At 46.1% G+C, this 118,354-nt stretch overlaps 1 protein-coding gene across 1 annotated transcript; it reads right to left on the bottom strand.

Annotated features, from left to right (window-relative positions):
• Positions 1-284: 284 nt before the first annotated feature.
• Positions 285-94,065, bottom strand: NECTIN4 (nectin cell adhesion molecule 4). The gene is made up of 8 exons (XM_088448859.1): positions 93,610-94,065; positions 76,164-76,454; positions 71,903-72,014; positions 57,532-57,683; positions 47,137-47,284; positions 40,027-40,108; positions 39,864-39,938; positions 285-1,809 (listed from the first exon to the last, which is right to left on the bottom strand). The coding sequence occupies exons 1-8, from the start codon at positions 94,010-94,012 to the stop codon at positions 1,510-1,512; spliced, it is 1,563 nt and encodes a 520-aa protein (XP_088304985.1). The 5' UTR covers positions 94,013-94,065; the 3' UTR covers positions 285-1,509.
• Positions 94,066-118,354: the final 24,289 nt, after the last annotated feature.

Here is a 118,354-nt window from a genome sequence, read left to right as displayed (position 1 = left end):
ATGGAAGATGCTATGTACACGTGTAATATCCGCCTGTGTCTGTGTAACTGATATAATAATGTACACGTGTAATATTGCCTTTGTCTGTGTCACTGACGTGTCCCTCTCTTCCCAGCCAGATGAGATATAATAATGTACACGTGTAATATCCGCCTGTGTCTGAGTCACTGATATAATAATGTACACCCCGTTCTGCTGGTGTTATACAGGTCAGTCACATGCTCCGGTCATCACAGAGGGGACGGCTGTCTTTTCCCCACCTCATGTGGCCCCATGTGCATGTAGAGACACTTGTGTGCCCCACAGCAAAGCTATATATATATACACACACACACACACACACACACACACACACACACACACACACACACACACACACACACATATACATACATACACACAAATGGGGCTGATCCCTGTGACTCCCAGCCTGATCCCTATTGTTAGTGTATAACACGTGTTTATCACAATCCATTTCTAGGTTGCGTTATGGACAGACATCAGACAGAGCTCAGAGCAGAGGCCTGTGGTCCCCCACTTCCATCTTCCATCTCTTACACTAGACATCGCCGTCACTTCTTCCGTGTTATCGCCAACAAACCACTTATTTACAGCGTGTTTTAAAAATGATCAATAAATATATAAAAGCCAGTAAGAGGCACCATAAAATGTTTGTGGGGTCTGATGTTCCTAGGACCCCTGATATTCATACCCGGACACTTACAATATGTCACATTGGAGGACAGTGGGGGTCAGAAGAGAGCACTTTGCATATATTTACCCTGATATTATATATAAAACATAGTTTATCCATTAATAAGGTAAAGTGGGTGTTCTGCTATTTATACATTGCACATAGAGAAGACCCCGAAACCCACCGGCCCCTGTAGTCTCTTCACCTGACAATACATTACAAAAGATTTATTAAGTCATACAGCACAAGCCTTATTCATTCCAGTAATAAAGAAGACTTCAGAGCTAAAGGAAGGTACATTCATGTACAATGGTCCTCTGTCCTGGGGCCCACAATTCTTCGTGCATGAGAACGTCACCCCATGTATACAGCAGTGCAATGTTCTTAGTATCCACAGGGCTTAGGAGACTGCAGGATCTCAGGTCAGTCAGACAACACTTGGGCCACCAGTATAACTATCTGAGGACTGTCCTATAGAGATCCAAACTGCCGCCATGAAGAGTCTCCAGCTGCCAAACCCCCCCAATGCTTATTTGTGAGATGTGTCCAGCCCTGACCAGTCTCCTAATACTGAATGCAATGCTGGTCTTTGTTGTACACACTGCAGAGCGACACAGAGGCTATACAACCAGTCCCCTGGGATGGAAGAAACTCCGTGTTCAGTTCAATTAATGGGGGAATAATGACCTTATGTGCGGATATCGCCTCCTATGGTTTAGGTAGAAGGAGGCCATGGATTGGGGACAATCTCAGCTGTATATACAGTGTCCCATACAGTCTATTATCAATCTTGGAGACAGTTTATTCAGTCCTAGTTATACGAGGTGTCCCCTGCCATTAATATAGATCCCGTTAGTGCTTGGCTTGGCTCTAAGTGTCCCATTCTCCTGGTAGAAGTGGCTCATTGCCTGCTTGATGAAGGGCTGGTTCTCCAGTACTCCGGTACTCCCTCGCTCACTCAGTTCCAGCCCTTTGTCATCTATTTCTCCCTCCTGGTCCTCCTCACTCTCTTCCTTCACCTCTTCATCCGGGACGGTGGACAGGAGCTCAGTCTGCGTCTCTGTTTCCCGTACAGTTGTCAGCGTAGAATAACTGCGTCTGTCGGCTTCTTCTCCCTGACAGGTAACCGAAATCTCAGTGAGCACAAATTGCACAAAAATTCATTCCAAAAACATCCTTCTAGGCTAATTGGCTGCTGAGAAGAATGTACCCGTTACCCTCATGGGAGCACCTCCAGTGTTTGATTTGTTTTACCCAGTATTGGGCTTTATTACCCTAACACTCTGGATAAGACCTACACTCTCTGACTGACACACGCACGCTAGCAAGAAGATACTCCTAGACTGATCACTTGGTGATAGCCCGCAGTGTTTATTACATCAACATTTCTCAACATTTCTCCTCAGGACAACCCCCAAAACATTGATGTAATAAACTCTGCGGGCTATCACCAAGTGATCAGTCTTTCAGTGCCGCATTCTATCTTCCTGATACTATATTGGGGTAAGCTCTACCCCTAGGAAGGCACCCAAGCCAGCTATTCTGAGGGGCTCAAGACAGAGGAGTGCCGGACCGTGAGGAGTGGAGGTACTGGTTGCACTCATCACAGGAGTTTAAATAACTTGTGCTGACTTGAAATCCCCCTATTGTACCCAGGTTAGGTGGGAAGAGTCACATATATTGGTGCAGCACCGAAGGTGTCATGGTTAGTACTAATGAGGTCATGGGTTTGATTCTCGCTACGGCCCTAACTGTTTGTAGTTTGCATGTTCTCCCTGTGCTTGCATGGGTTTCCTCCTGGGTGCTCTAGTTTCCCCCCCACAATCCAAAAATACACTGGTAAGTTATCGGGGCCCCAAAAAAATGAACCCTAGTGTGTATGTGTGTGAGAATAGTGAATATAGATTGTAAGCTGAGGCAGGGAGTGATGTGACCCCTAGTGTGTATGTGTGTGAGAATAGTGACTATAGAGTGTAAGCTGAGGCAGGGAGTGATGTGATCCCTAGTGTGTATGTGTGTGAGAATAGTGACTATAGAGTGTAAGCACTGGGGCAGGGAGTGATGTGACCCCTAGTGTGTATGTGTGTGAGAATAGTGACTATAGAGTGTAATCTGAGGCAGGGAGTGATGTGAGCCCTAGTGTGTATGTGTGTGAGAATAGTGAATATAGAGTGTAAGCTGAGGCAGGGAGTGATGTGACCCCTAGTGTGTATGTGTGTGAGAATAGTGACTATAGAGTGTAAGCACTGGGGCAGGGAGTGATGTGACCCCTAGTGTGTATGTGTGTGAGAATAGTGACTATAGAGTGTAAGCTGAGGCAGGGAGTGATGTGATCCCTAGTGTGTATGTGTGTGAGAATAGTGAATATAGAGTGTAAGCTGAGGCAGGGAGTGATGTGACCCCTAGTGTGTATGTGTGTGAGAATAGTGACTATAGAGTGTAAGCTGAGGCAGGGAGTGATGTGATCCCTAGTGTGTATGTGTGTGAGAATAGTGAATATAGAGTGTAAGCTGAGGCAGGGAGTGATGTGACCCCTAGTGTGTATGTGTGTGAGAATAGTGACTATAGAGTGTAAGCTGAGGCAGGGAGTGATGTGACCCCTAGTGTGTATGTGTGTGAGAATAGTGACTATAGAGTGTAAGCACTGGGGCAGTGAGTGATGTGACCCCTAGTGTGTATGTGTGTGAGAATAGTGACTATAGAGTGTAATCTGAGGCAGGGAGTGATGTGATCCCTAGTGTGTATGTGTGTGAGAATAGTGACTATAGAGTGTAAGCTGAGGCAGGGAGTGATGTGACCCCTAGTGTGTATGTGTGTGAGAAAAGTGACTATAGAGTGTAAGCTGGGGCAGGGAGTGATGTGACCCCTAGTGTGTATGTGTGTGAGAATAGTGACTATAGAGTGTAAGCTGAGGCAGGGAGTGATGTGATCCCTAGTGTGTATGTGTGTGAGAATAGTGAATATAGAGTGTAATCTGAGGCAGGGAGTGATGTGAACCCTAGTGTGTATGTGTGTGAGAATAGTGAATATAGAGTGTAATCTGAGGCAGGGAGTGATGTGATCCCTAGTGTGTATGTGTGTGAGAATAGTGACTATAGAGTGTAAGCTGAGGCAGGGAGTGATGTGACCCCTAGTGTGTATGTGTGTGAGAATTGTGACTATAGAGTGTAATCTGAGGCAGGGAGTGATGTGAGCCCCAGTGTGTATGTGTGTGAGAATAGTGACTATAGAGTGTAATCTGAGGCAGGGAGTGATGTGATCCCTAGTGTGTATGTGTGTGAGAATAGTGAATATAGAGTGTAAGCTGAGGCAGGGAGTGATGTGATCCCTAGTGTGTATGTGTGTGAGAATAGTGAATATAGAGTGTAAGCTGAGGCAGGGAGTGATGTGATCCCTAGTGTGTATGTGTGTGAGAATAGTGACTATAGAGTGTAATCTGAGGCAGGGAGTGATGTGACCCCTAGTGTGTATGTGTGTGAGAATAGTGACTATAGAGTGTAAGCTGAGGCAGGGAGTGATGTGAGCCCTAGTGTGTATGTGTGTGAGAATAGTGACTATAGAGTGTAATCTGAGGCAGGGAGTGATGTGACCCCTAGTGTGTATGTGTGTGAGAATAGTGACTATAGAGTGTAAGCTGAGGCAGGGAGTGATGTGATCCCTAGTGTGTATGTGTGTGAGAATAGTGAATATAGAGTGTAAGCACTGAGGCAGGGAGTGATGTGACCCCTAGTGTGTATGTGTGTGAGAATAGTGACTATAGAGTGTAAGCTGAGGCAGGGAGTGATGTGACCCCTAGTGTGTATGTGTGTGAGAATAGTGACTATAGAGTGTAAGCACTGTGGCAGGGAGTGATGTGACCCCTAGTGTGTATGTGTGTGACCATGTGATGGGGAATATAGAGTGTAAGCTGAGGCAGGGAGTGATGTGATCCCTAGTGTGTATGTGTGTGAGAATAGTGACTATAGAGTGTAAGCACTGGGGCAGGGAGTGATGTGACCCCTAGTGTGTATGTGTGTGACCATGTGATGGGGAATATAGAGTGTAAGCTGAGGCAGGGAGTGATGTGATCCCTAGTGTGTATGTGTGTGAGAATAGTGACTATAGAGTGTAAGCACTGGGGCAGTGAGTGATGTGACCCCTAGTGTGTATGTGTGTGAGAATAGTGACTATAGAGTGTAAGCTGAGGCAGGGAGTGATGTGAGCCCTAGTGTGTATGTGTGTGAGAATAGTGACTATAGAGTGTAAGCACTGGGGCAGTGAGTGATGTGACCCCTAGTGTGTATGTGTGTGAGAATAGTGACTATAGAGTGTAAGCACTGGGGCAGGGAGTGATGTGACCCCTAGTGTGTATGTGTGTGAGAATAGTGACTATAGAGTGTAAGCTGAGGCAGGGAGTGCTGTGACCCCTAGTGTGTATGTGTGTGAGAATAGTGACTATAGAGTGTAAGCTGAGGCAGGGAGTGATGTGACCCCTAGTGTGTATGTGTGTGAGAATAGTGACTATAGAGTGTAAGCACTGAGGCAGGGAGTGATGTGAGCCCTAGTGTGTATGTGTGTGAGAATAGTGACTATAGAGTGTAAGCTGAGGCAGGGAGTGATGTGACCCCTAGTGTGTATGTGTGTGAGCATGTGATGGGGAATATAGAGTGTAAGCACTGGGGCAGGGAGTGATGTGAACCCTAGTGTGTATGTGTGTGACCATGTGATGGGGAATATAGAGAGTAAGCACTGGGGCAGGGAGTGATGTGACCCCTAGTGTGTATGTGTGTGAGAATAGTGACTATAGAGTGTAAGCTGAGGCAGGGAGTGATGTGACCCCTAGTGTGTATGTGTGTGAGAATAGTGACTATAGAGTGTAAGCTGAGGCAGGGAGTGATGTGATCCCTAGTGTGTATGTGTGTGAGAATAGTGACTATAGAGTGTAAGCTGAGGCAGGGAGTGATGTGACCCCTAGTGTGTATGTGTGTGAGAATAGTGACTATAGAGTGTAAGCACTGGGGCAGGGAGTGATGTGATCCCTAGTGTGTATGTGTGTGAGAATAGTGACTATAGAGTGTAAGCTGAGGTAGGGAGTGATGTGACCCCTAGTGTGTATGTGTGTGAGAATAGTGACTATAGAGTGTAAGCTGAGGTAGGGAGTGATGTGACCCCTAGTGTGTATGTGTGTGAGAATAGTGACTATAGAGTGTAAGCTGAGGCAGGGAGTGATGTGACCCCTAGTGTGTATGTGTGTGAGAATAGTGACTATAGAGTGTAAGCACTGGGGCAGGGAGTGATGTGACCCCTAGTGTGTATGTGTGTGACCATGTGATGGGGAATATAGAGTGTAAGCTGAGGCAGGGAGTGATGTGACCCCTAGTGTGTATGTGTGTGAGAATAGTGACTATAGAGTGTAAGCTGAGGCAGGGAGTGATGTGACCCCTAGTGTGTATGTGTGTGAGAATAGTGACTATAGAGTGTAAGCTGAGGCAGGGAGTGATGTGAGCCCTAGTGTGTATGTGTGTGAGAATAGTGACTATAGAGTGTAAGCTGAGGCAGGGAGTGATGTGATCCCTAGTGTGTATGTGTGTGAGAATAGTGACTATAGAGTGTAAGCTGAGGCAGGGAGTGATGTGACCCCTAGTGTGTATGTGTGTGAGAATAGTGAATATAGAGTGTAAGCTGAGGCAGGGAGTGATGTGAGCCCTAGTGTGTATGTGTGTGAGAATAGTGACTATAGAGTGTAATCTGAGGCAGGGAGTGATGTGATCCCTAGTGTGTATGTGTGTGAGAATAGTGAATATAGAGTGTAAGCTGAGGCAGGGAGTGATGTGACCCCTAGTGTGTATGTGTGTGAGAATAGTGACTATAGAGTGTAAGCTGAGGCAGGGAGTGATGTGACCCCTAGTGTGTATGTGTGTGAGAATAGTGAATATAGAGTGTAAGCTGAGGCAGGGAGTGATGTGACCCCTAGTGTGTATGTGTGTGAGAATAGTGACTATAGAGTGTAAGCTGAGGCAGGGAGTGATGTGAGCCCTAGTGTGTATGTGTGTGAGAATAGTGACTATAGAGTGTAATCTGAGGCAGGGAGTGATGTGACCCCTAGTGTGTATGTGTGTGAGAATAGTGACTATAGAGTGTAAGCTGAGGCAGGGAGTGATGTGACCCCTAGTGTGTATGTGTGTGAGAATAGTGACTATAGAGTGTAAGCTGAGGCAGGGAGTGATGTGAGCCCTAGTGTGTATGTGTGTGAGAATAGTGACTATAGAGTGTAAGCACTGGGGCAGTGAGTGATGTGACCCCTAGTGTGTATGTGTGTGAGAATAGTGACTATAGAGTGTAAGCACTGGGGCAGGGAGTGATGTGACCCCTAGTGTGTATGTGTGTGAGAATAGTGACTATAGAGTGTAAGCTGAGGCAGGGAGTGATGTGACCCCTAGTGTGTATGTGTGTGAGAATAGTGACTATAGAGTGTAAGCTGAGGCAGGGAGTGATGTGACCCCTAGTGTGTATGTGTGTGTGAGAATAGTGACTATAGAGTGTAAGCACTGAGGCAGGGAGTGATGTGAGCCCTAGTGTGTATGTGTGTGAGAATAGTGACTATAGAGTGTAAGCTGAGGCAGGGAGTGATGTGACCCCTAGTGTGTATGTGTGTGAGCATGTGATGGGGAATATAGAGTGTAAGCACTGGGGCAGGGAGTGATGTGAACCCTAGTGTGTATGTGTGTGACCATGTGATGGGGAATATAGAGAGTAAGCACTGGGGCAGGGAGTGATGTGACCCCTAGTGTGTATGTGTGTGAGAATAGTGACTATAGAGTGTAAGCTGAGGCAGGGAGTGATGTGACCCCTAGTGTGTATGTGTGTGAGAATAGTGACTATAGAGTGTAAGCTGAGGCAGGGAGTGATGTGATCCCTAGTGTGTATGTGTGTGAGAATAGTGACTATAGAGTGTAAGCTGAGGCAGGGAGTGATGTGACCCCTAGTGTGTATGTGTGTGAGAATAGTGACTATAGAGTGTAAGCACTGGGGCAGGGAGTGATGTGATCCCTAGTGTGTATGTGTGTGAGCATGTGATGGGGAATATAGAGTGTAAGCACTGGGGCAGGGAGTGATGTGACCCCTAGTGTGTATGTGTGTGAGAATAGTGACTATAGAGTGTAAGCTGAGGTAGGGAGTGATGTGACCCCTAGTGTGTATGTGTGTGAGAATAGTGACTATAGAGTGTAAGCTGAGGCAGGGAGTGATGTGACCCCTAGTGTGTATGTGTGTGAGAATAGTGACTATAGAGTGTAAGCACTGGGGCAGGGAGTGATGTGATCCCTAGTGTGTATGTGTGTGAGAATAGTGAATATAGAGTGTAAGCTGAGGTAGGGAGTGATGTGACCCCTAGTGTGTATGTGTGTGAGAATAGTGACTATAGAGTGTAAGCTGAGGCAGGGAGTGATGTGACCCCTAGTGTGTATGTGTGTGAGCATGTGATGGGGAATATAGAGTGTAAGCACTGGGGCAGGGAGTGATGTGACCCCTAGTGTGTATGTGTGTGAGAATAGTGAATATAGAGTGTAAGCTGAGGCAGGGAGTGATGTGACCCCTAGTGTGTATGTGTGTGAGAATAGTGACTATAGAGTGTAAGCACTGAGGCAGGGAGTGATGTGACCCCTAGTGTGTATGTGTGTGAGAATAGTGACTATAGAGTGTAATCTGAGGCAGGGAGTGATGTGAGCCCTAGTGTGTATGTGTGTGAGAATAGTGACTATAGAGTGTAAGCACTGGGGCAGTGAGTGATGTGACCCCTAGTGTGTATGTGTGTGAGAATAGTGACTATAGAGTGTAAGCTGAGGCAGGGAGTGATGTGAGCCCTAGTGTGTATGTGTGTGAGAATAGTGACTATAGAGTGTAATCTGAGGCAGGGAGTGATGTGACCCCTAGTGTGTATGTGTGTGAGAATAGTGACTATAGAGTGTAAGCTGAGGCAGGGAGTGATGTGACCCCTAGTGTGTATGTGTGTGAGAATAGTGACTATAGAGTGTAAGCACTGAGGCAGGGAGTGATGTGACCCCTAGTGTGTATGTGTGTGAGAATAGTGACTATAGAGTGTAAGCACTGGGGCAGGGAGTGATGTGATCCCTAGTGTGTATGTGTGTGAGAATAGTGACTATAGAGTGTAAGCTGAGGCAGGGAGTGATGTGACCTCTAGTGTGTATGTGTGTGAGAATAGTGACTATAGAGTGTAAGCTGAGGCAGGGAGTGATGTGACCCCTAGTGTGTATCTGTGTGAGAATAGTGACTATAGAGTGTAAGCACTGGGGCAGGGAGTGAAGTGAGCCCTAGTGTGTATGTGTGTGAGAATAGTGACTATAGAGTGTAATCTGAGGCAGGGAGTGATGTGACCCCTAGTGTGTATGTGTGTGAGAATAGTGAATATAGAGTGTAAGCTGAGGCAGGGAGTGATGTGACCCCTAGTGTGTATTTGTGTGAGAATAGTGACTATAGAGTGTAAGCTGAGGCAGGGAGTGATGTGACCCTAGTGTGTATGTGTGTGAGAATAGTGACTATAGAGTGTAAGCTGAGGCAGGGAGTGATGTGAGCCCTAGTGTGTATGTGTGTGAGAATAGTGACTATAGAGTGTAAGCACTGGGGCAGGGAGTGATGTGACCCCTAGTGTGTATGTGTGTGAGAATAGTGACTATAGAGTGTAATCTGAGGCAGGGAGTGATGTGACCCCTAGTGTGTATGTGTGTGAGAATAGTGACTATAGAGTGTAAGCTGAGGCAGGGAGTGATGTGACCCCTAGTGTGTATGTGTGTGAGAATAGTGAATATAGAGTGTAATCTGAGGCAGGGAGTGATGTGTCCCCTAGTGTGTATGTGTGTGAGAATAGTGAATATAGAGTGTAAGCTGAGGCAGGGAGTGATGTGACCCCTAGTGTGTATGTGTGTGAGAATAGTGAATATAGAGTGTAATCTGAGGCAGGGAGTGATGTGTCCCCTAGTGTGTATGTGTGTGAGAATAGTGAATATAGAGTGTAAGCTGAGGCAGGGAGTGATGTGACCCCTAGTGTGTATGTGTGTGAGAATAGTGAATATAGAGTGTAAGCTGAGGCAGGGAGTGATGTGACCCCTAGTGTGTATGTCTGTGAGAATAGTGACTATAGAGTGTAAGCACTGAGGCAGGGAGTGATGTGACCCCTAGTGTGTATGTGTGTGAGAATAGTGACTATAGAGTGTAAGCTGAGGCAGGGAATGATGTGAACCCTAGTGTGTATGTGTGTGAGAATTGTGAATATAGAGTGTAAGCTGAGGCAGGGAGTGATGTGATCCCTAGTGTGTATGTGTGTGAGAATAGTGAATATAGAGTGTAAGCTGAGGCAGGGAGTGATGTGACCCCTAGTGTGTATGTGTGTGAGAATAGTGAATATAGAGTGTAATCTGAGGCAGGGAGTGATGTGACCCCTAGTGTGTATGTGTGTGAGAATAGTGACTATAGAGTGTAAGCTGAGGCAGGGAGTGATGTGACCCCTAGTGTGTATGTGTGTGAGAATAGTGAATATAGAGTGTAAGCACTGGGGCAGGGAGTGATGTGAGCCCTAGTGTGTATGTGTGTGAGAATAGTGACTATAGATTGTAAGCTGAGGCAGGGAGTGATGTGACCCCTAGTGTGTATGTGTGTGAGAATAGTGAATATAGAGTGTAAGCTGAGGCAGGGAGTGATGTGACCCCTAGTGTGTATGTGTGTCAGAATAGTGACTATAGATTGTAAGCTGAGGCAGGGAGTGATGTGACCCCTAGTGTGTATGTGTGTGAGAATAGTGACTATAGAGTGTAAGCTGAGGCAGGGAGTGATGTGACCCCTAGTGTGTATGTGTGTGAGAATAGTGAATATAGAGTGTAAGCTGAGGCAGGGAGTGATGTGATCCCTAGTGTGTATGTGTGTGAGAATAGTGACTATAGAGTGTAAGCTAAGGCAGGGAGTGATGTGACCCCTAGTGTGTATGTGTGTGAGAATAGTGACTATAGAGTGTAAGCACTGAGGCAGGGAGTGATGTGATCCCTAGTGTGTATGTGGGTGAGAATAGTGAATATAGAGTGTAAGCACTGAGGCAGGGAGTGATGTGATCCCTAGTGTGTATGTGGGTGAGAATAGTGAATATAGAGTGTAAGCACTGAGGCAGGGAGTGATGTGACCCCTAGTGTGTATGTGTGTGAGAATAGTGACTATAGAGTGTAAGCTGAGGCAGGGAGTGATGTGAACCCTAGTGTGTATGTGTGTGAGAATAGTGAATATAGAGTGTAAGCTGAGGCAGGGAGTGATGTGACCCCTAGTGTGTATGTGTGTGAGAATAGTGAATATAGGGCCTGATTCAGAGCCGTTCGCTATTTGCGGTCGTTCGTTCAAAAACAAGGGGTGTCTATTCAAATGATCAGTTCGCAAATTGCAGTCTGTTCACACCTCTAAGTCTGAATGAGCGAGCAAAACATACGCTCGTTTATTTGTTAAAAACGCCCCCTGGCCGCACGCACCATACGTCATGTCCGCTATTTATTAGATTAATCGAGTACATCGACCAGCGTATGAACTGCTCGCTATTCTTGTGGTTGGTTTTTGCTACCACAATCTTGCGAGCAGTTCTGGCTATAAAATAACCCAGTGACGTGGTCAATGACGCTGCTGTATTAATTATGCACACCCATAAAACGCCCGTTTTGACCTTTAAGCACGCCTGCGTTCGGATCTCCACTCCCCATTTTCAAGCACCTTCCCCTGTTACCACCCACATACGCCTCATTCTGTCACTCAAAATAGCAGGCATTCGCTATATTGCGAGCACATGAATTTCGGCAGCACTGACTGGTTCGCGCATGCGTATAACGATCCGTACACATGCGCAGATGTGCGAACATTGCTCGGAACGAGCGTACTGCCGCTAGCGAGTGGCTCTGAATGAGGGCCATAGAGTGTAAGCTGAGGCAGGGAGTGATGTGACCCCTAGTGTGTATGTGTGTGAGAATAGTGACTATAGAGTGTAAGCTGAGGCAGGGAGTGATGTGACCCCTAGTGTGTATGTGTGTGAGAATAGTGACTATAGAGTGTAAGCTGAGGCAGGGAGTGATGTGACCCCTAGTGTGTATGTGTGTGAGAATAGTGAATATAGAGTGTAAGCTGAGGCAGGGAGTGATGTGAGCCCTAGTGTGTATGTGTGTGAGAATAGTGAATATAGAGTGTAAGCTGAGGCAGGGAGTGATGTGAGCCCTAGTGTGTATGTGTGTGAGAATAGTGACTATAGAGTGTAAGCTGAGGCAGGGAGTGATGTGACCCCTAGTGTGTATGTGTGTGAGAATAGTGACTATTGAGTGTAAGCTGTGGCAGGGAGTAATGTGAGCCCTAGTGTGTATGTGTGTGAGAATAGTGACTATAGAGTGTAAGCTGGGGCAGGGAGTGATGTGATCCCTAGTGTGTATGTGGATGAGAATAGTGACTATAGAGTGTAAGCTGAGGCAGGGAGTGATGTGACCCTAGTGTGTATGTGTGTGAGAATAGTGACTATAGAGTGTAAGCACTGAGGCAGGGAGTGATGTGACCCCTAGTGTGTATGTGTGTGAGAATAGTGACTATAGAGTGTAAGCACTGGGGCAGGGAGTGATGTGACCCCTAGTGTGTATGTGTGTGAGAATAGTGACTATAGAGTGTAAGCTGAGGCAGGGAGTGATGTGACCCCTAGTGTGTATGTGTGTGAGAATAGTGACTATAGAGTGTAAGCTGGGGCAGGGAGTGATGTGATCCCTAGTGTGTATGTGTGTGAGAATAGTGAATATAGAGTGTATGCTGAGGCAGGGAGTGATGTGACCCCTAGTGTGTATGTGTGTGAGAATAGTGACTATAGAGTGTAAGCACTGGGGCAGGGAGTGATGTGACCCCTAGTGTGTATGTGTGTGAGAATAGTGAATATAGAGTGTAAGCTGAGGCAGGGAGTGATGTGACCCCTAGTGTGTATGTGTGTGAGAATAGTGACTATAGAGTGTAAGCACTGGGGCAGGGAGTGATGTGACCCCTAGTGTGTATGTGTGTGAGAATAGTGAATATAGAGTGTAATCTGAGGCAGGGAGTGATGTGACCCCTAGTGTGTATGTGTGTGAGAATAGTGAATATAGAGTGTAATCTGAGGCAGGGAGTGATGTGACCCCTAGTGTGTATGTGTGTGAGAATAGTGACTATAGAGTGCAAGGACTGGGGCAGGGAGTGATGTGACTCCTAGTGTGTATGTGTGTGAGAATAGTGACTATAGAGTGTAAGCACTGGGGCAGGGAGTGATGTGACCCCTAGTGTGTATGTGTGTGAGAATAGTGACTATAGAGTGTAAGCTGAGGCAGGGAGTGATGTGACCCCTAGTGTGTATGTGTGTGAGAATAGTGACTATAGAGTGTAAGCTGAGGCAGGGAGTGATGTGACCCCTAGTGTGTATGTGTGTTAGAATAGTGAATATAGAGTGTAAGCTGAGGCAGTGAGTGATGTGACCCCTAGTGTGTATGTGTGTGAGAATAGTGACTATAGAGTGTAAGCACTGGGGCAGGGAGTGATGTGACCCCTAGTGTGTATGTGTGTGAGAATAGTGAATATAGAGTGTAATCTGAGGCAGGGAGTGATGTGATCCCTAGTGTGTATGTGGGTGAGAATAGTGACTATAGAGTGTAAGCTGAGGCAGGGAGTGATGTGACCCCTAGTGTGTATGTGTGTGAGAATAGTGACTATAGAGTGTAAGCACTGGGGCAGGGAGTGATGTGACCCCTAGTGTGTATGTGTGTGAGAATAGTGACTATAGAGAGTAAGCTGAGGCAGGGAGTGATGTGATCCCTAGTGTGTATGTGTGTGAGAATAGTGACTATAGAGTGTAAGCTGTGGCAGGGAGTGATGTGACCCCTAGTGTGTATGTGTGTGAGAATAGTGAATATAGAGTGTAAGCTGAGGCAGGGAGTGATGTGTCCCCTAGTGTGTATGTGTGTGAGAATAGTGAATATAGAGTGTAAGCTGAGGCAGGGAGTGATGTGATCCCTAGTGTGTATGTGTGTGAGAATAGTGACTATAGAGTGTAAGCTGAGGCAGGGAGTGATGTGAGCCCTAGTGTGTATGTGGGTGAGAATAGTGACTATAGAGTGTAAGCTGAGGCAGGGAGTGATGTGACCCCTAGTGTGTATGTGTGTGAGAATAGTGACTATAGAGTGTAAGCTGAGGCAGGGAGTGATGTGAGCCCTAGTGTGTATGTGTGTGAGAATAGTGACTATAGAGTGTAATCTGAGGCAGGGAGTGATGTGTCCCCTAGTGTGTATGTGTGTGAGAATAGTGACTATAGAGTGTAATCTGAGGCAGGGAGTGATGTGACCCCTAGTGTGTATGTGTGTGAGAATAGTGACTATAGAGTGTAAGCTGAGGCAGGGAGTGATGTGACCCCTAGTGTGTATGTGTGTGAGCATGTGATGGGGAATATAGAGTGTAAGCACTGAGGCAGGGAGTGATGTGATCCCTAGTGTGTATGTGTGTGAGAATAGTGACTATAGAGTGTAATCTGAGGCAGGGAGTGATGTGACCCCTAGTGTGTATGTGTGTGAGAATAGTGACTATAGAGTGTAAGCTGAGGCAGGGAGTGATGTGACCCCTAGTGTGTATGTGTGTGAGAATAGTGACTATAGAGTGTAAGCTGAGGCAGGGAGTGATGTGACCCCTAGTGTGTATGTGTGTGAGAATAGTGACTATAGAGTGTAAGCTGAGGCAGGGAGTGATGTGACCCCTAGTGTGTATGTGTGTGAGAATAGTGACTATAGAGTGTAATCTGAGGCAGGGAATGATGTGACCCCTAGTGTGTATGTGTGTGAGAATAGTGACTATAGAGTGTAATCTGAGGCAGGGAATGATGTGACCCCTAGTGTGTATGTGTGTGAGAATAGTGACTATAGAGTGTAAGCTGAGGTAGGGAGTGATGTGACCCCTAGTGTGTATGTGTGTGAGAATAGTGACTATAGAGTGTAAGCTGAGGCAGGGAGTGATGTGACCCCTAGTGTGTATGTGTGTAAGAATAGTGACTATAGAGTGTAAGCTGAGGCAGGGAGTGATGTGACCCCTAGTGAGTATGTGTGTGAGAATAGTGACTATAGAGTGTAAGCACTGGGGCAGGGAGTGATGTGACCCCTAGTGTGTATGTGTGTGAGAATAGTGACTATAGAGTGTAAGCTGAGGCAGGGAGTGATGTGACCCCTAGTGTGTATGTGTGTGAGAATAGTGACTATAGAGTGTAAGCTGAGGCAGGGAGTGATGTGATCCCTAGTGTGTATGTGTGTGAGCATGTGATGGGGAATATAGAGTGTAAGCACTGGGGCAGGGAGTGATGTGACCCCTAGTGTGTATGTGTGTGAGAATAGTGACTATAGAGTGTAAGCACTGGGGCAGGGAGTGATGTGACCCCTAGTGTGTATGTGTGTGAGAATAGTGACTATAGAGTGTAAGCACTGGGGCAGGGAGTGATGTGACCCCTAGTGTGTATGTGTGTGAGAATAATGAATATAGAGTGTAAGCTGAGGCAGGGAGTGATGTGACCCCTAGTGTGTATGTGTGTGAGAATAGTGACTATAGAGTGTAAGCTGAGGCAGGGAGTGATGTGACCCCTAGTGTGTATGTGTGTGAGAATAGTGAATATAGAGTGTAAGCACTGGGGCAGGGAGTGATGTGAGCCCTAGTGTGTATGTGTGTGAGAATAGTGACTATAGATTGTAAGCTGAGGCAGGGAGTGATGTGACCCCTAGTGTGTATGTGTGTGAGAATAGTGACTATAGATTGTAAGCTGAGGCAGGGAGTGATGTGACCCCTAGTGTGTATGTGTGTGAGAATAGTGACTATAGAGTGTAAGCTAAGGCAGGGAGTGATGTGATTCCTAGTGTGTATGTGTGTGAGAATAGTGAATATAGAGTGTAAGCACTGAGGCAGGGAGTGATGTGACCCCTAGTGTGTATGTGTGTGAGAATAGTGACTATAGAGTGTAAGCTGAGGCAGGGAGTGATGTGACCCCTAGTGTGTATGTGTGTGAGAATAGTGAATATAGAGTGTAAGCACTGAGGCAGGGAGTGATGTGACCCCTAGTGTGTATGTGTGTGAGAATAGTGAATATAGAGTGTAAGCTGAGGCAGGGAGTGATGTGAACCCTAGTGTGTATGTGTGTGAGAATAGTGAATATAGAGTGTAAGCACTGAGGCAGGGAGTGATGTGACCCCTAGTGTGTATGTGTGTGAGAATAGTGAATATAGAGTGTAAGCTGAGGCAGGGAGTGATGTGAACCCTAGTGTGTATGTGTGTGAGAATAGTGAATATAGAGTGTAAGCTGAGGCAGGGAGTGATGTGACCCCTAGTGTGTATGTGGGTGAGAATAGTGAATATAGAGTGTAAGCACTGAGGCAGGGAGTGATGTGACCCCTAGTGTGTATGTGTGTGAGAATAGTGAATATAGAGTGTAAGCTGAGGCAGGGAGTGATGTGAACCCTAGTGTGTATGTGTGTGAGAATAGTGAATATAGAGTGTAAGCTGAGGCAGGGAGTGATGTGACGCCTAGTGTGTATGTGTGTGAGAATAGTGACTATAGAGTGTAAGCTGAGGCAGGGAGTGATGTGACCCCTAGTGTGTATGTGTGTGAGAATAGTGACTATAGAGTGTAAGCTGGGGCAGGGAGTGATGTGACCCCTAGTGTGTATGTGGGTGAGAATAGTGAATATAGAGTGTAAGCACTGAGGCAGGGAGTGATGTGACCCCTAGTGTGTATGTGTGTGAGAATAGTGAATATAGAGTGTAAGCTGAGGCAGGGAGTGATGTGAACCCTAGTGTGTATGTGTGTGAGAATAGTGAATATAGAGTGTAAGCTGAGGCAGGGAGTGATGTGACGCCTAGTGTGTATGTGTGTGAGAATAGTGAATATAGGGCCTGATTCAGAGCCGTTCGCTATTTGCGGTCGTTCGTTCAAAAACAAGGGGTGTCTATTCAAATGATCAGTTCGCAAATTGCAGTCTGTTCACACCTCTAAGTCTGAATGAGCGAGCAAAACATACGCTCGTTTATTTGTTAAAAACGCCCCCTGGCCGCACGCACCATACGTCATGTCCGCTATTTATTAGATTAATCGAGTACATCGACCAGCGTATGAACTGCTCGCTATTCTTGTGGTTGGTTTTTGCTACCACAATCTTGCGAGCAGTTCTGGCTATAAAATAACCCAGTGACGTGGTCAATGACGCTGCTGTATTAATTATGCACACCCATAAAACGCCCGTTTTGACCTTTAAGCACGCCTGCGTTCGGATCTCCACTCCCCATTTTTTCAAGCACCTTCCCCTGTTACCACCCACATACGCCTCATTCTGTCACTCAAAATAGCAGGCATTCGCTATATTGCGAGCACATGAATTTCGGCAGCACTGACTGGTTCGCGCATGCGTATAACGATCCGTACGCATGCGCAGATGTGCGAACATTGCTCGGAACGAGCGTACTGCCGCTAGCGAGTGGCTCTGAATGAGGGCCATAGAGTGTAAGCTGAGGCAGGGAGTGATGTGACCCCTAGTGTGTATGTGTGTGAGAATAGTGACTATAGAGTGTAAGCTGAGGCAGGGAGTGATGTGACCCCTAGTGTGTATGTGTGTGAGAATAGTGAATATAGAGTGTAAGCTGAGGCAGGGAGTGATGTGAGCCCTAGTGTGTATGTGTGTGAGAATAGTGACTATAGAGTGTAAGCACTGAGGCAGGGAGTGATGTGAGCCCTAGTGTGTATGTGTGTGAGAATAGTGACTATAGAGTGTAAGCTGAGGCAGGGAGTGATGTGACCCCTAGTGTGTATGTGTGTGAGAATAGTGAATATAGAGTGTAAGCACTGGGGCAGGGAGTGATGTGAGCCCTAGTGTGTATGTGTGTGAGAATAGTGACTATAGATTGTAAGCTGAGGCAGGGAGTGATGTGACCCCTAGTGTGTATGTGTGTGAGAATAGTGACTATAGAGTGTAATCTGAGGCAGGGAGTGATGTGACCCCTAGTGTGTATGTGTGTGAGAATAGTGACTATAGAGTGTAAGCTGGGGCAGGGAGTGATGTGACCCCTAGTGTGTATGTGTGTGAGAATAGTGACTATAGAGTGTAAGCACTGAGGCAGGGAGTGATGTGACCCCTAGTGTGTATGTGTGTGAGAATAGTGACTATAGAGTGTAAGCACTGGGGCAGGGAGTGATGTGACCCCTAGTGTGTATGTGTGTGAGAATAGTGACTATAGAGTGTAAGCTGAGGCAGGGAGTGATGTGACCCCTAGTGTGTATGTGTGTGAGAATAGTGACTATAGAGTGTAAGCTGGGGCAGGGAGTGATGTGATCCCTAGTGTGTATGTGTGTGAGAATAGTGAATATAGAGTGTATGCTGAGGCAGGGAGTGATGTGACCTCTAGTGTGTATGTGTGTGAGAATAGTGACTATAGAGTGTAAGCACTGGGGCAGGGAGTGATGTGACCCCTAGTGTGTATGTGTGTGAGAATAGTGAATATAGAGTGTAAGCTGAGGCAGGGAGTGATGTGACCCCTAGTGTGTATGTGTGTGAGAATAGTGAATATAGAGTGTAATCTGAGGCAGGGAGTGATGTGACCCCTAGTGTGTATGTGTGTGAGAATAGTGACTATAGAGTGTAAGCACTGGGGCAGGGAGTGATGTGACCCCTAGTGTGTATGTGTGTGAGAATAGTGACTATAGAGTGTAAGCTGAGGCAGGGAGTGATGTGACCCCTAGTGTGTATGTGTGTGAGAATAGTGACTATAGAGTGTAAGCTGAGGCAGGGAGTGATGTGACCCCTAGTGTGTATGTGTGTGAGAATAGTGACTATAGAGTGTAAGCACTGGGGCAGGGAGTGATGTGACCCCTAGTGTGTATGTGTGTGAGAATAGTGAATATAGAGTGTAATCTGAGGCAGGGAGTGATGTGATCCCTAGTGTGTATGTGTGTGAGAATAGTGACTATAGAGTGTAAGCTGAGGCAGGGAGTGATGTGACCCCTAGTGTGTATGTGTGTGAGAATAGTGACTATAGAGTGTAAGCACTGGGGCAGGGAGTGATGTGACCCCTAGTGTGTATGTGTGTGAGAATAGTGACTATAGAGTGTAAGCTGAGGCAGGGAGTGATGTGACCCCTAGTGTGTATGTGTGTGAGAATAGTGACTATAGAGAGTAAGCACTGGGGCAGGGAGTGATGTGACCCCTAGTGTGTATGTGTGTGAGAATAGTGAATATAGAGTGTAAGCTGAGGCAGGGAGTGATGTGATCCCTAGTGTGTATGTGTGTGAGAATAGTGACTATTGAGTGTAAGCTGAGGCAGGGAGTGATGTGACCCCTAGTGTGTATGTGTGTGAGAATAGTGAATATAGAGTGTAAGCTGAGGCAGGGAGTGATGTGAGCCCTAGTGTGTATGTGTGTGAGAATAGTGAATATAGAGTGTAAGCTGAGGCAGGGAGTGATGTGTCCCCTAGTGTGTATGTGTGTGAGAATAGTGAATATAGAGTGTAAGCTGAGGCAGGGAGTGATGTGACCCCTAGTGTGTATGTGTGTGAGAATAGTGACTATAGAGTGTAAGCTGAGGCAGGGAGTGATGTGACCCCTAGTGTGTATGTGTGTGAGCATGTGATGGGGAATATAGAGTGTAAGCACTGAGGCAGGGAGTGATGTGATCCCTAGTGTGTATGTGTGTGAGAATAGTGACTATAGAGTGTAAGCACTGGGGCAGGGAGTGATGTGACCCCTAGTGTGTATGTGTGTGAGAATAGTGACTATAGAGTGTAATCTGAGGCAGGGAGTGATGTGACCCCTAGTGTGTATGTGTGTGAGAATAGTGACTATAGAGTGTAAGCTGAGGCAGGGAGTGATGTGATCCCTAGTGTGTATGTGTGTGAGAATAGTGACTATAGATTGTAAGCTGAGGCAGGGAGTGATGTGACCCCTAGTGTGTATGTGTGTGAGAATAGTGACTATAGAGTGTAAGCTGAGGCAGGGAGTGATGTGACCCCTAGTGTGTATGTGTGTGAGAATAGTGACTATAGAGTGTAAGCTGAGGCAGGGAGTGATGTGACCCCTAGTGTGTATGTGTGTGAGAATAGTGACTATAGAGTGTAATCTGAGGCAGGGAGTGATGTGACCCCTAGTGTGTATGTGTGTGAGAATAGTGACTATAGAGTGTAAGCACTGGGGCAGGGAGTGATGTGACCCCTAGTGTGTATGTGTGTGAGAATAGTGAATATAGAGTGTAAGCTGAGGCAGGGAGTGATGTGACCCCTAGTGTGTATGTGTGTGAGAATAGTGACTATAGAGTGTAAGCACTGGGGCAGGGAGTGATGTGACCCCTAGTGTGTATGTGTGTGAGAATAGTGACTATAGATTGTAAGCTGAGGCAGGGAGTGATGTGACCCCTAGTGTGTATGTGTGTGAGAATAGTGACTATAGAGTGTAAGCTGAGGCAGGGAGTGATGTGACCCCTAGTGTGTATGTGTGTGAGAATAGTGACTATAGATTGTAAGCTGAGGCAGGGAGTGATGTGACCCCTAGTGTGTATGTGTGTGAGAATAGTGACTATAGAGTGTAAGCTGAGGCAGGGAGTGATGTGACCCCTAGTGTGTATGTGTGTGAGAATAGTGACTATAGAGTGTAATCTGAGGCAGGGAGTGATGTGACCCCTAGTGTGTATGTGTGTGAGAATAGTGACTATAGAGTGTAAGCACTGGGGCAGGGAGTGATGTGACCCCTAGTGTGTATGTGTGTGAGAATAGTGACTATAGAGTGTAAGCTGAGGCAGGGAGTGATGTGACCCCTAGTGTGTATGTGTGTAAGAATAGTGACTATAGAGTGTAAGCTGAGGCAGGGAGTGATGTGACCCCTAGTGTGTATGTGTGTGAGAATAGTGACTATAGAGTGTAAGCTGAGGCAGGGAGTGATGTGACCCCTAGTGTGTATGTGTGTGAGAATAGTGAATATAGAGTGTAAGCTGAGGCAGGGAGTGATGTGATCTCCTAGTGTGTATGTGTGTGAGAATAGTGACTATAGAGTGTAAGCACTGGGGCAGGGAGTGATGTGACCCCTAGTGTGTATGTGTGTGAGAATAGTGACTATAGAGTGTAAGCTGAGGCAGGGAGTGATGTGACCCCTAGTGTGTATGTGTGTGAGAATAGTGACTATAGAGTGTAAGCTGAGGCAGGGAGTGATGTGATCCCTAGTGTGTATGTGTGTGAGCATGTGATGGGGAATATAGAGTGTAAGCACTGGGGCAGGGAGTGATGTGACCCCTAGTGTGTATGTGTGTGAGCATGTGATGGGGAATATAGAGTGTAAGCACTGGGGCAGGGAGTGATGTGACCCCTAGTGTGTATGTGTGTGACCATGTGATGGGGAATATAGAGTGTAAGCACTGGGGCAGGGAGTGATGTGACCCCTAGTGTGTATGTGTGTGAGAATAGTGACTATAGAGTGTAAGCTGAGGCAGGGAGTGATGTGATCCCTAGTGTGTATGTGTGTGAGAATAGTGACTATAGAGTGTAAGCACTGGGGCAGGGAGTGATGTGACCCCTAGTGTGTATGTGTGTGAGAATAGTGAATATAGAGTGTAAGCTGAGGCAGGGAGTGATGTGACCCCTAGTGTGTATGTGTGTGAGAATAGTGACTATAGAGTGTAAGCACTGGGGCAGGGAGTGATGTGACCTCTAGTGTGTATGTGTGTGAGAATAGTGAATATAGAGTGTAAGCTGAGGCAGGGAGTGATGTGACCCCTAGTGTGTATGTGTGTGAGAATAGTGACTATAGAGTGTAAGCACTGGGGCAGGGAGTGATGTGACCCCTAGTGTGTATGTGTGTGAGAATAGTGACTATAGAGTGTAATCTGAGGCAGGGAGTGATGTGATCCCTAGTGTGTATGTGTGTGAGAATAGTGAATATAGAGTGTAAGCTGAGGCAGGGAGTGATGTGAGCCCTAGTGTGTATGTGTGTGAGAATAGTGACTATAGAGTGTAAGCACTGGGGCAGGGAGTGATGTGATCCCTAGTGTGTATGTGTGTGAGAATAGTGAATATAGAGTGTAAGCACTGGGGCAGGGAGTGATGTGATCCCTAGTGTGTATGTGTGTGAGAATAGTGAATATAGAGTGTAAGCTGAGGCAGGGAGTGATGTGACCCCTAGTGTGTATGTGTGTGAGAATAGTGACTATAGAGTGTAAGCTGAGGCAGGGAGTGATGTGAGCCCTAGTGTGTATGTGTGTGAGAATAGTGACTATAGAGTGTAAGCTGGGGCAGGGAGTGATGTGACCCCTAGTGTGCATGTGTGTGAGAATAGTGACTATAGAGTGTAAGCTGAGGCAGGGAGTGATGTGATCCCTAGTGTGTATGTGTGTGAGAATAGTGAATATAGAGTGTAAGCACTGGGGCAGGGAGTGATGTGACCCCTAGTGTGTATGTGTGTGAGAATAGTGACTATAGAGTGTAAGCTGAGGCAGGGAGTGATGTGAGCCCTAGTGTGTATGTGGTTGAGAATAGTGAATATAGAGTGTAAGCTGGGGCAGGGAGTGATGTGACCCCTAGTGTGTATGTGTGTGAGAATAGTGACTATAGAGTGTAATCTGAGGCAGGGAGTGATGTGATCCCTAGTGTGTATGTGTGTGAGAATAGTGACTATAGAGTGTAAGCTGAGGCAGGGAGTGATGTGACCCCTAGTGTGTATGTGTGTGAGAATAGTGAATATAGAGTGTAAGCACTGGGGCAGGGAGTGATGTGATCCCTAGTGTGTATGTGTGTGAGAATAGTGACTATAGAGTGTAAGCTGAGGCAGGGAGTGATGTGACCCCTAGTGTGTATGTGTGTGAGAATAGTGACTATAGAGTGTAAGCTGAGGCAGGGAGTGATGTGACCCCTAGTGTGTATGTATGTGAGAATAGTGACTATAGAGTGTAATCTGAGGCAGGGAGTGATGTGACCCCTAGTGTGTATGTGTGTGAGAATAGTGACTATAGAGTGTAAGCTGAGGCAGGGAGTGATGTGACCCCTAGTGTGTATGTATGTGAGAATAGTGACTATAGAGTGTAATCTGAGGCAGGGAGTGATGTGACCCCTAGTGTGTATGTGTGTGAGAATAGTGACTATAGAGTGTAAGCTGAGGCAGGGAGTGATGTGATCCCTAGTGTGTATGTGTGTGAGAATAGTGAATATAGAGTGTAAGCTGAGGCAGGGAGTGATGTGATCCCTAGTGTGTATGTGTGTGAGAATAGTGACTATAGAGTGTAAGCTGAGGCAGGGAGTGATGTGACCCCTAGTGTGTATGTGTGTGAGAATAGTGACTATAGAGTGTAAGCTGAGGCAGGGAGTGATGTGACCCCTAGTGTGTATGTGTGTGAGAATAGTGACTATAGAGTGTAAGCTGAGGCAGGGAGTGATGTGACCCCTAGTGTGTATGTGTGTGAGAATAGTGACTATAGAGTGTAAGCTGAGGCAGGGAGTGATGTGACCCCTAGTGTGTATGTGTGTGAGAATAGTGACTATAGAGTGTAAGCTGAGGCAGGGAGTGATGTGACCCCTAGTGTGTATGTGTGTGAGAATAGTGACTATAGAGTGTAAGCTGAGGCAGGGAGTGATGTGACCCCTAGTGTGTATGTGTGTGAGAATAGTGACTATAGAGTGTAAGCTGAGGCAGGGAGTGATGTGACCCCTAGTGTGTATGTGTGTGAGAATAGTGACTATAGAGTGTAAGCTGAGGCAGGGAGTGATGTGACCCCTAGTGTGTATGTGTGTGAGAATAGTGACTATAGAGTGTAATCTGAGGCAGGGAGTGATGTGACCCCTAGTGTGTATGTGTGTGAGAATAGTGACTATAGAGTGTAAGCTGAGGCAGGGAGTGATGTGACCCCTAGTGTGTATGTGTGTGAGAATAGTGACTATAGAGTGTAAGCTGAGGCAGGGAGTGATGTGACCCCTAGTGTGTATGTGTGTGAGAATAGTGACTATAGAGTGTAAGCTGAGGCAGGGAGTGATGTGACCCCTAGTGTGTATGTGTGTGAGAATAGTGACTATAGAGTGTAATCTGAGGCAGGGAGTGATGTGACCCCTAGTGTGTATGTGTGTGAGAATAGTGACTATAGAGTGTAAGCCGAGGCAGGGAGTGATGTGATCCCTAGTGTGTATGTGTGTGAGAATAGTGACTATAGAGTGTAAGCACTGAGGCAGGGAGTGATGTGATCCCTAGTGTGTATGTGTGTGAGAATAGTGACTATAGAGTGTAAGCACTGAGGCAGGGAGTGATGTGATCCCTAGTGTGTATGTGTGTGAGAATAGTGACTATAGAGTGTAAGCACTGAGGCAGGGAGTGATGTGATCCCTAGTGTGTATGTGTGTGAGAATAGTGACTATAGAGTGTAAGCTGAGGCAGGGAGTGATGTGATCCCTAGTGTGTATGTGTGTGAGAATAGTGACTATAGAGTGTAAGCTGAGGCAGGGAGTGATGTGACCCCTAGTGTGTATGTGTGTGAGAATAGTGACTATAGAGTGTAATCTGAGGCAGGGAATGATGTGACCCCTAGTGTGTATGTGTGTGAGAATAGTGACTATAGAGTGTAAGCCGAGGCAGGGAGTGATGTGATCCCTAGTGTGTATGTGTGTGAGAATAGTGACTATAGAGTGTAAGCACTGAGGCAGGGAGTGATGTGATCCCTAGTGTGTATGTGTGTGAGAATAGTGACTATAGAGTGTAAGCACTGAGGCAGGGAGTGATGTGATCCCTAGTGTGTATGTGTGTGAGAATAGTGAATATAGAGTGTAAGCACTGAGGCAGGGAGTGATGTGATCCCTAGTGTGTATGTGTGTGAGAATAGTGACTATAGAGTGTAAGCTGAGGCAGGGAGTGATGTGACCCCTAGTGTGTATGTGTGTGAGAATAGTGACTATAGAGTGTAAGCTGAGGCAGGGAGTGATGTGACCCCTAGTGTGTATGTGTGTGAGAATAGTGACTATAGAGTGTAATCTGAGGCAGGGAGTGATGTGACCCCTAGTGTGTATGTGTGTGAGAATAGTGACTATAGAGTGTAAGCTGAGGCAGGGAGTGATGTGATCCCTAGTGTGTATGTGTGTGAGAATAGTGACTATAGAGTGTAAGCTGAGGCAGGGAGTGATGTGACCCCTAGTGTGTATGTGTGTGAGAATAGTGACTATAGAGTGTAAGCTGGGGCAGGGAGTGATGTGACCCCTAGTGTGTATGTGTGTGAGAATAGTGACTATAGAGTGTAAGCTGAGGCAGGGAGTGATGTGACCCCTAGTGTGTATGTGTGTGAGAATAGTGACTATAGAGTGTAAGCACTGGGGCAGGGAGTGATGTGACCCCTAGTGTGTATGTGTGTGAGAATAGTGACTATAGAGTGTAAGCTGAGGCAGGGAGTGATGTGACCCCTAGTGTGTATGTGTGTGAGAATAGTGACTATAGAGTGTAAGCTGAGGCAGGGAGTGATGTGACCCCTAGTGTGTATGTGTGTGAGAATAGTGACTATAGAGTGTAAGCACTGGGGCAGGGAGTGATGTGACCCCTAGTGTGTATGTGTGTGAGAATAGTGAATATAGAGTGTAATCTGAGGCAGGGAGTGATGTGATCCCTAGTGTGTATGTGTGTGAGAATAGTGACTATAGAGTGTAAGCTGAGGCAGGGAGTGATGTGACCCCTAGTGTGTATGTGTGTGAGAATAGTGACTATAGAGTGTAAGCACTGGGGCAGGGAGTGATGTGACCCCTAGTGTGTATGTGTGTGAGAATAGTGACTATAGAGTGTAAGCTGAGGCAGGGAGTGATGTGACCCCTAGTGTGTATGTGTGTGAGAATAGTGACTATAGAGAGTAAGCACTGGGGCAGGGAGTGATGTGACCCCTAGTGTGTATGTGTGTGAGAATAGTGAATATAGAGTGTAAGCTGAGGCAGGGAGTGATGTGATCCCTAGTGTGTATGTGTGTGAGAATAGTGACTATAGAGAGTAAGCACTGGGGCAGGGAGTGATGTGACCCCTAGTGTGCATGTGTGTGAGAATAGTGACTATAGAGTGTAAGCTGAGGCAAGGAGTGATGTGACCCCTAGTGTGTATGTGTGTGAGAATAGTGACTATAGAGTGTAAGCTGAGGCAGGGAGTGATGTGACCCCTAGTGTGTATGTGTGTGAGAATAGTGAATATAGAGTGTAAGCTGAGGCAGGGAGTGATGTGACCCCTAGTGTGTATGTGTGTGAGAATAGTGAATATAGAGTGTAAGCACTGGGGCAGGGAGTGATGTGACCCCTAGTGTGTATGTGTGTGAGAATAGTGACTATTGAGTGTAAGCTGAGGCAGGGAGTGATGTGACCCCTAGTGTGTATGTGTGTGAGAATAGTGAATATAGAGTGTAAGCTGAGGCAGGGAGTGATGTGAGCCCTAGTGTGTATGTGTGTGAGAATAGTGAATATAGAGTGTAAGCTGAGGCAGGGAGTGATGTGTCCCCTAGTGTGTATGTGTGTGAGAATAGTGAATATAGAGTGTAAGCTGAGGCAGGGAGTGATGTGACCCCTAGTGTGTATGTGTGTGAGAATAGTGACTATAGAGTGTAAGCTGAGGCAGGGAGTGATGTGACCCCTAGTGTGTATGTGTGTGAGCATGTGATGGGGAATATAGAGTGTAAGCACTGAGGCAGGGAGTGATGTGATCCCTAGTGTGTATGTGTGTGAGAATAGTGACTATAGAGTGTAAGCACTGGGGCAGGGAGTGATGTGACCCCTAGTGTGTATGTGTGTGAGAATAGTGACTATAGAGTGTAATCTGAGGCAGGGAGTGATGTGACCCCTAGTGTGTATGTGTGTGAGAATAGTGACTATAGAGTGTAAGCTGAGGCAGGGAGTGATGTGATCCCTAGTGTGTATGTGTGTGAGAATAGTGACTATAGATTGTAAGCTGAGGCAGGGAGTGATGTGACCCCTAGTGTGTATGTGTGTGAGAATAGTGACTATAGAGTGTAAGCTGAGGCAGGGAGTGATGTGACCCCTAGTGTGTATGTGTGTGAGAATAGTGACTATAGAGTGTAAGCTGAGGCAGGGAGTGATGTGACCCCTAGTGTGTATGTTTGTGAGAATAGTGACTATAGAGTGTAATCTGAGGCAGGGAGTGATGTGACCCCTAGTGTGTATGTGTGTGAGAATAGTGACTATAGAGTGTAAGCACTGGGGCAGGGAGTGATGTGACCCCTAGTGTGTATGTGTGTGAGAATAGTGAATATAGAGTGTAAGCTGAGGCAGGGAGTGATGTGACCCCTAGTGTGTATGTGTGTGAGAATAGTGACTATAGAGTGTAAGCACTGGGGCAGGGAGTGATGTGACCCCTAGTGTGTATGTGTGTGAGAATAGTGACTATAGATTGTAAGCTGAGGCAGGGAGTGATGTGACCCCTAGTGTGTATGTGTGTGAGAATAGTGACTATAGAGTGTAAGCTGAGGCAGGGAGTGATGTGACCCCTAGTGTGTATGTGTGTGAGAATAGTGACTATAGATTGTAAGCTGAGGCAGGGAGTGATGTGACCCCTAGTGTGTATGTGTGTGAGAATAGTGACTATAGAGTGTAAGCTGAGGCAGGGAGTGATGTGACCCCTAGTGTGTATGTGTGTGAGAATAGTGACTATAGAGTGTAATCTGAGGCAGGGAGTGATGTGACCCCTAGTGTGTATGTGTGTGAGAATAGTGACTATAGAGTGTAAGCACTGAGGCAGGGAGTGATGTGATCCCTAGTGTGTATGTGTGTGAGAATAGTGACTATAGAGTGTAAGCACTGGGGCAGGGAGTGATGTGACCCCTAGTGTGTATGTGTGTGAGAATAGTGACTATAGAGTGTAAGCTGAGGCAGGGAGTGATGTGACCCCTAGTGTGTATGTGTGTAAGAATAGTGACTATAGAGTGTAAGCTGAGGCAGGGAGTGATGTGACCCCTAGTGTGTATGTGTGTGAGAATAGTGACTATAGAGTGTAAGCTGAGGCAGGGAGTGATGTGACCCCTAGTGTGTATGTGTGTGAGAATAGTGAATATAGAGTGTAAGCTGAGGCAGGGAGTGATGTGATCTCCTAGTGTGTATGTGTGTGAGAATAGTGACTATAGAGTGTAAGCTGAGGCAGGGAGTGATGTGACCCCTAGTGTGTATGTGTGTGAGAATAGTGACTATAGAGTGTAAGCTGAGGCAGGGAGTGATGTGACCCCTAGTGTGTATGTGTGTGAGAATAGTGACTATAGAGTGTAAGCTGAGGCAGGGAGTGATGTGACCCCTAGTGTGTATGTGTGTGAGAATAGTGACTATAGAGTGTAAGCTGAGGCAGGGAGTGATGTGATCCCTAGTGTGTATGTGTGTGAGCATGTGATGGGGAATATAGAGTGTAAGCACTGGGGCAGGGAGTGATGTGACCCCTAGTGTGTATGTGTGTGAGCATGTGATGGGGAATATAGAGTGTAAGCACTGGGGCAGGGAGTGATGTGACCCCTAGTGTGTATGTGTGTGACCATGTGATGGGGAATATAGAGTGTAAGCACTGGGGCAGGGAGTGATGTGACCCCTAGTGTGTATGTGTGTGAGAATAGTGACTATAGAGTGTAAGCACTGGGGCAGGGAGTGATGTGACCCCTAGTGTGTATGTGTGTGAGAATAGTGACTATAGAGTGTAAGCTGAGGCAGGGAGTGATGTGATCCCTAGTGTGTATGTGTGTGAGAATAGTGACTATAGAGTGTAAGCTGAGGCAGGGAGTGATGTGACCCCTAGTGTGTATGTGTGTGAGAATAGTGACTATAGAGTGTAATCTGAGGCAGGGAATGATGTGACCCCTAGTGTGTATGTGTGTGAGAATAGTGACTATAGAGTGTAAGCCGAGGCAGGGAGTGATGTGATCCCTAGTGTGTATGTGTGTGAGAATAGTGACTATAGAGTGTAAGCACTGAGGCAGGGAGTGATGTGATCCCTAGTGTGTATGTGTGTGAGAATAGTGACTATAGAGTGTAAGCACTGAGGCAGGGAGTGATGTGATCCCTAGTGTGTATGTGTGTGAGAATAGTGAATATAGAGTGTAAGCACTGAGGCAGGGAGTGATGTGATCCCTAGTGTGTATGTGTGTGAGAATAGTGACTATAGAGTGTAAGCTGAGGCAGGGAGTGATGTGACCCCTAGTGTGTATGTGTGTGAGAATAGTGACTATAGAGTGTAAGCTGAGGCAGGGAGTGATGTGACCCCTAGTGTGTATGTGTGTGAGAATAGTGACTATAGAGTGTAATCTGAGGCAGGGAGTGATGTGACCCCTAGTGTGTATGTGTGTGAGAATAGTGACTATAGAGTGTAAGCTGAGGCAGGGAGTGATGTGATCCCTAGTGTGTATGTGTGTGAGAATAGTGACTATAGAGTGTAAGCTGAGGCAGGGAGTGATGTGACCCCTAGTGTGTATGTGTGTGAGAATAGTGACTATAGAGTGTAAGCTGGGGCAGGGAGTGATGTGACCCCTAGTGTGTATGTGTGTGAGAATAGTGACTATAGAGTGTAAGCTGAGGCAGGGAGTGATGTGACCCCTAGTGTGTATGTGTGTGAGAATAGTGACTATAGAGTGTAAGCACTGGGGCAGGGAGTGATGTGACCCCTAGTGTGTATGTGTGTGAGAATAGTGACTATAGAGTGTAAGCTGAGGCAGGGAGTGATGTGACCCCTAGTGTGTATGTGTGTGAGAATAGTGACTATAGAGTGTAAGCTGAGGCAGGGAGTGATGTGACCCCTAGTGTGTATGTGTGTGAGAATAGTGACTATAGAGTGTAAGCACTGGGGCAGGGAGTGATGTGACCCCTAGTGTGTATGTGTGTGAGAATAGTGAATATAGAGTGTAATCTGAGGCAGGGAGTGATGTGATCCCTAGTGTGTATGTGTGTGAGAATAGTGACTATAGAGTGTAAGCTGAGGCAGGGAGTGATGTGACCCCTAGTGTGTATGTGTGTGAGAATAGTGACTATAGAGTGTAAGCACTGGGGCAGGGAGTGATGTGACCCCTAGTGTGTATGTGTGTGAGAATAGTGACTATAGAGTGTAAGCTGAGGCAGGGAGTGATGTGACCCCTAGTGTGTATGTGTGTGAGAATAGTGACTATAGAGAGTAAGCACTGGGGCAGGGAGTGATGTGACCCCTAGTGTGTATGTGTGTGAGAATAGTGAATATAGAGTGTAAGCTGAGGCAGGGAGTGATGTGATCCCTAGTGTGTATGTGTGTGAGAATAGTGACTATAGAGAGTAAGCACTGGGGCAGGGAGTGATGTGACCCCTAGTGTGCATGTGTGTGAGAATAGTGACTATAGAGTGTAAGCTGAGGCAAGGAGTGATGTGATCCCTAGTGTGTATGTGTGTGAGAATAGTGACTATAGAGTGTAAGCTGAGGCAGGGAGTGATGTGACCCCTAGTGTGTATGTGTGTGAGAATAGTGACTATAGAGTGTAAGCTGAGGCAGGGAGTGATGTGACCCCTAGTGTGTATGTGTGTGAGAATAGTGAATATAGAGTGTAAGCTGAGGCAGGGAGTGATGTGACCCCTAGTGTGTATGTGTGTGAGAATAGTGAATATAGAGTGTAAGCACTGGGGCAGGGAGTGATGTGACCCCTAGTGTGTATGTGTGTGAGAATAGTGACTATTGAGTGTAAGCTGAGGCAGGGAGTGATGTGACCCCTAGTGTGTATGTGTGTGAGAATAGTGAATATAGAGTGTAAGCTGAGGCAGGGAGTGATGTGAGCCCTAGTGTGTATGTGTGTGAGAATAGTGAATATAGAGTGTAAGCTGAGGCAGGGAGTGATGTGACCCCTAGTGTGTATGTGTGTGAGAATAGTGACTATAGAGTGTAAGCTGAGGCAGGGAGTGATGTGACCCCTAGTGTGTATGTGTGTGAGCATGTGATGGGGAATATAGAGTGTAAGCACTGAGGCAGGGAGTGATGTGATCCCTAGTGTGTATGTGTGTGAGAATAGTGACTATAGAGTGTAAGCACTGGGGCAGGGAGTGATGTGACCCCTAGTGTGTATGTGTGTGAGAATAGTGACTATAGAGTGTAATCTGAGGCAGGGAGTGATGTGACCCCTAGTGTGTATGTGTGTGAGAATAGTGACTATAGAGTGTAAGCTGAGGCAGGGAGTGATGTGATCCCTAGTGTGTATGTGTGTGAGAATAGTGACTATAGATTGTAAGCTGAGGCAGGGAGTGATGTGACCCCTAGTGTGTATGTGTGTGAGAATAGTGACTATAGAGTGTAAGCTGAGGCAGGGAGTGATGTGACCCCTAGTGTGTATGTGTGTGAGAATAGTGACTATAGAGTGTAAGCTGAGGCAGGGAGTGATGTGACCCCTAGTGTGTATGTTTGTGAGAATAGTGACTATAGAGTGTAATCTGAGGCAGGGAGTGATGTGACCCCTAGTGTGTATGTGTGTGAGAATAGTGACTATAGAGTGTAAGCACTGGGGCAGGGAGTGATGTGACCCCTAGTGTGTATGTGTGTGAGAATAGTGAATATAGAGTGTAAGCTGAGGCAGGGAGTGATGTGACCCCTAGTGTGTATGTGTGTGAGAATAGTGACTATAGAGTGTAAGCACTGGGGCAGGGAGTGATGTGACCCCTAGTGTGTATGTGTGTGAGAATAGTGACTATAGATTGTAAGCTGAGGCAGGGAGTGATGTGACCCCTAGTGTGTATGTGTGTGAGAATAGTGACTATAGAGTGTAAGCTGAGGCAGGGAGTGATGTGACCCCTAGTGTGTATGTGTGTGAGAATAGTGACTATAGATTGTAAGCTGAGGCAGGGAGTGATGTGACCCCTAGTGTGTATGTGTGTGAGAATAGTGACTATAGAGTGTAAGCTGAGGCAGGGAGTGATGTGACCCCTAGTGTGTATGTGTGTGAGAATAGTGACTATAGAGTGTAATCTGAGGCAGGGAGTGATGTGACCCCTAGTGTGTATGTGTGTGAGAATAGTGACTATAGAGTGTAAGCACTGAGGCAGGGAGTGATGTGATCCCTAGTGTGTATGTGTGTGAGAATAGTGACTATAGAGTGTAAGCACTGGGGCAGGGAGTGATGTGACCCCTAGTGTGTATGTGTGTGAGAATAGTGACTATAGAGTGTAAGCTGAGGCAGGGAGTGATGTGACCCCTAGTGTGTATGTGTGTAAGAATAGTGACTATAGAGTGTAAGCTGAGGCAGGGAGTGATGTGACCCCTAGTGTGTATGTGTGTGAGAATAGTGACTATAGAGTGTAAGCTGAGGCAGGGAGTGATGTGACCCCTAGTGTGTATGTGTGTGAGAATAGTGAATATAGAGTGTAAGCTGAGGCAGGGAGTGATGTGATCTCCTAGTGTGTATGTGTGTGAGAATAGTGACTATAGAGTGTAAGCTGAGGCAGGGAGTGATGTGACCCCTAGTGTGTATGTGTGTGAGAATAGTGACTATAGAGTGTAAGCTGAGGCAGGGAGTGATGTGACCCCTAGTGTGTATGTGTGTGAGAATAGTGACTATAGAGTGTAAGCTGAGGCAGGGAGTGATGTGACCCCTAGTGTGTATGTGTGTGAGAATAGTGACTATAGAGTGTAAGCTGAGGCAGGGAGTGATGTGATCCCTAGTGTGTATGTGTGTGAGCATGTGATGGGGAATATAGAGTGTAAGCACTGGGGCAGGGAGTGATGTGACCCCTAGTGTGTATGTGTGTGAGCATGTGATGGGGAATATAGAGTGTAAGCACTGGGGCAGGGAGTGATGTGACCCCTAGTGTGTATGTGTGTGACCATGTGATGGGGAATATAGAGTGTAAGCACTGGGGCAGGGAGTGATGTGACCCCTAGTGTGTATGTGTGTGAGAATAGTGACTATAGAGTGTAAGCACTGGGGCAGGGAGTGATGTGACCCCTAGTGTGTATGTGTGTGAGAATAGTGAATATAGAGTGTAAGCTGAGGCAGGGAGTGATGTGACCCCTAGTGTGTATGTGTGTGAGAATAGTGACTATAGAGTGTAAGCACTGGGGCAGGGAGTGATGTGACCTCTAGTGTGTATGTGTGTGAGAATAGTGAATATAGAGTGTAAGCTGAGGCAGGGAGTGATGTGACCCCTAGTGTGTATGTGTGTGAGAATAGTGACTATAGAGTGTAAGCACTGGGGCAGGGAGTGATGTGACCCCTAGTGTGTATGTGTGTGAGAATAGTGACTATAGAGTGTAATCTGAGGCAGGGAGTGATGTGATCCCTAGTGTGTATGTGTGTGAGAATAGTGAATATAGAGTGTAAGCTGAGGCAGGGAGTGATGTGAGCCCTAGTGTGCATGTGTGTGAGAATAGTGACTATAGAGTGTAAGCACTGGGGCAGGGAGTGATGTGATCCCTAGTGTGTATGTGTGTGAGAATAGTGAATATAGAGTGTAAGCACTGGGGCAGGGAGTGATGTGATCCCTAGTGTGTATGTGTGTGAGAATAGTGAATATAGAGTGTAAGCTGAGGCAGGGAGTGATGTGAGCCCTAGTGTGTATGTGTGTGAGAATAGTGACTATAGAGTGTAAGCTGGGGCAGGGAGTGATGTGACCCCTAGTGTGCATGTGTGTGAGAATAGTGACTATAGAGTGTAAGCTGAGGCAGGGAGTGATGTGATCCCTAGTGTGTATGTGTGTGAGAATAGTGAATATAGAGTGTAAGCACTGGGGCAGGGAGTGATGTGACCCCTAGTGTGTATGTGTGTGAGAATAGTGACTATAGAGTGTAAGCTGAGGCAGGGAGTGATGTGAGCCCTAGTGTGTATGTGGTTGAGAATAGTGAATATAGAGTGTAAGCTGGGGCAGGGAGTGATGTGACCCCTAGTGTGTATGTGTGTGAGAATAGTGACTATAGAGTGTAAGCTGAGGCAGGGAGTGATGTGACCCCTAGTGTGTATGTATGTGAGAATAGTGACTATAGAGTGTAATCTGAGGCAGGGAGTGATGTGACCCCTAGTGTGTATGTGTGTGAGAATAGTGACTATAGAGTGTAAGCTGAGGCAGGGAGTGATGTGACCCCTAGTGTGTATGTATGTGAGAATAGTGACTATAGAGTGTAATCTGAGGCAGGGAGTGATGTGACCCCTAGTGTGTATGTGTGTGAGAATAGTGACTATAGAGTGTAAGCTGAGGCAGGGAGTGATGTGATCCCTAGTGTGTATGTGTGTGAGAATAGTGAATATAGAGTGTAAGCTGAGGCAGGGAGTGATGTGATCCCTAGTGTGTATGTGTGTGAGAATAGTGACTATAGAGTGTAAGCTGAGGCAGGGAGTGATGTGACCCCTAGTGTGTATGTGTGTGAGAATAGTGACTATAGAGTGTAAGCTGAGGCAGGGAGTGATGTGACCCCTAGTGTGTATGTGTGTGAGAATAGTGACTATAGAGTGTAAGCTGAGGCAGGGAGTGATGTGACCCCTAGTGTGTATGTGTGTGAGAATAGTGACTATAGAGTGTAAGCTGAGGCAGGGAGTGATGTGACCCCTAGTGTGTATGTGTGTGAGAATAGTGACTATAGAGTGTAAGCTGAGGTAGGGAGTGATGTGACCCCTAGTGTGTATGTGTGTGAGAATAGTGACTATAGAGTGTAAGCTGAGGCAGGGAGTGATGTGACCCCTAGTGTGTATGTGTGTGAGAATAGTGACTATAGAGTGTAAGCACTGGGGCAGGGAGTGATGTGACCCCTAGTGTGTATGTGTGTGAGAATAGTGACTATAGAGTGTAAGCTGAGGCAGGGAGTGATGTGACCCCTAGTGTGTATGTGTGTGAGAATAGTGACTATAGAGTGTAAGCTGAGGCAGGGAGTGATGTGACCCCTAGTGTGTATGTGTGTGAGAATAGTGACTATAGAGTGTAAGCTGAGGCAGGGAGTGATGTGACCCCTAGTGTGTATGTGTGTGAGAATAGTGACTATAGAGTGTAAGCTGAGGCAGGGAGTGATGTGACCCCTAGTGTGTATGTGTGTGAGAATAGTGACTATAGAGTGTAAGCTGAGGCAGGGAGTGATGTGACCCCTAGTGTGTATGTGTGTGAGAATAGTGACTATAGAGTGTAATCTGAGGCAGGGAGTGATGTGACCCCTAGTGTGTATGTGTGTGAGAATAGTGACTATAGAGTGTAATCTGAGGCAGGGAGTGATGTGACCCCTAGTGTGTATGTGTGTGAGAATAGTGACTATAGAGTGTAAGCTGAGGCAGGGAGTGATGTGATCCCTAGTGTGTATGTGTGTGAGAATAGTGACTATAGAGTGTAAGCTGAGGCAGGGAGTGATGTGACCCCTAGTGTGTATGTGGGTGACCATGTGATGGGTTATATAGAGTGTAAGCACTGGGGCAGGGAGTGATGTGACCCCTAGTGTGTATGTGTGTGACCATGTGAGGGGGAACATAGAGTGTAAGCTGAGGCAGGGAGTGATGTGATCCCTAGTGTGTATGTGTGTGAGAATAGTGAATATAGGCCCTCATTCAGAGCCGTACGCTCTGAGCAGAGCGCACGCTCTGAATGAGGGCCGGGCTCCATTTTCATGGAGCGTCCTCCTGGACGCTCGTATAGCTGTGGGTCACCACCCACAGGCTATACGAGCGTGGATTTTGATGCCCGCGATGGTCGTGACCATCGCGACCATCGAAATTGCGAGCCGGAGCCTGCGGTTGAGGTTTTCAACCGCAAGCTCCGGAGTGATTTTGGCTCTATCAGAGCCAAAATCACTCCCACTGACATCACTAGTGATGTCAGTGGGCCGGCTTCTGACGGGAGGCGTTCCCGTGGGAACGCCCCCGTCAGGGAGGCAAGCCCCCGGCATGCCCACCAAAGGGGGCGTGCTGTCAATCAACATTGACAGCACGCCCCCTTTGATCGGACACAACGAGCGAAGGAAAGTCCTTCGCTCGTCGTGTCTGGCGCATGCGCACGACGGAGCTCCCTCCGTCGTGCGCATGCTCAGTGCAGACCATCGACCCACTTGCGAGCGGACAGCCGCTCGCGAGTGGGTCTGAATCAGGCCCATAGAGTGTAAGCTGAGGCAGGGAGTGATGTGACCCCTAGTGTGTATGTGTGTGAGAATAGTGAATATAGAGTGTAAGCACTGGGGCAGGGAGTGATGTGATCCCTAGTGTGTATGTGTGTGAGAATAGTGACTATAGAGTGTAAGCTGAGGCAGGGAGTGATGTGACCCCTAGTGTGTATGTGTGTGAGAATAGTGACTATAGAGTGTAAGCTGAGGCAGGGAGTGATGTGACCCCTAGTGTGTATGTGTGTGAGAATAGTGACTATAGAGTGTAATCTGAGGCAGGGAGTGATGTGACCCCTAGTGTGTATGTGTGTGAGAATAGTGACTATAGAGTGTAAGCCGAGGCAGGGAGTGATGTGATCCCTAGTGTGTATGTGTGTGAGAATAGTGACTATAGAGTGTAAGCACTGAGGCAGGGAGTGATGTGATCCCTAGTGTGTATGTGTGTGAGAATAGTGACTATAGAGTGTAAGCACTGAGGCAGGGAGTGATGTGATCCCTAGTGTGTATGTGTGTGAGAATAGTGACTATAGAGTGTAAGCACTGAGGCAGGGAGTGATGTGATCCCTAGTGTGTATGTGTGTGAGAATAGTGACTATAGAGTGTAAGCTGAGGCAGGGAGTGATGTGATCCCTAGTGTGTATGTGTGTGAGAATAGTGACTATAGAGTGTAAGCTGATGCAGGGAGTGATGTGACCCCTAGTGTGTATGTGTGTGAGAATAGTGACTATAGAGTGTAATCTGAGGCAGGGAGTGATGTGACCCCTAGTGTGTATGTGTGTGAGAATAGTGACTATAGAGTGTAAGCACTGAGGCAGGGAGTGATGTGATCCCTAGTGTGTATGTGTGTGAGAATAGTGACTATAGAGTGTAATCTGAGGCAGGGAGTGATGTGACCCCTAGTGTGTATGTGTGTGAGAATAGTGACTATAGAGTGTAAGCTGAGGCAGGGAGTGATGTGATCCCTAGTGTGTATGTGTGTGAGAATAGTGACTATAGAGTGTAAGCTGAGGCAGGGAGTGATGTGACCCCTAGTGTGTATGTGTGTGAGAATAGTGACTATAGAGTGTAAGCCGAGGCAGGGAGTGATGTGACAGACCCGACATTCTCTGTAAAGTGCTGCGGATATGTGTGTGATAAATACGTACGGATAAGGCGCACATCAGATATTAATGGACGACTGAACTATTGTCATCACTCGTGGTTTTTAGATTGGTTTGGACTGCGCTTCCTCTGCAGCAGCTCTAATATTATAGTAGATAGTATATATGGCTTTATAGAGCACTTCTGAAGTAACTTGCATATGTATTTGTTTTGGATGAAAATAATAAAATAAAAATTATATTATAAAATAAAAATAAATTGACAAAGTGCCCAAGTGCATGAAACACGTTGGATAGATGTGACATACGCACAAGCCGAACTGGAAGTATCGCTCCGCAAACATCTGGTACAGCGGTAAACAAGCCGGGACAAGATCATGCTGGGAGAAGCCTGACCAGATCCCAGGAGACTCCGTTCGCCAGGATACAAGGTAGGAATAGGGACAATTAGCCAAAGCAGCTGTATCCTTACCTAAAGCATCGGACTCCACACGCTAAAGACTCACCCAGTAACCCGCACTACAAGCGCCTCCAACCACTCGCTCACTGAAGAGCTATAAACATATCAGTGTTACAGCAACTTACCCCGTTACCCTTCCACCCACCCTGCCTTATCTTTCCCATACCATTTACAACTTTTTCATTATTTTTATTTACCTATTTTTAATTTATTGTTTAATTTATTTATTTTTATTTTATAATATAATTTTTATTTTAGTATTTTCATCCAAAACAAATACATATGCAAGTTACTTCAGAAGCGCTCTATAAAACCACATACTCTATTGTTATCATTCAGTCTTCCATTAATCGTGCACAATAATGTGGAAACAACCATCGAAGCGCGCTCACGCTGGTCATTTCCAACATCAATCATCGGTTGAACATGCCGGTCAATCTGATAACGAGAGATTGATCATGTTCGGGGATGATGGAGGGAGCCTGCACTGACCGACTGACCATTCAGTGTAGGCACTGCAGGGGATGTTTGTAGTGTTGAATTATTTTTGAGAATTGAGCTATTTATTGACGGGATTGCACCTTATATGATATCAGTACAGGATTATTATAGTCCTATCAAAAGAGATTTTTTTTTTTTTTTTTTTAAGTATTTGTCTTTTTTATTGCAATAAATATATTGTTATACTATACTTGTATTTAGTGTATCTCTTGGGTCTGGGATATGCTATTGGCACTATCATTTATCTATTTGTCTTTTGGTATGTCTCCCCCTAGTGTGTACACTTCGCAGGACGTCTTTCCCTTTGTTATGTCTCCCCCTAGTGTGTACACTTCGCAGGACGTCTTTCCTTTTGGTATGTCTCCCCCTAGTGTGTACACTTCTCAGGACGTCTTTCCCTTTGGTATGTATCCCCCTAGTGTGTACACTTCGCAGGACGTCTTTCCCTTTGGTATGTCTCCCCCTAGTGTGTACACTTCTCAGGAAGTCTTTCCCTTTGGTATGTCTCCCCCTAGTGTGTACACTTCGCAGGACGTCTTTCCTTTTGGTATGTCTCCCCCTAGTGTGTACACTTCTCAGGATGTCTTTCCCTTTGGTATGTCTCCCCCTAGTGTGTACACTTCACAGGACGTCTTTCCCTTTGGTATGTCTCCCCCTAGTGTGTACACTTCTCAGGAAGTCTTTCCTTTTGGTATGTCTCCCCCTAGTGTGTACACTTCTCAGGATGTCTTTCCCTTTGGTATGTCTCCCCCTAGTGTGTACACGTCGCAGGACGTCTTTCCCTTTGGTATGTCTCCCCCTAGTGTGTACACTTCTCAGGAAGTCTTTCCCTTTGGTATGTCTCCCCCTAGTGTGTACACTTCTCAGGATGTCTTTCCCTTTGGTATGTCTCCCCCTAGTGTGTACACTTCACAGGATGTCTTTCCCTTTGGTATGTCTCCCCCTAGTGTGTACACTTCTCAGGGCGTCTTTCCTTTTGGTATGTCTCCCCCTAGTGTGTACACTTCGCAGGATGTCTTTCCCTTTGGTATGTCTCCCCCTAGTGTGTACACTTCTCAGGACGTCTTTCCTTTTGGTATGTCTCCCCCTAGTGTGTACACTTCTCAGGACGTCTTTCCTTTTGGTATGTCTCCCCCTAGTGTGTACACTTCTCAGGACGTCTTTCCTTTTGGTATGTCTCCCCCTAGTGTGTACACTTCTCAGGACGTCTTTCCTTTTGGTATGTCTCCCCCTAGTGTGTACACTTCTCAGGACGTCTTTCCTTTTGGTATGTCTCCCCCTAGTGTGTACACTTCTCAGGACGTCTTTCCTTTTGGTATGTCTCTCCCTAGTGTACACTATCAAATAGTTTTGTTAACACTTATTTGCATTAGGAATAGGCACTCATCAGAACCCACTTTAAGGGGAGGCAGAATTTTTGGGTAAAGGCAGAACTTGTAGCACCTCTTCAATAACATTTGCTTGAGCCTAAACTAAAATAATATTCCTGTTGAAAGGTCATTTTTGTTTTTATTTTTTTATTGCATATTCAACTTTTAAAGCAAAACTTTTTGTAAATGAAATATTAGTATTGTATCAGTGTTAGCAAGCAACAAATAATGCAGAAAATAGCCCAAATGTACAGTAGCTTGTGTGAGTAGCATTCTGTTATCTGTGGTGCCATGTACTGTACATAAACTATGATGCTGATATTACAGAGGGACAATGAGGATATAGGGTAATGGCGATAATACGGGGAAAACAGGGATCTCCCCGTCACATATGTATAGTGTAAGCTAGGGGTAGTTACCTGGGTAGTACAGGAAACCCCCTATAGTTGGGACCATTCCTTATAGCTCATGAGAAGATCTTTATCCCACAATCATTTAGCATTTGGGCAGAATTCGTTACAGCCTGCAGGAGCGCAAACTAGCACCGCGGCCGCCATTAGCCATATGTGACCATAGCGCTTAGATTGCCAATGAGCGCAGGGAAATAAAGACCTGACGTCATGAAGAGCAGACATGTAGAGTGTAGAGGACATGTGGTTGGGGGCTTCTTACCATCATTGAGCTGATGCTGGGGTCCCTTAGACTGTCAGGGTGATGTCCGCCTCTGAGATGAATGCTTTCCTCTAACTGATTACATGACATGGACGAGATGATAGCAGTTAGTATAAGTATAAGGGAGGGCAGATCATTATCACAGTGACATGTATGTGGTTACCTGCATCCGGGTATCTGTGCTGGCCGTGGTGGAGTTTAGTCTCCGCCGGGAATTCTGTCTAGATAAGGTGGAGAGCTCCTCGCTGAAATATACAATATTGGTTAGGTGTAATAAGATGCTTCCCAATACACAGCTATGTAATATAAGGAACTCTCCAGCAAGGCTCAGGCTAGGACACGTGTGTGTGTATATGGGGTATGATTGTGTCTATGGTAAGGTATAATAAACAGATATGTAATATAAGGGACTCTCCAGCAAGGCTCAGGCTAGGACACGTGTGTATATGGGGTATGATTGTGTCTATGGTAAGGTATAATACACAGCTATGTAATATAAGGGACTCTCCAGCAAGGCTCAGGCTAGGACACGTGTGTGTATATGGGGTATGATTGTGTCTATGGTAAGGTATAATACACAGCTATGTAATATAAGGGACTCTCCAGCAAGGCTCAGGCTAGGACACGTGTGTGTATATGGGGTATGATTGTGTCTATGGTAAGGTATAATAAACAGATATGTAATATAAGGGACTCTCCAGCAAGGCTCAGGCTAGGACACGTGTGTATATGGGGTATGATTGTGTCTATGGTAAGGTATAATACACAGCTATGTAATATAAGGGACTCTCCAGCAAGGCTCAGGCTAGGACACGTGTGTGTATATGGGGTATGATTGTGTCTATGGTAAGGTATAATACACAGCTATGTAATATAAGGGACTCTCTAGCAAGGCTCAGGCTAGGACACGTGTGTATATGGGGTATGATTGTGTCTATGGTAAGGTATAATACACAGCTATGTAATATAAGGGACTCTCCAGCAAGGCTCAGGCTAGGACACGTGTGTGTATATGGGGTATGATTGTGTCTATGGTAAGGTATAATACACAGCTATGTAATATAAGGGACTCTCCAGCAAGGCTCAGGCTAGGACACGTGTGTGTATATGGGGTATGATTGTGTCTATGGTAAGGTATAATACACAGCTATGTAATATAAGGGACTCTCCAGCAAGGCTCAGGCTAGGACACGTGTGTGTGTATATGGGGTATGATTGTGTCTATGGTAAGGTATAATAAACAGCTATGTAATATAAGGGACTCTCCAGCAAGGCTCAGGCTAGGACACGTGTGTATATGGGGTATGATTGTGTCTATGGTAAGGTATAATACACAGCTATGTAATATAAGGGACTCTCCAGCAAGGCTCAGGCTAGGACACGTGTGTGTATATGGGGTATGATTGTGTCTATGGTAAGGTATAATACACAGCTATGTAATATAAGGGACTCTCCAGCAAGGCTCAGGCTAGGACACGTGTGTGTATATGGAGTATGATTGTGTCTATGGTAAGGTATAAATACACAGCTATGTAATATAAGGGACTCTCCAGCAAGGCTCAGGCTAGGACACGTGTGTGTATATGGGGTATGATTGTGTCTATGGTAAGGTATAATACACAGCTATGTAATATAAGGGACTCTCTAGCAAGGCTCAGGCTAGGACACGTGTGTGTGTATATGGGGTATGATTGTGTCTATGGTAAGGTATAATACACAGCTATGTAATATAAGGGACTCTCCAGCAAGGCTCAGGCTAGGACACGTGTGTGTATATGGAGTATGATTGTGTCTATGGTAAGGTATAATACACAGCTATGTAATATAAGGGACTCTCCAGCAAGGCTCAGGCTAGGACACGTGTGTGTATATGGGGTATGATTGTGTCTATGGTAAGGTATAATACACAGCTATGTAATATAAGGGACTCTCCAGCAAGGCTCAGGCTAGGACACGTGTGTGTATATGGGGTATGATTGTGTCTATGGTAAGGTATAATACACAGCTATGTAATATAAGGGACTCTCCAGCAAGTCTCAGGCTAGGACACGTGTGTGTATATGGGGTATGATTGTGTCTATGGTAAGGTATAATACACAGCTATGTAATATAAGGGACTCTCCAGCAAGGCTCAGGCTAGGACACGTGTGTATATGGGGTATGATTGTGTCTATGGTAAGGTATAATACACAGCTATGTAATATAAGGGACTCTCCAGCAAGGCTCAGGCTAGGACACGTGTGTATATGGGGTATGATTGTGTCTATGGTAAGGTATAATACACAGCTATGTAATATAAGGGACTCTCCAGCAAGGCTCAGGCTAGGATACGTGTGTGTATATGGGGTATGATTGTGTCTATGGTAAGGTATAATACACAGCTATGTAATATAAGGGACTCTCCAGCAAGGCTCAGGCTAGGACACGTGTGTGTGTATATGGGGTATGATTGTGTCTATGGTAAGGTATAATACACAGCTATGTAATATAAGGGACTCTCCAGCAAGGCTCAGGCTAGGACACGTGTGTGTATATGGGGTATGATTGTGTCTATGGTAAGGTATAATACACAGCTATGTAATATAAGGGACTCTCCAGCAAGGCTCAGGCTAGGACACGTGTGTATATGGGGTATGATTGTGTCTATGGTAAGGTATAATACACAGCTATGTAATATAAGGGACTCTCCAGCAAGGCTCAGGCTAGGACACGTGTGTGTATATGGGGTATGATTGTGTCTATGGTAAGGTATAATACACAGCTATGTAATATAAGGGACTCTCCAGCAAGGCTCAGGCTAGGACACGTGTGTGTATATGGAGTATGATTGTGTCTGTGGTAAGGTATAATACACAGCTATGTAATATAAGGGACTCTCCAGCAAGGCTCAGGCTAGGACACGTGTGTGTGTATATGGGGTATGATTGTGTCTATGGTAAGGTATAATACACAGCTATGTAATATAAGGGACTCTCCAGCAAGGCTCAGGCTAGGACACGTGTGTGTATATGGGGTATGATTGTGTCTATGGTAAGGTATAATACACAGCTATGTAATATAAGGGACTCTCCAGCAAGGCTCAGGCTAGGACACGTGTGTGTATATGGGGTATGATTGTGTCTATGGTAAGGTATAATACACAGCTATGTAATATAAGGGACTCTCTAGCAAGGCTCAGGCTAGGACACGTGTGTGTGTATATGGGGTATGATTGTGTCTATGGTAAGGTATAATACACAGCTATGTAATATAAGGGACTCTCCAGCAAGGCTCAGGCTAGGACACGTGTGTGTATATGGAGTATGATTGTGTCTATGGTAAGGTATAATACACAGCTATGTAATATAAGGGACTCTCCAGCAAGGCTCAGGCTAGGACACGTGTGTGTATATGGGGTATGATTGTGTCTATGGTAAGGTATAATACACAGCTATGTAATATAAGGGACTCTCCAGCAAGGCTCAGGCTAGGACACGTGTGTGTGTATATGGGGTATGATTGTGTCTATGGTAAGGTATAATACACAGCTATGTAATATAAGGGACTCTCCAGCAAGGCTCAGGCTAGGACACGTGTGTGTGTATATGGGGTATGATTGTGTCTATGGTAAGGTATAATACACAGCTATGTAATATAAGGGACTCTCCAGCAAGTCTCAGGCTAGGACACGTGTGTGTATATGGGGTATGATTGTGTCTATGGTAAGGTATAATACACAGCTATGTAATATAAGGGACTCTCCAGCAAGGCTCAGGCTAGGACACGTGTGTATATGGGGTATGATTGTGTCTATGGTAAGGTATAATACACAGCTATGTAATATAAGGGACTCTCCAGCAAGGCTCAGGCTAGGACACGTGTGTATATGGGGTATGATTGTGTCTATGGTAAGGTATAATACACAGCTATGTAATATAAGGGACTCTCCAGCAAGGCTCAGGCTAGGACACGTGTGTGTATATGGGGTATGATTGTGTCTATGGTAAGGTATAATACACAGCTATGTAATATAAGGGACTCTCCAGCAAGGCTCAGGCTAGGATACGTGTGTGTGTATATGGGGTATGATTGTGTCTATGGTAAGGTATAATACACAGCTATGTAATATAAGGGACTCTCCAGCAAGTCTCAGGCTAGGACACGTGTGTGTATATGGGGTATGATTGTGTCTATGGTAAGGTATAATACACAGCTATGTAATATAAGGGACTCTCTAGCAAGGCTCAGGCTAGGACACGTGTGTATATGGGGTATGATTGTGTCTATGGTAAGGTATAATACACAGCTATGTAATATAAGGGACTCTCCAGCAAGGCTCAGGCTAGGACACGTGTGTATATGGGGTATGATTGTGTCTATGGTAAGGTATAATACACAGCTATGTAATATAAGGGACTCTCCAGCAAGTCTCAGGCTAGGACACGTGTGTGTATTTGGGGTATGATTGTGTCTATGGTAAGGTATAATACACAGCTATGTAATATAAGGGACTCTCCAGCAAGGCTCAGGCTAGGACACGTGTGTATATGGGGTATGATTGTGTCTATGGTAAGGTATAATACACAGCTATGTAATATAAGGGACTCTCCAGCAAAGCTCAGGCTAGGACACGTGTGTGTGTGTGTGTGTATATGGGGTATGATTGTGTCTATGGTAAGGTATAATACACAGCTATGTAATATAAGGGACTCTCCAGCAAGTCTCAGGCTAGGACACGTGTGTGTATATGGGGTATGATTGTGTCTATGGTAAGGTATAATACACAGCTATGTAATATAAGGGACTCTCCAGCAAGTCTTAGGCTAGGACACGTGTGTGTATATGGGGTATGATTGTGTCTATGGTAAGGTATAATTCACAGCTATGTAATATAAATGACTCTAACCCTCCAACCCAGTGCTTAACCTCCCTCTCCCTGCACACTAAACCTAACCCCTCTGTACCCATCCCCCCCATAGGTACCCCTGGCTGTGTTCTATATATTCTGTAACCCTAATCTGTACCCATCCCTCCCCCCATAGGTACCCCTGGCTGTGTTCTATATATTCTGTAACCCTAATCTGTACCCATCCCTCCCCCCATAGGTACCCCTGGCTGTGTTCTGTATGTTCTATAACCCTAATCTGTACCCATCCCTCCCCCCCATAGGTGCCCCTGACTGTGTTTTGTAACCCTAATCTGTACCCATCCCTCCCCCCATATGTACCCCTGGCTGTGTTCTGTATGTTCTGTAACCCTATTCTATACCCATCCCTCCCCCCATAGGTGCCCCTGACTGTGTTCTATATATTCTGTAACCCTAATCTATACCCAACCCTCCTCCCATATGTACCCCTGGCTGTGTTCTGTATGTTCTGTAACCCTAATCTGTACCCATACCTCCTCCCATAGGTACCCCTGGCTGTGTTCTGTATGTTCTGTAACCCTAATCTGTACCCATCCCTCCCCCCCATAGGTACCCCTGGCTGTGTTCTGTAACCCTAATCTGTACCCATCCCTCCTCCCCATAGGTACCCCTGGCTGTGTTCTGTAACCCTAATCTGTACCCATCCCTCCCCCCCATAGGTACCCCTGGCTGCGTTCTATATGTTCTTTAACCCTAATCTATACCCATCCCTCCTCCCATAGGTACCCCTGGCTGTGTTCTATATGTTCTTTAACCCTAATCTGTACCCATACCTCCTCCCATAGGTACCCCTGGCTGTGTTCTATATGTCCTGTAACCCTAATCTGTACCCATCCCTCCCCCCCATAGGTACCCCTGGCTGCGTTCTATATGTTCTTTAACCTTAATCTGTACCCATACCTCCTCCCATAGGTACCCCTGGCTGTGTTCTATATGTCCTATAACCCTAATCTGTACCCATCCCTCCCCCCATAGGTACCCCTGGCTGTGTTCTGTAACCATATTCTATACCCAACCCTCCTCCCATATGTACCCCTGGCTGTGTTCTGTATGTTCTGTAACCCTAATCTGTACCCATCCCTCCCCCCCATAGGTACCCCTGGCTGCGTTCTATATGTTCTTTAACCCTAATCTATACCCATCCCTCCTCCCATAGGTACCCCTGGCTGTGTTCTATATGTTCTTTAACCCTAATCTGTACCCATACCTCCTCCCATAGGTACCCCTGGCTGTGTTCTATATGTCCTGTAACCCTAATCTGTACCCATCCCTCCCCCCCATAGGTGCCCCTGGCTGTGTTCTATATGTCCTGTAACCCTAATCTGTACCCATCCCTCCCCCCCATAGGTGCCCCTGGCTATGTGTTCTATATGTCCTGTAACCCTAATCTATACCCATCCCTCCCCCCCCATAGGTACCCCTGGCTGTGTTCCATATGTCCTGTAACCCTAATCTGTACCCATCCCTCCCCCCCATATGTACCCCAGGCTGTGTTTTGTAACCCTAATCTATACCCATCCCTCCCCCCCATAGGTACCCCTGGCTGTGTTCTGTATGTTCTGTAACCCTAATCTATACCCATCCCTCTTCCCATATGTACCCCTGGCTGTGTTCTGTATGTTCTGTAACCCTAATCTATACCCATCCCTCTTCCCTTTTGTACCCCTGGATGTGTTCTATATGTTCTGTAACCCTAATCTGTACCCATCCCTCCCTCCCATAGGTACCCCTGGCTGTGTTCTGTAACCCTAATCTATACCCATCCCTCCCCCCCATAGGTACCCCTGGCTGTGTTCTGTATGTTCTATAATCCTAATCTATACCCATCCCTCCCCCCCCATATGTACCCCTGGCTGTGTTCTGTAAATCCTGTAACCCTAATCTATACCCATCCCTACTCCCATAGGTACCCCTGGCTGTGTTCTGTATATTCTGTAACCCTAATCTGTACCCATCCCTCCCTCCCATAGGTACCCCTGGCTGTGTTCTGTAACCCTAATCTATACTCATCCCTCCCCCCCATAGGTACCCCCCTGGCTGTATTCTGTAACCCTAATCTATACCCATCCCTCCTCCCATAGGTACCCCTGGCTGTGTTCTGTATGTTCTATAATCCTAATCTGTACCCATCCCTCCCCCCCATAGGTTCCCCTGGCTGTGTTCTATATGTCCTGTAACCCTAATCTGTACCCATCCCTCCTCCCATAGGTGCCCCTGGCTGTGTTCTATAGGTTCTGTAACCCTAATCTATACCCATCCCTCCCCCCATAGGTACCCCTGGCTGTGTTCTATATGTTCTGTAACCCTAATCTGTACCCATCCCTCCTCCCATATGTACCCCTAAGTCATGCATCCCATTTCACTTACATTTTCTCTGAAAGCTTCTTTGTTTTCCTCTTGTGATGGCGATTCACTAGGAGTACAATTATCACCAGAATCACCAGTAGGATGGCGGTCACTACAGCCACGGACACCAATGAGATTGATACCACATCCACCTTACGAGGTTCACTGGCTGTTAGAGAAGGTAAAATGGTTATTTTATGTATTGTTCACTGAACAGTCTTGAAATATTCGGCCCATAACTCATAGTCCTACAATGATGACCATCTGCTACTCCCACTGTCTCTCAGAAACATCATTGGAAGATGGAGATAATCATTGCTACAAGTCCCATCCATATACAACAATGCCAGAGAGTACCATGGGAAATACACATATTACTGATGTAGTAGGGCGCTCAGGAGGCCACAGAGATATAACTGCTCCCCGGTACCATCTGCAGAACTCGCTAAGAACATTGAGCTGGTTCTATATGTGGGTGATCAGGGTGATGGACACATGGGTATGTCCTTGGAGAAAGGGCTTCCTATGCCATCTACATGATGCCCTCTTATACAATATACAGTATGTGGGTATCAACACATGGGCATGTCACTGGAAGAATGGGCTGGTCATCTCTGCCATCTACATGATGCCCTCATATACAATATACAGTATGTGGGTGATCAGGTGATGGACACATGGGCATGTCACTGGAAGAACGGGCTTCCTATGCCATCTACATGATGCCCTCATATACAATATACAGTATGTGGGTGATCAGGTGATGGACACATGGGCATGTCACTGGTAGAACGGGCTTCATATGCCATCTACATGATGCCCTCATATACAATATACAGTATGTGGGTGATCAGGTGATGGACACATGGGCATGTCACTGGAAGAACGGGCTTCCTATGCCATCTACATGATGCCCTCATATACAATATACAGTATGTGGGTGATCAGGTGATGGACACATGGGCATGTCACTGGAAGAACGGGCTTCCTATGCCATCTACATGATGCCCTCATATACAATATACAGTATGTGGGTGATCAGGTGATGGACACATGGGCATGTCACTGGAAGAACGGGCTTCCTATGCCATCTACATGATGCCTTCTGGTACAATCTAGGTGACGCCTACCTCATATGGAATTTCCAGGGTCTGTGTTGTGTCATGTCTTCCTAGTGATTAATGTTATATTACTGTAAAGGCGATTTCTTGATTTACGATCATAGCAACGTGACGGCTCACTTAGTGTATCTACACTGTGCTGGGATTATTCAGATGGAATCCCCAGTACCATTCTAGCTGTAGAATCACATATAGGGCGGTAATCAATTAGCTTTGCGTCCGCGATAAAGTCCTGCTTACCGGACTTTTTGCCTACAGTACATCGCGTCTTTGGGGCGCAAAATCTTATCGTGTGCATCCCCGCTATTCGCCGTATTCAATTCCAAAAGACGTGAAAATGGCAACCAGCAAAGTCAGAACAGGTGGAAAGTAGCGTCAGAATCGGGGAAATCAGCCTGAACCCCCCAAAAAGATGCAGAAACATTGGGGATCAATGTAGATGTCCCTGAATAGTCCTAATAAAACTGTTTGGGGTACTTACGTTGGTACAATAGCCTCTAATTAGCGTCTTTGCACAAGTGGTGAAGAATGGCATAAAGCTGTATTTTTGGAGAATATAAGTAGTCCTGGCACATTTGGGGTACCTGATAATGGGTGCAAGCATGGTTTAATGTCTCAAGTGAAATTTTAAAAAAAGTTAAATTCCTCCGTCATAAAGCACCTGAAACCCCCAAAACACTTGGCCCCTTCTTAGCGCACCCCCAGAACCTTATTTCGCTAGTTTTTGAAGTTGTCCCCCCACTTTGTACTTTATCACCCCCCAAATGAAAGTACTTTTTTTGGGGTGTTATGTTTATTTCTGGATTTTTTTGATGCAGTTGTCCATTTGGGGGGCTGTCCCAAGGGCTCTGAGAGATTTCCCCACCTTTACACCCCAAAATAAAAATGTTGCACCTCTTTTCTCCTGCTATTCAGAGGCGAATCTTTTTTGCCTATTACATTGCAGTGACTTCCTGTGTACGCAAAAAACGGATGGAATTGAATACGAAGATAAGTTTAATCCATGCGAAAAGACGCAATCGACGATACTTTTTGCGGATCTCGGCTTTTCGCATCTAATTGAATACGCCCCATAATAGGTTACGCCTGGCATCAGTGTATAACTACTGGACTGGGTTTGTCCTGAAGGTTACATGTCACATTATGATTGACATCCTGCTTTAGGGGGCAGATTACAGATACCCTAAGGGCTCCTTACACTAATCATCCTCACACAGGGCCTGGTGCAGAGGTGCAGGCTGATGTATGTGCAGGTAAGTGATTACTGAGCATTACAGATACCCTAAGGGGTCCTTACACTAATCATCCTCACACAGGGCCTGGTGCAGAGGTGCAGGCTGATGTGTGTGCAGGTAAGTGATTACTGAGCATTACAGATACCCTAAGGGGTCCTTACACTAATCATCCTCACACAGGGCCTGGTGCAGAGGTACAGGCTGATGTGTGTGCAGGTAAGTGATTACTGAGCATTACAGATACCCTAAGGGGTCCTTACACTAATCATCCTCACACAGGGCCTGGTGCAGAGGTACAGGCTGATGTGTGTGCAGGTAAGTGATTACTGAGCATTACAGATACCCTAAGGGGTCCTTACACTAATCATCCTCACACAGGGCCTGGTGCAGAGGTACAGGCTGATGTGTGTGCAGGTAAGTGATTACTGAGCATTACAGATGCCCTAAAGGGTCCTTACACTAATCATCCTCACACAGGGCCTGGTGCAGAGGTACAGGCTGATGTATGTGCAGGTAAGTGATTACTGAGCATTACAGATGCCCTAAGGGGTCCTTACACTAATCCTCACACAGGGCCTGGTGCAGAGGTGCAGGCTGATGTGTGTGCAGGTAAGTGATTACTGAGCATTACAGATACCCTAAGGGGTCCTTACACTAATCATCCTCACACAGGGCCTGGTGCAGAGGCGCAGGCTGATGTGTGTGCAGGTAAGTGATTACTGAGCATTACAGATACCCTAAGGGGTCCTTACACTAATCATCCTCACACAGGGCCTGGTGCAGAGGTGCAGGCTGATGTGTGTGCAGGTAAGTGATTACTGAGCATTACAGATACCCTAAGGGGTCCTTACACTAATCATCCTCACACAGGGCCTGGTGCAGAGGTACAGGCTGATGTGTGTGCAGGTAAGTGATTACTGAGCATTACAGATACCCTAAGGGGTCCTTACACTAATCATCCTCACACAGGGCCTGGTGCAGAGGTACAGGCTGATGTGTGTGCAGGTAAGTGATTACTGAGCATTACAGATACCCTAAGGGGTCCTTACACTAATCATCCTCACACAGGGCCTGGTGCAGAGGTACAGGCTGATGTGTGTGCAGGTAAGTGATTACTGAGCATTACAGATGCCCTAAAGGGTCCTTACACTAATCATCCTCACACAGGGCCTGGTGCAGAGGTACAGGCTGATGTATGTGCAGGTAAGTGATTACTGAGCATTACAGATGCCCTAAGGGGTCCTTACACTAATCCTCACACAGGGCCTGGTGCAGAGGTGCAGGCTGATGTGTGTGCAGGTAAGTGATTACTGAGCATTACAGATACCCTAAGGGCTCCTTACACTAATCATCCTCACACAGGGCCTGGTGCAGAGGCGCAGGCTGATGTGTGTGCAGGTAAGTGATTACTGAGCATTACAGATACCCTAAGGGGTCCTTACACTAATCATCCTCACACAGGGCCTGGTGCAGAGGTACAGGCTGATGTTTGTGCAGGTAAGTGATTACTGAGCATTACAGATACCCTAAGGGGTCCTTACACTAATCATCCTCACACAGGGCCTGGTGCAGAGGTACAGGCTGATGTGTGTGCAGGTAAGTGATTACTGAGCATTACAGATACCCTAAGGGGTCCTTACACTAATCATCCTCACACAGGGCCTGGTGCAGAGGTACAGGCTGATGTATGTGCAGGTAAGTGATTACTGAGCATTACAGATACCCTAAGGGGTCCTTACACTAATCATCCTCACACAGGGCCTGGTGCAGAGGTGCAGGCTGATGTTTGTGCAGGTAAGTGATTACTGAGCATTACAGATGCCCTAAGGGGTCCTTACACTAATCATCCTCACACAGGGCCTGGTGCAGAGGTACAGGCTGATGTGTGTGCAGGTAAGTGATTACTGAGCATTACAGATACCCTAAGGGGTCCTTACACTAATCATCCTCACACAGGGCCTGGTGCAGAGGTGCAGGCTGATGTTTGTGCAGGTAAGTGATTACTGAGCATTACAGATGCCCTAAGGGCTCCTTACACTAATCATCCTCACACAGGGCCTGGTGCAGAGGTACAGGCTGATGTTTGTGCAGGTAAGTGATTACTGAGCATTACAGATACCCTAAGGGGTCCTTACACTAATCATCCTCACACAGGGCCTGGTGCAGAGGTACAGGCTGATGTGTGTGCAGGTAAGTGATTACTGAGCATTACAGATGCCCTAAGGGCTCCTTACACTAATCATCCTCACACAGGGCCTGGTGCAGAGGTGCAGGCTGATGTTTGTGCAGGTAAGTGATTACTGAGCATTACAGATACCCTAAGGGGTCCTTACACTAATCATCCTCACACAGGGCCTGGTGCAGAGGTGCAGGCTGATGTGTGTGCAGGTAAGTGATTACTGAGCATTACAGATACCCTAAGGGGTCCTTACACTAATCATCCTCACACAGGGCCTGGTGCAGAGGTGCAGGCTGATGTATGTGCAGGTAAGTGATTACTGAGCATTACAGATACCCTAAGGGGTCCTTACACTAATCATCCTCACACAGGGCCTGGTGCAGAGGTACAGGCTGATGTGTGTGCAGGTAAGTGATTACTGAGCATTACAGATACCCTAAGGGGTCCTTACACTAATCATCCTCACACAGGGCCTGGTGCAGAGGTGCAGGCTGATGTTTGTGCAGGTAAGGGATTACTGAGCATTACAGATACCCTAAGGGGTCCTTACACTAATCATCCTCACACAGGGCCTGGTGCAGAGGTGCAGGCTGATGTGTGTGCAGGTAAGTGATTACTGAGCATTACAGATACCCTAAGGGGTCCTTACACTAATCATCCTCACACAGGGCCTGGTGCAGAGGTGCAGGCTGATGTGTGTGCAGGTAAGTGATTACTGAGCATTACAGATACCCTAAGGTCTCCTTACACTAATCATCCTCACACAGGGCCTGGTGCAGAGGCGCAGGCTGATGTGTGTGCAGGTAAGTGATTACTGAGCATTACAGATACCCTAAGAGGTCCTTACACTAATCATCCTCACACAGGGCCTGGTGCAGAGGTACAGGCTGATGTGTGTGCAGGTAAGTGATTACTGAGCATTACAGATGCCCTAAGGGGTCCTTACACTAATCATCCTCACACAGGGCCTGGTGCAGAGGAACAGGCTGATGTGTGTGCAGGTAAGTGATTACTGAGCATTACAGATGCCCTAAGGGGTCCTTACACTAATCATCCTCACACAGGGCCTGGTGCAGAGGTACAGGCTGATGTGTGTGCAGGTAAGTGATTACTGAGCATTACAGATACCCTAAGGGGTCCTTACACTAATCATCCTCACACAGGGCCTGGTGCAGAGGCGCAGGCTGATGTTTGTGAAGGTAAGTGATTACTGAGCATTACAGATACCCTAAGGGCTCCTTACACTAATCATCCTCACACAGGGCCTGGTGCAGAGGTACAGGCTGATGTGTGTGCAGGTAAGTGATTACTGAGCATTACAGATACCCTAAGGGGTCCTTACACTAATCATCCTCACACAGGGCCTGGTGCAGAGGTACAGGCTGATATTTGTGCAGGTAAGTGATTACTGAGCATTACAGATACCCTAAGGGGTCCTTACACTAATCATCCTCACACAGGGCCTGGTGCAGAGGTGCAGGCTGATGTATGTGCAGGTAAGTGATTACTGAGCATTACAGATACCCTAAGGGGTCCTTACACTAATCATCCTCACACAGGGCCTGGTGCAGAGGTACAGGCTGATGTGTGTGCAGGTAAGTGATTACTGAGCATTACAGATACCCTAAGGTCTCCTTACACTAATCATCCTCACACAGGGCCTGGTGCAGAGGTACAGGCTGATGTGTGTGCAGGTAAGTGATTACTGAGCATTACAGATACCCTAAGGGGTCCTTACACTAATCAGCGTCACACAGGGCCTGGTGCAGAGGTGCAGGCTGATGTGTGTGCAGGTAAGTGATTACTGAGCATTACAGATGCCCTAAGGGGTCCTTACACTAATCATCCTCACATAGGGCCTGGTGCAGAGGTGCAGGCTGATGTTTGTGCAGGTAAGGGATTACTGAGCATTACAGATACCCTAAGGGGTCCTTACACTAATCATCCTCACACAGGGCCTGGTGCAGAGATGCAGGCTGATGTGTGTGCAGGTAAGTGATTACTGAGCATTACAGATGCCCTAAGGGCTCCTTACACTAATCATCCTCACACAGGGCCTGGTGCAGAGGTGCAGGCTGATGTGTGTGCAGGTAAGTGATTACTGAGCATTACAGATACCCTAAGGTCTCCTTACACTAATCATCCTCACACAGGGCCTGGTGCAGAGGTACAGGCTGATATTTGTGCAGGTAAGTGATTACTGAGCATTACAGATACCCTAAGGGGTCCTTACACTAATCATCCTCACACAGGGCCTGGTGCAGAGGTGCAGGCTGATGTATGTGCAGGTAAGTGATTACTGAGCATTACAGATACCCTAAGGGGTCCTTACACTAATCATCCTCACACAGGGCCTGGTGCAGAGGTACAGGCTGATGTTTGTGCAGGTAAGTGATTACTGAGCATTACAGATACCCTAAGGGGTCCTTACACTAATCATCCTCACACAGGGCCTGGTGCAGAGGTACAGGCTGATGTATGTGCAGGTAAGTGATTACTGAGCATTACAGATACCCTAAGGGGTCCTTACACTAATCATCCTCACACAGGGCCTGGTGCAGAGGTGCAGGCTGATGTGTGTGCAGGTAAGTGATTACTGAGCATTACAGATACCCTAAGGGGTCCTTACACTAATCATCCTCACACAGGGTCTGGTGCAGAGGTACAGGCTGATGTGTGTGCAGGTAAGTGATTACTGAGCATTACAGATGCCCTAAGGGGTCCTTACACTAATCATCCTCACACAGGGCCTGGTGCAGAGGTGCAGGCTGATGTGTGTGCAGGTAAGTGATTACTGAGCATTACAGATACCCTATGGGGTCCTTACACTAATCATCCTCACACAGGGCCTGGTGCAGAGGTACAGGCTGATGTGTGTGCAGGTAAGTGATTACTGAGCATTACAGATACCCTAAGGGCTCCTTACACTAATCATCCTCACACAGGGCCTGGTGCAGAGGTGCAGGCTGATGTGTGTGCAGGTAAGTGATTACTGAGCATTACAGATACCCTAAGGGGTCCTTACACTAATCATCCTCACACAGGGCCTGGTGCAGAGGTGCAGGCTGATGTGTGTGCAGGTAAGTGATTACTGAGCATTACAGATACCCTAAGGGGTCCTTACACTAATCATCCTCACACAGGGCCTGGTGCAGAGGTACAGGCTGATGTGTGTGCAGGTAAGTGATTACTGAGCATTACAGATACCCTAAGGGGTCCTTACACTAATCATCCTCACACAGGGCCTGGTGCAGAGGTACAGGCTGATGTGTGTGCAGGTAAGTGATTACTGAGCATTACAGATGCCCTAAGGGGTCCTTACACTAATCATCCTCACACAGGGCCTGGTGCAGAGGTGCAGGCTGATGTGTGTGCAGGTAAGTGATTACTGAGCATTACAGATACCCTAAGGGGTCCTTACACTAATCATCCTCACACAGGGCCTGGTGCAGAGGTACAGGCTGATGTTTGTGCAGGTAAGTGATTACTGAGCATTACAGATACCCTAAGGGGTCCTTACACTAATCATCCTCACACAGGGCCTGGTGCAGAGGTACAGGCTGATGTTTGTGCAGGTAAGTGATTACTGAGCATTACAGATACCCTAAGGGGTCCTTACACTAATCATCCTCACACAGGGCCTGGTGCAGAGGTGCAGGCTGATGTGTGTGCAGGTAAGTGATTACTGAGCATTACAGATACCCTAAGGGGTCCTTACACTAATCATCCTCACACATGGCCTGGTGCAGAGGTGCAGGCTGATGTGTGTGCAGGTAAGTGATTACTGAGCATTACAGATGCCCTAAGGGGTCCTTACACTAATCATCCTCACACAGGGCCTGGTGCAGAGGTGCAGGCTGATGTTTGTGCAGGTAAGTGATTACTGAGCATTACAGATACCCTAAGGTCTCCTTACACTAATCATCCTCACACAGGGCCTGGTGCAGAGGTGCAGGCTGATGTGTGTGCAGGTAAGTGATTACTGAGCATTACAGATACCCTAAGGTCTCCTTACACTAATCATCCTCACACAGGGCCTGGTGCAGAGGTACAGGCTGATATTTGTGCAGGTAAGTGATTACTGAGCATTACAGATACCCTAAGGGGTCCTTACACTAATCATCCTCACACAGGGCCTGGTGCAGAGGTGCAGGCTGATGTATGTGCAGGTAAGTGATTACTGAGCATTACAGATACCCTAAGGGGTCCTTACACTAATCATCCTCACACAGGGCCTGGTGCAGAGGTACAGGCTGATGTATGTGCAGGTAAGTGATTACTGAGCATTACAGATACCCTAAGGGGTCCTTACACTAATCATCCTCACACAGGGTCTGGTGCAGAGGTACAGGCTGATGTGTGTGCAGGTAAGTGATTACTGAGCATTACAGATGCCCTAAGGTGTCCTTACACTAATCATCCTCACACAGGGCCTGGTGCAGAGGTACAGGCTGATGTGTGTGCAGGTAAGTGATTACTGAGCATTACAGATACCCTAAGGTCTCCTTACACTAATCATCCTCACACAGGGCCTGGTGCAGAGGTGCAGGCTGATGTGTGTGCAGGTAAGTGATTACTGAGCATTACAGATACCCTAAGGGGTCCTTACACTAATCATCCTCACACAGGGCCTGGTGCAGAGGTGCAGGCTGATGTATGTGCAGGTAAGTGATTACTGAGCATTACAGATACCCTAAGGGGTCCTTACACTAATCATCCTCACACAGGGCCTGGTGCAGAGGTACAGGCTGATGTGTGTGCAGGTAAGTGATTACTGAGCATTACAGATACCCTAAGGGGTCCTTACACTAATCATCCTCACACAGGGCCTGGTGCAGAGGTGCAGGCTGATGTTTGTGCAGGTAAGTGATTACTGAGCATTACAGATACCCTAAGGGGTCCTTACACTAATCATCCTCACACAGGGCCTGGTGCAGAGGTGCAGGCTGATATTTATGCAGGTAAGTGATTACTGAGCATGCGCGAAAAGTGTAGACTTCCATTACTGCGCACATATGAACCACCTTTTGCGATGAATGCGTATGACATCACTATGACTTAATACGCCATCTGCGAGTCGTGGACGTTTCAAGGTGGAGACTGGGAGGTGACCAAAAGTCTTCCCTATGGGGGTGTCCTGGGGCGCGTTCCCTTCCATCCATACTGTGAGAAAGTTACTAGCGAGGCTGTGCGCCAGGCAAGGGCAGCACGACCGATGGTGCGTTGCTGGTGGAGTGATCGGATCCCCCAGTGCAGTGGAGCATTGCTCAGATAGGGGACGTCACAGGGTTTGCCTAGTCAATCGCCCGGAAGAACACAAGAACAATTCTCACACATCGTATCCATGGGTAAGCGCAGCCGCACACGACCGGCGTGCGCCTCTGATCATGTACATTGAAGTCATTTATCCAGAGATTTCGGAAGTCACACGACGCTTGGGACGTTAATGTTGTTTTTCTACCATAAGCCTTTGAAGTTACGGTTCCACCCTGACCACACCTTGTGCATGGGAGCCACATATAACAGCCGTCCTGCACTTGTGATGGGAGAGAACCAGTCTTTCCACTCTCCTGTTATATCATCCTGTCTGCTCCCGTTTATCACCTCTGAGTATAATGACAGAACAAGGTGTCTGAAGGGGCCGCCATTGTGTTAGCCTGCCCCTGTTATTCCACAGTCACTTAGTATAAATTACAGGAGGAGGGCACGGCTGTTACATGCCACCATGCCAGGCGTGCCAGCTATGACACAAATAATGTAATGTCTCCACTGTGTCATAATGAGCCCAAATCAGGGACCTCCACCATGAGACGTACAATGTAGTTCTCTGTATATAATTATATAATGTGTATTATATAATGTGTATTATACACCATCCTACCTGCAATGGATATACTGACGCTGGCTTGTCTGCCGCTGACATCATTCTCTGCCCGACAGATGTACACACCTGCGTCATCCAGACTAAGGGGGATCCCAGATATCAGTCTGTTCCCCTCAAACTTCCAATTTTTAGACAAAGAGGCATTAACCCTGGAACAGGAATAGAAGAAAGATATTATATGTTTATATAAGTGTCTATATGTGTTTGTGGCCACACGCATGCAATGTTTAATTACAGTACAGTTACAGACGCACGCAAGCACACACACACGCACAATATAAATAAACATATGATGTGCAAAAGTTTTAGGCCGGTGTGGAAAGAACGCTGTACAGTAAGAATGCTTTCACAATTAGATTCTTCTAGGTACACTTGCACACAGTGGCCCCGATTCAGAGCCGGACGCTCGCTCTGAATCAGGGCTGTGCCATTTTTTTTTTTAGAACGGCCTCCTGGCCGCTCGCATAGCTGTGGGTGACCACCCACAGCTATAGAGAGCGGCCAGGAAGATGGTCGCGATGGTCATTGGGCTTGCGATGAGACCCTTGTGGTAGGGTCTCGTTGCCGCAAGCCCCAGAGAGATTTCGGCTCTAACAGACAGACTCTATGGTGATGGTGAGATCGGGGCTCTGTGGGGACCATATCATCACTTCCAGGACTCCTTGTTCTCCGTTACACTGAAGTTCATTCTTTTTTTTTTTTTTAAAGGCAATTTTTATTGAATTCAAAAAGGTGTAGAACGGGCAATAGCATAAATAGCATAAATAGCATAAATAGCATAAATAGCATTACAGTCATAACAAGACTTACAATGGCTAATATAATATCACTGAGTAATACTGTATAATCAGAATCTATACTTCTCTTACTCCCTAGGAATTCTAATTTTATCGTATTTAACATATTTCTTTATTTATTTATATTGATATAGTTACTATATAACAGAGACCAAGTAAAGACATTGGTTAAGAGAAAAGAGAAAAAGAGAAAAAAAAGAAAGAAGAAACAGTTTGGGAGGGGTGAGGGGGGGAGGGGTGGCAGGTGAGGGGGGAGGGGTGGGAGGGTGAGAGGGCAGGGGTGAGGGGGGAGGGGTTGGAGGTGAGGGGTTGGAGGTGAGGGGGGAGGGGTGGGAGAGTGAGAGGGCAGGGGTGAGGGGGGGAGGGGTTGGAGGTGAGGGGTTGGAGGTGAGGGGGGAGGGGTGGGAGGGTGAGAGGGCAGGGGTGAGGGGTGGGAGGTGAGGGGGGGAGGGGTGGCAGGTGAGGGGGCAGGGGTGAGAGGTGGGAGGTAAGGGGGGGAGGGGTGGGAGGACTTAGGGGGGAGGTGAGGGGGGAGGGGTTGGAGGTGAGGGGGGAGGGGTGGGAGGGTGAGAGGGCAGGGGTGAGGGGGGGAGGGGTTGGAGGTGAGGGGTTGGAGGTGAGGGGGGGAGGGGTGGCAGGTGAGGGGGCAGGGGTGAGGGGTGGGAGGTGAGGGGGGGAGGGGTGGCAGGTGAGGGGGCAGGGGTGAGGGGTGGGAGGTGAGGGGGGAGGGGTGGGAGGTGAGGGGGGGAGTCTACCACATTTCTAGCATATTCAGGAAATATTTGGTTATAGCGACCATGTGGTATTTTCAGGTACCTTAGAAATCTGTCCATAGGTCTCATTGGGTAAATAGTTGAGGTAAGTTTCCCATTGGTTATAGAAAGTAACCCCCCCCCTCAGTATCATACATCGCCGTACGGCTGTCATAGTAGAGGTAAGTTTCCCATTGGTTATAGAATGTAACCCCCCCCCTCAGTATCATACATCGCCGTACGGCTGTCATAGTTGAAGTAAGTTTCCCATTGGTTATAGAATGTAACCCCCCCCTCAGTATCATACATCGCCGTACGGCTGTCATAGTAGAGGTAAGTTTCCCATTGGTTATAGAATGTAACCCCCCCCCCCTCAGTATCATACATCGCCGTACGGCTGTCATAGTAGAGGTAAGTTTCCCATTGGTTATAGAATGTAACCCCCCCCCCCTCAGTATCATACATCGCCGTACGGCTGTCATAGTAGAGGTAAGTTTCCCATTGGTTATAGAATGTAACCCCCCCCCCCTCAGTATCATACATCGCCGTACGGCTGTCATAGTAGAGGTAAGTTTCCCATTGGTTATAGAATGTAACCCCCCCCCTCAGTATCATACATCGCCGTACGGCTGTCATAGTAGAGGTAAGTTTCCCATTGGTTATAGAATGTAACCCCCTCCCCTCAGTATCATACATCGCCATACGGCTGTCATAGTAGAGGTAAGTTTCCCATTGGTAATAGAATGTAACCCCCCCCCTCAGTATCATACATCGCCGTACGGCTGTCATAGTAGAGGTATGTTGAGCATTTCCATTCTAAGCATTTCTAGAGAAGGAGCCATTATAGAGATCCATTCTGCAGAATTCGTTTCTCTGCTACAGTAACCAGTACAGTAATGAATTATTAGTATTATTAGCACTGAAGGGGGGATTACGTGTTACGTGTTAGTGACCAAGGAGTGAAGTCAGTAAACAGGAAAGTTTCCCTAGAGCACGGTAATCTAACTGTAGCAATCTGAGTAATAAACGTCTGTATTTTATACCAAAGCTTCTTTACTTTAGGACACTGCCAATATTACCTATAAAATGCGCTGAGGTTGACATTTTGGGCAGTTGCTCGGTTCGCTTGGGAGCATAGGACTCCGCTGTGCTTGGGGTATACGGTATACGCTCTGGTCAAAAACTTAGTATGAGTTTCCTGCAATTTGTCCGAGCTTAACCATTTCATAGTAACGAGAAAAATGACATAACACGTTCTGGAGAGTTGAACTCTGGGAAATCGTGATGCCAGGACGACCAGACTCATTTCCATAAACCTAATACATCCTTAGGTAGCAAATTGTTGTATAAATATTTACAGGGGTATTCAATATGGGTGTTTTTTGCGTTAATATCACTTGTTTTAGTTCTACACCGTATTCAATATCAAAAGACTTATCGCAGTTTTGAAAAGTCTTTGATAAAAACCGGTGATAACTTTTCACCATTGAATAGATGTCGAAAAAAAGTGCAGAATTGGGGTTTAGGGGTGCAGGCTTAAAAAAAATAGCCTGCACCCCTGGGAATGACATTTAAAAAAGAACTGTGTCAAAAAAAGTTTAAAAAAAAAAAAAATAGTGACACCCCAAAATTTTTTAAAAATTGGGGTGTAAAAAAAAAAATAATAAAAAAAAAATTGTTAAACAATAGGCAAATAGGTTCAGGGCTATTCTGCAAGTATGCGGCAGGTGTATTCTAGAATAGATTATTAGCGGCAGGTGTATACTAGAATAGATTATTAGCGGCAGGTGTATTCTAGAATAGATTATTAGCGGCAGGTGTATTCTAGAATAGATTTATAGCGGCAGGTGTATTCTAGAATAGATTATTAGCGGCAGGTGTATTCTAGAATAGATTATTAGCGGCAGGTGTATTCTAGAATAGATTATTAGCGGCAGGTGTATACTAGAATAGATTATTAGCGGCAGGTGTATTCTAGAATAGATTATTAGCGGCAGGTGTATTCTAGAATAGATTTATAGCGGCAGGTGTATTCTAGAATAGATTATTAGCGGCAGGTGTATTCTAGAATAGATTATTAGTGGCAGGTGTATTCTAGAATAGATTATTAGCGGCAGGTGTATTCTAGAATGGATTATTAGTGGCAGGTGTATTCTAGAATAGATTATTAGCGGCAGGTGTATTCTAGAATAGATTATTAGCGGCAGGTGTATTCTAGAATAGATTATTAGTGGCAGGTGTATTCTAGAATAGATTATTAGTGGCAGGTGTATTCTAGAATGGATTATTAGCGGCAGGTGTATTCTAGAATGGATTATTAGTGGCAGGTGTATTCTAGAATAGATTATTAGCGGCAGGTGTATTCTAGAATAGATTATTAGCGGCAGGTGTATTCTAGAATAGATTATTAGCGGCAGGTGTATACTAGAATAGATTATTAGCGGCAGGTGTATTCTAGAATAGATTATTAGCGGCAGGTGTATTCTAGAATAGATTATTAGTGGCAGGTGTATTCTAGAATAGATTATTAGTGGCAGGTGTATTCTAGAATGGATTATTAGCGGCAGGTGTATTCTAGAATGGATTATTAGTGGCAGGTGTATTCTAGAATAGATTATTAGCGGCAGGTGTATTCTAGAATAGATTTATAGCGGCAGGTGTATTCTAGAATAGATTATTAGCGGCAGGTGTATTATAGAATAGATTATTAGCGGCAGGTGTATTCTAGAATAGATTTATAGCGGCAGGTGTATTCTAGAATAGATTATTAGCGGCAGGTGTATTATAGAATAGATTATTAGCGGCAGGTGTATTCTAGAATAGATTATTAGCGGCAGGTGTATTATAGAATAGATTATTAGCGGCAGGTGTATTCTAGAATAGATTTATAGCGGCAGGTGTATTCTAGAATAGATTATTAGCGGCAGGTGTATTATAGAATAGATTATTAGCGGCAGGTGTATTCTAGAATAGATTATTAGCGGCAGGTGTATTCTAGAATAGATTATTAGCGGCAGGTGTATTATAGAATAGATTATTAGCGGCAGGTGTATTCTAGAATAGATTTATAGCGGCAGGTGTATTCTAGAATAGATTTATAGCGGCAGGTGTATTATAGAATAGATTATTAGCGGCAGGTGTAGTCTAGAATAGATTATTAGCGGCAGGTGTATTCTAGAATAGGCTATTAGCGGCAGGTGTATTATAGAATAGATTATTAGCGGCAGGTGTATTCTAGAATAGATTTATAGCGGCAGGTGTAGTCTAGAATAGATTATTAGCAGCAGGTGTATTCTAGAATAGGCTATTAGCGGCAGGTGTATTCTAGAATAGATTATTAGCGGCAGGTGTATTCTAGAATAGATTATTAGCAGCAGGTGTATTCTAGAATAGGCTATTAGCGGCAGGTGTATTCTAGAATAGATTATTAGCGGCAGGTGTATTCTAGAATAGATTATTAGCGGCAGGTGTATTCTAGAATAGATTATTAGCGGCAGGTGTACTCTAGAATAGATTATTAGCGGCAGGTGTATTCTAGAATAGATTATTAGCGGCAGGTGTATTCTAGAATAGATTATTATCGGCAGGTGTATTCTAGAATAGATTATTAGCGGCAGGTGTTTTCTAGAATAGATTATTAGCGGCAGGTGCATTCTAGAATAGATTATTAGCGGCAGGTGCATTCTAGAATAGATTATTAGCGGCAGGTGCATTCTAGAATAGGCTATTAGCGGCAGGTGCATTCTAGAATAGGCTATTAGCGGCAGGTGTAGTCTAGAATAGATTATTAGCGGCAGGTGTATTCTAGAATAGATTATTAGCGGCAGGTGTATTCTAGAATAGATTATTAGCGGCAGGTGTATTCTAGAATAGATTATTAGCGGCAGGTGTATTCTAGAATAGATTATTAGCGGCAGGTGTATTCTAGAATAGATTATTAGCGGCAGGTGTATTCTAGAATAGATTTATAGCGGCAGGTGTATTCTAGAATAGATTATTAGTGGCAGGTGGATTCTAGAATAGGTTATTAGCGGCAGGTGTATTCTAGAATAGATTTATAGCGGCAGGTGTATTCTAGAATAGATTATTAGCGGCAGGTGTATTCTAGAATAGATTATTAGTGGCAGGTGGATTCTAGAATAGATTATTAGTGGCAGGTGTATTATAGAATAGGTTATTAGCGGCAGGTGTATTCTAGAATAGATTTATAGCGGCAGGTGTATTCTAGAATAGATTATTAGCGGCAGGTGTATTCTAGAATAGATTATTAGCGGCAGGTGTATTCTAGAATAGATTATTAGCGGCAGGTGTATTCTAGAATAGGCTATTAGCGGCAGGTGTAGTCTAGAATAGATTATTAGCGGCAGGTGTAGTCTAGAATAGATTATTAGCGGCAGGTGTAGTCTAGAATAGATTATTAGCGGCAGGTGTATTCTAGAATAGATTATTAGCGGCAGGTGTATTCTAGAATAGATTTATAGCGGCAGTGTATTCTAGAATAGATTTATAGCGGCAGGTGTATTCTAGAATAGATTTATAGCGGCAGGTGTATTATAGAATAGATTATTAGCGGCAGGTGTAGTCTAGAATAGATTATTAGCGGCAGGTGTATTCTAGAATAGATTATTAGCGGCAGGTGTATTCTAGAATAGATTTATAGCGGCAGGTGTATTCTAGAATAGATTATTAGCGGCAGGTGTATTCTAGAATAGATTATTAGCGGCAAGTGTATTATAGAATAGGCTATTAGCGGCAGGTGTATTCTAGAATAGATTATAGCGGCAGGTGTATTCTAGAATAGATTATTAGCAGCAGGTGTATTCTAGAATAGATTATTAGCGGCAGGTGTAGTCTAGAATAGGCTATTAGCGGCAGGTGTATTCTAGAATAGATTATTAGCGGCAGGTGTATTCTAGAATAGATTATTAGCGGCAGGTGTATTCTAGAATAGATTATTAGCGGCAGGTGTATTCTAGAATAGATTATTAGCGGCAGGTGTATTCTAGAATAGATTATTAGCGGCAGGTGTATTCTAGAATAGATTATTAGCGGCAGGTGTATTCTAGAATAGATTATTAGCGGCAGGTGTATTCTAGAATGGATTATTAGCGGCAGGTGTATTCTAGAATGGATTATTAGCGGCAGGTGTATTCTAGAATAGATTTATAGCGGCAGGTGTATACTAGAATAGATTATTAGCGACAGGTGTATTCTAGAATAGATTATTAGCGGCAGGTGTATTCTAGAATAGGTTATTAGCAGCAGGTGTATTATAGAATAGATTATTAGCGGCAGGTGTATTCTAGAATAGATTATTAGCGGCAGGTGTATTCTAGAATAGATTATTAGCGGCAGGTGTATTATAGAATAGATTATTAGCGGCAGGTGTATTCTAGAATAGATTATTAGCGGCAGGTGTATTATAGAATAGATTTATAGCGGCAGGTGTATTCTAGAATAGATTATTAGCGGCAGGTGTATTCTAGAATAGATTTATAGCGGCAGGTGTATACTAGAATAGATTATTAGTGGCAGGTGGATTCTAGAATAGATTATTAGCGGCAGGTGTAGTCTAGAATAGATTATTAGTGGCAGGTGTATTCTAGAATAGATTATTAGTGGCAGGTGTAGTCTAGAATAGATTATTAGTGGCAGGTGTATTCTAGAATAGATTATTAGTGGCAGGTGTAGTCTAGAATAGATTATTAGTGGCAGGTGTAGTCTAGAATAGATTATTAGTGGCAGGTGTATTCTAGAATAGATTATTAGTGGCAGGTGTATACTAGAATAGATTATTAGCGGCAGGTGTATTATAGAATAGATTATTAGCGGCAGGTGTATTATAGAATAGATTTATAGCGGCAGGTGTATTATAGAATAGATTATTAGTGACAGGTGTATTCTAGAATAGATTTATAGCGGCAGGTGTATTATAGAATAGATTATTAGCGGCAGGTGTATTCTAGAATAGATTAAGATTATTAGCGGCAGGTGTATTCTAGAATAGGTTATTAGCGGCAGGTGTATTCTAGAATAGATTATTAGCGGCAGGTGTATTCTAGAATAGATTATTAGCGGCAGGTGTATTCTAGAATAGATTTATAGCGGCAGGTGTATTCTAGAATAGATTATTAGCGGCAGGTGTATTCTAGAATAGATTATTAGCGGCAGGTGTATTCTAGAATAGATTATTAGCGGCAGGTGGATTCTAGAATAGATTATTAGCGGCAGGTGTATTATAGAATAGATTATTAGCGGCAGGTGTATTCTAGAATAGATTATTAGCGGCAGGTGTATTCTAGAATAGATTATTAGCGGCAGGTGTATTCTAGAATAGATTATTAGCGGCAGGTGTATTATAGAATAGATTATTAGCGGCAGGTGTATTCTAGAATAGATTATTAGCGGCAGGCTTATTCTAGAATAGATTATTAGCGGCAGGCTTATTCTAGAATAGATTATTAGCGGCAGGTGCATTCTTGAATAGATTATTAGCGGCAGGTGTATTCTAGAATAGATTATTAGCGGCAGGTGTATTATAGAATAGATTATTAGCGGCAGGTGCACAAATGCAGAATTTTTAAAAACTTACTTTAGGGACACCAAAATATGCTAGTACCCATTTTCATGTGCCCCAAATTTGATGGGACCACTTAAAAAAACGAAAAAAATAACCTAAGTGCTCTTCTGCATCACTTCTTCAATGTCGGGAAAAAAGCACCTGCTGCAGCTATTTAAATCCCCGACTTTCAATTAAAGGCTAAAACGGGGGTACCCATAGTGATCCCCCGTGTTTTTACAACTTTAGGGGGGTCTAACAATTATTGTAAGGAAAAATTCGTAACTTTACGCAAATCCAACTTCGGAGTTTCCCGTTTTCGTTAATTTTATATTGAATACGGGGATAAGCGGGAGCGCGCACCAGACTTAACGCAGAAAAAAAACTCCAATATGAAACGTTAACTTTGCCAGGGAAGTGAACCTTTCATATTGAATACCCCTCTTAGGGTTATACTTGTTGTTAGATATCAGAGTGAAAAGAGTGTACGGGGGATGGGCTGGATGGAGCTCTTAGTGATACATGTGAAGATAGTTCTTAATGACATTGGTTGTATATTTGGAGTCGTTGTCTTGATGCAGAATACATTTGGAGCCAATCAGACGTGGATGTGGTGTTTCTCCAGATGTAGTGGAAAGGGAAAGGGTTACTCCATGCTGTGCGTAGGGTAATGTGAGTCCTGTGTACAAGCACCAGCTCGTACGGCGAGGTGACATCATGAACTGGTCCAGCCGGATTCTCAAGGTTGACTTTTTCCCACAAAGTCACTTGTTTGGCGTAGAGCTGGGATTTGTCCTGGCCTGACGGGGAACCTGAAAGCTGTGACTGCTGCACTTAGTGCAGAAAGACGGGCACTGACCTTCCATGTCTGCTAGCAGTAGGTGGATGAAAGAACTGTGCCCTGGTTATTGTAAGTGCTCCTGTAGCTCCCCCAATGGGCCTGGGTCTGTGGAACAAGATGGCAGCGGTAGGGCAGGAGATATGTACAGCCCCATGAGGATGAGAACTATATAAAGAGGAGACCATTACACTGAGATGGTGCAGATTGGTCCTCGTCCTATACTGTCCATGGAGCGCGTCCTCCAGTAACACAAGCCGGAAAAGCACATTACCCACATTTCCTATCCGCTCTCACTTTCCTGATTCCTTCCAGCTATCAGTGAGAAACTACAAAGTGTGTAGAGTAAAAGATACTAAAGTGGTTGGAGGGTGAACGTTGACGACGTTAAAGTGGGAGGATGTTGGACTCTGATGTGCCAAAGCTCCATAAGTATTGTTCCCAAACCCTCTGACAGTGAATAAATGGAGGCATAACCGGTACGCCTACTATTCCCGACGTGTTTCAGTCATTTCTCTATGGATGAATCAGCAAATTCAGACCCATCCAGGGACCAAATTTTACTTTAATCTCTTTGTGATTTCTCATATACCTTTACACATTCATTTTTTTTTAAATTTTGAAATCTATTTTTTACTTTTTTAACATTGACGGACCTCAACCTTCACCTGGGAATGGCGGCCGCTGCAGAGACTGGTGCGCTAAGGCAGTGCGTGAAGGTGCGCTAAGGCAGAGCGTGAAGGCGCGCTAAGGCAGAGCGTGAAGGCGCGCTAAGGCAGAGCGTGAAGGCGCGCTAAGGCAGAGCGTGAAGGCGCGCTAAGGCAGAGCGTGAAGGCGCGCTAAGGCAGAGCGTGAAGGCGCGCTAAGGCAGAGCGTGAAGGCGCGCTAAGGCACTACACTAGCCATTATTGCGCCAGGTGTTTGTCTGCAATCTATAAATATTAAATTGCACCAATAAGAAAGATTTTATAACTGGAATGCCACATAGTGCTGGGAGTAAGGGGTCCACGAGGCTTGCAAACGGGATGCTCTGGGGCTTATGTCCATGCAGATGTAGGCACAGGCACAATTTTGGCAAGTCTGACAAGCAATCAGTCCACAGCAGATGGTCAACAGGTACAAAAGGTCGATGTGTTTAGGTCGACGCAAAATTATGGTAAACTTTTCTTTATTTTGTTTTTTAGAGTTAGGCTAGGATCAGGCACCAAGGGAAGGGTTAGGTTGAAGATTAGGGTTAGCAAATAAAACATGTGTCGACCACTGCCATGTCTACCTTTTTATTGTCGATCTAATAATAATAATCCACACACCCCCCGTGGCCGCCTCTCGCAGGCTATTACATAAGCCCCTATGCCTCCATTTGTCTGCCAGTGAAGAGCTTCCACTTTGGGAGACAGACAATGAGGCTCATGCAGAGTGGGATGGAACGGAAATGTGTACATTACTCTGTATGCATCTTGTGGTGTCCTGACCCTCAGCTCTATGCTAAGATGATATTAGTCATCATCCGTATGTGCTTCACCTACTGTACCCTATACAACCCTATACTACTCTATACAACCCTATACTACTCTATACAACCCTATACTACGCTATACAACCCTATACTATTATTATTATCTTTTATTTATATGGTGCCACAAGTGTTCCGCAGCGCCTTACATAGTACATAAAACTAATAAATGAACAAGGAACAAGTAACTTACAGTATATTACAGTGCAGGACAAGGACACGACTTATATACATTGCTGCAATAGCGATTATAACACTCACAAAAAGCTGCCGGGAGTTGGCAGTCACGTGTTAGGTGCCCTTATGGGGAGTAAAGAGTATAAGAAAATGTAAAGAGGAGCACATGAGGGAAGAGGTCCCTGCTCGTGAGAGCTTACATTTGTCGAAGCTGAATAATTGGCTGAGACAAGTTCAGTTTAAAATTTAATCGCAGCGACGCCATCTTGCGACTGGCCACAAGACGCCATTTTGCGAAATGGCCGCCTAAGCGCCATTTTAGACAAACTCACATTTTAGTACATGTGGCGATAATACCATTAGCATCATGCGAATGCATCTGTGACCATTATCATATGTTATGGCGATTCACTAAAAGCCTATTTCATTACTTTACATATTATAAAGGATATATTCCAGAAATGGCGTTACAGTATTACATTAAGCAAGTGGCCAGGTGACAACTGGCTTGTGTAGATAAGCTTCCTGCATAGTGTTTGCCCACAACGGGTGGTCTGGCTAGAACAAATAAGCAAGCTTCCTGCAATGACATGATTTCAGGGGCTAGAGTGTCACCTTAGGTCAGTCTCTTGTAGTTGGGATATTTTGCATTTTCACACAAGAGACTGACAGAGGTATCTTTCCTTTCTACACAGGAAAGGTGGGAGGGCCTGCTGACAGGAGGTGTAGAACTATCTGGCCCAGCATGTCACGCTGCTAAAATGTTAGAGATAAATGCACCCACCTTCATACACACATTAAAAATGTCCTTATATCAAACCCTGAATACTCACACATTTCATATTCACACATAAGGTTCAATAAGCATCAAAATGTATGATTTAGGTGGGTTGTTAGTTTAAATGCTGAGAAATAAAGGTATTTGATAACTAAGGTATTATACATGATAAGCAAGTTATGTTTGGTTTTGTTCTGATGCATACGCTTTTTACAGCATCCCGGTGTTATCGGTGGAGAGATCGCATCATGCAAACTCAAGTTATGGATCGCAGAACCTACAAGCAACAAAATGTTAGAATGTTACAGAGGGCGTTACTAGAAAGACTCCGGCTGTTAGAGGCAGGGAGAGTCTATTTGAACCAGCCTGTTAAATGTTCTGTAACATATGCTTCTCCTCTGGGAACCAATGACATCAGCAAGAAACTTCCCCATTGTCCTGTTTTAGTCTGGGGGGAATAAATACATGTGCCCGGATACGGGTTTTTTAGTCCATGCTGAAGGTTGTATGTACTAGGGGTCTCTAGTCTGAGGCCTATCTCTGTGTCCCGAGGCGCAGCGTATGTATACTGTACTTGGGGTCTGTATAATTTCCTTTTACGCCTAAAGTGTCTCTCTCTCTGTGCGTGTGCTCTGTGTGTGTGCCTCTCCCCCTGTGCGTGTGCCTCTCCCCCTGTGCGTGTCTCTCTCTCTCATTGTATTTATTTGCGCTTATTATACACAGATCATAGCGTGTAACTGACTGTACTTTTACTTGAATAATACTTTGCGCTTCGGAACCACATGTTCTAAGTCTGGAGTCTCTATTTATTGTATGACTGCGTACGCAAATTAGCGTCATCCTTAGAGGTTTATAGGAAGGATTTTAGAAGGTACAGGCAGGGGTATATAGTGGTTCATTTTAAAATCAACACATTCTAAAGGGGAGGGGCAGACAGACAGGCGTGACACAGATGGGGAGGGGCAGACAGACAGGCGTGACACAGATGGGGAGGGGCAGAGACAGGCATGACACAGATGGGGAGGGGCAGACAGACAGGCGTGACACAGAAGGGGAGGGGCAGACAGGCGTGACACAGATGGGGAGGGGCAGACAGGTGTGACACAGATGGGGAGGGGCAGACAGACGCGTGACACAGATGGGGAGGGGCAGACAGACGCGTGACACAGATGGGGAGGGGCAGACAGACGCGTGACACAGAAGGGGAGGGGCAGACAGACGCGTGACACAGAAGGGGAGGGGCAGACAGGCGTGACACAGAAGGGGAGGGGCAGACAGGCGTGACAGAAGGGGAGGGGCAGACAGGCGTGACAGAAGGGGAGGGGCAGACAGGCGTGACAGAAGGGGAGGGGCAGACAGGCGTGACACAGATGGGGAGGGGCAGACAGGCATGACACAGATGGGGAGGGGCAGACAGGCATGACATAGATGGGGAGGGGCAGACAGGCGTGACACAGAAGGGGAGGGGCAGACAGACAGGCGTGACACAGAAGGGGAGGGGCAGACAGACAGGCGTGACACAGATGGGGAGTGGCAGACAGGCGTGACACAGATGGGGAGGGGCAGACAGGCGTGACACAGAAGGGAAGGGGCACACAGGCGTGACACAGAAGGGGAGGGGCAGACAGGCGTGACACAGAAGGGGAGGGGCAGACAGGCGTGACACAGAAGGGGAGGGGCAGACAGACAGGCGTGACACAGAAGGGGAGGGGCAGACAGACAGGCGTGACACAGAAGGGGAGGGGCAGACAGGCGTGACACAGAAGGGGAGGGGCAGACAGACAGGCGTGACACAGAAGGGGAGGGGCAGACAGACAGGCGTGACACAGAAGGGGTAGATAGGGAGGAAAGAGTATGACATGGATTAGGATGAGAGCTGGAAGGCTATGATGAAGTAGTTGGGTCTTGAGAGCCCGTTTGAAGATTTGTAGAGAGGTGAAGAGTCTCATAGGAGAGGGAGAGCATTACCTATACTACCCGTATGCAGATGGGAAGCCGGCAGACCTAATACCGACAGTCGGCTTCTTGACTGTCATATCCCAGCAAGTGTCTAATGACAGGTGCCGAAATCCCGACACCTGTCATTAGACATACACCAGGAGCTTGACGCCCGGCTTCCCGATCAAAGGGACGCAGGGTGCCGAGCGCGGATAGCCGCGGGGGGGGGGGATTAGTTTTAGGGTTCCCGGGGGAACTTAGGGTTAGGCACCCGCCTGGGAGGTTAGGGTTAGGTAGCGGGGAAGGGGGGGTTAGCTTTAAGCACCCCGCTGGGGACTTAGGGTTAGGCACCCCCCCAGGGGACTTAGGTTTAGGCACTTGGGGGGGTAGGTTAGGGTTAGGCACCCCCCCGGGAGGGTTAGGGGTTAGAAATAGGTTAGTATATACTTACCTTGGACGATCGGGATTTCCTCCTCTGCCGGGATGCCGCTTTAGGGATTGCATCCGCCGGGCATGGGTCCGGCGGTAAATCATACAGATTTGTGTCTATGTGAGAACGCCCCATTACCTCGCAGTTACCCTGTTGCAGCCATAATGCGTAGGGCTCTGGCTGTGCTCAGTTATTGGGCGTGCACAGTGCAGAAACATGGAGATATGCCCCGCTGACAGGTGTACGCTCCACCCTGCACCAGGCACAGTATTTATAAGGAACCCTAATATTGCGGGTCGTGCTGTGTGGAATAAATGTGGCCCCTCATATATGGTGATGAATACAGAGACGGCAATATGGTGCTCATTCATTCCTCCAGTGTTAGCGTCTGTGGGCAGCACTAGGGGGATACAGGACGGACTTTTACCTTATGTCACCTCTTTGTTCAATGGTGGACATTATACATTGGATGTAAACTTCAGCAACATCATTTATTCTGGAAATTGCGATATGTGAAGGATCTCAGAGTTATAGGAGATGATATCATATATAATATAGATCGTAGGAATATAATATACAGACTTACTTGGACCATTTGTATATTGGGGCTGGATTCCCATCACAGAGACATGTCAGAGCAGCTTCCTCTTTCCCAGCAAACCAGTCTTCATGCCCTTGTATAGATACGTCCCCCAGATCTGTGGAGGAGACCGTAAATGAAGCCGCTGATAACAGGTAAGTAACAACACACCTGTATTACCAGTTACAGGTAAGTAACAACACACCTGTATTACCAGTTACAGGTAAGTAACAACACACCTGTATTACCAGTTACAGGTAAGTAACAACACACCTGTATTACCAGTTACAGGTAAGTAACAACACACCTGTATTACCCGTTACAGGTAAGTAACAACACACCTGTATTACCCGTTACAGGTAAGTAACAACACACCTGTATTACCCGTTACAGGTAAGTAACAACACACCTGTATTACCCGTTACAGGTAAGTAACAACACACCTGTATTACCAGTTACAGGTAAGTAACAACACACCTGTATTACCCGTTACAGGTAAGTAACAACACACCTGTATTACCCGTTACAGGTAAGTAACAACACACCTGTATTACCCGTTACAGGTAAGTAACAACACACCTGTATTACCCGTTACAGGTAAGTAACAACACACCTGTATTACCAGTTACAGGTAAGTAACAACACACCTGTATTACCCGTTACAGGTAAGTAACAACACACCTGTATTACCCGTTACAGGTAAGTAACAACACACCTGTATTACCAGTTACAGGTAAGTAACAACACACCTGTATTACCCGTTACAGGTAAGTAACAACACACCTGTATTACCCGTTACAGGTAAGTAACAGCACACCTGTATTACCAGTTACAGGTAAGTAACAACACACCTGTATTACCAGTTATAGGTAAGTAACAACACACCTGTATTACCAGTTACAGGTAAGTAACATCACACCTGTATTACCTGCAACAAGTAAGTAACAACATACTTGTATTACCTGCAACAGGTAAGTAACAACAAACCTGTATTACTTGTTACAGGTAAGTAACAACATACCTGTATTACTTGTTACAGGTATAACCTGTTGTAGGTAAGTAACAATACACCTGTATTACCAGTTACAGGTAAGTAACAACACACCTGTATTACCAGTTACAGGTAAGTAACAACACACCTGTATTACCCGTTACAGGTAAGTAACAACACACCTGTATTACCCGTTACAGGTAAGTAACAACACACCTGTATTACCCGTTACAGGTAAGTAACAGCACACCTGTATTACCCATTACAGGTAAGTAACAACACACCTGTATTACCCGTTACAGGTAAGTAACAACACACCTGTATTACCAGTTACAGGTAAGTAACAACACACCTGTATTACCAGTTACAGGTAAGTAACAACACACCTGTATTACCAGTTACAGGTAAGTAACAACACACCTGTATTACCCGTTACAGGTAAGTAACAACACACCTGTATTACCCGTTACAGGTAAGTAACAACACACCTGTATTACCCGTTACAGGTAAGTAACAACACACCTGTATTACCCGTTACAGGTAAGTAACAACACACCTGTATTACCAGTTACAGGTAAGTAACAACACACCTGTATTACCCGTTACAGGTAAGTAACAACACACCTGTATTACCCGTTACAGGTAAGTAACAACACACCTGTATTACCCGTTACAGGTAAGTAACAACACACCTGTATTACCCGTTACAGGTAAGTAACAACACACCTGTATTACCAGTTACAGGTAAGTAACAACACACCTGTATTACCCGTTACAGGTAAGTAACAACACACCTGTATTACCCGTTACAGGTAAGTAACAACACACCTGTATTACCAGTTACAGGTAAGTAACAACACACCTGTATTACCCGTTACAGGTAAGTAACAACACACCTGTATTACCCGTTACAGGTAAGTAACAGCACACCTGTATTACCAGTTACAGGTAAGTAACAACACACCTGTATTACCAGTTATAGGTAAGTAACAACACACCTGTATTACCAGTTACAGGTAAGTAACATCACACCTGTATTACCTGCAACAAGTAAGTAACAACATACTTGTATTACCTGCAACAGGTAAGTAACAACAAACCTGTATTACTTGTTACAGGTAAGTAACAACATACCTGTATTACTTGTTACAGGTATAACCTGTTGTAGGTAAGTAACAATACACCTGTATTACCAGTTACAGGTAAGTAACAACACACCTGTATTACCAGTTACAGGTAAGTAACAACACACCTGTATTACCCGTTACAGGTAAGTAACAACACACCTGTATTACCCGTTACAGGTAAGTAACAACACACCTGTATTACCCGTTACAGGTAAGTAACAGCACACCTGTATTACCCATTACAGGTAAGTAACAACACACCTGTATTACCCGTTACAGGTAAGTAACAACACACCTGTATTACCAGTTACAGGTAAGTAACAACACACCTGTATTACCAGTTACAGGTAAGTAACAACACACCTGTATTACCCGTTACAGGTAAGTAACAGCACACCTGTATTACCCATTACAGGTAAGTAACAACACACCTGTATTACCCGTTACAGGTAAGTAACAACACACCTGTATTACCAGTTACAGGTAAGTAACAACACACCTGTATTACCAGTTACAGGTAAGTAACAACACACCTGTATTACCAGTTACAGGTAAGTAACAACACACCTGTATTACCCGTTACAGGTAAGTAACAACACACCTGTATTACCCGTTACAGGTAAGTAACAACACACCTGTATTACCCGTTACAGGTAAGTAACAACACACCTGTATTACCCGTTACAGGTAAGTAACAACACACCTGTATTACCAGTTACAGGTAAGTAACAACACACCTGTATTACCCGTTACAGGTAAGTAACAACACACCTGTATTACCCGTTACAGGTAAGTAACAACACACCTGTATTACCCGTTACAGGTAAGTAACAACACACCTGTATTACCCGTTACAGGTAAGTAACAACACACCTGTATTACCAGTTACAGGTAAGTAACAACACACCTGTATTACCCGTTACAGGTAAGTAACAACACACCTGTATTACCCGTTACAGGTAAGTAACAACACACCTGTATTACCAGTTACAGGTAAGTAACAACACACCTGTATTACCCGTTACAGGTAAGTAACAACACACCTGTATTACCCGTTACAGGTAAGTAACAGCACACCTGTATTACCAGTTACAGGTAAGTAACAACACACCTGTATTACCAGTTATAGGTAAGTAACAACACACCTGTATTACCAGTTACAGGTAAGTAACATCACACCTGTATTACCTGCAACAAGTAAGTAACAACATACTTGTATTACCTGCAACAGGTAAGTAACAACAAACCTGTATTACTTGTTACAGGTAAGTAACAACATACCTGTATTACTTGTTACAGGTATAACCTGTTGTAGGTAAGTAACAATACACCTGTATTACCAGTTACAGGTAAGTAACAACACACCTGTATTACCAGTTACAGGTAAGTAACAACACACCTGTATTACCCGTTACAGGTAAGTAACAACACACCTGTATTACCCGTTACAGGTAAGTAACAACACACCTGTATTACCCGTTACAGGTAAGTAACAGCACACCTGTATTACCCATTACAGGTAAGTAACAACACACCTGTATTACCCGTTACAGGTAAGTAACAACACACCTGTATTACCAGTTACAGGTAAGTAACAACACACCTGTATTACCAGTTACAGGTAAGTAACAACACACCTGTATTACCCGTTACAGGTAAGTAACAGCACACCTGTATTACCCATTACAGGTAAGTAACAACACACCTGTATTACCCGTTACAGGTAAGTAACAACACACCTGTATTACCAGTTACAGGTAAGTAACAACACACCTGTATTACCCGTTACAGGTAAGTAACAACACACCTGTATTACCCGTTACAGGTAAGTAACAACACACCTGTATTACCCGTTACAGGTAAGTAACAGCACACCTGTATTACCCATTACAGGTAAGTAACAACACACCTGTATTACCCGTTACAGGTAAGTAACAACACACCTGTATTACCAGTTACAGGTAAGTAACAACACACCTGTATTACCAGTTACAGGTAAGTAACATCACACCTGTATTACCTGCAACAAGTAAGTAACAACAAACCTGTATTACTTGTTACAGGTAAGTAACAACATACCTGTATTACTTGTTACAGGTATAACCTGTTGTAGGTAAGTAACAATACACCTGTTCTTTGTGTCACTTACATTTTACAGAAAGCAGATGTATGATTTTCTTCTCCTGCTGGAACCCTGGGTGAGAGATTACGCAGGTCAGGGACTTTCCGTTCATGCTCCGCGTTGGTACGACGTAAAATTCGCTGGTCACTGAGACCGATCGGGTATGTGGATATGTGTTTGATTCATTTGTCCCGGTGACCTCGGTCTCCCATGTCAAGCTAGGAACAGGGTTCCCCTCCGCAGTACATGAGGCAGCCAGGGTCCGGCCCACTCCTTCTATCAGTGATGGGCCAGGGTTCAGTGTGGGCAACGGAGGAACTAAACCAGAAAACAATATAAGGTCCGGGAAAATAATGGCATATATATATATATATATATATATATATATATATAACAATATCATAATTTACCATAATAATAATACACTGATTAGCCCTAATATACTGATCTGCCTTAATAATAATAATCAAAAATAGTATAATATACCCTAAAAATAATAATCCCTAATAATAATAATATGCTGTAATAGTAATATACTAACCCTAATAATAATATAAAATAGTATAATAATATACCCTAACAATATAATAATAATTATAGTTATCCCTAATAATAATAATACCTAATAATATCCCCTAGTAATATACCCTAATAAGAATATATACAATAATAATAAAAATAATAATATACCATAATAATAATACAACCGTAATACATAAGAGCTCAGCCATAGTAAATGTTTTACCACATATAACCTGTCTGTACATATTTTGCAGCTTTCCGTCACATGTCCTTGTCCCAGGGCCTGATCCCGCGTTGCGCGCGGTTAGCATCGTGATGCTAATTTATGCTAATGTAACAGGAGACGTCTGGTGTAACGCCTCCTGCATGTTTGTATGATCCGCAGCTGTGTCCGGACACGCATCCATCGGATCACTGGCGAGACCATCGCTCATCTGAGTAACCATCAGCTTACCCTGTGGTTACTCCGATGATCGTCTCAGAACAGAGGCCGGGGCCACGACATCTGCGTTGGAAGACCTGGACCTTGGCCTCTGCTCTTGCAGGAAACGGGGGCGATGAAATGGACTTTTAGATTTATTTTCTTACAAGATGAAGATTTGGTTTTTCAGTGTAAAAATAATTATTTCTAATTGAACTTGAGAACAGCCCCCTCCCTTAGTTTCCCTCAGTCTCCCTCCCTTAAGCTGGCCACACATCTAAAGATTATCTGTCCAACCAGCCAACTAGTAGATTGTATTCCTTACCAGATTTTCATTCTAACCAATCAACAAGTTGGCTGGTTGGATGTAAGTTGTTCTAGCGTGTGGCCAGCTTTAGTCTCCCTCCCTTAGTCTCCCTCCCTTAGTCTCCCTCCCTTAGTCTCCCTCCCTTAGTCTCCCTCCCTTAGTCTCCCTCCCTTAGTCTTCCTCCCTTAGTCTCCCTCCCTTAGTCTCCCTCCCTTAGTCTCCCTCTATGTCAAGCAGATCTAGACCAGGATATACAATATATACATACATCTGTTCCTGGCCCTCAGCTCTACAGTTACACATAAGAAACTTCATAACATAATGCAAAATGGCATCACGCAATGGGGCATGTGTAATAGGCAGCGAGCTGCACCCTCTGCGGGAACTCCTGCCAGTCTAACTGTAGCGCCAATCATTTTACAGGCAAAACCAAGCTGGTCCTGCAGATTGCTGCCTATTACATAAGCCTCCATATATGACAAGCTGAGTATAGCTAGAATGTAGAGATTGTTTCCTTATACACAAGTTCCCATGTGATCTATGTGACCAATAGAATAGTAGCAGGATGTGTATGAACATCTAACTCTTGCTAGATTGGTCCCATCTGCCCGAAAGAATGTTGGCGTGATGTACGATCATCAGTAATGCGGTTAAACCCCTAAAAATGCAGTTTTGGGGGGTTTGACCACATTTTGCTCAGGAACGCTAAGCTTTCTGCAACTTGGACCCAATGGGTAATGACATCGTTAGATGGCGTTCCCTAATAGAAGCCTATGGGCTTTTTCTGCAAAGTGCTATGAGAGGGATCTAATTGGATATCTCCCAGCAAACCCGAAGACACACGCGTCATTCTGCGCATCCGCAAGAGAGACTTCAAGGTCATGAACCCGGATGTCCCTCTCTCACAAAAGACCGGTCTTAGCGAGAGCTACACCTAGCCATTATACAGCATATACACACTCCATATACTACACCTAGCCATTATACAGCATATACACACTCCATATACTATACCTAGCCATTATACAGCATATACACACTCCATATACTACACCTAGCCATTATACAGCATATACACACTCCATATACTATACCTAGCCATTATACAGCATATACACACTCCATATACTACACCTAGCCATTATACAGCATATACACACTCCATATACTATACCTAGCCATTATACAGCATATACACACTCCATATACTACACCTAGCCATTATACAGCATATACACACTCCATATACTATACCTAGCCATTATACAGCATATACACACTACATATACTACACCTAGCCATTATACAGCATATACACACTCCATATACTACACCTAGCCATTATACAGCATATACACACTCCATATACTATACCTAGCCATTATACAGCATATACACACTCCATATACTACACCTAGCCATTATACAGCATATACACACTACATATACTATACCTAGCCATTATACAGCATATACACACTCCATATACTACACCTAGCCATTATACAGCATATACACACTCCATATACTATACCTAGCCATTATACAGCATATACACACTCCATATACTACACCTAGCCATTATACAGCATATACACACACTACATATACTACACCTAGCCATTATACAGCATACACACGCTACATATACTACACCTAGCCATTATACAGCATATACACACACTACATATACTACACCTAGCCATTATACAGCATATACACACGCTACATATACTACACCTAGCCATTATACAGCATATACACACGCTACATATACTACACCTAGCCATTATACAGCATATACACACTCCATATACTACACCTAGCCATTATACAGCATATACACACACTACATATACTACACCTAGCCATTATACAGCATATACACACTCCATATACTACACCTAGCCATTATACAGCATATACACACTCCATATACTACACCTAGCCATTATACAGCATATACACACTACATATACTATACCTAGCCATTATACAGCATATACACACTCCATATACTACACCTAGCCATTATACAGCATATACACACTACATATACTACACCTAGCCATTATACAGCATATACACACTACATATACTACACCTAGCCATTATACAGCATATACACACACTACATATACTACACCTAGCCATTATACAGCATATACACACTCCATATACTACACCTAGCCATTATACAGCATATACACACTCCATATACTACACCTAGCCATTATACAGCATATACACACTCCATATACTACACCTAGCCATTATACAGCATATACACACTACATATACTATACCTAGCCATTATACAGCATATACACACTCCATATACTACACCTAGCCATTATACAGCATATACACACTACATATACTATACCTAGCCATTATACAGCATATACACACTCCATATACTACACCTAGCCATTATACAGCATATACACACTACATATACTATACCTAGCCATTATACAGCATATACACACTCCATATACTACACCTAGCCATTATACAGCATATACACACACTACATATACTACACCTAGCCATTATACAGCATACACACGCTACATATACTACACCTAGCCATTATACAGCATATACACACTCCATATACTACACCTAGCCATTATACAGCATATACACACTCCATATACTACACCTAGCCATTATACAGCATATACACACGCTACATATACTACACCTAGCCATTATACAGCATATACACACTCCATATACTACACCTAGCCATTATACAGCATATACACACTCCATATACTACACCTAGCCATTATACAGCATATACACACTCCATATACTACACCTAGCCATTATACAGCATATACACACTCCATATACTATACCTAGCCATTATACAGCATATACACACTACATATACTACACCTAGCCATTATACAGCATATACACACTACATATACTACACCTAGATATTATACAGCATATACACACACTACATATACTACACCTAGCCATTATACAGCATACACACGCTACATATACTACACCTAGCCATTATACAGCATATACACACACCATATACTACACCTAGCCATTATACAGCATATACACACTCCATATACTACACCTAGCCATTATACAGCATATACACACTACATATACTACACCTAGCCATTATACAGCATATACACACACTACATATACTACACCTAGCCATTATACAGCATACACACGCTACATATACTACACCTAGCCATTATACAGCATATACACACGCTACATATACTACACCTAGCCATTATACAGCATATACACACACTACATATACTACACCTAGCCATTATACAGCATATACACACTCCATATACTACACCTAGCCATTATACAGCATATACACACTCCATATACTATACCTAGCCATTATACAGCATACACACACTACATATACTACACCTAGCCATTATACAGCATATACACACACTACATATACTACACCTAGCCATTATACAGCATATACACACACTACATATACTATACCTAGCCATTATACAGCATATACACACTACATATACTACACCTAGCCATTATACAGTATATGCACACGCTACATATACTACACCTAGCCATTATACAGCATATACACACGCTACATATACTACACCTAGCCATTATACAGCATATACACACGCTACATATACTACACCTAGCCATTATACAGCATATACACACACTACATATACTACACCTAGCCATTATACAGCATACACACGCTACATATACTACACCTAGCCATTATACAGCATATACACACTCCATATACTACACCTAGCCATTATACAGCATATACACACTACATATACTATACCTAGCCATTATACAGCATATACACACTCCATATACTACACCTAGCCATTATACAGCATATACACACTACATATACTATACCTAGCCATTATACAGCATATACACACACTACATATACTATACCTAGCCATTATACAGCATATACACACACTACATATACTACACCTAGCCATTATACAGCATACACACGCTCCATATACTACACCTAGCCATTATACAGCATACACACACTACATATACTACACCTAGCCATTATACAGCATACACACGCTACATATACTACACCTAGCCATTATACAGCATATACACACACTACATATACTACACCTAGCCATTATACAGCATACACACGCTCCATATACTACACCTAGCCATTATACAGCATACACACACTACATATACTACACCTAGCCATTATACAGCATACACGCGCTACATATACTACACCTAGACATTATACAGCATACACACGCTACATATACTACACCTAGCCATTATACAGCATACACACGCTACATATACTACACCTAGCCATTATACAGCATATACACACTACATATACTATACCTAGCCATTATACAGCATATACACACTCCATATACTACACCTAGCCATTATACAGCATATACACACTCCATATACTATACCTAGCCATTATACAGCATATACACACTACATATACTACACCTAGCCATTATACAGTATATACAGACTACAGCTAGATATAATACAGCACATATACACAGTACACCCTCTAGTCATTGTACAGTACATAAACTACACGTAGCCATTAAACAGCATATACACACTCCATATACTACACGTACCCATTATACAGCATATACACGCTACATATACACCTAGCCATTATACAGCATATACACGCCATATAGTCACACTAATACACCATCTACACACTGTACACTACATAGTCACACTAATACACCATCTACATACGGTACACTACATATAGTCACACTATTACACTATCTACATACTGTACCCTACATATAGTCACACTACTACACCATCTACATACTGTACACTACATATAGTCACTACACCATCTACATCCTATACACTACATAGTCACACTACTACACCATCTACATACGGTACACTACATATAGTCACACTATTACACTATCTACATACTGTACACTACATAAAGTCACACTACTACACCATCTACATACTGTACACTACATAGTCACACTACTACACCATCTACATACTGTACACTACATATAGTCACTACACCATCTACATCCTATACACTACATAGTCACACTACTACACCATCTACATACTGTACACTACATATAGTCACTACACCATCTACATCCTATACACTACATAGTCCCACTACTACACCATCTACATACTGTACACTACATATAGTCACACTACTACACCATCTACATACGGTACACTACATATAGTCACACTACTACACCATCTACACACTGTACACTACATATAGTCACACTACTACACCATCTACATACTGTACACTACATATAGTCACACTACTACACCATCAACATACTGTACACTACATATAGTCACACTACTACACCATCTACACACTGTACACTACATATAGTCACACTACTACACCATCTACATACTGTACACTACATATAGTCACACTACTACACCATCTACATACTGTACACTACATATAGTCACACTACTACACCATCTACATACTGTACACTACATATAGTCACACTACTACACCATCTACATACTGTACACTACATATAGTCACTACACCATCTACATCCTATACACTACATAGTCACACTACTACACCATCTACATACTGTACACTACATATAGTCACACTACTACACCATCTACATACGGTACACTACATATAGTCACACTACTACACCATCTACACACTGTACACTACATATAGTCACACTACTACACCATCTACATACTGTACACTACATATAGTCACACTACTACACCATCTACATACTGTACACTACATATAGTCACTACACCATCTACATCCTATACACTACATAGTCACACTACTACACCATCTACATACTGTACACTACATATAGTCACATTACTACACCATCTACATACTGTACACTACATATAGTCACACTACTACACCATCTACACACTGTACACTACATATAGTCACACTACTACACCATCTACACACACTACATATAGTCACACTACTACACCATCTACATATGGTACACTACACATAGTCACACTACTACACCATCTACATACTGTACACTACATAGTCACACTACTACACCATCTACATACGGTACACTACATATAGTCACACTATTACACCATCTACTTACTGTATGCTACATATAGTCACACTACTACACCATCTACACACACTACATATAGTCACACTACTACACCATCTACATACTGTACACTACATATAGTCACACTATTACACCATCTACTTACTGTACACTACATATAGTCACACAACTACACCATCTACATACTGTACACTACATATAGTCACACTATTACACCATCTACTTACTGTATGCTACATATAGTCACACTACTACACCATCTACACACACTACATATAGTCACACTACTACACCATCTACATACTGTATGCTACATATAGTCACACTACTACACCATCTACACACTGTACGCTACATATAGTCACACTACTACACCATCTACATACTGTACGCTACATATAGTCACACTACTACACCATCTACATACTGTACGCTACATATAGTCACACTACTACACCATCTACACACTGTACACTACATATAGTCACACTACTACACCATCTACATACTGTACGCTACATATAGTCACACTACTACACCATCTACATACTGTACACTACATATAGTCACACTACTACACCATCTACATACTGTACACTACATATAGTCACACTAATACACCATCTACACACACTACATATAGTCACACTACTACACCATCTACATACTGTACACTACATATAGTCACACTACTACACCATCTACATACTGTACACTACATATAGTCACACTACTACACCATCTACATACTGTACGCTACATATAGTCACACTACTACACCATCTACACACTGTACGCTACATATAGTCACACTACTACACCATCTACATACTGTACACTACATATAGTCACACTACTACACCATCTACATACTGTACACTACATATAGTCACTACACCATCTACATCCTATACACTACATAGTCACACTACTACACCATCTACATACTGTACACTACATATAGTCACTACACCATCTACATCCTATACACTACATAGTCCCACTACTACACCATCTACATACTGTACACTACATATAGTCACACTATTACACTATCTACATACTGTACACTACATATAGTCACACTACTACACCATCTACATACTGTACACTACATATAGTCACACTACTACACCATCTACATACTGTACACTACATATAGTCACACTACTACACCATCTACATACTGTACACTACATATAGTCACACTACTACACCATCTACATACTGTACACTACATATAGTCACACTACTATACCATCTACATACTGTACACTACATATAGTCACACTAATACACCATCTACATACTGTACACTACATATAGTCACACTACTACACCATCTACATACTGTACACTACATATAGTCACACTACTACACCATCTACACACTGTACACTACATATAGTCACACTACTACACCATCTACATACTGTACAATACATATAGTCACACTACTACACCATCAACATACTGTACACTACATATAGTCACACTACTACACCATCTACACACTGTACACTACATATAGTCGCACTACTACACCATCTACATACTGTACACTACATATAGTCACACTACTACACCATCTACATACTGTACACTACATATAGTCACTACACCATCTACATCCTATACACTACATAGTCACACTACTACACCATCTACATACTGTACACTACATATAGTCACACTACTACACCATCTACATACTGTACACTACATATAGTCACACTACTACACCATCTACACACTGTACACTACATATAGTCACACTACTACACCATCTACATACTGTACACTACATATAGTCACACTACTACACCATCTACATACTGTACACTACAAATAGTCACTACACCATCTACATCCTATACACTACATAGTCACACTACTACACCATCTACATACTGTACACTACATATAGTCACACTACTACACCATCTACATACTGTACACTACATATAGTCACACTACTACACCATCTACATATGGTACACTACACATAGTCACACTACTACACCATCTACATACTGTACACTACATAGTCACACTACTACACCATCTACATACGGTACACTACATATAGTCACACTATTACACCACCTACTTACTGTATGCTACATATAGTCACACTACTACACCATCTACACACACTACATATAGTCACACTACTACACCATCTACATACTGTACACTACATATAGTCACACTATTACACCATCTACTTACTGTACACTACATATAGTCACACAACTACACCATCTACATACTGTACACTACATATAGTCACACTATTACACCATCTACTTACTGTATGCTACATATAGTCACACTACTACACCATCTACACACTGTACGCTACATATAGTCACACTACTACACCATCTACATACTGTACGCTACATATAGTCACACTACTACACAATCTACATACTGTACACTACATATAGTCACACTACTACACCATCTACATACTGTACGCTACATATAGTCACACTACTACACCATCTACACACTGTACGCTACATATAGTCACACTACTACACCATCTACATACTGTACACTACATATAGTCACACTACTACACCATCTACATACTGTACACTACATATAGTCACACTACTACACCATCTACATACTGTATGCTACATATAGTCACACTACTACACCATCTACACACTGTACGCTACATATAGTCACACTACTACACCATCTACATACTGTACGCTACATATAGTCACACTACTACACCATCTACATACTGTACACTACATATAGTCACACTACTACACCATCTACATACTGTACGCTACATATAGTCACACTACTACACCATCTACACACTGTACGCTACATATAGTCACACTACTACACCATCTACATACTGTACACTACATATAGTCACACTACTACACCATCTACATACTGTACACTACATATAGTCACACTACTACACCATCTACATACTGTACACTACATATAGTCACACTACTACACCATCTACATACTGTACACTACATATAGTCACACTACTACACCATCTACACACTGTATGCTACATATAGTCACACTACTACACCATCTACATCCTATACACTACATAGTCACACTAATACACCATCTACATACTGTACACTACATATAGTCACACTAATACACCATCTACATACTGTACACTACATATAGTCACACTACTACACCATCTACACACACTACATATAGTCACACAACTACACCATCTACACACACTACATATAGTCACACTACTACACCATCTACATACTATACACTACATATAGTCACACTACTACACCATCTACACACTGTACACTACATATAGTCACACTACTACACCATCTACACACTGTACACTACATATAGTCACACTATTACACTATCTACACACACTACATATAGTCACACTACTACACCATCTACACACACTACATATAGTCACACAACTACACCATCTACACACACTACATATAGTCACACTACTACACCATCTACATACTGTATGCTACATATAGTCACACTACTACACTATCTACATACTATACACTACATAGTCACACTACTACACCATCTACACACACTACATATAGTCGCACTACTACACCATCTACACACACTACATATAGTCACACAACTACACCATCTACACACACTACATATAGTCACACTACTACACCATCTACATACTATACACTACATAGTCACACTACTACACCATCTACACACACTACATATAGTCGCACTACTACACCATCTACACACACTACATATAGTCACACAACTACACCATCTACACACACTACATATAGTCACACTACTACACCATCTACACACACTACATATAGTCACACTACTACACCATCTACACACACTACATATAGTCACACTACTACACCATCTACACACACTACATATAGTCACACAACTACACCATCTACATACTGTACACTACATATAGTCACACTACTACACCATCTACATACTGTACACTACATATAGTCACACTATTACACTATCTACATACAGTACACTACATATAGTCACACTACTACACCATCTACATACTGCACACTACATATAGTCACACTACTACACCATCTACACACACTACATATAGTCACTACTACACCATCTACACACACTACATGTAGTCACACTACTACACCATCTACACACACTACATATAGTCACACTACTACACCATCTACATATAGTCACACTACTACACCATCTACACACTGTACACTACATAGTCACACTACTACACCATCTACATACTATACACTACATATAGTCACACTACTACACCATCTACACACACTACATATAGTCACTACTACACCATCTACACACACTACATATAGTCACTACTACACCATCTACACACACTACATGTAGTAACACTACTATACCATCTACACACACTACATATAGTCACACTACTACACCATCTACACACACTACATATAGTCACACTACTACACCATCTACATATAGTCACACTACTACACCATCTACACACTGTACACTACATAGTCACACTACTACACCATCTACATACGGTACACTACATATAGTCACTACACCATCTACATCCTATACACTACATAGTCACACTACTACACCATCTACATACGGTACACTACATATAGTCACACTATTACACCATCTACATACTGTATGCTACATATAGTCACACTACTACACCATCTACACACACTACATATAGTCACACTACTACACCATCTACATACTGTACACTACATAGTCACACTACTACACCATCTACACACACTACATATTGTCACACTACTACACCATCTACACACACTACATATAGTCACTACTACACCATCTACACACACTACATATAGTCACTACTACACCATCTACACCCACTACATATAGTCACACTACTATACCATCTACACCCACTACATATAGTCACACTACTACACCATCTGCACACACTACATATAGTCACACTACTACACCATCTACACACACTATATATAGTCACACTACTACACCATCTACATATAGTCACACTACTACACCATCTACACACTGTACACTACATAGTCACACTACTACACCATCTACATACGGTACACTACATATAGTCACTACACCATCTACATCCTATACACTACATAGTCACACTACTACACCATCTACATACGGTACACTACATATAGTCACACTATTACACCATCTACATACTGTATGCTACATATAGTCACACTACTACACCATCTACACACACTACATATAGTCACACTACTACACCATCTACATACTGTACACTACATATAGTCACTACACCATCTACATCCTATACACTACATAGTCACACTACTACACCATCTACATACTGTACACTACATATAGTCACTACACCATCTACATCCTATACACTACATAGTCCCACTACTACACCATCTACATACTGTACACTACATATAGTCACACTATTACACTATCTACATACTGTACACTACATATAGTCACACTACTACACCATCTACATACTGTACACTACATATAGTCACACTACTACACCATCTACATACTGTACACTACATATAGTCACACTACTACACCATCTACATACTGTACACTACATATAGTCACACTACTACACCATCTACATACTGTACACTACATATAGTCACACTACTATACCATCTACATACTGTACACTACATATAGTCACACTAATACACCATCTACATACTGTACACTACATATAGTCACACTACTACACCATCTACATACTGTACACTACATATAGTCACACTACTACACCATCTACACACTGTACACTACATATAGTCACACTACTACACCATCTACATACTGTACAATACATATAGTCACACTACTACACCATCAACATACTGTACACTACATATAGTCACACTACTACACCATCTACACACTGTACACTACATATAGTCGCACTACTACACCATCTACATACTGTACACTACATATAGTCACACTACTACACCATCTACATACTGTACACTACATATAGTCACTACACCATCTACATCCTATACACTACATAGTCACACTACTACACCATCTACATACTGTACACTACATATAGTCACACTACTACACCATCTACATACTGTACACTACATATAGTCACACTACTACACCATCTACACACTGTACACTACATATAGTCACACTACTACACCATCTACATACTGTACACTACATATAGTCACACTACTACACCATCTACATACTGTACACTACATATAGTCACTACACCATCTACATCCTATACACTACATAGTCACACTACTACACCATCTACATACTGTACACTACATATAGTCACACTACTACACCATCTACATACTGTACACTACATATAGTCACACTACTACACCATCTACATATGGTACACTACACATAGTCACACTACTACACCATCTACATACTGTACACTACATAGTCACACTACTACACCATCTACATACGGTACACTACATATAGTCACACTATTACACCATCTACTTACTGTATGCTACATATAGTCACACTACTACACCATCTACACACACTACATATAGTCACACTACTACACCATCTACATACTGTACACTACATATAGTCACACTATTACACCATCTACTTACTGTACACTACATATAGTCACACAACTACACCATCTACATACTGTACACTACATATAGTCACACTATTACACCATCTACTTACTGTATGCTACATATAGTCACACTACTACACCATCTACACACTGTACGCTACATATAGTCACACTACTACACCATCTACATACTGTACGCTACATATAGTCACACTACTACACCATCTACATACTGTACACTACATATAGTCACACTACTACACCATCTACATACTGTACGCTACATATAGTCACACTACTACACCATCTACACACTGTACGCTACATATAGTCACACTACTACACCATCTACATACTGTACACTACATATAGTCACACTACTACACCATCTACATACTGTACACTACATATAGTCACACTACTACACCATCTACATACTGTATGCTACATATAGTCACACTACTACACCATCTACAAACTGTACGCTACATATAGTCACACTACTACACCATCTACATACTGTACGCTACATATAGTCACACTACTACACCATCTACATACTGTACACTACATATAGTCACACTACTACACCATCTACATACTGTACGCTACATATAGTCACACTACTACACCATCTACACACTGTATGCTACATATAGTCACACTACTACACCATCTACATACTGTACACTACATATAGTCACACTACTACACCATCTACATACTGTACACTACATATAGTCACACTACTACACCATCTACATACTGTACACTACATATAGTCACACTACTACACCATCTACATACTGTACACTACATATAGTCACACTACTACACCATCTACACACTGTATGCTACATATAGTCACACTACTACACCATCTACATCCTATACACTACATAGTCACACTAATACACCATCTACATACTGTACACTACATATAGTCACACTAATACACCATCTACATACTGTACACTACATATAGTCACACTACTACACCATCTACACACACTACATATAGTCACACAACTACACCATCTACACACACTACATATAGTCACACTACTACACCATCTACATACTATACACTACATATAGTCACACTACTACACCATCTACACACTGTACACTACATATAGTCACACTACTACACCATCTACACACTGTACACTACATATAGTCACACTATTACACTATCTACACACACTACATATAGTCACACTACTACACCATCTACACACACTACATATAGTCACACAACTACACCATCTACACACACTACATATAGTCACACTACTACACCATCTACATACTGTATGCTACATATAGTCACACTACTACACTATCTACATACTATACACTACATAGTCACACTACTACACCATCTACACACACTACATATAGTCGCACTACTACACCATCTACACACACTACATATAGTCACACAACTACACCATCTACACACACTACATATAGTCACACTACTACACCATCTACATACTATACACTACATAGTCACACTACTACACCATCTACACACACTACATATAGTCGCACTACTACACCATCTACACACACTACATATAGTCACACAACTACACCATCTACACACACTACATATAGTCACACTACTACACCATCTACACACACTACATATAGTCACACTACTACACCATCTACACACACTACATATAGTCACACTACTACACCATCTACACACACTACATATAGTCACACAACTACACCATCTACATACTGTACACTACATATAGTCACACTACTACACCATCTACATACTGTACACTACATATAGTCACACTATTACACTATCTACATACAGTACACTACATATAGTCACACTACTACACCATCTACATACTGTACACTACATATAGTCACACTACTACACCATCTACACACACTACATATAGTCACTACTACACCATCTACACACACTACATGTAGTCACACTACTACACCATCTACACACACTACATATAGTCACACTACTACACCATCTACATATAGTCACACTACTACACCATCTACACACTGTACACTACATAGTCACACTACTACACCATCTACATACTATACACTACATATAGTCACACTACTACACCATCTACACACACTACATATAGTCACTACTACACCATCTACACACACTACATATAGTCACTACTACACCATCTACACACACTACATGTAGTCACACTACTATACCATCTACACACACTACATATAGTCACACTACTACACCATCTACACACACTACATATAGTCACACTACTACACCATCTACATATAGTCACACTACTACACCATCTACACACTGTACACTACATAGTCACACTACTACACCATCTACATACGGTACACTACATATAGTCACTACACCATCTACATCCTATACACTACATAGTCACACTACTACACCATCTACATACGGTACACTACATATAGTCACACTATTACACCATCTACATACTGTATGCTACATATAGTCACACTACTACACCATCTACACACACTACATATAGTCACACTACTACACCATCTACATACTGTACACTACATAGTCACACTACTACACCATCTACACACACTACATATAGTCACACTACTACACCATCTACACACACTACATATAGTCACTACTACACCATCTACACCCACTACATATAGTCACTACTACACCATCTACACCCACTACATATAGTCACACTACTATACCATCTACACCCACTACATATAGTCACACTACTACACCATCTGCACACACTACATATAGTCACACTACTACACCATCTACACACACTATATATAGTCACACTACTACACCATCTACATATAGTCACACTACTACACCATCTACACACTGTACACTACATAGTCACACTACTACACCATCTACATACGGTACACTACATATAGTCACTACACCATCTACATCCTATACACTACATAGTCACACTACTACACCATCTACATACGGTACACTACATATAGTCACACTTTTACACCATCTACATACTGTATGCTACATATAGTCACACTACTACACCATCTACACACACTACATATAGTCACACTACTACACCATCTACATACTGTATGCTACATATAGTCACACTACTACACCATCTACATACTATACATTACATAGTCACACTACTACACCATCTACATACTATACACTACATAGTCACACTACTACACCATCTACACACACTACATATAGTCACACTACTACACCATCTACACACACTACATATAGTCACTATTACACCATCTACACACTCTACAACACCACAATAGACACAGATGGAATCACTGAATGGGAATGTTGGGCTCCGGTATTGGGCATCTTTTTGCCCTAAGCCTTTATAGACCATTCTTACCAAGAACATTTAATTTCAGATCTGCCTCAAAGTTCCCGGCTGGAAATGTGCTGGCTCGGCATTGGTAAACCCCTTCATCCGCCTGCACAGCGTTCTTCAGTATTATTGTGCCATCTTCCGGCGTATGGGGAGCCTTTTCCTTAATTCTGCCTGCATACAGAGGATAGACATGGGACCCAAAGTCTGTATTCAAGATGGCAATCTCGATATCCTTGCCATTCAGGTCTTTCTTTGACCAGACAATCTGAGAAACCCTTTCTCCCTCCTGTGCTTCGTAATGACATGTAAGAGTGACGTCTAATCCCATAACGGCTGTGATACTCTTATCGGTCTTCACAATGCCAGCCGAGCACCCTGCAAGAGAAAGCAGGGTTATTATTCCATGTCCAAAGTATCCAACCATCTAGCTAACAATGTGACATAGACTATGGGAAACCGCTCAGTCATCTGATATTCATTCACATCATCTCTCCTGCTATAGAAATGTATGCATCATGGGAGGTGGTATCAAGGCTGGACAACACATGGAAGGAACATGAAGTATGGTCTATGTAAATGTACAATAGTGTGTGTCAAGTCATCCATCAGTGAGCATAATATGGTTATAACCTAATGTGCCATGTAGCATGTTAGTAACCACAAACACACATGATCCACTGAGTAATGCTCTTGGGATGGGCAACGGCCTCTCTATGATGTATTTATGTTCTACAAGATTCTATTCATTACTTTCTCACTAATCTCTACCATGTACCTTCTCTATGACATCTAAATCCATGTCTCATGTACTTTCCTTCTAACTTCTGATACATCCATGTCTCATGTACATCCTCTCTAACTTCTGCATCCATGTATCCATGTGCATCCTTTCTAACTTCTCATACATCCATGTATCATGTACATCCTCTCTAACTACTCTTACATCCATGTCTCATGTACATCCTCTCTAACTTCTCATACATCCATGTATCATGTGCATCCTCTCTAACTTCTCATACATCCATGTATCCATGTGCATCCTCTCTAACTACTCTTACATCCATGTCTCATGTGCATCCTCTCTAACTTCTGCATCCATGTATCCTGTACCTTCTCTATGACTTGTGCATCCATCTATCCTGTACCTTCTCTATGACTTGTGCATCCATCTATCCTGTACCTTCTCTATGACTTGTGCATCCATCTATCCTGTACCTTCTCTATGACTTGTGCATCCATCTATCCTGTACCTTCTCTATGACTTGTGCATCCATCTATCATGTACCTTCTCTATGACTTGTGCATCCATCTATCCTGTACCTTCTCTATGACTTGTACATCCATCTATCCTGTACCTTCTCTATGACTTGTGCATCCATCTATCATGTACCTTCTCTATGACTTGTGCATCCATCTATCATGTACCTTCTCTATGACTTGTACATCCATCTATCCTGTACCTTCTCTATGACTTGTGCATCCATCTATCCTGTACCTTCTCTATGACTTGTACATCCATCTATCCTGTACCTTCTCTATGACTTATACATCCATCTATCATGTACCTTCTCTAGGACTTGTACATCAATCTATCCTGTACCTTCTCTAGGACTTCTTGCAGACCCATCTGTCATGTCCCTTCCCTATAGTTGTGAGTAGACGTCTTTTGCTTACTTTCTCCTGTACATTACAATAATATGCCATTATATCCCCTCTTTGATAATGATCACTAGAGGTCGGCGTACAGCCTGTGTATTATCTGCTGTGTACCTGGTGAATGTTCTATGCATTTTGTTTACCAAACATTGTCTGTGCTGAGTAGTTTGGTGTAATTATAAGTCATCATTTCTGCTTTAGAGTTCCTGGGTGAGAAGTGTCTGGTACGACATAATCCCTCTTTCCGGATCTCGGTAAGTGTATAACAAAGTAAGAGGTCATTAAGTGAGTAACACACCTAGGGCTGGGCAGGGAGTGCAGGTCACAGCTTGTGGTAGGTGTGTGACCAGTAGGAATGACTCTCCACACCGTACACTGCCAGTCTTACGTGTGATGATGCCACTTTCTCATATAATCATTGGGTATACATTGGGTTATCACACCAGCATGTTGTCATATAGACATAAGGGCCTTATTCTGAGGTGGGTGCAGATGTGACGGCAGCGGTGGCGTCTTTATACTAATGCTGCCGCGCCTCCGCTTGCAGCCTCTTCTGGCAGTATGTGTGCAGCCCGTGCCAGCTTCGCCATGCCCCTGTTACCTCCCAGGAATGCCCACATCCAGTGTCTGATTCTCTACTGCACCTATGTAGACGTCCGGAATGTATATGGAGTACAATAATTATGGTCAACTAAGCGCGTATCGGTCCTGCGTCCACCACCGAATCAGGCCCACAAGGGCAGAGAGACCCATAGAACCATTTTGCCCCTATGAGAGCGGTGTGTCCATGTTCTGTTGCTAGGAGGTAGGCACGGCCCTGGTGGGTGGTACAGTGAGGCACAGCTCAACATCACTTTCTTGCAAACACTGGGGTCTTGGGATTGAATATACCAAAAAAGCTGTCTTGCATGTTCTTGTGGGTGCTCTGGTTTTTCCCAAGATCAAAAATCATACTGGTAAGGCTAATTTGCCCCTAGTATTTTTCTGCAAATGTGTAGTGAATGAAGGGCACTGTACCGCCATCCTGTATGTCTGAGCATTTGTGCCAACTCCTGGAGTTGTCTCCTGTCACCATAATCTATCGGATAGCGTTTCATAGGGTGCATAAGAAGACTCTGTAAGGTAGGTAAGTAATAGCACAGCGAGCTCGGTCTCACCCACCATGGGCAGAGTGAGTAGTCCCCAGCGAGCTCGGTCTCACCCACCATGGGCAGAGTGAGTAGTCCCCAGCGAGCTCGTTCTCACCCACCATGGGCAGAGTGAGTAGTCCCCAGCGAGCTCGGTCTCACCCACCATGGGCAGAATGAGTAGTCCCCAGCGAGCTCGGTCTCACCCACCATGGGCAGAGTGAGTAGTCCCCAGCGAGCTCATACTCACCCACCATGGGCAGAGTGAGTAGTCCCCAGCGAGCTCAGTCTCACCCACCATGGGCAGAGTGAGTAGTTCCCAGTGAGCTCGGTCTCACCCACCATGGGCAGAGTGAGTAGTCCCCAGTGAGCTCAGTCTCACCCACCATGGGCAGAGTGAGTAGTCCCCAGCGAGCTCGTTCTCACCCACCATGGGCAGAGTGAGTAGTCCCCAGTGAGCTCGGTCTCACCCACCATGGGCAGAGTGAGTAGTCCCCAGCGAGCTCAGTCTCACCCACCATGGGCAGAGTGAGTAGTCCCCAGCGAGCTCAGTCTCACCCACCATGGGCAGAGTGAGTAGTCCCCAGCGAGCTCGTTCTCACCCACCATGGGCAGAGTGAGTAGTCCCCAGCGAGCTCGGTCTCACCCACCATGGGCAGAGTGAGTAGTCCCCAGCGAGCTCAGTCTCACCCACCATGGGCAGAGTGAGTAGTCCCCAGCGAGCTCTGTCTCACCCACCATGGGCAGAGTGAGTAGGCCCAGCAAGCTCGTTCTCACCCACCATGGGCAGAGTGAGTAGTCCCCAGCGAGCTCAGTCTCACCCACCATGGGCAGAGTGAGTAGTCCCCAGCGAGCTCGGTCTCACCCACCATGGGCAGAGTGAGTAGTCCCCAGGGAGCTCGGGTCTCACCCACCATGGGCAGAGTGAGTAGTCCCTAGCGAGCTCGTTCTCACCCACCATGGGCAGAGTGAGTAGTCCCCAGTGAGCTCGGTCTCACCCACCATGGGCAGAGTGAGTAGTCCCCAGTGAGCTCGGTCTCACCCACCATGGGCAGAGTGAGTAGTCCCCAGCGAGCTCAGTCTCACCCACCATGGGCAGAGTGAGTAGTCCCCAGCGAGCTCGTTCTCACCCACCATGGGCAGAGTGAGTAGTCCCCAGTGAGCTCGGTCTCACCCACCATGGGCAGAGTGAGTAGTCCCCAGCGAGCTCAGTCTCACCCACCATGGGCAGAGTGAGTAGGCCCAGCGAGCTCTGTCTCACCCACCATGGGCAGAGTGAGTAGGCCCAGCAAGCTCGTTCTCACCCACCATGGGCAGAGTGAGTAGTCCCCAGCGAGCTCGTTCTCACCCACCATGGGCAGAGTGAGTAGGCCCAGCAAGCTCGCTCTCCCCCACCATGGGCAGAGTGAGTAGGCCCAGCGAGCTCGTTCTCACCCACCATGGGCAGAGTGAGTAGTCCCCAGTGAGCTCGTTCTGACCCACTATGGGCAGAGTGAGTAGGTCCAGCGAGCTCGGTCTCACCCACCATGGGCAGAGTGAGTAGGCCCAGCGAGGTCGTTCTCACCCACCATGGGCAGAGTGAGTAGGCCCAGCGAGCTCGTTCTCACCCACCATGGGCAGAGTGAGTAGGGCACAGTGAGCTTGGTCTCACCCACTGTGGGCAATGTATGGCACAGCGAGATTGGTCTCACCCACCATGGGCAGTGTACGGCACAGCGAGCTCTGTGTCACCCGCTATGGTCACCAGAAGGTTGGCATGGTCATTATGTCGACTACCAATATGTAAATATGTATTTTTGTCGACATTCAAAAGATCGATCGGCATTTAGCATGTTAACACAAAAATGTCACCATGTTGTTTTAATGATTTTTAGGGTTAGGTTAAAGTTTGGTTAAAAACAACAAAAACATTACAAAATTTGTGTGTAAATATGCTAAATGTCGATTGTTTCAATGTGTTGATTATATAACCATGTCGACCTTCAGACTGCCGACCAGTCATACCACACCCATTATGGGGTGGTGTTAGCAATAAATCCCATTGTTTGTACGTCTCCTATGTTATGTTCTATAAGCAGTAGAAGGATGTGTTGTTCCTCAATGCAGCAGAATCCCGGGGCCATAACTACAGGTGTGCAAGCTTTGTTGTCGCACAGGGCTCTGGGGGTGGCACCGTCGCTAGCCTGCGGCCTTTGCTTCTGGCTAGCAGGTTGCCAAGATCGTTGCTGCAGTGCCGCCCAGAGTTTCCTTTTGGATTCTCCAGGTATGATAACTGCAGCTGGTACATCCTCAGGAGGCTCAGATCAGTGCTGTAATTCCCGGTGCCCCATCATCCTGATGTTATCTGCTCAGTGGGTTTGGCTGGCACGGGGCACAGTGCCAGCTAGTTACGGCACTGTACATTCCTATACGTAATGCAGATAAGCACTAGATGAGAGGCCCCTTGTGGCTGTTTATTAGTCACTCGTCTGTTTCTGAGACTATTTCCGGACAGGATGGGTGTGCTGAGAAGGTGATCAGTCACATTCTACTTTTCTAATCAGCCAAATCAAGCTGAAAATGGTGACAGGCATTTCACACAGGAAAAACCAGATGGTCTGGATTCCACGTATCACTCTGCCCTTATAGCCTGCAAAGACTTGCTAATCCTTCTGCAGACATTCATGCCAAACAGCGATCACTGCTTACACAGGGGGAGCTGGAGTCTGAGTCAGCAATTTATTCTGGGCAGAGAACCCTTCATTCTGCACCACAGGTAGATAGATATGAGCAGGGGTGGCTTGGAGCACAGGACAGTTCCCGCTGGGTCAGTCCCCGTGCTCCCCTTGGTAGCTTATCTCAGCCCCACACTGGGCTGAATTACAAGCCTGGCAATGGGCATGTACAGAGTTGGGAGAGACCTGTCACTTGGTCTCACTGGTGCAATAAAGTTTTTTCTGTGTATCGCTGCACAGCGCTGTGATGTCACACCAAACAGCTGAGCAGCAGAGGAGCCGCGGTGTAAGTGACTCTAGGCTGGAGCCATAGGGATGTAGTGAGCTGGAGAGACATTGGGGAATTGGGGAGATACTGTGGGGCTGGAGAAACAGAAGGCGGCTGTAACTGGAGAGACACTGGGGGACTGGAAAGACAAGATGGCTAGAGAGACACTGGGTGGCTGTAGAGAGAAGGGGTCTGTAGCTGTAGAGACACTTGGGGGACTGGAAAGACAAGATGGCTGGAGAGACACTGGGTGGCTAAAGAGACAGAAGGGGGCTACAGCTGGAGAGACAGTCGGAAAGACACTTGGGGCTGGAGAGACAGAAGGGGCTGGGGCTGGATAGTCACTCAAGCAGACTGGCCTGTACCTGACTATTTATAACTGTCGTGCGTGGACCTCCGCTCCAATATGGCAATGTTCAGAGCAGTAGCTCATTGTATAGTATGAATGAAAGGGGCATGGGGGAGCTGCAGCAACTACTTCCATGGGCTTTTGTGCAGCTCCGTGAGTGACTCCTCATGGCTCCAGCAACACAGGTAATAGTGATGCAGTCAGTAAATATTACATGTTCTAGTATGAGAGAGAGAGAGAGAGAAAAAGAGAGAGAGAAAAAGAGAGAGAGAAAAAGAGAGAGAGAGAGAGAAAAAGAGAGAGAGAGAAAAAGAGAGAGAGAGAGAGAAAAAGAGAGAGAGAGAGAGAGAGAAAGAGAGAGAGAGAGAGAGAAAGAGAGAAAGAGAGAGAGAGAGAGAGAGAGAGAGAGAGAGAGAGAGAGAGAAAGAGAGAAAGAGAGAAAGAGAAAGAGAAAGAGAAAGAGAGAGAGAGAGAGAGAGAGAGAGAGAGACAGAGACAGACACGAGATAGACAGACAGGTAGACAATCTACTATTGAGGGCTGTCTAGTAATTAGCATATAATGAGAAACATGTAATATAATCACCTTTCCCTGTAGAATGTATTTTCTGAAAGACAAACAGTTGTGGATACTACAAATAATTAATATGAGACAATGAGATTATAAATACAAATAAACAATCATTTCTACTCAACAAGTTATCTGAGATAAGACATTTACATAAGTTATACAGTCAGCGGCTATCTGTAATATGTGACATATCCCCCATATCATATGTCATTTGTCATTCCCTCATGAAACTGGGAAACCTTATTACATACGATGAGACAAGGCTTAGTAACGGTGAGGTATCACATTAACACTTGCCTGCAATCCTTGTACAATAAGGTTTATATACTCTAATAATAATCATCATACTAACTGCATTGCATAACTTTATTATTTACTAACAAGTCTACAGTAACTTATCCACACATACATACATACAAACTGGTAGACTAGCAGACTGCAATCCGCATTTCATACAGTAAATATATATCATGTACAAAAGTGATCAGTATGAAATACCGCCGAACCTATGTCCAGCGGCTCAAATCCCGATGCCGGAAGACCGGCACCAGTGAAGATCCCGACAGCCACAAAGGTAAGTATTAACTAACCTAACCCCCTCCCCCCTAAAGCTGACCCTTCTTTAGGGGTGCCTAAGCCTAATCTCCCTCCCTAGTGCCTAAACCTAACCCTCCCAGGGGGGTGCCTAACCCTAAAACTCCCCGGCTCCCGACGTAGGTCTAATGACAGGTGTTGGGATTTCGACGCCTGTCAGTACCTACCCAGGATTTGACAGTCAGGATCCCGGCAGTCGGCATTTCGACAGTCAGCTTCCTGACTGAATCCCGTACAATACTGTAACCACTGGCCATGATAATTCAATACATAGCTATCACACTCTATATTTAGCATACATAGGACACTACACCCCCAACAAGACCTGACAGCTGTACATGACCATAATACACATCTATTACACTGTATATACAGACATAGGACACTACACCCCCAACATGTCCTGACCAATGTACATGAACATAATACACATCTATTATACTGTATACAGACATAGGACACTACACCCCCAACATGTCCTGACCGCTGTACATGAACATAATACACATCTATTATACTGTATACAGACATAGGACACTACACCCCCAACATGTCCTGACCGCTGTACATGAACATAATACACATCTATTACACTGTATACAGACATAGGACAGTACACCCCCAACATGTCCTGACTGCTGTACATGAACATAATACACATCTATTACACCGTATACAGACATAGGACACTACACCCCCAACAAGACCTGACAGCTGTACATGACCATAATACACATCTATTACACTGTATACAGACATAGGACACTACACCCCCAACATGTCCTGACCGCTGTACATGAACATAATACACATCTATTACACTGTATACAGACATAGGACAGTACACCCCCAACATGTCCTGACTGCTGTACATGAACATAATACACATCTATTACACCGTATACAGACATAGGACACTACACCCCCAACAAGACCTGACAGCTGTACATGACCATAATACACATCTATTACACTGTATACAGACATAGGACACTACACCCCCAACATGTCCTGACCGCTGTACATGAACATAATACACATCTATTATACTGTATACAGACATAGGACACTACACCCCCAACATGTCCTGACCGCTGTACATGACCATAATACACATCTATTACACTGTATACAGACATAGGACACTACACCCCCAACATGTCCTGACCGCTGTACATGAACATAATACACATCTATTATACTGTATACAGACATAGGACACTACACCCCCAACATGTCCTGACCGCTGTACATGAACATAATACACATCTATTATACTGTATACAGACATAGGACACTACACCCCCAACATGTCCTGACCGCTGTACATGTTCATAATACATCTATTACACTGTATACAGACATAGGACAGTACACCCCCAACATGTCCTGACCGCTGTACATGAACATAATACACATCTATTACACTGTATACAGACATAGGACACTACACCCCCAACAAGACCTGACAGCTGTACATGACCATAATACACATCTATTACACTGTATACAGACATAGGACACTACACCCCCAACATGTCCTGACCGCTGTACATGAACATAATACACATCTATTATACTGTATACAGACATAGGACACTACACCCCCAACATGTCCTGACCGCTGTACATGACCATAATACACATCTATTACACTGTATACAGACATAGGACAGTACACCCCCAACATGTCCTGACCGCTGTACATGAACATAATACACATCTATTACACTGTATACAGACATAGGACACTACACCCCCAACATGTCCTGACCGCTGTACATGAACATAATACACATCTATTACACTGTATACAGACATAGGACACTACACCCCCAACATGTCCTGACCGCTGTACATGAACATAATACACATCTATTACACTGTATACAGACATAGGACAGTACACCCCCAACATGTCTTGACCCCTGTACATGATCATAATACACATCTATTACACTGTATACAGACATAGGACACTACACCCCCAACATGACCATAATACACATCTATTACACTGTATACAGACATAGGACACTACACCCCAACATGTCCTGACCACTGTACATGACCATAATGTGACACTTCTACCATGGCACTGGGCACTTGTCCCTATGGCAGCCCGACCGTGGCACTGGGCACTTGTCCCTATGACAGCCCCACCGTGGCACTGGGCACTTGTCCCTATGACAGCCCCACCGTGGCACTGGGACTTGTCCCTATGACAGCCCCACCGTGGCACTGGGCACTTGTCCCTATGACAGCCCCACCGTGGCACTGGGCACTTGTCCCTATGACAGCCCCACCGTGGCACTGGGCACTTGTCCCTATGACAGCCCCACCGTGGCACTGGGCACTTGTCCCTATGACAGCCCCACCGTGGCACTGGGCACTTGTCCCTATGACAGCCCCACCGTGGCACTGAGCACTTGTCCCTATGACAGCCCCACCGTGGCACTGGGCACTAGTCCCTATGACAGCCCCACCGTGGCACTGGGCACTTGTCCCTATGACAGCCCCACCGTGGCACTGGGCACTTGTCCCTATGACAGCCCCACCGTGGCACTGGGCACTTGTCCCTATGACAGCCCCACCGTGGCACTGGGCACTTGTCCCTATGACAGCCCCACCATGGCACTGGGCACTTGTCCCTATGACAGCCCCACCGTGGCACTGAGCACTTGTCCCTATGACAGCCCCACCGTGGCACTGGGCACTTGTCCCTATGACAGCCCCACCGTGGCACTGAGCACTTGTCCCTATGACAGCCCCACCGTGGCACTGAGCACTAGTCCCTATGACAGCCCCACCGTGCCACTGGGCACTTGTCCCTATGACAGCCCCACCATGGCACTGAGCACTAGTCCCTATGACAGCCCCACCGTGGCACTGAGCCCTAGTCCCTATGTCAGCCCCACCATGACACTGGGCACTAGTCCCTATGACAGCCCCACCATGGCACTCAGCACTTGTCCCTATGACAGCCCCACCATGGCACTGAGAACTAGTCCCTATGACAGCCCCACCATGACATGGAGAACCCATCACATTAGACACGCACCCCTCCCCTCTGTGTACACACACTTGCGTGAGAAGGGAGACAGCAAACCTGAAAATCTAGATATTTTAATGTGTTATTACTGCCCTCCCTGTAGCGTTTTCTACACGTCTTGTGCTTTATTGTGCCACATATTATAGGGGAGCACCCTGGGTGTTAGTAGGACCTGATGCTCTAAAGTTTAAGCATATTATGGGGTCTGAGGTGATGATTATTGTAAAGTATCCATATGCTCATCTATGGTAAAAGAGGTTACACTGGAGCAAAGTGCAGTAAAGATATGTAATATATTCTATGCTATTTATAAAGCTCTTCCTCACCTGCCTACATCCTCTGTCCCGTGCACAATACCATCATACTTTTCCATGCAATGTATCATGATTCTTACCATGTTGTTTTAGGACCTGTGTCCAAAAAATAGGTGCATCAAACATGGTCTGTAATGCTGTATGATAGACATAGGGCTGAAACCTATTAGCCGGGCATTGGCATACAATGTGAGTGAGATGAGGTAGTGACTGGGGAGGGAAGGTGCAGTCATTAGTAGTGTGGAGAGGGCTAGACAGGATAAGGATGGAGATGAGGTAGTGAATGGGGAGGGAAGGTGCAGTCATTAGTAGTGTGGAGAGGACTAGAAAGGATAAGGATGGAGATAAGGTAGTGACTGGGGAGAGAAGGTGACGGTCATTAGTAGTGTGGAGAGGGCTAGAAAGGATAAGGATGGAGATGAGGTAGTGAATGGGGAGGGAAGGTGCAGTCATTAGTAGTGTGGAGAGGGCTAGAAAGGATAAGGAAGTAGATGAGGTAAAGACTGGGGAGAGAAGGTGCAGTCATTAGTAGTGTGGAGAGGACTAGACAGGATAAGGATGGAGATGAGGTAATGACTTGGGAGAGAAGGTGATAGTCATTAGTAGTGTGGGGAGGGCTAGAAAGGATAAGGATGGAGATGAGGTAGTGACTGGGGAGAGAAGGTGCAGTCATTAGTAGTGTGGGGAGGGCTAGACAGGATAAGGATGGAGATGAGGTAGTGACTGGGGAGAGAAGGTGCAGTCATTAGTAGTGTGGAGAGGGCTTGAAAGGATAAGGAAGGAGATGAGGTAGAGACTGGGGAGGGAAGGTGATAGTCATTAGTAGTGTGGAGAGGGCTAGAAAGGATAAGGATGGAGATGAGGTAGTGACTGGGGAGAGAAGGTGCTGTCATTAGTAGTGTGTAGAGGGCTAGAAAGGATAAGGATGGAGATGAGGTAGTGACTGGGGAGAGAAGGTGATAGTCATTAGTAGTGTGGAGAGGGCTAGACAGGATAAGGATGGAGATGAGGTAGTGAATGGGGAGAGAAGGTGCAGTCATTAGTAGAGTGGAGAGGACTAGAAAGGATAAGGATGGAGATGAGGTAGTGACTGGGGAGGGAAGGTGCAGTCATTAGTAGTGTGGAGAGGGCTAGAAAGGATAAGGATGGAGATGAGGTAGTGACTGGGGAGAGAAGGTGCAGTCATTAGTAGTGTGGAGAGGACTAGACAGGACAAGGATGGAGATGAGGTAGTGACTGGGGAGAGAAGGTGCAGTCATTAGTAGTGTGGAGAGGGCTAGAAAGGATAAGGATGGAGATGAGGTAGTGAATGGGGAGGGAAGGTGGCAGTCATTAGTAGAATGGAGAGGGCTAGAAAGGGTATGGATGGAGATTATGTTAGGAGAGGATTGGCTGATAGGGTTCTCATTGAGGATAAGGAGTTTAATTTGGGGAAACGGCAAATAAGTCAGCAGCGTCATGGAGGGAGGTGGATGACAAGAAGGCTGGAGAGGAAGCACTTACAATAGTTGAGGCGAGATTACAAAGGAATGCAGGAGAGTTTTGGTTGCATATAAATTGAAGAAGGGTCTGATTGAGGAAAAGGACTACATATCATGATTAGTGAAGTAAGTGAATGTGGGGGCAAAATGGTCTGTACAGTGAGAGAACATGGCCCTGTACAGTGAGAGAACATGGCTTTATACAGTGAGAGAACATGGCTTTATACAGTGAGAGAACATGGCGCTATACAGTGAGAGAACATGGCGCTATACAGTGAGAGAACATGGTCCTGTACAGTGAGAAAACATGGCGTTTGTACAGTAAGAACATGGCACTATACAGTGAAAGAACATGGCACGATACAGTGAAAGAACACGGCGCTATACAGTGAAAGAACACGGCGCTATACAGTGAAAGAACACGGCGCTATACAGTGAGAACACGGCGCTATACAGTGAGAGAACATGGCACAATACAGTGAGAGAACATGGCGCTATACAGTGAGAGAACATGGTGCTATACAGTGAGAGAACACGGCGCTATACAGTGAGAGAACACGGCACTATACAGTGAGAGAACATGGCGTTATACAGTGAGAACATGGTGTTATACAGTGAAAGAACATGGCACTATACAGTGAAAGAACATGGTGTTATACAGTGAGAACACGGCACTATACAGTGAGAGAACATGGCACTATACAGTGAAAGAACATGGTGTTATACAGTGAGAACACGGCACTATACAGTGAGAGAACATGGCACTATACAGTGAAAGAACATGGCGTTATACAGTGAGCACACGGCACTATACAGTGAGAGAACATGGCGTTATACAGTGAAAGAACATGGCACTATACAGTGAAAGAACATGGCACTATACAGTGAAAGAACATGGCGTTATACAGTGAGAACACGGCACTATACAGTGAGAGAACATGGCGTTATACAGTGAGAACACAGCACTATACAGTGAGAGAACATGGCGCTATACAGTGAGAGAACATGGCGCTATACAGTGAGAACATGGCACTATACAGTGAGAGAACAAGGTGCTATACAGTGAGAGAACACGGCGCTATACAGTGAGAGAACACGGCACTATACAGTGAGAACATGGTGTTATACAGTGAAAGAACATGGCACTATACAGTGAAAGAACATGGTGTTATACAGTGAGAACACGGCACTATACAGTGAAAGAACATGGCACTATACAGTGAAAGAACATGGTGTTATACAGTGAGAACACGGCACTATACAGTGAGAGAACATGGCACTATACAGTGAAAGAACATGGCGTTATACAGTGAGCACACGGCACTATACAGTGAGAGAACATGGCGTTATACAGTGAAAGAACATGGCACTATACAGTGAAAGAACATGGCACTATACAGTGAAAGAACATGGCGTTATACAGTGAGAACACAGCACTATACAGTGAGAGAACATGGCGTTATACAGTGAGAGAACATGGCGCTATACAGTGAGAACATGGCACTATACAGTGAGAACATGGCATTATACAGTGAGAACATGGCACTATACAGTGAGAGAACATGGCATTATACAGTGAGAACACAGTACTATACAGTGAGAGAACATGGCGTTATACAGTGAGAACATGGCACTATACAGTGGGAGAACTTGGCACGTGAAACAGCATGAGAATGGACAGAAATTAATATAAAGACTAAACAGTAATGCACGATTCCCTTTATTCTGTTACACTAATGATAACCAGCTCTAACACCATTAGGCCATGATTCAGAGGTGCGCGCTGTGTCGATGCCGCATGCATCCGAATCGCACTGTACATGGCTGACGGTTACTGCTGGGAGCCGCAGAATGAACTTGGAAACATAGGGGGTGACTCAGAGCTGGATGCAGGGAAACCATCGGCTGCAAGTGTCCCATTGTTTCCTCCTGCACATGTGCTGCGTTCCTTACCGCACAGAGGTGCAGATCACAATTGTATGGAGAGCCATGTGTTTCTGGGTGGTGGGGGTGGCTACCAGTCATGGCCGTGTCAATGGCTGTATCAAAAGACGCAGTTTCATTAACACTGGCAGGCATGGTCAGCCATAGGCAGGTGCATCCCATCGACCACGACATTACCATAAAGATGCAGCTGCTACTGCAACTGCCTCCACCTCCGAATCTCCCCCAGACACAGTCAGTGTCACTGGGAGGTAACGGGAGCAGCAGGACAGAGACAGGCAGTGTCACTGGGAGGTAACGGGAGTGGCTGGACAGAGACAGGCAGTGTCACTGGGATGTAACGGGAGCGGCTGGACAGACACAGCCAGTGTCACTGGGAGGCAACGGGAGCGGCTGGACAGACACAGGCAGTGTCACTGGGAGGTATCGGGAGCGGCTGGAGTCACTGGGAGGTAATGGGAGCGGCTGGACAGACACAGCCAGTGTCACTGGGAGGTAACGGGAGCGGCTGGACAGAGACAGGCAGTGTCACTGGAGGTAACGGGAGCACCTGGACAGACACAGGCAGTGTCACTGGGAGGTATCGGGAGCGGCTGGAGTCACTGGGAGGTAACGGGAGCGGCTGGACAGAGACAGGCAGTGTCACTGGGAGGTAACGGGAGTGGCTGGACAGAGACAGACTTTGTACGCGCCTGCAGCATTAGCATAAAAATGCGCTGCGACAATATCACGCACCTCTGAATCCGACCCAGGAATTCTGTTCCATACTAAATTGACAGCGGCCAGTGGACGATCTTCTACACCTAAAGAGTCGCCTGTAACGGCAGAAGAGATTTCACCGGCCGCCAGCTGCTTTTGGGGAATTGATGAATTTCAGATCTACACTTTCGACCTCGAGACAAACAGTCGGCCCAATGGACCCCTAGTTGGAGGTGCGTTACCACAGACATTCCAGCGTGAATGCAACGTGGCCAAGCAGATGGTGGCTCAGACTTGTCATGTAGGTACCGTAGAACTTGTGCAGCAGCAGCACGCCGTCACTAGGAACTGGTACACCAACCATCGCCTGCCCCAAGTGCTGGAAGCCATCTCCAGGCACCGCCCAAGAACTCGCGCTCGTGGTGCCCTTCTCCAACACAATAATGCACCTGCCCACAAGTCCAGTGGATTTTCTGGCCCATTAACACATCCAGGAGATTGGTCATCCGCCGTACAGTCCAGACCTGGCCCCATGCAACTGCTTCGTGTTCCTACAAATAAAGCACAAGATGCGTGGGGCTCGTTTTTTAGTCGCAGGAAGCTGCAGTGAGACCTTCAGCCGGCATGTAGACATTCCTGCTTCCGACTGCTCCAGCTGCTCCACCAAGTGGTTTGAGCACATGTAGCTTTGTATAGTCTCCTCTGGTTAATGCTTTGAAAAAATGTAATATTCACTGTTTGCAAATAGAATACTTTTTGTGCCTACGGAAACTTCTTGCAGACCCCTCGTAATGTATTTGCACCCCTTGTATTGCGTTTGTTCCAGGTGAAAATTGACATTCTTTGCTTTGCTCCTAAGTGAGAACCAGCCACGTAATGGTATCACTTAGCGCATGTTAGTAACTATCTGGTGTTGTATGTGAGATGGAGAATTGCTGTGGTAAAGACCAGGCTTTTCATGTATTATTGAAACATAGTAGCTATTGCATATTTCACAAACATAATAATAATACACTAACACTTATTATTATAAACCAAAGGGTCCACAGCACCGTACACCAGTGGTCTGGGCAAACTGTGTATATTAATGGTGCAGACCGGCAAATGGGATAAATACGCTATATTTCTGCGTGGCTTTAATATGCATAAAACTACCAATATGCTGGAAATTCGGCATCAGTTCTGGGCCTCCTGAACTATACAGAGATATTAAACCCCCTGTAATCCTACCGGCTGTTGCTGCATCCAAACTCCTTACATTAGGTCTAGTTGCAGAAAAGTGGATCTCCCAAATATGCTCCGACGTACTCAGTACTCCCCCTGAGAGATGTAACCCGGGGTGTGCCAATAAGCCACATCCACTTTTCGGGCACCTGGAAGTCCTGAATCTCAATTGACAAATGTTGGGAGTTATGGTTCTACATAGGATCAGTGTTACGTGAATACATTATTATATAAGAAGAAGCTACTAAAAACATTGACTTGTAGTCTGTCTGGACTAGGAGGGGGAGGCACAGGACAGAGAAGGCTGGCTGGACTAGGAGGGGGAGGCACAGGACAGAGAAGGCTGGCTGGACTAGGAGGGGGAGGCACAGGACAGAGAAGGCTGGCTGGACTAGGAGGGGGAGGCACAGGACAGAGCAGTCTGTCTGGACTAGGAGGAGGAGGCACAGGACAGAGAAGGCTGTCTGGACTAGGAGGGGGAGGCACAGGACAGAGAAGGCTGGCTGGACTAGGAGGGGGAGGCACAGGACAGAGAAGGCTGGCTGGACTAGGAGGGGGAGGCACAGGACAGAGAAGGCTGGCTGGACTAGGAGGGGGAGGCACAGGACAGAGAAGGCTGGCTGGACTAGGAGGGGGAGGCACAGGACAGAGAAGGCTGGCTGGACTAGGAGGGGGAGGCACAGGACAGAGCAGTCTGTCTGGACTAGGAGGAGGAGGCACAGGACAGAGAAGGCTGTCTGGACTAGGAGGGGGAGGCACAGGACAGAGAAGGCTGGCTGGACTAGGAGGGGGAGGCACAGGACAGAGAAGGCTGGCTGGACTAGGAGGGGGAGGCACAGGACAGAGAAGGCTGGCTGGACTAGGAGGGGGAGGCACAGGACAGAGAAGGCTGGCTGGACTAGGAGGGGGAGGCACAGGACAGAGAAGGCTGGCTGGACTAGGAGGGGGAGGCACAGGACAGAGCAGTCTGTCTGGACTAGGAGGAGGAGGCACAGGACAGAGAAGGCTGTCTGGACTAGGAGGGGGAGGCACAGGACAGAGAAGGCTGGCTGGACTAGGAGGGGGAGGCACAGGACAGAGAAGGCTGGCTGGACTAGGAGGGGGAGGCACAGGACAGAGCAGTCTGTCTGGACTAGGAGGAGGAGGCACAGGACAGAGAAGGCTGGCTGGACTAGGAGGGGGAGGCACAGGACAGAGAAGGCTGGCTGGACTAGGAGGGGGAGGCACAGGACAGAGAAGGCTGGCTGGACTAGGAGGGGGAGGCACAGGACAGAGCAGTCTGTCTGGACTAGGAGGAGGAGGCACAGGACAGAGAAGGCTGTCTGGACTAGGAGGGGGAGGCACAGGACAGAGAAGGCTGGCTGGACTAGGAGGGGGAGGCACAGGACAGAGAAGGCTGGCTGGACTAGGAGGGGGAGGCACAGGACAGAGAAGGCTGGCTGGACTAGGAGGGGGAGGCACAGGACAGAGCAGTCTGTCTGGACTAGGAGGGGGAGGCACAGGACAGAGAAGGCTGGCTGGACTAGGAGGGGGAGGCACAGGACAGAGCAGTCTGTCTGGACTAGGAGGGGGAGGCACAGGACAGAGAAGGCTGTCTGGACTAGGAGGGGGAGGCACAGGACAGAGAAGGCTGGCTGGACTAGGAGGGGGAGGCACAGGACAGAGAAGGCTGGCTGGACTAGGAGGGGGAGGCACAGGACAGAGAAGGCTGGCTGGACTAGGAGGGGGAGGCACAGGACAGAGAAGGCTGGCTGGACTAGGAGGGGGAGGCACAGGACAGAGAAGGCTGGCTGGACTAGGAGGGGGAGGCACAGGACAGAGCAGTCTGTCTGGACTAGGAGGAGGAGGCACAGGACAGACAAGGCTGGCTGGACTAGGAGGGGGAGGCACAGGACAGAGAAGGCTGGCTGGACTAGGAGGGGGAGGCACAGGACAGAGAAGGCTGGCTGGACTAGGAGGGGGAGGCACAGGACAGAGCAGTCTGTCTGGACTAGGAGGAGGAGGCACAGGACAGAGAAGGCTGGCTGGACTAGGAGGGGGAGGCACAGGACAGAGAAGGCTGGCTGGACTAGGAGGGGGAGGCACAGGACAGAGAAGGCTGGCTGGACTAGGAGGGGGAGGCACAGGACAGAGAAGGCTGGCTGGACTAGGAGGGGGAGGCACAGGACAGAGAAGGCTGGCTGGACTAGGAGGGGGAGGCACAGGACAGAGAAGGCTGGCTGGACTAGGAGGGGGAGGCACAGGACAGAGCAGTCTGTCTGGACTAGGAGGAGGAGGCACAGGACAGAGAAGGCTGTCTGGACTAGGAGGGGGAGGCACAGGACAGAGAAGGCTGGCTGGACTAGGAGGGGGAGGCACAGGACAGAGAAGGCTGGCTGGACTAGGAGGGGGAGGCACAGGACAGAGAAGGCTGGCTGGACTAGGAGGGGGAGGCACAGGACAGAGAAGGCTGGCTGGACTAGGAGGGGGAGGCACAGGACAGAGAAGGCTGGCTGGACTAGGAGGGGGAGGCACAGGACAGAGCAGTCTGTCTGGACTAGGAGGAGGAGGCACAGGACAGAGAAGGCTGTCTGGACTAGGAGGGGGAGGCACAGGACAGAGAAGGCTGGCTGGACTAGGAGGGGGAGGCACAGGACAGAGAAGGCTGGCTGGACTAGGAGGGGGAGGCACAGGACAGAGAAGGCTGGCTGGACTAGGAGGGGGAGAGGCACAGGACAGAGAAGGCTGGCTGGACTAGGAGGGGGAGGCACAGGACAGAGAAGGCTGGCTGGACTAGGAGGGGGGAGGCACAGGACAGAGCAGTCTGTCTGGACTAGGAGGGAGGAGGCACAGGACAGAGAAGGCTGGCTGGACTAGGAGGGGGGAGGCACAGGACAGAGAAGGCTGGCTGGACTAGGAGGGGGAGGCACAGGACAGAGAAGGCTGGCTGGACTAGGAGGGGGGAGGCACAGGACAGAGAAGGTCTGTCTGGACTAGGAGGAGGAGGCACAGGACAGAGAAGGCTGGCTGGACTAGGAGGGGGAGGCACAGGACAGAGAAGGCTGGCTGGACTAGGAGGGGGAGGCACAGGACAGAGAAGGCTGGCTGGACTAGGAGGGGGAGGCACAGGACAGACGAAGGCTGGCTGGACTAGGAGGGGGAGGCACAGGACAGAGAAGGCTGGCTGGACTAGGAGGGGGAGGCACAGGACAGAGAAGGCTGGCTGGACTAGGAGGGGGAGGCACAGGACAGAGCAGTCTGTCTGGACTAGGAGGAGGAGGCACAGGACAGAGAAGGCTGGCTGGACTAGGAGGGGGGAGGCACAGGACAGAGAAGGCTGGCTGGACTAGGAGGGGGAGGCACAGGACAGAGAAGGCTGGCTGGACTAGGAGGGGGAGGCACAGGACAGAGAAGGCTGGCTGGACTAGGAGGGGGAGGCACAGGACAGAGAAGGCTGGCTGGACTAGGAGGGGGAGGCACAGGACAGAGAAGGCTGGCTGGACTAGGAGGGGGAGGCACAGGACAGAGCAGTCTGTCTGGACTAGGAGGAGGAGGCACAGGACAGAGAAGGCTGTCTGGACTAGGAGGGGGAGGCACAGGACAGAGAAGGCTGGCTGGACTAGGAGGGGGAGGCACAGGACAGAGAAGGCTGGCTGGACTAGGAGGGGGAGGCACAGGACAGAGAAGGCTGGCTGGACTAGGAGGGGGAGGCACAGGACAGAGAAGGCTGGCTGGGACTAGGAGGGGGAGGCACAGGACAGAGAAGGCTGGCTGGACTAGGAGGGGGAGGCACAGGACAGAGAAGGCTGGTCTGGACTAGGGAGGAGGGAGGCACAGGACAGAGAAGGCTGGCTGGACTAGGAGGGGGGAGGCACAGGACAGAGAAGGCTGTGCTGGACTAGGAGGGGGAGGCACAGGACAGAGAAGGCTGGCTGGACTAGGAGGGGGAGGCACAGGACAGAGCAGTCTGTCTGGACTAGGAGGAGGAGGCACAGGACAGAGAAGGCTGGCTGGACTAGGAGGGGGAGGCACAGGACAGAGAAGGCTGGCTGGACTAGGAGGGGGGAGGCACAGGACAGAGAAGGCTGGCTGGACTAGGAGGGGGAGGCACAGGACAGAGAAGGCTGGCTGGACTAGGAGGGGGAGGCACAGGACAGAGAAGGCTGGCTGGACTAGGAGAGGGGAGGCACAGGACAGAGAAGGCTGGCTGGACTAGGAGGGGGAGGCACAGGACAGAGCAGGCTGGCTGGACTAGGAGGGGGAGGCACAGGACAGAGAAGGCTGGCTGGACTAGGAGGGGGAGGCACAGGACAGAGCAGTCTGTCTGGACTAGGAGGAGGAGGCACAGGACAGAGAAGGCTGTCTGGACTAGGAGGGGGGAGGCACAGGACAGAGAAGGCTGGCTGGACTAGGAGGGGGGAGGCACAGGACAGAGAAGGCTGGCTGGACTAGGAGGGGGAGGCACAGGACAGAGAAGGCTGGCTGGACTAGGAGGGGGAGGCACAGGACAGAGAAGGCTGGCTGGACTAGGAGGGGGAGGCACAGGACAGAGAAGGCTGGCTGGACTAGGAGGGGGAGGCACAGGACAGAGCAGTCTGTCTGGACTAGGAGGAGGAGGCACAGGACAGAGAAGGCTGGCTGGACTAGGAGGGGGAGGCACAGGACAGAGAAGGCTGGCTGGACTAGGAGGGGGGAGGCACAGGACAGAGAAGGCTGGCTGGACTAGGAGGGGGAGGCACAGGACAGAGAAGGCTGGCTGGACTAGGAGGGGGAGGCACAGGACAGAGAAGGCTGGCTGGACTAGGAGGGGGAGGCACAGGACAGAGAAGGCTGGCTGGACTAGGAGGGGGAGGCACAGGACAGAGCAGTCCTGTCTGGACTAGGAGGGGAGGCACAGGACAGAGAAGGCTGGCTGGACTAGGAGGGGGAGGCACAGGACAGAGAAGGCTGGCTGGACTAGGAGGGAGGAGGCACAGGACAGAGAAGGCTGGCTGGACTAGGAGGGGGAGGCACAGGACAGAGAAGGCTGGCTGGACTAGGAGGGGGAGGCACAGGACAGAGAAGGCTGGCTGGACTAGGAGGGGGAGGCACAGGACAGAGAAGGCTGGCTGGACTAGGAGGGGGGAGGCACAGGACAGAGAAGGCTGTCTGGACTAGGAGGAGGAGGCACAGGACAGAGAAGGCTGGCTGGACTAGGAGGGGGAGGCACAGGACAGAGCAGTCTGTCTGGACTAGGAGGAGGAGGCACAGGACAGAGAAGGCTGGCTGGACTAGGAGGGGGAGGCACAGGACAGAGAAGGCTGGCTGGACTAGGAGGGAGGAGGCACAGGACAGAGAAGGCTGGCTGGACTAGGAGGGGGAGGCACAGGACAGAGAAGGCTGGCTGGACTAGGAGGGGGAGGCACAGGACAGAGAAGGCTGGCTGGACTAGGAGGGGGAGGCACAGGACAGAGAAGGCTGGCTGGACTAGGAGGGGGAGGCACAGGACAGAGCAGTCTGTCTGGACTAGGAGGAGGAGGCACAGGACAGAGAAGGCTGGCTGGACTAGGAGGGGGAGGCACAGGACAGAGAAGGCTGGCTGGACTAGGAGGGGGAGGCACAGGACAGAGAAGGCTGGCTGGACTAGGAGGGGGAGGCACAGGACAGAGAAGGCTGGCTGGACTAGGAGGGGGAGGCACAGGACAGAGAAGGCTGGCTGGACTAGGAGGGGGAGGCACAGGACAGAGAAGGCTGGCTGGACTAGGAGGGGGAGGCACAGGACAGAGCAGTCTGTCTGGACTAGGAGGAGGAGGCACAGGACAGAGAAGGCTGGCTGGACTAGGAGGGGGAGGCACAGGACAGAGCAGGCTGTCTGGACTAGGAGGGGGAGGCACAGGACAGAGAAGGCTGGCTGGACTAGGAGGGGGAGGCACAGGACAGAGAAGGCTGGCTGGACTAGGAGGGGGAGGCACAGGACAGAGAAGGCTGGCTGGACTAGGAGGGGGAGGCACAGGACAGAGAAGGCTGGCTGGACTAGGAGGGGGAGGCACAGGACAGAGAAGGCTGGCTGGACTAGGAGGGGGAGGCACAGGACAGAGAAGGCTGCTGGACTAGGAGGGGGGAGGCACAGGACCAGAGAAGGCTGGCTGGACTAGGAGGGGGAGGCACAGGACAGAGAAGGCTGAGCTGGGACTAGGAGGGGGAGGCACAGGACAGAGAAGGCTGGCTGGACTAGGAGGGAGGAGGCACAGGACAGAGAAGGCTGGCTGGACTAGGAGGGGGAGGCACAGGACAGAGCAGTCTGGCTGGACTAGGAGGAGGAGGCACAGGACAGAGAAGGCTGGCTGGACTAGGAGGGGGAGGCACAGGACAGAGAAGGCTGGCTGGACTAGGAGGGGGAGGCACAGGACAGAGAAGGCTGGCTGGACTAGGAGGGGGAGGCACAGGACAGAGAAGGCTGGCTGGACTAGGAGGGGGAGGCACAGGACAGAGAAGGCTGGCTGGACTAGGAGGGGGAGGCACAGGACAGAGAAGGCTGGCTGGACTAGGAGGGGGAGGCACAGGACAGAGAAGGCTGTCTGGACTAGGAGGGGAGGCACAGGACAGAGAAGGCTGGCTGGACTAGGAGGGGGAGGCACAGGACAGAGAAGGCTGGCTGGACTAGGAGGGGGAGGCACAGGACAGAGAAGGCTGGCTGGACTAGGAGGGGGAGGCACAGGACAGAGAAGGCTGGCTGGACTAGGAGGGGGAGGCACAGGACAGAGAAGGCTGGCTGGACTAGGAGGGGAGGAGGCACAGGACAGAGAAGGCTGGCTGGACTAGGAGGGGGAGGCACAGGACAGAGCAGGCTGCTGGACTAGGAGGAGGCACAGACAGAGAAGGCTGGCTGACTAGGAGGGGAGGCACAGGACAGAGAAGGCTGGCTGGACTAGGAGGGGGAGGCACAGGACAGAGAAGGCTGGCTGGACTAGGAGGGGGAGGCACAGGACAGAGAAGGCTGGCTGGACTAGGAGGAGGGAGGCACAGGACAGAGAAGGCTGGCTGGACTAGGAGGGGGAGGCACAGGACAGAGAAGGCTGGCTGGACTAGGAGGGGGAGGCACAGGACAGAGAAGGCTGGCTGGACTAGGAGGGGGAGGCACAGGACAGAGAAGGCTGGCTGGACTAGGAGGGGGAGGCACAGGACAGAGAAGGCTGGCTGGACTAGGAGGGGAGGCACAGGACAGAGAAGGCTGGCTGGACTAGGAGGGGGAGGCACAGGACAGAGAAGGCTGGCTGGACTAGGAGGGGGAGGCACAGGACAGAGAAGGCTGGCTGGACTAGGAGGGGGAGGCACAGGACAGAGAAGGCTGTCTGGACTAGGAGGGGAGGACAGGCACAGGACAGAAGGCTGGCTGGACTAGGAGGGGGAGGCACAGGACAGAGCAAGGCTGTCTGGACTAGGAGGGGAGGCACAGGACAGAGAAGGCTGGCTGGACTAGGAGGGGAGGCACAGGACAGAGAAGGCTGTGCTGGACTAGGAGGGGGAGGCACAGGACAGAGAAGGCTGGCTGGACTAGGAGGGGGAGGCACAGGACAGAGAAGGCTGGCTGGACTAGGAGGGGGAGGCACAGGACAGAGAAGGCTTGCTGGACTAGGAGGGGGAGGCACAGGACAGAGAAGGCTGGCTGGACTAGGAGTGGGGAGGCACAGGACAGAGCAAGTCTGTCTGGACTAGGAGGGGGAGGCACAGGACAGAGAAGGCTGGCTGGACTAGGAGGGGGAGGCACAGGACAGAGAAGGCTGGCTGGACTAGGAGGGGGAGGCACAGGACAGAGAAGGCTGGCTGGACTAGGAGGGGGAGGCACAGGACAGAGAAGGCTGGCTGACTAGGAGGGGGAGGCACAGGACAGAGAAGGCTGGCTGGACTAGGAGGGGGAGGCAAGGACAGAGAAGGCTGGCTGGACTAGGAGGGGGAAGGCACAGGACAGAGCAGGCTGTCTGGACTAGGAGGAGGAGGCACAGGACAGAGAAGGCTGGCTGGACTAGGAGGGGGAGGCACAGGACAGAGAAGGCTGGTCTGGACTAGGAGGGGGAGGCACAGGACAGAGAAGGCTGGCTTGGACTAGGAGGGGGAGGCACAGGACAGAGAAGGCTGGCTGGACTAGGAGGGGGAGGCACAGGACAGAGAAGGCTGGCTGGACTAGGAGGGGGAGGCCACAGGACAGAGAAGGCTGGCTGGACTAGGAGGGGGAGGCACAGGTGACAGAGAAGGCTGGCTGGACTAGGAGGGGGGAGGCACAGGACAGAGAAGGCTGGCTGGACTAGGAGGGGGAGGCACAGGACAGAGAAGGCTGCTGGACTAGGAGGGGGAGGCACAGGACAGAGAAGGCTGGGCTGGACTAGGAGGGGAGAGGCACAGGACAGAGCAGTCTGTCTGGACTAGGAGGAGGAGGCACAGGACAGAGAAGGCTGGCTGGGACTAGGAGGAGGGGGAGGCACAGGACAGAGAAGGCTGTCTGGACTAGGAGGAGGGAGAGCACAGGACAGAGCAGTGCTGAGCTGGGACTAGGAGAGGGGGAGGCACAGGACAGAGAAGGCTGTCTGGACTAGGAGGGGGAGGCACAGGACCAGAGAAGGCTGGCTGGACTAGGAGGGAGGAGGCACAGGACAGAGAAGGCTGGCTTGGACTAGGAGGGGGAGGCACAGCGGACAAGAGAAGGCTTGGGCTGGACTAGGAGGGGGAGGCACAGGACAGAGCAAGGCTGGCTGGACCTAGGAGGGGGAGGCACAGGACAGAGCAAGTCTGTCTGGACTAGGAGGGTGGAGGCACAGGAC

This window comes from Taudactylus pleione, unplaced genomic scaffold (genome assembly GCF_031769625.1).
Source record: "Taudactylus pleione unplaced genomic scaffold, aTauple2 ptg000469l, whole genome shotgun sequence".
Classification (NCBI taxonomy): domain Eukaryota; kingdom Metazoa; phylum Chordata; class Amphibia; order Anura; family Myobatrachidae; genus Taudactylus; species Taudactylus pleione.
This window is presented reverse-complemented; position numbering and strand designations above follow the sequence as displayed.

Bases quoted from the DNA above. Each gene is read 5' to 3' on its own strand.
- NECTIN4 (XM_088448859.1), bottom strand. From the start codon at position 94,012: ATGGTTGGATACTTTGGACATGGAATAATAACCCTGCTTTCTCTTGCA. The intron at 72,015-76,163 runs GTAAGTGACACA...TCTCCTCCACAG, and splicing joins ACATCTGCTTTCTGTAAAAT to ATCTGGGGGACGTATCTATA. The intron at 47,285-57,531 runs GTAGGATGGTGT...CTTCTCTAACAG, and splicing joins CGTCAGTATATCCATTGCAG to CCAGTGAACCTCGTAAGGTG.